The 144,179-nt window shown below is 44.4% G+C and overlaps 2 protein-coding genes across 2 annotated transcripts; both read left to right on the top strand.

The window, feature by feature from the left end:
• Positions 1–92,513: 92,513 nt before the first annotated feature.
• Positions 92,514–102,364, top strand: LOC137423064 (WAP four-disulfide core domain protein 12-like). The gene is made up of 3 exons (XM_078774731.1): positions 92,514–92,688; positions 92,849–92,986; positions 102,194–102,364. Exons 1-3 carry the CDS (start codon positions 92,562–92,564, stop codon positions 102,196–102,198), a joined length of 270 nt encoding a protein of 89 aa, XP_078630857.1. The 5' UTR covers positions 92,514–92,561; the 3' UTR covers positions 102,199–102,364.
• Positions 102,365–109,712: 7,348 nt separating this feature from the next.
• Positions 109,713–119,103, top strand: LOC137423924 (uncharacterized). The gene is made up of 5 exons (XM_068111455.2): positions 109,713–109,848; positions 112,950–113,107; positions 113,273–113,404; positions 114,573–114,716; positions 118,944–119,103. Exons 1-5 carry the CDS (start codon positions 109,820–109,822, stop codon positions 118,946–118,948), a joined length of 468 nt encoding a protein of 155 aa, XP_067967556.2. The 5' UTR covers positions 109,713–109,819; the 3' UTR covers positions 118,949–119,103.
• The last annotated feature ends 25,076 nt before the right edge of the window (positions 119,104–144,179 follow it).

The following is a 144,179-nucleotide window of genomic DNA, read 5'->3' as shown; positions in this document are numbered from 1 at the left end:
TACACAAAGAATATATATTAGGGGGTGCTTACCTTAATTCGTTGTGTAGGGGTGCTTAACTTAATTCTTTGTGTATACATTTGTGCCAAATTTGGTGCTTGTATCACAAAATGCACAATTCTTTTGAATATTTGGGCTAAGCCGCCCCACTATATCGGCCGGCCTCGAAGACCGAAATTGTGACGGTGTCACCCGAAAAATTTGAAATTACGAAATTTGAAAAAATTTGAAAAAAAAAATTACGGAATTTCAAGTGGCCCAATATCTGAAAATGTTCGCAACATATTAATGTACATTTGTGCCAAATTTGGTGCTTGTATCACAAAATGCACAACAGGTTTGCTATGCTGCTACACTACAATCAAAATACCGAGCTCCCCACTCTACTTACACACCGATTGGAATAAGCACCAAAGGAAAATAATTTTAAGGCTCTTTGATCAGTTTCTGGATCCAATGCCAATGATCTTCGGCAAGGCACAATATCCTCAATTATGAAACCTCACCTTTTACTGGTGACCGACATTCGTTGCCACATGGACCAGGACAGCAGATGTCATAACGTTTGCATTCTGAATCCTCCTGACACTGATCGAAATACTGGATGCATTTGGTAATCATGCTTAGGTGGGAAAACCTTTTTAGCTGATGTGGGAACCAATACAAAAAACATATTATGCAGAAAACAATAAAACACATAATCAATTCATCAAATACAACAGAAAATGTGGTTATTGAAGTATTCCTGAAATGGTGCCAGAGTGAAAGACATGTTTAACAATCACTCACCATCTCCATGTGCGAGTTCCACGATGGAGATTCCGATGATGACAACGACTGCCAGGGAGAGCTTCATGATCTTCTGTGAGAACACCTTGAATCGAGCTTGATGTGTACATCGTGCTTTGGTCGAAGTATTAGTATTTATAGCTGAGAGAGAGGTAAGGAAGGAGGAGGTGGATAATGGGGTGGAATGCAGTTTACATGATTTGTGTGTTGTGATTGTGGTGAGTAATGCCGTACTAAGGTATAATTATTGCTCGAATCCACATTCATGTTCCTTTATCACGTGACTTGCTATTGTTTGTTGCTGCAATTGTCAAACCAGCTATTTCAGATGAACTGCTTTGCACACTGTCCAACCTCTGATATTTGGCTCGTCGGGATGGCCGAACGCCTCAGTATTGCCCAGAAACTGGTGAGGTACAGGGCTTGCGTTATGGCCCCAAAAGCCAGATGGTTATGGTTTCTCTTTCTCTTTTTTTTTTTTCTCTCTCTCTCTCTCTCTCTCTGTCTCTGTCTCTGTCTCTGTCTCTGTCTCCACCTATCGGCTGTCGGTGCGCTGGGTGCGGTGTCATGGCGTCTGTTCGTGTCTTGGCATTGTAGCTCCGTGCTCGTGGTTTGTATCTTTACCCTCCCCTTACCTTTTCTCACCTTTGTTCCGTCTTTTGTGTGTCACCCTTCCACGTTATCATCCCCCCCCCCCTCTTGAGAGTGAGAAAGTGAGAGAGCACACGTGGTGAGACCGGTAAAGGTTCCCCCTTAGGGCGGTTCCCTCTTCAGGTTTTTTTTCGCCTCGTGTTACAAATCATAATACTTTTTCTGTTTCTTTTTTCGTAAATATTTTTATTTTTCGTTTGTTTACTGGAGCTTTTTGGCTTCATTAACCCTTTATACATTTATCCTTTGTTTAAACGTGCAAACGATGGCGGATAGCTCTCGTTACACGTCTCTTGAAGCGCTAACCCGGAAGCATGGGTTAGTTTGCTCACCTCCGTCGGGAATCGATGTGGAGGCCATTATCCTTGCGGTCGGAGAGTTAATCGGTTTGGATAATGTAAAAGCGGCTTCTCGCATGAATAAACGCGTGGTAATCTTTGTTTCCACAGTGCCCATGGTTGCTCAAATAGTCGAGCACGGGCTCTTCTTTGCTCCCGACGTGTTTGTTCAGGTATGTCCACTCGACACGCCGGCAGTTCGGGTTTCTCTCTCTAACGCTCCTCCGTTCCTTAAGAACAAAGACCTGGTTACTGAACTAAACAAACTTGGTTCTGTCGTCTCTTCAGTTACAATGGTTCCTGTACGAGGAAAAAATAACCGTTTAAAACACGTCATGTCCTTTCGTCGTTTTGTTTATATGATCTTACCGCGTGGTGTAACCTCTTTAAATGCGGTATTGCCCTTCAAGGTCGAAGGTCACACTTATCGGGTCTTTGTCTCCACAGAGTCTCTAGTTTGTTTTGAGTTGGGTCAATATGGTCATTTAAAGGACTCGTGCCCGAAAAAGTCCACAGATAGAGTCACTAGCCTGAATGGTGATGAACAGCAGGGCTCTACTGAGATCGTTGTCGATGATGTAAACGGTATGGATGGTGCTGATGCAAACCCCATTGCAGACAAACAGAGAACCAGGAAAAGAACCCTCCCATCTTCTAGCGACCTCAACGAGCCTGATAATAAGGTCTTGGCCGGTCCTCCAACCTTCGCTCAAGTGGTTAGTGAAGGTTATGGTGGAGCGCGACCTCCTCCTCAGCAGTTTCCTCCAGTTGAGGAAATTCCTCAACCTCCCCCGCCTTCAGAATACTCTGAGGGTAATGTGATAAATGCTGAAAATGTATGTGTTGGCCAGACAGCACCTGAGTCTCTCCAGTATTCTGAGGGTAAACCTCCATGTGAGGTTGAGCCTCCATGTGTGTCCCATGCTGAAGCTTGTGTTGATTGTGCCACCCCTCCCTCTGTGGGGAGTGGTGAGTGTGTTGGAACTAGTGATCTGTCTGTGGAATCCTCCATTGAGGCAGCTGAGCCTTGTCAAGCTCATGGTCAGCAGGGTGATAGTGCTGAAGTCTCAGATTTTCGTGTCGATGAGCCCGTTGCCTCGGCAATGGACTCTCAATGCAACGATTGTGACTCTAATGGGGGTTCTTCCGTTGCCTCACTGAGTGATGGTGAGGCCGACTTCTCATCGGAGCATGTCTCTGGAGGCTCTGTCCCTCCTGCTGAAATCGTGGATTTCCTACAAAAAACTTACCGTAAAAAGCGCGTGAAAATCTGCGATTTCTTCGTTGATACTCACGCCTTTATTAGTGGGGCTCAGGAAGTTGTACAACAATCTGCGGCCCTTCATATTTCTGATCAATCACTGAAAAGACTGAAGAGGTACCTTGTCACAGCAAGGAAAGAATTAAACCTGTAATGGCTGTTGCTGCCTATGTTTCTATGAACATAGCAAGCTTGAACATAAACGGTGGGCGCAGTCAGCTGCATCGGTCCCAAACTGTGCAATTAGCCAGGAGGGAAAAGATTGATGTACTTTTATTGCAAGAAACTCGTGCCACTGCAGACTGCATGGCTGATTGGCAGCAACAGCTGATTGGCACTTGGTTTTTTAGTAATACAGATTCTGTGAGTGCGGGTATTGCTTTTTTTGTCAGTTCACGTTTGTCTGTCTCCCCTCCCCCCCCCCCCCCCATCTTTAAGGAAATCGTACCAGGCTATCTAGCCTCTGTAGAGCTTGCATACAATCAGCAACGATTTATGTTTGTTAACGTCTATGCTCCAAGCGATAGCACAGATAGAGGAACTTTTTTTAATCAGTCCTTTAATTTCCTGAGACACCTCTCTTCTGATACGTTGTTGTGCTTAGGGGGTGACTTTAACTGTACTTTAGACCCAACTTTAGACAGGAACAGTGCAGAGCCACACCCAGCTTCAAGTAGGCCTCTTTCCAGTATAATTTCGCGGCATGACCTCAACGATGTATGGCGGCAACAACACCCAAACCTGCAGCAATTTAGCTGCTGTCGGGTTTTACTAAATCATCTTTCACTTGCTCGTCTTGATAAATTTTATATTTCTAACTCTGCTGTCAACCTTGTGACATATACGGCTATTGTCCCTTCAGGCTTCTCTGATCATTCTTTGGTAAAACTGTGCTTTTCTTTTCCTCGTTTCAAATGCCGCACCCTGTATTGGTCCTTTAACACCTCACTTCTGAGCGATCCTTTCTTTAAATCATCCTTTGTGGTTTTTTGGGATAAGGTTGTGGATTTCCAACATCGTTTCCTAAATCTCTGTCAGTGGTGGGACTATGCTAAAGCGCAGATCCGTGTTTTCTGTCAGCAATACAAAACCAATTGCTCTCAAAGTAAACAATTATGTATTGATGCCTTGAAACAAGAAATTCTACGATTGCAGAAAGGTGCTGAGGTCCTCAGTGATGAAAGACGGTGTCAACTCCTCTTTGAAAAACAAACTCTGCTTAAGGAATTAATTCAAGAAAATGGTATTGGTGCCTTAGTCAGGCTGAGAGTGAATGGTTTACTGTCGTCGGACACATGTTGTAAAGATTTCTTTAAGTTTGAGGAGACGACGAAGGCGAGCCAGCAAATGCTTAGTCTTCGGGCTAGTGATGGGCATATTCTTAGTGATAATACGGAGATTGTTCATTTTGTTCGGTCTTATTTTGAGAATGTGTTTTCCTTTAAGCCCAATGATGTGCCTGCAATGCAGAATATTACGACCAATTTACCGCAGATAGATGAGCATCAACGGCATGTCTTGGATGAGAACATTACTCTCGGTGAACTTAAAACTGCGCTTGATGGCCTTGCTGATCATAAGGCTCCTGGTTTTGATGGGCTACCAGCTGAATTTTATAAAACCTTTTGGGACATGCTTGGTCCTGCTTTGCACTCAGTGTTTTATGCAGTCTGCGTGAGGGATTGTTACCCCTTAGTTGTCGGCGTGCAGTTGTTTGCCTTATCCCTAAGAAAAACGACCTGCAATTGATATAGAACTGGCGTCCAATCTCTCTTCTCTGCACAGATTACAAGATTTTTGCCAAAACGCTAGCTAACCGTGTAAAGACTGTTCTAAGCACAGTTATACATCAGGATCAATCGTACTGTGTTATGCACAGATGTATGCACGATAACATTTTTTTGGTACGAGACCTGTGGGATGTGTGTGCATTTCAACAACAACATACCGGTCTCTTTTTTATTGACCAAGAAAAGGCTTTTGACTCTGTTAATCATGAGTATTTGTTTCACATTTTAAAGCAATTTGGTTTTGGGGCATCCTTTATTTAATATGTATCCTTATTGTATAATCACATTTTTAGCTTGATCAAAATCAATGATGGTCTCTGTTCACCTTTGCGGATTGGGAGGGGAATTCAGCAAGGCTGTCCCTTATCTGGAATCTTGTACTCTCTTTGCATTGAGCCCCTTTTGATTCGTTTACGATCTTCTCTTATGGGATTTTCAGTGACTCCATCAGAAAATCCCGTTATCATTTCGGCCTATGCTGATGATGTATGTGTTGCTGTTCGTAGCAGTAATGACATTGCTCTGCTATTTGAGTGCCTACGGGTATACTCTCAAGCATGTACAACGCAAATTAATTGGACGAAATGCAAAGCAGTTTGGGTCGGCGGTACGCCACCTTCTGCCCTTCCAATTCTCCCTATGAATTTGACATGGGAAAAAGAAGGTGTGAAATACCTCGGTGTTTACCTTGGAACCCCAGGCTTTGTCAAAAGGAATTGGGATGGTTTGCTCAACAAAATCAGCAACAAATTAAACAGATGGAGAGGAATTTTGTCGACCTTGTCTTTCCGAGGTCGTGCCCTGGTCATTAACAACCTGGTGGCCCCTCTCTTATGGCATAAAATGATTGCCTTGCAGCCACCTGCAACGTTGGTGTCGTCAATCCAAAAATGTTTACTTGACTTCTTTTGGGATGGCAAACACTGGCTAAAGCCAGAGACTATTTGCCTCCCACTGGCAGAAGGAGGTCATGGGCTTGTGGACATTCTTTGTCGGGTGATGGCCTTCCGAGTCTCCACAGCTCGTCGTTTTATATTTCTGGAGGCCTTGCACTGGAAATCGACTGCAAACTGTATACGAAAACAAGCCGGCATGCTTGGGTACAATTGTGAACTCTTCTTCATGGAGCTGCAACATGTCGATGCTTCGCTGCTCCCTGACTTTTACCAAGATGTCTTGAACGTCTGGCGGTCCATTTCAATAACTCGCCAAATGGAGACATACAACAGTGAAAGGTTCCTCCGGGAACCCCTTTTCTACAATGCCCTCTTTCCTGCTATTCCTCGCTCACGTGCCTTTGTGCAACGTTTTGTGAGTGCTGGCGTGAAAACGACTCGGGACCTTCGTGACTGTAACAGGAACAGTTGGTTCTCCGCAGGACATCTTCAAGTAAGAACTGGCATCAGATCTTTGAGGAGCGTAGCCAAGGTCCTACAGGAAATCCTGTGTGTTTTTAGGCACCTGGGCCTGAGCTCAACTGCCAACATTGGTGACCACCATACACCACCACAGATCTGTGCTAGCTCTAGCCTGCCAGCTGATAGTGCCACAACATCTATCTTGCTATCCTCATCGCCACTTTCCAGCAAGGATAAAAAGAGACTGTATCGTTTGTGTATCTCAGTTCGGTTTCCCTCGTTACAGCCTCTTTCTTTTGGGGCTCGATGGAAAGAGAAACTGCCTTCTGGGTCTCCCTCCCATCCGCAATGGTCTGCAATGTATGTTTCACCGATTGTTAAAAGGACTGGTGATATTGCTTGGAGACTCGCCCATATGGTGTTGCCCTCCAATGTTTTATTACATCGTTTTAATGAGGATAATTCAGTGGAATGCCCCTTTTGTATGATTTCTGAAGACCTTTTCCATGCTTACGTAGATTGTGCAAGACTCTTTCCCTTCTTTGGTTTTTTATCAACTTTTTTTAATCGTATGAACGTTTCTTTTTCTACACGTGTTTTTATCTTTGGAACACCACTTAGTTATAAAAAACGCTCTGAGACTGCTCTTGCTAATTTCTTAATTTCTATTGGAAAATTACCAATCTACAAAACAAGAAAAGCGAAGCTCCTGGCAAATGCTGATATTTTATGTGATGTGGTAATTGTGTTTAAGGCTCTAGTCATGGCAAGGTTACGCTTGGAATTTTCTTTTTGCCAAATGAAAGATGATTTACAAACCTTTGTGGAAAAATGGTGTCCAAAGGGTGGGTTTTGTAAACTTGATCATGGTTTGTTAAGTTTTTTATTTTAGTGCTTGGTGTTTTTATTGTTGTTGTTTGGCTGCACATGTTTTGAATTGTGGTGACTTTATTATTTGCATGACTTGTATGGTTTTCTTACCTTTATAATAAAAGAGCTTCAAAAGTCAAAAGTCTTTCTCTCTCTCTTTCTCTCTTTTTCTCTCTCTCTCTCTCTCTCTCTCTCTCTTTCTCTCTCTTTCTCTCTCTTTTTCTCTCTTTCCGGGTACCTGTATTCACTTTCCATTGAACGCTTGCTGATTCACTTACGCCACAAACTTTCTGGGTTCTTGGTGACACCTCTTGCTAATCCTGTTAAGGTGCTTGCGTATGCTGACGATTTGTGTGTGATTGTTAACACTCAGTCTGACATGGCTGCCCTCACAAGTGCTCTATGTGAATTCAATTTGGCATCCTCTGCTACTGTCAATTGGAGTAAGAGTAAAGCCTTGTGTCTTGGTCCTTCTGGGTTATTTATCCCACCTTCCCTGCCTAATGCTTTGCAGTGGAGGTATGATGGTGTTAAACATCTCGGTGTGTTTCTTGGAAATGAGACCTTTTCCTTAAAGAACTGGGATCAGATGGTTGATCACATCTCCCATATCCTTAATTGTTGGAAAAGATTGTCCAGCCTACTGTCTTATAGAGGTCGAGTGCTGATAATTAATAACTTGGCTGCTTCCAAACTCTGGCATCGGATGACTGTCTTACAACCGCCCAAATCGCTAGTCATTAACTTGCAGCGTATCCTTGTTAATTTTTTCTGGAACGGCATGCACCGGCTCCGAGCTGATCTTCTAAGTGTCCCCTTGGATAAATGAGGTCAAGGACTTGTGGACATTACCAGTAAAATACTGGCTTTTCGACTAACCACCTTGCGCCAACTTCTCTACAAGGAAGTCCTGTCTTGGCGGCCCCTGGCTTCTTGCTTGTTGCAGCAAGCGGGTAAGCTCAGGTGTGGCCCCGAGCTCTTTCTACTCGATCTGCAGCGAATAGACAACTCCTTGCTGCCCTCCTTTTATCGAAGTCTCGTGAATGCCGGTCAGTGCCTCCTTCCAGTACGAAACAAGGATACATATAAATTTTGGAATTTCATGTGTGAACCCGTTTTCTACAACAGCCTATTTTGCCATGATTGCCAAAGTAGGTCCCTAATTCAATCTTTTATCGAATCTGGTTTTTTTCTTGTCAAGGATTTTGTTAATCATACTTATTCTGGATGGCAGACCCCCAACCAGATTTCGGAAGTATGCAACGTTACCTCAGCCCGACTAATTGGACAACTTCTTCGTTCAATTGTTAAAGTGTTCATCTCTTTTAATTTATCATGGCCTCTACTGCATGATGTTCAGAACACAAAAACAATGCACCCTGACTTCCCTGATTTTTGTTTTTCTGGTGCTCCTTCCACAAAGCCTCTACAAGCCTGTGCAAAGGCTACTTTGTACGTGCAATGTCTTAATGTTGTCATCTCTGCTAACCCCAATAGCCCACTGACCACCCACTGGAAAGAGCTTCTACCTGCAGGGGCTCCATCCTCTCCTACCTGGTCGTCGACGTACGCATTACCTGTGTCCAAATGTGCCGGTGATATACAGTGGAGGCTTGCACACTATTCTTTGCCTTCCAACGCGTTTCTTAAACGACTGAACCTCGTGATATCTGATGACTGCCCTTTTTGCCATCACTCCGAGGACACTTTCCATGCATATGTCGGATGCCAAAGGCTGGCTCCACTTTTTCAACTCCTGAAATATATCTTCCAGAATTTCGGTTTTTGTTTTTCTTCTTATCTTTTTGTGTACTGCATGCCTGTGTCTAACGAGAATGTCGGTTCTCAAATCGTTAATTTTTTACTTGCCGAGGCGAAACTCGCGATATATATTACGCGGAAGAGTCGGGTCTCTGGGACAAGCTCACCGGAATGCAGTATTTTGTTAGCCTTTAAAGGCCTTGTGTCTGCCCGCCTTAAAATTGAATTTAATTTTTACCGAGAGACTTCTCGGCTTGATCACTTTGTTCAAAAATGGTGCAAAGCTGAAATCCTGTGTAAGGTGGAGGGAGATGAACTTTTTTTGCTGCTCTAATTATAATTAATGTCATGTTTTTCAATTCCTTGATTTAATTATTTTGTTGACTGCTATTGAATTACTTGGTTTGTTGTGCTTTTTTTATACTTTTGTAATAAAAGACCTTAAAAGTCAAGTCTCTCTCTCTCTCTCTCTCTCTCTCTCTCTCTCTCCCTCTCTCTATCTCTATCTCTATCTCTATCTCTATCTCTATCTCTCTCTCTATCTCTATCTCTCTCTGTCGCCACCTATCGGCTGTCGGTGCATTGGGTGCGGTGTCATGGCGTCTGTTCGTGTTTTGGCATTGTAGCTCCGTGCTCGTGGTTTGTATCTTTACCCTCCCCTTACCTCTTCTCACCTTTGTGCCGTCTTTTGTGTCTCACCCGTCCACGTTATCATCCCCCCCCCCTCTTGAGAGTGAGAAAGTGAGAGAGCACACGTGGTGAGACCGGTAAAGGTTCCCCCTTAGGGCGGTTCCCTCTTCGTTTTTTTTTCGCCTCGTGTTACAAATCATAATACTTTTTCCGTTTCTTTTTTTCGTAAATATTTTTATTTTTCGTTTGTTTACTGGAGCTCTTTGGCTTCATTAACCCTTTATATATTTATCCTTTGTTTAAACGTGTAAACGATGGCGGATAGCTCTCGTTACACGTCTCTTGAAGCGCTAACCCGGAAGCATGGGTTTGTTTGTTCACCTCCGGCGGGAATCGACGTCGAGGCCATTATCCTTGCCGTCGGAGAGTTAATCGGTTTGGATAACATAAAAGCGGCTTCTCGCATGAATAAACACGTGGTAATCTTTGTTTCCACAGTGCCCATGGTTGCTCAAATAGTCGAGCACGGGCTCTTCTTTGCTCCCGACATGTTTGTTCAGGTATGTCCACTCGACACGCCGGCAGTTCGGGTTTCTCTCTCTAACGCTCCTCCGTTCCTGAAGAACAAAGACCTGGTTACTGAACTATACCAACTTGGTTCTGTCGTCTCTTCAGTTACTATGGTTCCTGTACGATGAAAAAATAACCGGTTAAAACACGTCATGTCCTTTCGTTGTTTTGTTTATATGATCTTACCGCGTGGTGTAACCGCTTTAAATGCAGTATTGCCCTTCAAGGTCGAAGGTCACACTTATCGGATCTTTGTCTCCACAGAGTCTCTAGTTTGTTTTGAGTGTGGTCAATATGGTCATTTATAAGACTCGTGCCCGAAAAAGTCCACAGATAGAGTCACTAGCCTGAATGGTGATGAACAGCAAGGCTCTACTGAGACCGTTGTCGATGATGTAAACAATATGGGTGGTGCTGATGCAGACCCCATTGTAGACAAACAGAGAACCAGGAAAAGAACCCTCCCACCTTCTAACGACCTCAACGAGCCTGATAATAAGGTCTTGGCCGGTCCTCCAACCTTCGCTCAAGTGGTTAGTGAAGGTTATGGTGGAGCGCGACCTCCTCCTCAGCAGTTTCCTCCAGTTGAGGAAACTCCTCAACCTCCCCCACCTTCAGAATACTCTGAGGGTAATGTGATAAATGCTGAAAATGTATGTGTTGGCCAGACAGCACCTGAGTCTCTCCAGTGTTCTGAGGGTAAACCTCCATGTGAGGTTGAGCCTCCATGTGTGTCCCCTGCTGAAGCTTGTGTTGATTGTGCCACCCCTCCCTCTGTGGGGAGTGGTGATTGTGTTGGAACTAGTGATCTGTCTGTGGAATCCTCCTTTGAGGCAGCTGAGCCTTGTCAAGCTCATGGTCAGCAGGGTGATAGTGCTGAAGTCTCAGATTGTCACGTCGATGAGCCCGTTGCTTTGGCAATGGACTCTCAATACAACGATTGTGACTCTGATGGAGGTTCTTCCGTTGCCTCACTGAGTGATGGTGAGGCCGACTTCTCATCGGAGCATGTCTCTGGAGGCTCTGTCCCTCCTGCTTAAATCATGGATTTCCTACAAAAAACTTACCGTAAAAAGCGCGTGAAAATCTGTGATTTCTTCGTTGATACTCACGCCTTCATTATTGGGGCTCAGGAAGTTGTACAACAATCTGCGGCCCTTCATATTTCTGATCAATCACTGAAAAGACTGAAGAGGTACCTTGTCACAGCAAGGAAATAATTAAACTGTGTCGCCTATGTTTGGCTGTGTTGTCGCCTATGTTTCTATGAACATAGCAAGCTTGAACATTAATGGTGGGCGCAGTCAGCTGCGTAGGTCCCAAACTGTGCAATTAACCAGGAGGGAAAAGATTGATGTACTTTTATTGCAAGAAACTCGTGCCACTGCAGACTGCATGGCTGATTGGCAGCAACAGCTGATTGGCACTTGGTTTTTTAGTAATACAGACTCTGTGAGTGTGGGTATTGCTTTTTTTGTCAGTTCATGTTTGTCTGTCTCCCCCATCTTTAAGGAAATCGTACCAGGCTATCTCGCCTCTGTAGAGCTTGAATACAATCAGCAACGATTTATGTTTGTTAACGTCTATGCTCCAAGCGATAGTACAGATAGAGGAACTTTTTAAAATCAGTCCTTTAATTTCCTGAGACACCTCTCTTCTGATACGTTGTTGTGCTTAGGGGGTGACTTTAACTGTACTTTAAACCCAACTTTAGATAGGAACAGTGCAGAGCCACATCCAGCTTCAAGTAGGCCTCTTTCCAGTATAATTTCGTTGCATGACCTCAACGATGTATGGCGGCAACAACACCCAAACCTGCAGCAATTTAGCTGGTGTCGGGTTTTACTAAATCATCTTTCACTTGCTCGTCTTGATAAATTTTATATTCCTAACTCTGCTGTCAATCTTGTGACATATACGGCTATTGTCCCTTCAGGCTTCTCTGACAATTCTTTGGTAAAACTGTGCTTTTCTTTTCCTCGTTTCAAATGCCGCACCCTGTATTGGTCCTTTAACACCTCACTTCTGAGCGATCCTTTCTTTAAATCATCCTTTGTGGTTTTTTGGGCCTGGGTTGTGTATTTCCAACATCGTTTTCTAAATCTCTGTCAGTGGTGGGACTATGCTAAAGCGCAGATCCGTGTTTTCTGTCAGCAATACAAAACCAATTGCTCTCAAAGTAAACAATTATGTATTGATGCCTTGAAACAAGAAATTCTACGATTGCAGGAAGGTGCTGAGGTACTCAGTGATGAAAGACGGTGTCAACTCCTCTTTGAAAAACAAACTCTGCTTAAGGAATTAATTCAAGAAAATGGTATTGGTGCCTTAGTCAGGCTGAGAGTGAATGTTTTACGGTCGTCAGACACATGTTGTAAAGATTTCTTTAAGTTTGAGAAGACGATGAAGGCGAGCCAGCAAATGCTTAGTCTTCGGGCTAGTGATGGGCATATTCTTAGTGATAATACGGAGATTGTTCATTTTGTTCGGTCTTATTTTGAGAATGTGTTTTCCTTTAAGCCTAATGATGTGCCTGCAATGCAGAATATTACGACCAATTTACCGCAGATAGATTAGCATCAACGGCATCTCTTGGATGAGAACATTACTCTCGGTGAACTTAAAACTGCGCTGGATGACATTGCTGATCATAAGGCTCCTGGTTTTGATGGGCTACCAGCTGAATTTTATAAAACCTTTTGGGACATGCTTGGTCCTGCTTTGCACTCAGTGTTTTTATACAGTCTGCATGAGGGATTGTTACCCCTTAGTTGTCGGCGTGCAGTTGTTTGCCCTATCCCTAAGAAAAACGACCTGCAATTGATACAGAACTGGCGTCCAATCTCTCTTCTCTGCACAGATTACAAGATTTTTGCCAAAATGCTAGCTAACCGTGTAAAGACTGTTTTAAGCACAGTTATACATCAGGATCAATTGTACTGTGTTATGCACAGATTTATGCACGATAATATTTTTTTGGTACGAGACCTGTGGGATGTGTGTGCATTTCAACAACAACATACCGGTCTGTTTTTTATTGACCAAGAAAAGGCTTTTGACTCTGTTAATCATGAGTATTTGTTTCACATTTTAAAGCAATTTGGTTTTGGGGCATCCTTTATTTCATATGTATCCTTATTGTATAATCACACTTTTAGCTTGATCAAAATCAATGATTGTCTCTGTTCACCTTGCGGATTGGGAGGGGAATTCGGCAAGGCTGTCCCTTATCTGGAATCTTGTACTCTCTTTGCATTGAGCCCCTTTTGATTCGTTTATGATCTTCTCTTATGGGATTTTCAGTGACTCCTTCAGAAAATCCCTTTATCATTTCGGCCTATGCTGATGATGTATGTGTTGCTGTTCGCAGCAGTAATGACATTGCTCTGCTATTTGAGTGCCTACGGGTATACTCTCAAGCATGTACAACGCAAATTAATTGGTCGAAATGCAAAGCAGTTTGGGTCGGCGGTACGCCACCTTCTGCCCTTCCAATTCTCCCTATGAATTTGAGATGGGAAAAAGAAGGTGTGAAATACCTCGGTGTTTATCTTGGAACCCCAGGCTTTGTCAAAAGGAATTGGGATGGTTTGCTCCACAAAATCAGCAACAAATTAAACAGATGGAGAGGAATTTTGTCGACCTTGTCTTTCCGAGGTCGTGCCCTGGTCATTAACAACCTGGTGGCCCCTCTCTTATGGCATAAAATGATTGCCTTGCAGCCACCTGCAATGTTGGTGTCGTCAATTCAAAAATATTTACTTGACTTCTTTTGGGATGGCAAACACTGGCTAAAGCCAGAGACTATTTGCCTTCCACTGGCAGAAGGAGGTAATGGGCTTGTGGACATTCTTTGTCAGGTGATGGCCTTCCGAGTCTCCACAGCTCATCGTTTTATATTTCTGGAGGCCTTGCCCTGGAAATCGACTGCAAACTGTATACTAAAACAAGCTGGCATGCTTGGGTACAATTATGAACTCTTCTTCATGGAGCCGCAACATGTCGATGCCTCGCTGCTCCCTGACTTTTACCAAGATGTCTTGAACGTCTGGCGGTCCATTTCAGCAACTCGGCAAATGGGGACATACAACAGTGAAAGGTTCCTCCGGGAACCCCTTTTCTACAATGTACTCTTTCCTGCTATTCCTCGCTCACATGCTTTTGTGCAACGTTTTGTGAGTGCTGGCGTGAAAACGACTCGGGACCTTCGTGACTGTAACAAGAACAGTTGGTTCTCCACAGGACATCTTCAAGTAAGAACTGGCATCAGATCTTTGAGGAGCGTAGCCAAGGTCCTACAGGAAATCCTGCGTGTTTTTAGGCACTTGGGCCTGAGCTCAACCGCCAACATTGGTGACCACCATACACCACCACAGATCTGGGCTAGCTCTAGCCTGCCGGCTGATAGCACCACAACATCTATCTTGCTATCCTCATCGCCACTTTCCAGCAAGGATAAAAAGAGACTGTATCGGTTGTGTATCTCAGTTCGGTTTCCCTCGTTACAGCCAGTTTCTTTTGGGGCTCGATGGAAAGAGAAACTGCCTTCTGGGTCGCCCTCCCATCTGCAATGGTCTGCAATGTATGTTTCACCAATTGCTAAAAGGACTGGTGATATTGCTTGGAGACTCGCCCATATGGTGTTGCCCTCCAATGTTTTATTACATCGTTTTAATGAGGATAACTCAGTGGAATGCCCTTTTTGTATGATTTCTGAAGACCTTTCCCATGCCTACGTAGATTGCGCAAGACTCTCTCCCTTCTTTGTTTTTTTTATCAACTTTTTTTAATCGTATGAACTTTTCTTTTTCTACACGTGTTTTTATCTTTGGAACACCACTTGGTTATAAAAAAACGCTCTGAGACTGCTCTTGTTAATTTCTTAATTTCTATTGGAAAACTAGCAATCTAAAAGACAAGAAAAGCAAAGCTCCTGGCAAATGCTGATATTTTATGTGATGTGGTAATTGTTTTCAAGGCTTTGGTCATGGCAAGGTTGCGTTTGGAATTTCATTTTTTCCAAATGAAAGATGATCTGCAAACCTTTTCGGAAAAATTGTGTATAAAGGGTGGGGTTTGCAAACTTGACAATGGTGTGTTCAACTTTCTATTTTAGTGTTTTGGTGTTTTTTATTCATGACTTGTGTGGTTTTCTTACTTTTATAATAAAAGAGTTCCAAAAGTCTCTCTCTCTCTCTCTCTCTCTCTCTCTCTCTCTCTCTGTCTCTCTGTCTCTGTCTCTGTCTCTGTCTCTCTCTCTCTCTCTCTCTCTCTCTCTCTCTCTCTCTCTCTCTCTCTCTCTCTCTCTCTCTCTCCACAGCTGCTGCTCGCTTAGCACGCACGTGCGAGCGCCAGGTCTGTTGCTCAGTCACTGGCGGTAGGGGAAGGCGGGGCAAGTTGAGCCAGTTTTTGTTCTTGGAATGTTAGGACTGAACTTACTGATGATCTTGCACAAATGAGTATCTTGCCTTCTAATTTAATCCTTGGGAAACATTTTGTAGCTCGTTCTTCCTTTCTATCCCCACACTGAAAGTCACTGCGACCTTTGAAAAAACGGAGGCCAAATGGCTCAACTTGCCCCGCCTGAGGGGTAAGTTGATCCAACCTCTGGTGTAAGTTGTACCACATAGGGGTAAGTTGATCATTGCCCCAAATAAAGATAACTAAAGTAGAAAACCATTGTTTTGCCAGAAAAATATTTAATGTTGTAAAGTTCTACAACACTGAACGAAATGATTACCTTGTGTTCATGGTTATAGTAATCAGTTACGAACAAATTGAGTCACTCTCATAGAAAAACAAGATTGTCAACTGTGGTAATAAAAGTCAACTCAATCCACCAGTCACAGTTTCAAGTCACATTTGCCGCTCCGCGTACCCAGGAGTGAAATGGGGACCTGGTAGGATGTGAAAGCCTCTGTGAAAGACTTTGCTCGGAGCGCTTGAAATGGCAGCGCGGCAAGGAATGCTCCCCGGGGAGTGGAGATGGTACACCCAGTGTGGTGCAGGCTCGCAATGTATCCAATGACCGGGGTAATAATATGGTATTCTGTAAGCGCTTTGAGCCTTTGGGGAAAAGCGCATTATAAATGCTAATTATTATTATCTCCACCAACATGAGTTGGCAAGTTGAGCCAGACCCTACGGGGCAAGTTGAGCCATGGCTCGATTTGCCCCGTAGGGTCTGCCTCAACCCTCTGCAACACTGGTTTCTGTTTCAATTTAGAAAACAATATGGCAGAATTTGGAGTTATGCAATGGGGCATCTATAGATGGTGCCACCACAAAGTCTGACCCATTCATAACTGGCTGGGAGGTGGTGGCTCAACTTACCCCTATGCTCAACTTGCCCCGCCTTCCCCTACGTGCTGTGTCTCTTGTTGCTTTTTCCTTTCTTCCTACCTTTTGGTCCTTTCTGCTGTCCGAGTGTCTGTGTCCCTTTCTATCGTCTTGTCTACTGAGCGAGAGAGGGAGAGACAGCGCGGTTAAAGTTATCCACTTTAGGTGGTTAATGGGATTTATTTATTTATTTCCCAGTTATTGTTGTTGTTGTTTATTTTTTCATTTATTTAGGCTTTATAAACCTTTGTACCATTTATTGGTTATTTTTTTCGTTTAGTTACTTCAAATGGCTAGCAAGAATAGTCGAAGTAATGCTGGTCGTGACGCCGATGTGGTGTTAACAGATGAACACGGCATGTGTTTTGTCCCACCAGAAGATGTCTCACTGGAGGAGACGCTCCTCGCAATCGGAGAATTAATCGGTTGTGAGAACATCCGGGCAGCATCTCGAATGCACCACAAGGTGGTTGTTTTCGTTTCACGTGTCCGTTTCACGCGCATCGTCGTGCAGAACGGACTCACCTTGGGCAATGACCAGTTTGTTCTGGTTTCGCCATGGAACACTCTGGCCTCGAAGGTAATATTATCAAACGTTCTACCGACGCTGTCTAATAAGGAGATTCTTCAGAAGCTCGGTCAGTACGGCACTGTGGTGTCGAGAATTATCCAAGCCTCCATTCGCACCACAGACTGGAAGCTTAAGCATATCGAAACGTTTAGACGGTTTTGTTATGTAGTTTTGAAGGATGGTTTGACGCAATTGAATGTCTCTCTCGTTTTTAAGTTGTCAAAACGTGAGCACAGGATTTTGCGGCAACGGAGAGGTTGATTTGTTACGGGTGTGGTGCACATGGACACACTCGGCAGTATTGTCCTGATGGGGAGAAAACGTATGCCACAGCAGCCGGACCAGCTCCCCCCGTGACCACTCCGGCTAATTCTATAGATGTTTCACCTTCAGTGCGGGAATCTACATCGGACCATCAAGGTACGGCTAAGAGTGGTGCTGATGAGACCCATACGGATGTGCTTCGTGTAAGCGATGAGTCATCCAGTACAGCTGGCCATCGTGCAACCGAGGAGTCAGCGAATGTAAGGGAGAAGCCTCTACCTGTAGAGAGAATGATTTGCGAGGAGCAGCAGATTGTAGATGCGGCGTCTCGGAAAAATCTGAAATGGTCACTTGTAAGTACGAGGAATGAGGACAAAGGTGTTAAAGTGTTGGTGGTGCAGACAGGAAGCAGTTTAAACGATTCAGACAGTCCTTCACATGAAGATCAGCAAGGTGGTGAAACTATGGCTGACATGATACCACCTGCTCAGGATGAAGGGGAACGTTTTCCTGAAGGTTGTAAATCAACCTGCAAAACCGAACAGCCTACTGATGACCATATCAATTCTAATGGGGAATGCAAAATACCCATTACTGCTAATAACGACTCCTCCCCCCCCCCATTGCAATGATGCATGAGGATAAAGAGGATGAAGAACCTAAGGTAGATGGGGATGGAACAGGTGTTTCTGTACAGGTTCAGGAGGAACTCGTTACTAGCGTCACTGAGGGAATTCTAACTACAGAGACACTGATCGGCCATGAGGAACCAGTGGCAATGGTTGACAGCCCCCCCCCCCCACCCCCTCAGGAGGAAGAGCAGCCTTTGGAGATCTCAAAATAAAATATTGTCAGATTTTTGAAGGAAACTTTCAGACAAAGGCATGTACGAATTAAGGATCATTTTCCTAATATCCAGGCCTTCCTTGCAGCCGCAAAACCTTTGCTGCAAAGGAGCGAGCATGTGGAAATCTCCGAACCTGAATTTCAGCGGCTGAGGAAATCCATCACGAAGGCAAACAAGGAATTAAATGAGGAAGAGGACTTCACCCCCCAGAAGAATCAACAATGGAACTAAATGTTGTATCCTTAAATATAAATGGGGGTCGTGCCCCCTTAAGGAGGGTGCAAACCATTCAAGCGGTTGGGAAAGAAAAGGCTGACATTATTCTCTTACAAGAGACCCATGCTACTAGTGCTCAAGTAGCCGACTGGGGGAAACTTTTTAAAGGGCAATGGTGGCTAAGTGGGTTCCCTACACCTCGGGCCGGTGTTGCCATTTGCCTAAGTCATAAGATTTGTGCTCAACAGGTTTCATTTAAAGAAATCTATAAAGGGCATTTGATCTCCGTAGATTTTCTTTATAATACCCAAAAGATTATAGTAGTGAATGTTTATGCACCGTGTGACCCAATGGAGAGGAAAATTTTCTTTTCCACTCTGCGGGATTTTGTAAAAACTCTGGACCCAACAGCCTTTATCTGTATCGCGGGAGATTTTAATTGCACAATTTGTCCGTCGATTGATAGGAATGGTCATGAGCCTCATGTTGCCTCTACGAAAGCTCTAGAGGACACCATCAACATCTTTCGGTTTAAGGATGTGTGGAGATCACAACACCCACTCTCACGCTGTTATACATGGTGTAGATGCAATGATGGTATTATGTCAATGGCAAGGCTGGACAGATTCTATGTGAACAAGCCAATGTTGAATGTGGTGTCTGTCTCCAAAATTTTACCAACTGGATTCACAGACCACAGTTTAATCTCAATGTCCTTTAGGTTACCCTTTCCACCCGGTGGTAGTGCTTACTGGTCATTGAATACTCGTCTCTTACATGACAAGGAATTTAATGAGGCCTTTCACGTCGTGTGGGAGAAAATTCGCTCCTCCAGACCTGAGTATGATAGTCTCCGGCTGTGGTGGGACATTGCAAAATCCCAAATTAAGAATTTCTGTCAACCATATAGTGCATACACCACCAAAATCCAATCAATATCAATCGATCAGTTAAAATCTGAAATTATATCTTTAGAACAGAATGTTGACGAGGTTGGGAGAGGTGCAAGTGACCAACTAATATGGGCAAAGAAAGCAGTGCTGGAGGAAGCGGTACGGCAACGGGCGATGGGTGCCTTGGTCCGAATGCGAATGAGCTATTTAACTCTGGACATGCCAAACAAAGAGTTCTTTAAGTTAGAGTCTTCCCTGAAAAGGTCACAACAAATTCATACTTTACTCACTCCCAATGGGTCGCTGGTGACCTCCCAGCAGGCGATCAGGTGTACTCTGAAAGGGTTCTATTTTAACTTGTATTCTCCTCAGAACGTGGATAATGAGGTGATACGAGAGTTAACTGCTGGGCTTCCGAGTGTCGAGGAGGATGAGCGATGCATGCTCGATTCCCCAATTTCGGCTGATGAACTTGAAGCAGCTTGTGCGGAGCCTGAAAGATGGGAAAGCTTCTGGAATAGATGGCCTGCCCACAGAATTCTACAAGACCTTCTGGGCCCTTGTGGGACCTGACTTACTCGATGTACTCGATGAAAGCATACGTGTCGGAGAACTTCCAATGTCTTGTAGACGAGCAGTCGTTTGTTTGCTACCAAAAGCTGGGAATCTTCAACTGATTGATAACTGGCGACCTGTCTCCTTATTGTGTGTTGATTACAAGATTTTCTCTAAAGTACTTGCTAATCGTATGAAGACTGTGATCAGTTTGGGTTATACACCCGGACCAGACCTACTGTGTGCCTGGAAAATCTATTTATGATAATATTTTTTTGGTAAGAGATATTATTTCATGCAATAATTTCCTGCGTGACGATTTTGGATTGCTGTTTCTTGACCAAACTAAGGCCTTCGATCGTGTTGACCACAAGTACCTTTTTTCTGTCCTGAAAGGAATGGGGTTTAGTGAAACTTTCACCTCTTATGTGAAACTCCTGTATACTAATACTCAATGTATGATGAAGATCAACAATATAGGCTAGTGGCCAAATTAAAAAAGGGGCCTAAAATGTGAGAAACCCCTACCCATGGTAGAACAAGTCACAACCTATTTTTTCTTGAAGAGGGATGTTTGGGGAGTTAGAAAATCATGGTTGTGAACCTGAGATCATTGCACAACATTTTGAAAATCACGTTTACATATGTACCACTGCAGACTGCAAAAATGGATTTAATCGCCACAGATTTTGGCTCATATTGGCTCATATATTTGTTAATACTGGTGCTACAAACACAAATTTGGTACCAAAATGTGCGGAATGATGACATATATATCTGTAAAAACCATTTGTGATGTAACAAAGGCTTTTGTGTGACCTACAGGCAAAAATAGTGGAATTTTGCGCAATAAATCAGCTTCGGGTTTACCAATAAATATCAACTAAACAATTAATTTCTTCATAAGTATTTGAGTTGTATTACTACATATTACATCAAAATAACCCTCTATCATTCTCCTTTTTAGAAATATAACTCATAAAGATAAATCAGTTGAATTAATAGAGTTATTACCAAAACCATATGTCACCCCCCCCTAAAAGTAACCGACATTGATTAATTTATAATACATGTATATGCATTAACCAAACAAGAATGATTTTAAATCCAGTTGCAGAAAATCAATTTTGAGCTTGATTGCCTTTTTCTAAAACTACTGATGTATACTTATCTTTAATTATTTCATTTCAGATGCTTGTGCTGACAATTGATCTGCAATTATGGATGCGTTCCTGTCGGAAAGAAACCTACCAGTTGCAACCACGTGTTACTTACCTTTTATCCATGCTCCTCCAACAGACCTTTCCACCATATACACCATCCTCCTGAGGTTGGTCCAGATCGCTGCTAAACTCGGACAACCACATATCCTAGTAACAGCTGACTGTGCGATCTACAGCAAGGCTCAGCAGATCATGTGGAATAAGCCTGCAGCTCTAGATGGAAAGCTTACAATGCGACTGGGTGGCATGCATTTAACAATGTCATTTGTAGCAAGTATTGGAAAACTGTATGGCGATGGTGGTCTCCTTTCAATGCTGGTGGACTCAGACGTCTATGCACCCGCAACTGCAAAGCTGGTGCTCCAAGGAAAGTAAGTATCCAGAGGAAACAGAGCAATGAAGCTGGTGTTGGAGGCTTTATACCGCCTCTATCAGGAAGCATTTTGGACATGGTTGCAACAACAGGAACACACCATGTTGCCCAAAGACGACATGTACAGGCTTGTGAGAGAGATCCAGAATGCTTTCAATGCAGGAGACAGGGAATCCGCAATAACACTGACGAAACAACTTGAATCAGAGCACATAGCACCTTTGCAAGCACAACAACAAGAGTTCACAAATGCAGGTAGGACAGTCTGCAACATTTGCCTACTGGGATACATTTATGCAGGGAGTAAACATCTTGCTGCGACTTCTGAGAGCAGAGCGCGAGGGACTGTTCGAACTCCATCTCATCGCCGTCTGTGAGACTATACCCTGGTGCCGAGCTGCAGACAGAGGAAATTATGCCAAATATTTGCCAGGATATTTGAATGATATGCTATCACTTCGGGAATTGCACCCAAAATCCTATCAATATCTGCAGGAAGGTGGATTTGTGGTCCGTAGGTCTTTGCGCTGGTTCAATGCTGTTGCTAGTGACCAAGCACTTGAACAAACAATTAACCGTGAGGGGAAGAGCCAGGGAGGTGTCATCGGGTTTACCTTGAGGAAAGGTGCCCTTACCAGATGGATGGTCACTCGACATGTCACAGCACAATATACAGAGGCTTTTAAAGAACTCTGTGATGGGGACACTGAAGTAGCTTCCACAAACCACGCTGAGCATGGAAAGACAAGGATGGTAAGGGATGAACAAGATGTTTCCAAGATCACGGAATTTGTATCAAACGCACAAAATCCGTTTGACCTACGTACTGTACCTGACGAATTGGTCAACATCGCCACAGGCCAGGTTGCTTCACAAGAAGTATCAAATGGACTTGGACATTTCTTAACAGACGCCCAGAAATGCAACAAAAGTTTTATCGAAAAGCGACTTCTTGCTGACCAAACCAAGAGTTTCTGGGAAACAGACTCACGAACAAAGACACCAACGTTTGCGGACATGTCGAAACCCATGAAAACCAACAAACGAGATAAATTGATGGTGGATTCAGAAGTACTTTTCCGGCGGCTGCTTGCTGTCTCAAAGAAACGCGATGTCAGTCTGGAACAAGTCCTGACACATGAACTGGCTCCTGTGCCACCGTCCCTCTTCAACAATGATGGGACAATGCGAAAAACCAACAAGGCGGATCTGGCAAAGAAGTTAGAAGCTAATTGCGAGGAAGTCCAGGTGCTCGAACCTTCTGACCAACATGATACTGCTTATGTCATTGATGGGATGGCACTACTTCAGGCACTTGATGAAGCCCAGTTTGACACATTTGACGATCTCGGAAGTACCATAATGCAGAAGATTCAGTCACTGCTTGCTAGTAACCAAGGTGTGACATCAGTTACATTGGTTTTTGACAGGTATGATGTACCACTCTCTATCAAGCAGCTGGAAAGAGAACGTCGCACTGGTGGAGAGTCAACACCCAGATATGTCATCGATGGACAACGCACAGTTCCAAACTACAGGAAGTTCCTGAAGAACACCACAAACAAATCAGCGCTTGCCGATTTCCTCTGCAGTTACTTGACAGTAGCCGCCCAATTGCAGCTTGAGGAAAACCAATCTGTCACACTGGCAGGAGGCTTTAACGATGGCCTGCTAGTTAAAGTTGTGGATCATAGAGGCATCCGGGAACTACCTGAATTGTTCAGCACACATGAGGAGGCTGACACACGGCTCCTGCTACATGCTATCCATCTCGCCAGAGCACACTCAAGGGTCATTGTACGATGTGATGACACTGACGTGTTGGTCCTACTCATCTATTACTGTGGGAAAGGCATGTTTGGGGACACCAAAGTGTACATGAATGCAGGTCACTGTACAAAAACAACGAATCGTCAGAGATTCATTCCTGTCAACAGAATAACGGACGACATCGGTCAGGATACGTCAAGTTGCTTGCCAGCATCACATGCTATAAGTGGCTTTGACACAACCTCCTCGCTGTTCAAAGTCGGGAAACGCACTGCATATTCGAAACTCGAGCAAAACATTGCACACTTGGCACCACTGTCACGGTTAGGCCAAACCAGAGATACAACCAATGTCGTCAGCACTGCCACAAAATATGCTCTGTCGTTGTATGGTTCAAAGTCAAGTCACACACTCGACCAACTTCGTTATGTTTATGCCTGCACAAGTGACAAACCAGCATCTCTCTTCCCACCAACAGACGATGCTTTCGAACAACATCTGAAGTGAGCAAATTACCAGGTGGCGATATGGACCCACAGCCATGTAGCGAAGCCTGTACTTTGGAACCCCGATGGTAATGGATGGCAGGTCAGAGACAACAAACTTGAGCCTGTCATGTTCCAAAAGGATGCAGCCCCAAGGGAGGTTCGACATCTCACGCATCTCTACTGCACCGACGATGACTGTAGGCAGAGCAGAACATGTCATTGTATCTCTGCAGGACTGACCTGCACTGAATTCTGCTCGTGTAGTGCAGACGATTGTCCAAATGTTGATGATTGTTGTCTTTGACGACAGCACTGATGAAGAGCGTGACTGAACTTTTAAATGTATTACATGTATTACTTCATGTAATAGATGTACATAAGTTACAGTGCATGTTATGAATTCATTATCGTCATATGTGAAATAGCTTATATCAACATGATGTCTATAAAAGTCACTTTCACAATTGTGTCAGAATCTTAAGTCAATTCTTCATGTTGCATATCTGCTTCGGGATTTCTATCGGTCAGCATTAGTGGGGCGACATATGATTTCAGTTATAACTATATCATTTCAGTGACAATTATATCATTAGATATATTTTTCAAAGGGTAAATAAACTTGGATTATGTTGATGTAACAAGTATGACTGCAAGTCCAATATTTTTGAAGCAATTAATGTTTTTGTTGATATTTATTGGTAAACCCGAAGCTGATTTGTTGAGTAAAATTCCACTATTTTTGCCTGTAGGTCACACAAAAGCCTTTGTTACATCACAAATGGTTTTTACAGATATATATATGTCATCATTCCGCACATTTTGGTACCAAATTTGTGTTTGTAGCACCAGTATTAACAAATATATGAGCCAATATGAGCCAAAATCTGTGGCGATTAAATCCATTTTTGCAGTCTGCAGTGGTACATATGTAAACGTGATTTTCAAAATGTTGTGCAATGATCTCAGGTTCACAACCATGATTTTCTAACTCCCCAAACATCCCTCTTCAAGAAAAAATAGGTTGTGACTTGTTCTACCTTGGGTAGGGGTATGCCACCCAAAACCTCATTTGGCCACTATCCTAATAGGTTATGCTCGCCCTTTCCTTTCCAACGGGGTATTCGCCAAGGTTGCCCCCTCTCTGGGCTTTTATATATAGTCGCCCTTGAACCACTCCTTCGGTCTATTAGACAGCAAATACCTCAGGGAATGAGAAGTATAGAAGGAGCAGAATTTGTGCAGACGGCTTATGCTGATGATGTCTGTGTTTTGATTAGAAGTTCCAATGATGTCTCTGCTTTACAACGTTGTATGCGAGATTTCTCTGCAGCCTCTTCCGGTGGGATCAATTGGAATAAAAGTACAGCATTATGGTGTGGCAAAGGCAATCTCTCTTGTGTATCACCGCCCTCACTCCCACACAACCTGGTCTGGAGAACGGATGGGGTTAAATATCTTGGAGTGCATATCGGTAATCGTGAAACAGAAATGAAAAATTGGGAAGGAGTGTTGGAACAAATTATGCACAGATTGAAAGCATGGGAAGGACTGCTGAGGTCCATCTCCTATCGAGGCCGTACCCTTGTCATAAACAATCTGGTTGCAACAAAATTATGGCACAGAATTATTGCTTTACAGCCATCAAACCAACTAATTATGGCTACTCAGCGAATGCTAGTAAACTTCTTTTGGAGTGGCTACCATTGGCTGAGGCCTGAGATATTGTACTACCCCCGGAAGGAAGGTGGCCAGGGCATTGTTGATATCTCTGGTCGGGTTGTGGCCTTTCGGCTGCAGTCTCTGCAGAGACTACTGTTCGCTGAACAGCTGCCCTGGCGGCCCTTTGCATTTTTTCTGTTAAACAGGCTGGTAGACTGAGATATGATCGGCAGCTTATTTTGATAGACCTCGAGCATATAAATTTTGCCTCTCTTCCGAGATTCTATCAGAGTTTATTGGACACTTGGAAAAGGTTTGACGTCCACCGCTTCCTTGAGGGCTATAATTGTCGAATGTTCCTTCAAGAACCCTTTTTCTTCAATAACGTTTTTCCTGGTATCCCTCATAGCCATGCCCTGATTAAAAAAATTTATCCAAGGAGGGATTAACAAAGTATGTGATCTGAGAGATTCATCTGGAGTTAAGTGGAAACCTGCTGGTTTGGTGGCAACCTCAGTTGGATCTCGGTCTGTCCAACTTGTAGACCAGGTTGTACGTATAGTCATTAGAAAATTTAGACAGCTAAACATCGGCTGGGAAGGTGTTGGTAACATTGAGGACTTTCGGTTAGGTTTCCCTGAAATCAAAGTGCTCCTTTCGTCTTCTCTTCAGCCGGAGATTGAACATACCCCCCCTTTTCATCTTGTAACTAAGATTGGAATCCGTGATCTCTCTCGACAAAATAAGAATGTACCCCTCTCTGGGAGAACACGAGTAGCTTTGTGGTCAGAGCGGTTAGGGTCGGGGTCTCCGTCTACCCCCCTTTGGCCTCACATGTACACCTTACCAATACATGGTGTGTTAGCGGACATACAATGGAGGTTAGCACACTGGGCGCTTCCCTCCAATATTTTTGTTCACCGTATTAACAGCTCACTGCCGGAAACTTGTCCTTTCTGTGATCAGAAGGAGGATTTGTTTCATGCCTATGTACAGTGTCGTCGACTGACATCGCTTTTCTTGTTCCTTGAATATCTTTTTCACCAACTGTCCTTCCCTTTCAATATGCATATGTTTATATTTGGTGTGTCTTTCAGGCCCACATGTAGAGATGTGGGTGTTCTTCTCAATTTTTTGGTTGCTGTTGCAAAATATGCGATATATAAATCTCGGAAAATTAAAATAGATAACGGCTATGGCTCTGATGCTATTTCTATTTTTAAAGGGTTTGTCTCAACACGACTCAAGCTAGAATTTGATTTCTTTGTCAGTAATGGAAACGTCCAACTTTTTGAGAGAAAGTGGTGTATTGGCAATGTTCTGTGCTCAGTCGATGATTCAAAAGTGGTAATTACTTTATAATTCCTGATTGATTTGACTTTTTTTCTTTGGAACTGATTGCTTGCATATATGTTTCTTCCTGTGTCCTTGAATACATTTCTCTCTCTCTCTCTTAGTTTTTCGCTTAATTTGCTCCTGATGTATTTATAGCTCTTGCATGAGCATTTCCTTTAAAATTGGTTGTGGTTTTGTTTGTGTCTTCCCCTTTGGTTTGTAAAATATATATATTTGTATATTCGCTGGTTTCTTTTAAATACCCTTTGCTCTTTTGTGGTGTCTTCATGATCCTTATGCAATTTATTTAAACTGGTTGCTTTGGTTTTTTTTTACAACTGCTTTGTGAAATGTGTTTTTTTACAACTGCTTGTGAAATGGCTTTACATTGTTTATAATAAAAGGACACAAAAGTCTCTCTCTCTCTTTATCTCTCTCTCTCTCTCTCTCTCTCTCTCTCTCGCTCTCTCGCTCTCTCTCTCGCTCTCTCACTCTCTCGCTCTCTCTCTGTCACCACCTGCTGGCCGTTTGTATGCTGGTTGTACTGTCATGGCGTCTGCTTGTGGAGGCCTGTGAGAGCTCTGTGTTGTTGCTCCATTCCCCCCCCCCCCCCCCGTTTCCCCCCTCTGTGTCCTTGTGCCTGTTCGTGGAGTCTCCCTGGTGATTCCCATATACGTTGAGATGGGAGAGAGAGCCGGAGAGCACAGGGTGATCGCTGGTAAGGGTTCGCCGTTTTTGGGCGTCGCCCGATCGGTGTTTGCTCCTTCATCTTAAACCTCTATTTCCTTTTTTTCCTTTCGTTTATCTTTCCTTCAGTTTGTTTTGTTGCCTCCCTTTTCCGAAGTTAGGGAAATCGGAGAGGTCTGATTACTTCCCATTCCCGGAGTTCGGGTAGGGAAGATTATATTATATATTCACCCTCCCCGAGTTGGGGAGGGGTTGTAAGTGCAGCTGTTCCAGCATGGCAGCTACAGTATCTCGATTTACGGCCTTTCAGAGCCTGACCCGTAAGCACGGGTTCTTTTGTGTATCTCCGGAACGTGAGGTTAGTGTCGAGGACGTTGTCCTCGCAACCGGTCGTGTTGTCGGGATCAACAAGGTTGTTGCTGCTTCGCGGATGAACAAGCGGATCGTTATTTTTTTGTCTGACGTGGATTGTGTCCCACAAATTGTCGAACAGGGTTTGACAATCGATCCAGATTTATTTGTTATGATTTCCCCACTAGATAGCCCAGCGATAAAAGTCGTGATATATAATTGCCCCCCATTTGTATCCGACGATGTACTAATTAAAGAATTGTCCCGATACGGTACCATCGTGTCTCGTATCTCCATGATTCCCTTCGGGTCACGAAACAACGATTTAAGGCACGTGGTTTCATTCCGGCGGCAAGTGTTTATGATTTTTAAAAATTCCCAGAAGGATTTAAACCTTATAATAAAATTAAAACATCAACAGAACGAATATACAGTGTACGTGTCCACCAATGTTCTAAAATGTTTTGGCTGCGGACAATTTGGGCATGTTAAGCATGACTGCCCCCAAAAAGAGAATTCTCCACAAGTACAACCTCCCCTCCGAACCGGGAATAAGCAACCCCCCCACCTTCCCACCACCGATCCAAACCCTTCCACCACCGACCCAAGCCTTCCCACCACTGAACCAAGCCCTCCCACCACCGAACCAAGCCCTCCCACCACCGACCCGAACCTTCCCACCATCGACCCAAGCCTTACCACCACTGATCCCAATCTGTCTACCACCGACCCAAGGCCTCCTACCACCGATCCAAACCCCCCCGCCGTACCCCCTTCCCCTCCCCTTGAAACAGGGGCCCCTCCCTCTACTGAAGGATGTAATTGCAGCCATCTCCTGTTAACGATAGACCTCACCCCCCAGGCGACATCGTCCAATCACAGCTTGTTGCCTGCTATAACTGATCCTACCTCTCTCGCCGTGGTAGCCGATGGAAATCCCCTCCCGATGATCACGTCCGTCCCCCGTCCCCCGTCCCCCCTCCCCCCAAACCCTTGCAATCTCTTCCCACTAACCAGGACGAGTTTCAATTAGTCTGCCCAAAAGGAAAAAGACATCTGCAAACAACAGATGAAAACGGTCATCTCTTTTAAAAACCTACAACTGAAAACCGACAGCCCCTCCTCTCTGCCCTAGATTTGTCCCTCGCCACAGAAAATCGTTTCTCTGTATTAAAGGACATAGATGTGGATGAATCCTCGCTCTTGTCTACTGACCTAGAAACTGATATGGTTGAACCGCAAAAATTAGTACCCCCCCTCCCTCCCCCCTCCCCCGAAGATGGCTCATTTCTCTCCCTCCCCATCCCCTCCCTCTATGGACTATGCCCCATCCGATAACGTGGAGGGATGTGATGACGGTGAGGAGATAAATGATGAAACCCAGTGTGACACACCATCTGAGCCATCTGATATAGATGACTCTGTTAGTGAATGTGGTAGCCTTAAGGAAGAAGAAACCCCTCCAATCCCTCCCTCCGAGATAAAAAGGTTTTTTAAAGACACATTCCGAAAAAGGAATGTTGTTATAGAAACCTTTTTTCCGGAGCTACCTGATTTTATACATTCCGCTAGATTGATGGTAAAACGGCCCCACGTTTTTAATTTCAATTCCTCCCAACGTCACCGTTTAAAGAAGTGGATGCAAAAAGCTAAGAATGAACTGCTATCAAAAAATTGAGTGGTGGTCACTCCTCCTTGTAGCTGTAATGAGTTTTTCCATTTGTAGCCTGAATATTAACGGAGGATGTAGCTCTGTCCTTAAAGTTCAAGTAAGGGATTTTTTATTACAGAAGAAAATTGACATTGCCCTCTTACAAGAGACCCATGCCAACGACTACTGTGTCGCAGAGTGGTGTAGGCTCTTCCCCGGCCTGTCCTTTTTTAGTAACGGTGACTCCCGCAAAGGCGGTGTCGCAATAATTCTTAGCCCCTCCTTTTCGCCTTCATCGCTTAAATTCGATGAAATACACAAGGGATCCCTAGCATCCCTAGAATTCCACTACTGTGGAAAATTTTATACTATTTTTAATATCTATGCCCCAAGTACGCCTGTAGCTCGGCGAGGGTTTTTTAATGACCTTGGGACACACCTAACGTCCCTCGACAGCCAAAACGCCCTAAAAAACCAAGACAATCATGTTTGTATTGGTGGAGATTTTAATTGCACCCTCCAGCCCCAACTAGACAGGAACAGTGCAGAGCCCCATCCTGCCTCCACAATCCCTCTCACCAAATTTTTAAAACAAATGAATTTGACAGATATATGGCGGGTACAGCACCCATCAATCAGGCAATACACATGGTGTCGATGCATTCAGGGTAATATTGTACTTGCTCGCTTGGACAAGTTTTATATTAATCCTCCACTTGAACGCCTCGTTCTGTCATCCAAAATTTGCCCATCAGGATTCTCGGACCACAGCGCAACATTTCTCAAAATTTCTGCCCCCTGCCCGAAACACAAGAGTGCTTTTTGGAAATTTAATAACAACTTACTTGATGATAGTACCTTTAAGGACATTTTTCCGGAAATTTGGAATATTCTAGTTGCCTTCCAAGGGAATTTCTCAAACCTCAGACAATGGTGGGATAATGCCAAAACGCACATCAGACTGTTCTGCCAACAATATCGTGCATATGGTGTTCAAGAGGAAAGAAAAACCACAACCTTACTTGAAGACGAAATCCTGGAATTACAGGAACAGCTTCAGGGAACTGCAAGTGTGAGCTACCAGGAAATGGGGCAACAAATGCATGGAAAAACGGCCTTACTGAATTCCATATCCGAAAGGCGAGCACAAAATGCCTTATTGCGCCTGAAGATGAGGTACATACACGAACTTGATGCTCCAACCAAATTCTTCTTCAGCCTTAAAAGGGGGGCCTCTTCGTCAATGATTACACACTTGCTCCATGATGGGGAACTCCTTTATGAAGATGGCAGAATCAGGGAATGTGCCCGGAAACATTTTAAACAACGGTTTATGCGGCATGACATTAACCAGGATGCAATATCGGAACTTGTTTCTAACCTTCCAACATTGGCGGAGGATCAGAAGCAGCAGTTGGAGGATCCTCTTAGGTTACCTGAGCTCACCGCTGCCTTGAAGGCCTTGGAACCTGATAAAGCCCCTGGACTGGATGGGCTGACTAGCGAATTTTTCCAGTTTTTTTGGGACGCCATTGGACCTCACCTACTGTGGGTATTGAATGAATGTTTAGAGGATGGACAACTGCCGTGGAGTTGCCGGAGAGCAGTCACCACCTTAATTCCTAAGAAAGCGGACACTCAACTTATAGAGAACTGGCGTCATATTTCTGTTTTATGTACGGATTATAAAATTTTAGCCAAAGCCTTGTCTAATCGAATGAAACCTTTTATGAATGTACTAATAGGAGAACATCAATCCTTTTGTATTCCTGGACGTACTATTTTTAATAATATCTTTCTTATCCGTGATACCATTCGGTTTTGTAACAATTTTAATATGAATGTTGGTCTGTTTTTCATTGACCAAGGAAAAGCCTTTGACTGTATTGACCACATGTACCTTTTTAGAGTTTTAGAGAATTTTGGGTTTGGACCTATTTTTATCTCGTACGTTAAACTTTTGTATTGTAATATATCCAGGGTTCTTAAAATTAATCAAGTATTGTGTAGCCCCATTGCTGTACAACGGGGAGTATGGCAAGGTTGCCCGCTATCTGGACTTTTATACTCTCTTGCCATCGAACCTCTTCTGCTCCAATTACGTACGCACATTTCTGGCTTCACTGGATCAATTCTTACCACACCGCTAAAAGTCTCTGCTTATGCAGATGATGTCTGTATTTATATAAAAAATAGTGCTGACGTCACTGCGGTGGCTCAGGCACTAAAGACATATTGTCAGGCTTGTTCAGGCCAGGTAAACTGGAAGAAGAGTGAAGCCCTTTGGATAGGACCTGGAGATTGCCCGCCAATTGTCCTACCAGGAGGAGTGAACTGGCAGAAAAGTGGCATTAAATACCTCAGTATTTTCCTAGGAGACAACACCTTTGAGCAGCAGAACTGGGTGGGATTACCGGACAAGGTAATGGCAAAACTGGCCCGCTGGAAAGGACTTCTTTCTCAACTTTCGTACCACGGAAGAACTCTCGTCATTAACAATCTTGTCGCCTCTATGCTATGGCATAAGATGATATGCCTACAACCGCCCGGGAGCCTTCTTATTACACTGCAAAAGAGCATTGTCGACTTTTTCTGGAGCGGGAAACACTGGCTCCAACCCCCCGTGGCATACTTACCACTCACTGAAGGTGGCCAAGGTCTTATTGATATCCGCAGCCGGATTATGGTCTTCCGGCTTCATATCGTGCGCCAACTTGTATATGGAGATGAAGCCCTACTCTGGAGGCCTCTGGCTAACTGCATATTGCAGCTTACATGCAAGCTGGGTTACGACCGAGAACTTTTCTTGATGAACCCTCATCAAATCGATTCATCCTTGCTGCCCACCTTTTACCAAGGGGTGATGAACGCCTGGCAAGCCCTGTCCTTTTCCCGTGAAATGGCAACATACAACATGGAAATGTTGTTGAATGAGCCCCTATGCTACAACCCCTTCCTGGAAAACAGCTTGAATAATAGGGGACTCGTTCAACGTTTTGTTGATGCCAAGCTGCTGCGAATGAAAGACCTCATGACAGAGTCTGGGAGCTGCTGGCTGAGTGCTGCCGCTGTGGCACAAAAAAACGGAATAAAATCTGTCAGGATCATCTCTCGGTTCCTTCAAGGGATATCCACAATGTATCGTAATACCTGCGAGGAACTTGGCCCTTCCCCCGAGGAAACAGCGGGTGACTTCCCCAAACTCCTAGTCTTCAGCCCGCCACTTAATCTGTCCCCTGGCCTGAACAGCCCTGATGATACTGCATTATCCCTTCCCGCCTTTCCAAAGAAAACTTTGTACAACGCGTACGTTAAAATTTTATACGCAAAAACATTTTCTGAGCACCCGAGGCTTCGATGGCGGGATGTTTTACCCCCAATATCCCCCAATTGCCCCAATTGGCGAAGTTTTTATCTCTTGCCTACTCCAAAGTATGTTGGAGATATTCAATGGAAACTTGTACACTGGATTTTACCTTATAATGTTTTACTGAACCGGTTTTCTACTGCTAACTCTAATCTATGCCCTTTCTGTGCATCCATTGAAACCCTACCGCATATATACCTTGAGTGTGAACGATTGCAACCTCTTTTTACATTCCTTCAGGAACGCTTTGTGAAGCTTGGTTCCCTCTTCAATCACAATGTTTTTATTTATGGTGTTTTAGGACCGTCTTCCCTTAGAAATGTGGTTTTAATGAATTTTTAAATTGGCCAGGCCAAGTTTGCAATTTACAAATCCAGGAAGAAAAAAATGGGAAGCGCTTCTGACTCGTCATATGATGTACTGCTCACCCTTAAGGCTCTTGTAAATGCAAGACTAAAGCTAGAGTACCGGTTTTTTAAAATGAACAAGAATTTAACATGTTTTAAAGAAAAGTGGGTTTTTAATGATGCCATATGCACACTTGATGATGATGATTTGATAATAACCTTTCCTTGAGACCATTCTATTGTGTTTTGTTTTCTTTGTGACTGAACATAACTGATTTTTTGTACTCTTGTAATAAAAGGAAGAAACAGTCAGTCAGTCTCTCTCTCTCTCTGTCTCTGTCTCTGTCTCTCTCTCTTCTGCATTCTTACAGTTTTTCTATACTATTTTAAAACACAGTTTCACTCACTAATTGCACCGAAATTTGTCCATTCACAGTAATAAATTCGAGTTCATCAAACACGATACCCGACACAGTGTTAAAATATATATGTCAATTTCAATCCAATAATGGTTTAAAAGTTCGTTTAATAAGTCGGAAGTTTATCGTTATTGAAGCAGTCTGATACACTACCCTTACCCACCTCGTTATAGAACATGTTCAAGTACTGCAAAACTGGAGGTTCTTGGAAGTATTAGGAGAGACAATATGTACTGTTTTACAATGTTCAAGCACATGATTCAATTTAAATGAAATAAAGATAGATAAATTCATATAAATAAATTAATTCGTGGTTTTACCGCCGTTTTACATAGTGTCTATTACACCACCTGATCAAACACATCACATTAGTTATTTGTACCTGTTGTTTGTGTTCATTATGATTTCTATAAAAACAGTAGGTTTCCTGTTTGGATTGATATTCAACTTTGCATGATCGCAGGTAAACAGATTAAAAACAATATCTCAATCCTCTCCGTGAATGTGCGATCGGGACAAATTCAGAGCAAAAGTAGGCCTACTGTCATAAGGTAAACTGATTCATGTACTGATTTGTGTTCAAAATAAAACATTCAATATACAAATGTTGTTACTCGAACATAAACTGAAGATCACAAACTGATAAAACAGACAAATTGACGCACAAGAACCAATAATTGTTTGACAATGCTTTTCACTACACCTGTGATGGATAATAAACATAGGTCCAATACCCCTGGCGCTCACCTAGTAGAATAAACAGTATAATACACTGACTAAAGGTATTTTAAACCAATTTGAATGGTTGCTAGAATACAGGGCATCATGTATAATCATACTAACATAATCATAAGACTTTAAAAAACAAAGAAGAAAATACCTATTTTGGGGGGCAACACTCACCCCCTCCCCCCACGCCATATTCGTCCTCAGACCTCAATTTTTCTAATGCCTTGAACAAACATTGGTACATCATGGGTGATGAAGATTGTGGTGAAGTTTCATCGAAATTGCATGTGTAGTTTCTGAGAAGAAAGCAAATACCTATTTTGGGGGGCAATGCCCCCCCTCCACCGCCCGAGACGCCCAAAAAGGCAGATTTTTTTTTAATGCCGTGAACAAACGTTGGTACAGCACGGGTGGTGAAGATTGTGGTGAAGTTTCATCGAAATCATGTGTGTAGTTTCTGAGAAGGATGCAAATACCTATTTTGGGTGGTCAAACCTGGACCCACTTTGACCCCCCTAGATCCACTTCGACTTCGATTTTCTTAGTGCCGTGAACAAACTTCGGTACATCATGGTGGATGAAGGTTGTGGTCAAATTCAATCGAAATAGTGTGTGTAGTTTCAAAGGAAAATGCAAAATCCTATTTTTGGGGGTCAAACCTCGATGCACTTTGACCCCAGTAGACGCCCTTAGACCTCGATTTTTTTAAATGCCGTGAACAAACTTTAGTCACAACATAACAGATATAATTTGTGCTAAATTTGGTCACAATCCCATCGGCAGTTTCGGAAAAGAACTTGCAAGTGTTTACCGAATGACGGACTGATGACGCGACATCGCAGATGCTCCCCTGAACTTCGTTGCCAGGTGAGCTAACAATAATGTAATAAACATAATCGTAACACTGCAATCCCTTTGTCGTGACTGCAAAGCTACTGGGTTGAAGCGGTGTATGGTTGCTTTATTGTTGACTCTAAACATATCAAATAAACCAGTGTCTCAATGCAATCTCTTCACTTCCATGGTGACAGACAGCTGAGAGACTTAGAGTACACTACTGGTCAAAAGTTTTAGAACACCTCAATTTTTCCAGTTTTTATTGAAATTTAAGCAACTCAAGTCCAGTGAATAACCTGAAATGGTACAAAGGTAAGCAGTAAAATGCTCGAGGTTAAAAAAAAGTTTAGGTTAGCAAAAACGGGAAAATAATGTAAATTGCACAGTTATATTGTAAAAAAAGGCATTTTTCATGGAACAAGTAATGGGTTAACAACATACAGCTGTTCTGCAGCAATGTAAGTAAATGAAGCCTTGAAAGTTGATGCAAACAATTCCTACAGGTGTCCCAACCTCTGCTGATTACTTGATTACAAACCCCCTTTCTGTATAAAAGCAGTATTGGAACAGACTTTTATTACACCCTCTGAAGCATTATTTGGACAATGTTGTACTGCAGGAAGTAGTATATTGCTATCATAATGGCAAGAAAAAGGCAATTAACAAAGGAAGACAGACAGACCATTATAACCCTTAAAAGTGTAGGTCTTTCCTTCAGAGAAATTGCAAAGAAAGCCAAGGTCTCAGTGAGTACAGTTTTCGACACCATCAAAAGGCACTTGGAAACTGGAGGAAACTCTGACAGGAAGAGGTCTGGCAGACCCAAAGCCACATCAGAATCAGAAGACAAGTTTCTGAGAGTCAACAGCTTGCGTGATAGGCAGCTCACAGGACAACAGCTTCAAGCACAGCTTAACACTGGTCGAAGTAAGCAAGTCTCAGTTTCAAATGTGAAGAGAAGACTTCGAGCTGCAGGTTTGACAGGTCGAGTGGCAGTAAGAAAGCCATTGCTAAGATGGCAAAATAATAAAAAGAGGCTTGCCTGGGCCATGAAGCAACGCCAGCGGACTACTGAAGACTGGAAGAAGGTCTTATGGACCGATGAATCAAAATTTGAAATCTTTGATTCATCACGCAGGCTTTTCGTACGCCATCTGGAGACATTTCAGCAATTCCAAACACAGACCGGAAATACATTTCATTCACAAAAACAATTCATACATCTCCTATAAGTCATATCAGGTTTCTTGATACATTTAAATTTATGGAAAGTCCATTATCTAACTTGGTATCAAATATTAAAAACTTTCTGAGTCTTGTATCACATTTCTCAAATCAAGAAGAGATTGAACTCTTATCACAAATGAGTTCTATATGGAATCTATATGGATTCCTTTGGGAGGTTTGAAGATCACAACTTCCCCCAAAAGAAAATTTATATAACGAGTTATATAAAAGTCATGTAACTGTTTAAGATTATACTCAAGCACAAAATATTTGGAAAAAGTTTAATATTAAGAACCTTGGAGAGTATCACGATTTGTATCTTAAAACTGATGTATAACTATTGGCTGATGTATTTGAGACCTTTAGAAGCGTCTGCCATAATACAAATTCCTAGGGATTAGAACCCGCTCACTATTACACTGCACCTGGTTTAGCTTGGAGTGCTATTTTAAAAATTACAAACCAGGCTTTGGATTTAATCAGTGATGAAGATATGCTATTGATGATAGAAAAGGCTAAAAGAGGAGGAATATCACAAGTATGTTTGAAGAGATATGCTAAAGCTAACAACAAATATCGTACTAATATTATGATACTACAAAAGATAGTTCTTACTTGATGTATTATGATGCTAATAATTTGTCTGGATGGGCTATGTCTCAATCCCAACCTTATGGAGAACTCAAATGGGCTGAAGAGAAAGATTATGAAAAGGTTTTACAGGATATCGTTATCTCTACACAAAAATAATTGGATAAAGCTAAAATTTGATATTATTTTGAGGTTGATTTGAAATATCCTGAAGAACTTCATATGAAACATAAAGATCTAACTTATGCTCCTGATAAAGAAAGACCAAGAAATGAATGGTTATTAGTTTATCAACAATCATTTAACACAAGAGGTAAATCAACAGAAAAATTACTTACTACATTATATAATAAAGGAAACTATGTTTTAAAGGAACTTGAGAAATGTTTATCAGCAGGGTTAAGAGTGAAGAAGATTCAGAGTTTTAAAGTTTAACCAGTCATTGGTTGAAAACATATATTGATTTTAATACAAAGAGAAGAACAGAGGCAAAAACAGATTTTGAGAAGGACTTTTATAAATTGATGAATAATGCTCTATTTGGAAAGTCAATGGAAAATGTTAGGAATAGAAAAAAATATGACTTGCTACATCTTGGAAACAAGCCTCAAAACTAATTAATAAACTAAGTTTTCAAAGAGCAGAGGTGTTTTCACAGAACTTTTGTGCTATTCATATGAAAAAGAGAGTATTGAAATGGATAAACCAACTTACATTATATAGGAACATCAATTCTTGATTTATCAAAGTCATTGATGTTTAACGATATTATTATAATAACTTAAGGAAGAAATATCAAGATGATGTTAATCTACTTTATATGATTACAGATAGTTTTATTTTGAAAATTAATACAGAAGATGTTTATTCAGATATGAATGATGATATTGATATATATGATACGAGTAATTATAAGTCAGATGACAAGTTGTTTTCTTCAAAGAATAAAAAGGTTGTTGGAAAGTTTAAGGATGAATTGGGTGGAAAGATAATGAGTGAATTTATAGGATTGAAGTGTAAGGCTTATGCTTATAAGTACAGACTTGGCATTTAATATGGAATATTTTTTTTTTCTTGACTTGGGTTTACTTTCTGAACTCGGTATATCAATCTGGTGAGTTTCTTTTATGCTTCGGTGATTTCTTTGTTAAAAGAACCATGTCACTGATTGTCTGTCGCAGCAAGAAGTCAATAACAGGATTATATCACAGGTGGCGTGACAAAATGTACGGACAGATACATTTGACGATTGGCTTCACAATCGGGTATATAAGGGTTGTTGCGTTCTGTATGAGTGGAAAACAACTGCTGCATGTCTAAAAAGGTTATTGCCGCTTCCCCTGGAGGTGGTCCGTCAACCCGACAATGCTGTTTGTCATTTAGTGGTGGCTTTACGAAATTCCGGCATGAAACAGCGTGGTATTGCTCGGCAGTATGGCATCACTCAAGGTCAGGTGTCAAAGATCCTGAAACGAAATGCTCAGAGGGGTGTCCCTACTCCAATACCGAGGTCAGGCCGTCCCCACAGAACCAAAAGGAGGGATGATCGCCAGCTGCACCGGTTAGTCCGCAATGGCCGTACCAAGTCAGCTAATCGGCTTAGGGCTGAGTGGCAGCAACTGACAAATGTGCCTGTATCCAGAAGGCTAGTCAACCAACGACTGGTTCAAGCAGGCTATCGTGCCAGGCGTCCCCTGAGAAAGCCACGTCTGACCAGACAACACCGCCAGCGCCGATTGCAGTGGGCCAGAGAGCACCGTCAATGGCAGCCAGGACACTGGAATCACGTGATCTTCAGTGACAAGTCTAGATTTCTGGTCTATCCAATAATATGGCCGCGTCCGAGTGCGCAGACAAGTGCATGAAGCCTACAACGAATATTGTATAGTGCCAAGAGTCCAGGCTGGAGGTGGTGGGGTGAACATTTGGGCTGCTTTTCATGCAGGGGGCAAAACTGACCTGGTTGTTCTGAATGGAAACCTGAACCAGTTAAAGCACAGGGCCATTCTGGAAGAAACATTGCTTCCATTTGTTCGTGCAGCCTTTCGAGGAAACTTTGTCTTCCAAGATGACAATGCACGGCCTCATCGTTCTCGCATGATCCAACACTTTCTTGTTGACCGTGGTGTTGAGCATATGGAGTGGCCTGCCATGTCCCCGAATATGAATCTGATCGAGAACTTGTGGGCATAATTAACGCCTCAAATCGACAACTTGGACCAGCAGCCTGCCTCTGTGCGTGAATTGCAGCAGGCTATTGTAACTGCATGGCAAGCGATTCCTGTTCAAACCTTGACAAATCTCGTGAACAGCATGCTCGACGTGTACGTGCCCTCCTGAATGCTCGTGGGGGTTACACGAAGTACTGAACTGTAATTTTGCTGTCTGTAATCCCAGTCGTAATTTAACTTTTGTTTTTGTTTAAAAAAAAATTTGGCTAATGTGCAAAATAAAGAGATACTTCTGGAAAACGCACGGCAGTTTAACACAGTACTGTCCGTGAATTGAGTTCGATATCAGTTTGCATCACTTTCAAAGATCAATTTATTTGCTTCGAAATGTCAACTGTGGTTTTTTTTTCTTTTAAAGGTCACATTAACAAAATCTAGAATAATTTCAACATAATTCCAATGAACTTTTGGTTCCAAGTCATCTTGAAAAGTAAGTTCACCCCACAAAAAAAATATTCCATATTAAATGCCAAGTCTGTATATTGTCAATAATACTGAGAAGAGTGATACAAAGTTAAAAGGAATAAAGAAAAATGTTATGAAAGAATCAATAAACTTTGAAAATTATTATATCTGTTTGACCTTTAAGAAAGAAGAGTACAGAAAAATGAGTACAATAAGAAGTTATAAACATCAATTTATATACAGATAGACTGCATGCTGACCCCGAAAATCTTTCACTTTTGTGACCACCGTGCTGCAACTACATAATATCCTAACATGATGTATATAAATATATTTCAGTAAGTTTGTGAAACTCGTCAAGAATATAACTTGCACAAAAGAGAGAAAATGAGAAAAAAGGAACAAAAAATTAGCTTTTCCTATCCAAAATATTGACCAATCACAGCGCGTGTCTTACGCGAAACCGCAATCGCCATCTCCTCTTAACCAATTATGCCTCTTGTTACATTTGCGCGATACTAAACAACATGGCGACCTACATGCCGTATGTGTCTTCCATGTCGTCTGAGGCAGATTCCGAAGGAAAATCTTCTGCATTTTGCTACATGCACACAGTAGACACACATGGCAAGGTTCTTTCTTTCAGTGAGAAAAGTTTTTAAAAATTCAAAGAATGTGCCGAGCTGTGGAAAGAGTTGGATGGGAGCCCGGAAAGTGCGATTGCTGTGAATGCAGAAAGTCTGGAATTCGACCGGGATGGTGCTCGCATTAAATCACGCCATGGGTCAGGATCAAGTGAAGTTGAAAGTGGACATTCCACACGGTAGGCCTTCGTAAACAGTGTTTTAGATTGTGTATTTTGGTAGAGTCAATTTCGTTGTATAATGTCATGGTTTATTAGGTCTAATTTGTATTTTAAAACAAATAAATTAGGGGTCTATAGTCGGTCGCCGACCGTCGGAGCTAGTCTCGACCCTCCTCTTGTCAAGTCAAGCCAGGCTCAACTTCGGTTCGAGTCAGGCCAGGATACTTTCTGTATGATCTGACTCGGCTTTGAGTACAAAGAGTGGCCAGCAGTGGCTGAGTAGAAAGAAGGCAGCAAGATTTGTTACCAACGTAACACTCATCAAGGTCTATCACGTATCACTATCAGTATCAGCGTTGTCAACCTGTGTTATCTTCTCTGCTCATGATCGATGATCATCAGATCAACACGAGAACAGTGTGAACACTAAATCCTGATTGAAAGTAAAAAATTCAATCAAATTCAGTTGACAATTACACCGCCCACGGTCCACAAGTCTATTCTATTCTATTCTTTTCTATTCTATTCTGTTACTCATCAAAGCCTGTTCACCGTCCTGATGAGGAGCGGCAATTGTGGATGAAATGTCCTGCCGGAAGGACATAACATGTGTCAAATACTCATCAAATGTGGAAGCAATATGAGAGCTGGATAAATAAAATGTATCCCAGTTGAACGAAGCTTTATATTTATGACTAATTTGGCACAACATCAGCAATTTGCACACAAGCACAAGTCACTGTACACAGGTACAACTCAAGTCATGATAACCTTGCTGGATTGTACAGAAACCTACACTACCGATACAGATAAGAATTAGATCTAATCATGGACCCCGCATGTTTCAATACGTAAAGAAAACTGTTTCTTCTAAGTTGGCTATGCTCAATAGAATTCGCGACTGTGTGCTTATTGTGTGCTTATTGGCTTATTGGCAATCCGATTGCTTATTGGCAATGATGTGTACATGTATGTATGCTGTAAAAAACAAACAGGTTGCCAATTAATGATAATGTATTAGATAGATTCCTTGAGGTATGCTGTATGTAGTACTGTTGTGTACCTCTAGAGTCTAGACAGAAAGACTATTGCTAATAGGGTACAGATATTACTCACTGCTCTAAGCATTATTTAGTTGAAATGTATGAAGCTGCAGTTTAACCACTGAATGTACAGTGCCAGAAGCTATGTCACCAGAATACCCTCTGTGTACATACATAGTTTTACCAATTTGCCATAATTGTGTGACATGTATTTTGCCATAATTTGGGGCATGTATTCCTTTTATCATTACTATTATTGGGATGATTATAGATTAGAAGTTTGCCATCATCCTTTGCATGTAGTACAATCATGTTTTATTGTAGACATACTAAATGAAATGTGAGTTGAATAGATGAACACAAATGTAATTTTGCTTGTAAAGGTCATGTCAGACATGCAGGGGTAAAAAAAACATGTTCCTGTCATAAAGAATACAATACATAATGTGCAATTACTTGAATATTTTACTGGCCTGTGATACATCAGGGTATTACAAGAGGAAAGATTGCCTACAGACATGCATGGTGATCCTTTGATGCTCTTTATCAATTGCTAGATGCGTACATTTTGCTAGATAATGTAAAGGCCAGTGTACTTGTCAGAGCGCAAGATATATCAGAAAGCATTAATTTATGAACAGTAGAATGACAAACACTTTGTGAATATATGATCTTCATTTGGTCATATTTGTGGAAGATGTTATGTGGGGATGAGTATCATATCTCCACTATATAATGTACATCCCTGTAGTGATTTCACTATAAATCTCAATCTAATTTTCAACAACTACTACATAAAGTTTAATCAAGTGTCTCATTTCATAAGAAGTTGTTTTAATTTGTTCCGACAATTGTTACAACTCACCAAAATGCTTGCTAGTGATTGGCCAAGGGCATATTTATATTTGTTATTGATAAGTAATTCTGAAACAGGACAAAGATGGTTAGGTATGTGTAACAGCATCCATAATCCATGAAATTATGAAATATTCAATGTTTATCTTGTCAACTAAACATATTAATGTGTACATGTCATATGGTGCACAATTACCATATACATGTAATTTAATGATTGAACTGTGTTTGGTTATGAAATTTTGTTGTCTTAATTTCTATTCTTCTTTGACACAAAGAATAACATTGTTTTATCTGGAGATACATTCTAGTATTGGATGTGGTTTATGGTATGATGGACATTGCCTCCGATAATGTTGAATGTTGCCTCGGACATTGCCTCCGATAATATCGGACATTGCCTCCGATAATATTCAACAATAATGTTGAATGAAATAAGAACGAAGAAATATATGTCGTTTTTGTGACGACTGTCATCAAAAGTAAAAGTAATATATCTTAACGGAAAAGAAAAAGCGAATTTTTTATATATGTCGACATTTTCCCCGACTGTTATTTTAGGCGGTGTATTTTCGTGCATCATGGTGGTGCGATTTTTGTAAATATATCTCGGCAATTTCCCATGTGTGCATGAATGTTCGCAATTATTTCTGACACCGAGTCTAAAACCATCGATAACAATTAAATCAGATGGTGAATTCGAGATAAAATCGTGAGCATGACTCAATGAATGGGCCTTTACAGGCCTTTGAGAATTCATTTCGTTCTATAAACGGAAACTTTCATCGGATTTTCTTCCTGTTCTTTTTCAACCGAGTCTAAAACTATGTCAGACACTCTTAAAAATGAAATGCCATATCGAATTAGAGTTTAAATAAACCTGTGTGAGAAAGAAAGACAGCATGGGCCTAATTAAACAGGCCTCAAAGCTATTCGAGTTAATAAAATGGTGGATATTTGTTTACATGAAGCCTCTCAAAGAATTGGTGGAGCTACTCTGCAAACGGACTAAGTCACACCCCGGACAGACAGACAGACAGACAGAATCACCGTAGCCTATTATAATATAGATATTTTAGATGATGATTCTGCTTTTAAGAAAATTAAGACATTACCTAAAAATTAAACGAAAGTATACTTTGGGTCTCTGTATGAGTATAATGAAAAATGGGGGTGGGAGGAAAGGGGGTGCAATTTTTGGTGAGCGTAAGTGCTAGTCAATACGTTTCCTCAATTTTCTCCATTGACTTCAATATTAAATTGTGTGTGTCCTAGAACCCCCATACTCATTCGACTGACAACAGTTAGCAAATAATGTAAGTAATGTAAGTTTTTGTAATAATGTAAGTTTTTCCTCATATGTGGTGATTTCAATTGTCACCATGCCAGTTGGCTGGGTGCGGGTACCTCTCTCACCAGCCATGGCTCCTCAGCAAAGGACTTCTGCGACTCACTGGGACTGACACAATCTGTCAATTTCCCGACCCGGATCTCAGTCAACGGAGCATCTACTCTTCTGGATTTGGTTATGAATAACTTCCCTGAGAATGTCTGCTGCTCTTCTTCTGCTCCAATCGGCTCATCTGATCATGTGCTTGTTAAAGTGGACATTTCTCTGACCATTCTCAGAGAGCCTCCTCAGCATCGATGAGTCTGGCTTTTCACTCAGGCCAACTGGCATGGTCTTCAAGCAGCCATCAATCATCTGGACTGGTCTCCCATCTCGACCGCCTCTGACATCAACTCATCCTGGGAATTCTTCCAAAGCAAACAGATAAGAGAGTTTGGAATTCTTCCAAAGACCGAACTGCTATCTGTCTCCCTCTTCCAAATCCTGGTGGCGTCTGGTCAAATCTGTTTCTGGTGTTTGTTCCCCCTCCATCCCCTCCCTTACCTCAAACGGCTACACAGCTGACTCCGCACTTGAAAAAGCTGAATGCCTCATCTCTGTGTTTGCCTCTAAATCTTGTGTCCCAAACACATCCCTCTCTGTACCCACCATACCCAGTCGTACCCAGCTGCTTCTGGACTGTGTCCTTTCCTCCTGACAAGTGGAAAAGTTTCTGTCAATCTTTGACTCTGATTCTGCAACTGGACCTGACGGCATCATCCCACGGGTCCTAAAATCCTGTTCTTCCGCTCTTTCACTCCCTATCTTTTGCTCAAGGTCATCTGCCATCAGCTTGAAAATCAGCCAACATCACCGCTCTACACACAAAAGGTGCAGAAACACATCGTTGCAACTACAGACCAATCAGCCTGCTCCCAATTAGCAGCAAATCCATGGAATCCATCATTGCTTTGGATATCAAATCCTTCCTCTTCTCCAATGGCTTGATCTCTGATCATCAATTTGGATTCAGACCAGGTCACTCTACTCTGGACAGGCTGCTTCTGCTGTCTCAACAATGGATGGAGGTCCTCAATGCCAAACAGGAAATTAGAGCTGTCTCCCTTGACATATCACGTGCCTTCAATACGGTCTGGCACCCCGCTCTGCTCACCAAACTCCCCTCCTTTGGTATCCATGGAAATCTCCACGTTTGGCTGGCGGACCTCCTCTCTAGTCGCAGTCAACGTGTGGCCCTGAATGGGTTTCTCTCATCTCCTCTTCCTGTTCAGGCTGGAGTTCCCCAAGGCAGTGTTCTGGGCCCTGTGCTTTTTTTGGGCTTCATCAATGATCTCACTGACTCTCTTGAAAATCCTCTCTATCTCTTTGCTGATGACTCCACTCTCTGCCGCTCCATTCCTCGTCCCTCAGATCGGCAGTCTGCAGCCTCCTCACTCTCTGCAGACCTGGACAAAATCACAGACTGGGCAAACAAGTGGAACATGTCTTTCAATCCTGACAAATCTCACACTCTTACGACGTCTCTCCAAAAAGACCGACTGGACAACCCCCCCCATCCACTTTCTGAATAATCCCCTCCAAGAAGTTCTGTCACTCAAGCTTTTGGGTTTCACTATCTGCCATGATCTTTCCTGGGAAAACCACATTTCCAAGCTGGCCTCCAAAGCCAGTCGCCGACTGGGCATCCTCCGTCGTGCAGGTTGGAGGTCTTTCCGTTTTCTACCGACTCCTCTCCGGCCTTGCTCCCCCAGCTCTCTCTGGGCTCTGTCCCCCAAATATTCCTACAGGGCGCACAAGATCTGCCTGCAACCCTCTTTTGGTTAAACTGCCAAAATCAAGACTCTCTGCTCACCTTCACTCCTTCATTCCTCTTTTCTCCCGCCTCTGGAAGAAACTCCCTCACTCTCTTCAATCCCACTCCTCCCTCCAGGTCTTTAAAACAGCTGATCACCACCATCTCTTATCTTCCCCCATCCAAAACCTTGATCTTTTCTATCCCCACGAATTTCACCCCAAATCCACTTTTTTGAAATACCAACTTATTTCCTGGAAGTCCTTGGTGTCCTTGTGTTTTATACTTCTCCCACCCTCCTCCCCCTTCCCACGCCCCTCCCCCCAAGCCCTCTCCCTCCCACACATCTGCCGATGTCCCTGCTCTCAAATGTTGTGTTTGTGTGCTTCCCCTTCTCTCCCCATCTTGTCTACTGCTCCCTCTTTTTATATGTTTTTGTTTTTTTGATGGTGATATATGTGATATATTTTTGATATATTTATGATTATTTGATATATTTGATATATTTGATATATTTTTGCAATATTTGCAAGCAATATTTGATATATATTTGATATATTTTTGATTATAGATATGTGATATATTTTTGTGATTTTTTTGTGATAAATGTTAGCTGTTTCATGAGCCTCGATTCTGTATAGAAAAAAAAAAAAAAGTGTTTAATTTTTTTGAAGTAACTACCGGTCAAAAGTTTACTGAAATTATCCAGTTTTATTGAAATTTACACAGTTTAATGTCTCAATGAACTGGAAGCCCACAGAATCTTGTTTCTCACAATCTGAAAGTCCTTTAGATGCTCTGTTGCAAACTCCAAGCGGGCTTTCATGTGTCTTTCACTGAGGAGAGGCTTCCGTCTGGCCACTCTGCCATAAAGCCCAGATCGGTGGAGAGTTGCAGTGATGGTTGTCCTTCTGGAAGTTTCTCCCATCTCCACACAGGATCTCTGGAGCTCAGCCAGAGTGACCATCGGGTTCTTGGTCAACTCTCTTACAAAGGCCCTCCTCCCCCGATTGCTCAGTTTGGCCGGGCGGCCAGCTCTAGGAAGAGTCCTGGTTGTTCCAAACTTCTTCCATTCAAGAATTATGGAGATCACTGTGCTCTTGGGAACCTTCAATGCAGCATTTTTTTTTTTTTAGGCTTCCCCATATCTGTGCCTCAATACAATCCTGTCTCTGAGCTCCGCAGGCAGTTCCTTTGACCTCATGGCTTGGTTTTTGCTCTGATATTCATTGTCAGCTGTGAGACCTTATATAGACAGGTGTGTGCCTTTCCAAATCATGTCCAATCAATTGAATTTGCCACAGGTGGACTCCAATCAAGGTGTAGAAACATCTAAAAGATGATCAAGATAAATGGGAGGCACCTGAGCTAAATTTCAAGTGTCATAGCAAAGGGTCTGAATACATATGTAAATGTGATATTTCAGTTTTTTCTTTTTAATAAATTTGCAAAACTTTCTAAAATCCTGTTTTCTCTTTGTCATTATGGGGTATTGAGTGTAGATTGATGAGGGAAAAAATGAATTTAAATGATTTCAGCATAAGGCTGAAACATAACAAAATGTGAAAAACGTGAAGGGGTCTGAATACTTTTTGAATGCACTGTACTTGTGGAGATACTTGAGTTTTGCCTTTCTTAATTTCTTTGATTGTTTGTAATTTATGAGAATCCTTTTGAGCGTCTTTTATACTCTTTATAGCACCCACTACATTTCCCATGGCAGAAGCGGTTGAAACAATTAGGTCTTTATGTTAAAGAATAGTTGAACCAATACCCATTAGAGTATCAATTAACCCATCTCCTTTATTTCTACACCCCATCTACACCCCAATGTCCTCCACCCCGTTGTCTCTTAGGTTTATAGTATCTTCTGCCAAGAAACATACCTTCACCCTTATAGTATGCTGAAAGGAACATCCCAACCCCATCTTTTGTAATTATTTTATATTTTCCCAAATCGTGTTTCCTCACAATAACCATCATTTATTTGTTGGAAAACTTCATGTCGGTGAATTCTGATGGATATAATTTCATCATTAAAGGAAATCATTTGATTATCTTGATCGGTTATCCTAAAATTTACTCTGTGTATGGTTTTTACTGATAGGTAAATAGACAAGATTTTTTGGTTCCATATTGAATTTATAACCAATCAGGGTTGAGGTTGAGAATGAAAATATTGTATTTGTTCTTATTCCATCGTTATGAGCACCATCAATCAAATCACAATGAATTAATATCGAATTTATACCGGAGGATATTTGAATGACATTATCACTGTGAAACGTCCTGTTAGTTTCAATCTTTTTTGAGGGGAAACCCAATAACTCTCTGAATGAAATATTAATCGTGAAATCAGCTTTATAATGACTAGTAATGATACCCGCCCTATGGGCGGGGCTTCAAATGCGAGGCACAAATGAAAAGGCAAAATATCAGAAATTGAAGGCTTTTTTTCTTTTAAACGATTTATATAAACATCCGTTAAATCTTGATCGGTGCAGCCGTTTGTGCGGCACCCTGGAAAATAATGTCATGCGGGAGCAAGTATCAGCAGGATGTGGCAGTGTGGGAGTCCACGTTTCTGATCCTCCTTCATGCCGAAGTAGCCCACCACTTCTCCAAGCATTCCACTCTTCAGATCCCCCATGAGAGATTTAAGCTTGATACTGAAGACGCGTGCAGTTAGTACTCCCGATGTCGTATGTACTCCCAATGCATGTTTCCTTCATTGTAAAAACTACCAAAATCAACAGTTAAAAGGATTTTGAGCCGATAGCTATTACGGCCGTGGCAAGATCGATGGAGACAGCGATCTGTTCGCGTATTCACCACCCAAATAGCTATGTGGAATTCTCTCATGTAGAGATTAACCGTCGTTTGAACTTTGGCCGAGGTCATTATTTACTTTTAATGATGTTTATATACGAATGATGTTTAATGATGTTTATATTGGTTTTGGGTCATCCTTTCCGCATATCTCGTGAGATTGTAAGTTGGAGAGACGGCCGTGATGGCTGGGAGGGCGTTGGAATTCTCTCTAGCAGGGATTCAACCCGTCTCCTTATAAAAGGTCTTTGTCTGAGGTCAACGAGCCTGATCGGTGCAGCTGTGCAGCATTCGGTGCAGCCGTTTGTGTGGCACCCGGGAAAACAACATCGTCACAATGAAAACATCGTCACAATGAACGTTATGCAAACGCGAATGTTATGTGGGAGTCCAAACCTGAGAATGCTGGAGACAAAAGGTGAAATTGGGAAAACTAAATAGCTTATATTTTACCCCTGGAGATCCCAGGATTACCCACCCAAAATATCGTTGCGATCGGTTCAGCAGTTTTTACGGTACCTTCGAACGGACAGACAGACAGACAGACAGACAGACAGACAGACGGATGGACATTTGGTGAATTATAGAAGATTTTAAAGTTTAATATTTGATTTTGAAGTATGTTTTTGAATATCTATTACAATATTTTTCGGTTCATCACCTTGGTCTTTCATATGATCGGCAATTTCAGAAGATATTTGGGAAATCTCAAATGCTCCGGGTGGAACTGTTATAGTTTTATATCCACTTCCTGGATTATAACTAAACTTGTTATTTTTCTCCGTGATATTAAAAAGGGTATTGTAAGTTTCCATAGACAATAAAGAAGACTCATATTCTTTTGTGCGGTCACGTTGTAGTGGGTAAGGGAATGAAGCTGTGTGATCACTTGTTGTAAAATTAAAATGAAGGATTGTACTTCTCATTTATAACTTTAAAAAAGTTTTTATACAATTATTATAAATATCCTTTTTATTCTATGAAACACCACATTTGTCAAATAATATTGAAAATAAGCTGATAGAAATCATTTTTCTTCCAACATTTAATGGTAATAATTTCAACAATATCTTATCTATAAAAATAATTACTTCTTTATCATCGTTCAATTACAAAAAATAATTCTCATTAGCATCTACGATGGATGAAACTTTCTCATTTTCATCGTGAGAGAGAATTAAACTCATGTAATATCGGATAAAATATCTTTGTATTGTCATTTATTAATTATTTTCATATTCATCAACTGGTCTAAAATGGCTGAGGCTTCATTAAAACAATTGTTGTTTTCAGCCTTGTTACTGCCTAACAGCAATAATAGCCTATTAACTAATTGTGATGGGTCATTTGGAAGAAAACTAACACCCGAACCAAGCTTACTTAAAGCATCAATAATATGATTTTTCTTCTCATTCTTCTTTCTATTACCAGCAACATAAACCCCATAATCAAGTGAGTTTAGTAAATCGATATATACTCTATCATCTTCATTTTTCATATTCAATGGTTAATCAAAATAACGTGAATTATGCCTATTACGTGTTGCTTGTTAGAAGAAACATTAATCTGGGGGTCAATTTAACATTTGGATGAGGATAGCTTAAGAACACCAATTTATCATGATGTATCAATACCTTTTCTTTCACAAGATGAAACACTGCTGTTTCTTCTGTTGGAATGAGACCCGCTAAGGTTTTTGTATCCATTGAATATTCAATATTTTGAAGAGCCTTCACAATAAAATTGGAGGTTGATTTACCTTTTCCAGTTGTTGAATTAATCCTGATTAATTAAAAATTAATCCTAACCCTAACAACTTCATCATCATATTCTAATTCTCCAATGTTATCTCATTCTTGCTGTCATTTGGCTAAAATCTTTGAGCATTTGAAGTTTTCCAGGAGTGTATTCCATCATGTGAATTGTCGAGGGTTGGGAAGTTTTAAAAAGCGGTTTAAAAAATTTCTCTTGTTTTCTTTCAAACAATTCTTCACCCGCTAGTTTCTGTTTGGGTTTCTTCTTTATGTCTTCCTGTTCCTTTACAACTTTTGAAACTAACTCCTGATGTTACTTAAAACTTCTCGCTCTTTCTTATACATTCATTTTCTGTATTTATTTATTGAAAAATATCATTTACGGAATTGTAAAGGTCAATGGGGAAATTTTCCTTTTCTTTATCATTAAAGTATATGTGTTCAAATAAATCCTTTTCTTTAAATATTTTGTCAAATTCTTTATTTATTAGCATTAATACGAGTTGTAATTTATTCTTCACTAATACTAGTATCTCAGCTTTTCATACGTTGGTGTTGAGGTTCTTCATCAAAATCAAAACCGAATGATAAAATCTTAACTCCATTACCACTCAGATGTTTCATAATTATTTGTTTCAATCCTTCTGGATTAGTTTATAAAATCCCAAGACCATCAGATTTTAGTTTTTTTCACTCACTCTTACAATGTGGATATTTTGTCGTGCCAAGAGAGACCTCCTCAAATATTTGACCTTGGTTCCTCAATCACATATGTTCCTCCAATGAAATGTAGTAATAATCTTCACCTTCTACTTCTCCTGGTCGCATTGCTCTGGTTGTTTCAGATACAATACGAATCATAGGGTGTTTAAAAAAAAAAACTTACAATCTGTTCATTTTTACTATTCAAGAGCCTAGATTTATGAAAGTTTTTTCCTGAGGCAGATTTACCCACAAGATTAATAATAATAGTTGTCATTTATGAATGTAATCATTTATAAAATAAAAAAACATCATTTAGTATCTCATCTTGTTTCACAACAATATATTTATATTTTCCTGTTGTGGGTTTCATATAATCCTCAAATTCCTTTTTACTACATAATGTCGAACAATTGTCTCCCCAAAAATTATTATTTACATCTATTGAATTTAACTTGAATAAAAAAAAAATATTGGCATTGTTTCTTATTGAGCGATGAGGAAGTTAAAAATATGATTGACTGAGATAAATACAATTACAAGAAGAATGTCTCCCTCTTGTGTAGTAGTTATCCATAACCGTTTGGTTTCTCTCATTAGCACAATCATCAAAGATAACGAGGTTCTTTTTTGATTTATCTAAATCTTGGGGTGAAGGTATATCATCCGTATTGATATTTGTGTTGATATTTCCCTGAAAATGACAATTGTGAATAGCAAATAACATCAAACCTTGAAACATCATCCTCATTTTATCAATCTCTTCCGTTGTAAGGAAAGGTGTATTATCACCCTCATACTTAACATTCACTGAGAATACAAGTTATGGGTTTATGTTTTGATTTCTTTTTTGTAGCACAAAATAGTTGTATTAAATCTTCAATGTTATAATCATTTAGTTTGTTTTGAAGTTTAAATAAACCGATTATGTCTTCATTTTGAAAAAGGCGCATTAAAACCTTGTGATAGTAGTTGATACTCGGGTTGAAAACTTGACTTTGTGAAAATTATTAAATTATCATAATCTAAAAAGTTGGGAGTAAGGAGCATCTTTAAAAGCAAACAGGTTTTTTCACATCTGCTTGAACCAACTCTATTAGACATTTTAATGAATTTAGAAGATTTTTATGGTTGTTAAATTTTATCTTGTTTTCCCAAATGGGTAAAAAAAATCATTCATTTATATATTTGGAAAACAAGTCATCCAATTTTTTACTGGCTTTTTGAGAAACTCTATATTTTATCCTGAGTTCAGGTTTAATTTCAAGATAATCTATTATTTTATTTATATAATATCTTGTGTTGATATTTCCCTGAAAATGACAATTGTGAATAGCAAATAACATCAATCCTTGAAACATCATCCTAATTTTATCAATCTCTTCCATTGTAAGGAAAGGTGTATTATCACCCTCATACTTAACATTCATTTCTCTTATTAATCTTGGAAAGTAATTCATTTTTGGTGTAATTTTAAAATAGTTGTTTCTTTTCATATTTTTTATCATCATTAATTAAAAGATAATCACAGAATAAACATTGTTTATGGCCTTTTGACTGTGTTTAATCCCACTCTATCACAAGCCAGACAATTCTCCAATTTATCACATGGAGTATTGGGGAATTAAAGAGGCCCAACATATGGTATATCATTTAGATTTATCATATTTATATATTAAAAGATTACTTCAACTAAAAACCATCTTCACTATAATCGGTGCTTTCATAATCATCACCATCCGCAAAACTACTTTCATAGCTATCGTTACAACACAAACTCTCAGTATCATAACTGTCTTGCGAAGACAAAGTCTCACGACCACTATCATCACGTTTAAAATCAACAAAATCTTCACTTGAATAATGACTCATATTTAATTAGAAGAAAAAACATTACCGTCTATATCCATATACTTTTTTTCATTAACAGATTCAACTACTATATTTCTAATGTTAAATGACATTTTAAAATGGTTCCTAACTACTATTGAGCGAAATGACATTTCTCCTGTTATATTAACATCTTTCATTTCATCAAAATTAACATCTTTATGGTTATTAAAGAATATAGAAATTTCACCTTGTTTCGAGCTAGTAGTTTTATCCTCCTTTTTGATAACTTCAGTAAAAAGAATTTTCTTTTTTGACACTTTTACATCTTTCATTACCTCCTCCAGTTTTCTATAGATATCCATAAATTGTGTTGAAACTTTTGTTATAATTACTTTAATTGACGACTTTCCAAAGACAGAGAATGCTCTTCCTTTAAAGAGGATTGATTAACTCAAATTTTCTTTCATAATAGGTTTAATCCAAAATTTATTATAATCATCTTTATCCAATTTTACCACAGTACATTATATTTCAGTATCCTTTTTAATTGTGGAAATTGAAAGAAATTTGTCTTTTAAGTTTTGAAGCATTGTTTTATTGGGCAAAAAAGTGATTATCAAGAAATCAATGGGAAAATAATTTACTATAATCTCAAAATGATATGTGGTTCGGGAGGGGGTCAGATAAGATCATGAAGAGAAGTTTATCATTTCATATTGGCTCAACAGCGATCACTAAACCGAGAGATAAATTCTAATTTAATATTTATCAATATTTTAGATGGTGATTCTGCTTTTAAGAAAATTAAGCTATTACCTAAAAATGAAACACAAGTATTCGTTAGGTCTCTGTATGAGTATAATGAAAAATGGGGGAGGGAGGAAAGGGGGTGCAATTTTTGGTGAGCTAGGGTGCTGATCAATAGGTTTCCTGAATTTTCCCCATTGACTTCAATGTTAAATTTTATGTGTCCTAAAACCGCCATTCTCCTTCTACTGTTGTCCCCACCCAGGTCATTCTTGGGAAAAATGCCTGGAGCATTGAAAAGGCCCCTTTATATGGTATGTGGCATGTGGCAAGCTATAGAAGAGGGACATTCTGTAGCTTGTAGAAAATGCCAAATAAAAGAAGGGACATTATAAAAATCTCTTGTGCATGCTGGACAAGAGTTCTTAGGAGGAACCCCTATCCGTGTGTTCTTAGGAGGAACCAAGTAATGCTCTAGAAAAGTTCATCTAAAGGGGTGCCCTACATCTGGCAAATAAAATATATTTACTTCTTCATGCAGGTGTATGAATCAAATTGGTGCCCCTTGTGGAAGTGTAAATTTATGAAGCAAGCAATTTCTATGAGCCTCAACCCTCCATTCCTAGTCTGCAGGCGTCTTTTTGTGGTTTCCATGCAAATTTGGGATCCCCTGCAGTTGGCAAGTTGTCTCCGGCACTGACCAGAATCGTGGCTCGAGAAGCAATGGTGTAAAGTCACCACATATTGTGGTGTAAAAGCAATGGTGAACAAAGCAAAGAAATGGCGAGAAGAGTAAAAAGCAATGGTGAACCACATATTGTCACCAATGACTGATGGAACATTATTACAAACTAGCGGGGTCACCAGTGGGAATCCCACGGGCATGGATGTGTGTGACGAATTTTAAATAGAGGGCGACTGTTATTTTAGGCGGTGTATTTTCGTTTATCATCATGGCGCGATTTTAAAATATATATCTCTGCATTTTCCTCTCCAATACCTCCTCACACTTTACACACACACCGGCCCATGTTTACATATACACACACACACACACACACACACACACACACACACACACATATATATACACCCACCCACACACACACACACACACATATACACCCACCCACACACACACACACACACACACACACACACACACACACACACACACACACATGTACATCGACACACATGCACACACACACACACACACACACACGTACAGACACATATACACATTACGGCCCTTTTCCCTGCTAGAGTGGGGGTTAGCCTACATACACATATACACACATATATGCACGCACACACACACATATATGCACGTGCACACACACACACACACACACACACACACACACACACGTACGTACACACACACACACGTACACGTACACACACACACACATACACACATACACACACACACGTACACATGTCCCACATGTATATATCCCACATCCCACATGTATATACATGTTTAAAGTGTACGTGCCCTTCCCCCCTCCCCCGCCCGGCAACGCTGAGTACTTCTGCTGGTAACTAATAAAATAAAAACGAAGAAATATCTCTCGGTAATTTCATGAAACTTGGTGGAATTGGATGAAATTCGCTCGGTGAATTCACTCGGTTTATTCGGTTCGGCTCGGTTCACTCGGTTTAAAGAAAAAGCGATAATGTCGACATGTTGCCGTCTGTGTCATGTTGGGCGGTGTATGATACTTGTTGGTTGTTGGGCGGTGTTGGGCGGTGATATGGTGTATTTTAAAAAATATATCTCTGCATTTTCCCGCGTTGCTGACCCCGATTCTAAAACCATCAATAAAAATGAAATCAGATGGTGAGTTAGATTGGAGATAAAGGCGTGAGAGAGACTCAAGATCCGAAGGATCGGATCGGATTTTCTTCCCGTTTTTTTTCAACCGATTCTAAAACTATGTTAGCGACTGCGAAAAATGAAATGATAGGTTTATATCGAATTAGAATTGAAATAAACCTGTGTGACAGAGAAAGACAGCACGGGCCTAACTAAACAGGCCTCAAAGCTATTCGAGAAGGAGGAGTGGGTGGAGCTACTCTGCAAACCGAGTAAGCCACACCCCCGGACAGACGTCCAACAGACAGACAGAATCACCGTAGCCTATTATAATATAGATAGTGGAATATGTAATACAGATGGGTGTGTTTTTGGAAAATAATGTGATGTTGGATCGAGTGTCTCATTGAATTATATAAGCAAGTTGGAGAAAAGATATTGTTTTCTTGGTAAATAATTAAATAATACAACTGATGCCACAATGTCTAACTAGGTAATCGCTGGATCATCAAGGTTTGCTAACCAATGTGCTCGGTGAGCAAGCTTTCATTGTGACTGTGAGTAATCGACTCAGCACGAAGTCTGAACTAGATAAGTGAATGTAAAGTACTGTACTTGGTAATTATTGCAGAGTCGAACAATGGAAGCTGATAAATCGCTCTGCGCTGACAGTTGTAAAGACAGTTCAGCGGACGCTTTTTTCTTTCTTACTTGGAGTTTATTTAATAAATAGTTTATGAAATTGCCAGCGTTCTCAGGAAAATCTCTCAACAAGAACGATAATTAAACACTGAATCAAAATAGCTTATTTTTACTTTTTACTTTTTACTTTACTTTTTACTTTTTCAAGTACTTACTTTTTCCACATGCGAAATTTGCATTTATGTTTATTTAAATCATACAATGGACTACAAAATGTAAATGTTTCATGATATTTATATTATATCACCTTTATCTATCAATATTGTTGAAATGAAGATCAAATAGCTGTATGTTGAAATATGTTGAAAAAGTCAAAATTTTACATGGGGTGTACTTACTTTTTCACGTGACTGTATAATGGGGCCTTTTGTATTCCCCTGGCATTTTCCCCAATAATTTGAATAGACGACCATTTTTTCCTGTTCCATCCAATTCGATTTGGAGTACTAAATTATCGTACTCCACTATAGCGATACCTGTCCTTTCATCATGATGGTGATACCTGTCCACACATGGACTTCATGTAACAAAAGGGGTTAATCTAACGTTAAGGGCAACATGTCCCACAGTTCTCCTCTCCCTTTCATCCCAAAACCCTCTTTATCCTCTTCATTATTTCATCCTCATCGTTATTTCATGATTTTGTCCTGACATTCCACGTCACCCTCTCTGGCTCCATATACTGTCCCAGGGAATGTGGAGTGGTACAGGCCATGGAGGGATATACAAATAGGTTTGGGCATGAAGGTTTGCATAGTTGAACAGGAAAACAAACAGGCTTGGGCATGAGGCGGGAGATAAAAGAGACAGATTTTACCATAAGAGCCTGAGGCTGAGGGAGTTCAGTAGAGATGAGTTATGATTGGAGAGATCAGCACCTTGCTTTAATTCCACTCACCTCAGCCTAAACAAGAAATAACACCTCATGACGATACATCCAGACATTGCTGTATTTTATTATAATTTTTATGCCTCTGCCGACAAATTATAATCCTGGTTAACTGAATCGCTGAATCGCTGAATTAACGCTGAAATCGCTGAAATCGCTGAATTAACGCCACGGGGGTTGACTCAGCCTGTCATATTTCCGAGGTTGGCAGCCGGTTAGGGTGCTGGCTTGGGATCCTAGGATCCTGGGTTTGAATCCCGATCGATCGCTGAATTAACGCCACGGGGGTTGACTCAGCCTGTCATATTTCCGAGGTTGGCAAATTGAGTACCAGCATGCTGGCATGAATGATCACGGTGTGTACCCCGGTTTAGAATAGGTACACCGTATCCCTGCGCATCGTAAGAGGTGACCAAGGGTTGGCATCAGGAAGGGCTTCCAGCCATAAAAACATTGCCTCAAACAGGGAACCATGATTGTCATGGGGCCCACAAGGCTAACCCCCGCTCTAGTGGGGAAAATGGCCTTAAAACGATCATTCATTCATTCATATTCCTCTGCCGACAAAGTCACCAGAGACATTATGTTTTCGGGGTGTCCGTCCGTACGGGCTTAACCTCCTTTTTCTCAGCAACCATATGTCCAATTGATACGAAACTTTCAGGAAAGGAGTGACACCCATGCCGAATGGTTTCATGATAATTGTAACGTCATATGTCACGTGGTATGGCAGCCATCTTGGATTAAAAGCAAATAATTAAAAAATATTTCTCGGAAACGGCTGACTAAATTTTTTTTAAACTTAGCACATTGTTTAGCACTCCCAATGGGGACTAAAAGCATGACAATGAGTGTTTGTGTATTTGTGTGTTTGTGTCTGTCCCCCTTCATAAGGGTAGTTTTTAAAGGCTTTGAGTAGAGCTTTAGGAGGGATTTGAGTGGGGTTTTAATGGGCATCTTTAAACACGACTGTGTGTCCACCAGATAAAAGACCTCAAAGACCGAAGGACCCAGAAGACCCAAAAGACCCGAAGGATCAAAAAGACCAAAACGACCATGAGGATCCAAATGACCTCGACGATCTAAATCACCCCAAGGACCCAGAAGACCCCAAGGACTCTGAACACCCAAAATATCCAAAATACCCCAAAGACTGAAAAGTCTATGAAGACACAATGGACCCCTAACTCCCAAAGACCCAAAAGACCGTTAAAGACCGAAAAAAATTGAAGACCGAAATTACCCCAAAGACCCAAAATACCAAAAACAAAAGACCCTGAAGACCCAAAATTTCCCAAATGATCCATAAAGACCCCGAGGACTCAAAAGACTGAAAAGACCCCAAGACTTAAAGATCCAAAAGACCCTGAAGACCCAAAATACCCCAAAAACCCTCTTTTTCCAGCCTCTGGAACAAACACCCACACTCTCTTCAATACCACTCCTCCCTCGAGATCTTCAAAACAGCTGTTCACCACCATCTCTTATCTACCCCCATCCAAAACCTTGATCTTTTCTATCCCCGTTAATACACCCCAAATCCACCTTTTTCAAATTCCGTTTTCTTTACTGAACGTCCTCGTAGTCCATCTTGTTTATCCCATGTACACGGCCCCAGCCCTCTCCCTTCCACAGATCTGCCAATGTCCCTGTTCTCTACTGTTCTTGTGCTTCCCTTTCTCTCCCCTTCTTGTCTCCCACTCCCTTTATCATATGTTTTATGTGTAAGCTCTTACACGAGCCATGACTTAGTATTAAAAAAAAAAAAAAAAATTAACAAGAACCCGAAGACCAAAAAGACCCCTAGGATTCCGAAGACCCCAAATAAGATTAATTATGTCTCTCAAATTGGAATTATAGACCGTGGCTTGCAAACTGAGCCTCAAGCTCGGTGTACAGAAGCGTTTTATTTTTAATCACAATAATTACAAGGCGCAGGGCTGTGAAATTTTCTGCACGTAATGCGCAACAGGAGCAGAGTAAACTGAGTGTTCATTTATGTCTGTAGGATGTCTAATAAATACAGAAGATCCTGGTACACCTGAATCGGTCGGTACAAATACATCGGTACAAAAAGAAGATCGGTACAAATACAGCACACCTGACACTAGGCCCAGGCTTTAGACTTTGGCACGCTCACATGGCAGCACCGTCTAATAAACTGTTCCAACCCATCATATTTGATGGGCTTTATACTAGTTTTATAGCAACCCAAAACCGGCATCGCCTTTCCTTACTTCTTAAATAAATCCAAACCAACATCACCGAAACTCACTATTTTGAATAAACCCATCTACCCTCTGCCTTGCTTTCTCCATTGCCCCCTTCCTCACCCCCATCTTTCATTTCCCCACCCACTCCCCCATCTCCCCCGAGCAAAGCCTCATAACCTTGCTAGTTACCAAAAAGATTGTAGAGCGATCGCCAAGTAACGTAAGCACTCAAGCTCTTTCACGAGCCTCGATTCAGTATTAAAAAAAAAAAAAAAAGAAAGAAAAAAAAAAAAAGCAAGTACTCCAACTGTTGATAAGGTGAGTTCTTGGAGTTCACTCATAAAGTCGTTGCTTTAATCAATGTAATCCACCCAATTATTTTACCTTCGTTACGCAGAGATTATAACTTGGAGATTTCCCCGAGGAGTACCCAGGCTCGGCTGCGGAAGCCTTTACGTTGATCCTGCTGGTTACCTCAGCCATCAAAGTAGGATGGAGGTTATGTTTTCACCCCTGTCTGGCTGTCCGTTTGTCTGTCTGTATGTCCGTTTGTGAACAAAATATCTCAAAAAGTGAACCTTCACGTCGATCCTGCTGGTTAATTTGTTGTTATAATCTTTACATGCACAAATAAAATTTAACAAAACTGAAATGCCAAAGGTTTACCTTCAAACAGAGGTCTTTCAAAGAAGAATTCCAGTGGGAATGGTCATAATTCAATTAAAACATTTTTATGGCTCTTTAATTCAAGTCACATGGAGCACAAAATGTCCTTTGATCCTTTTCAAATCTCAAACCAACATGGCAGAACTCCAACATGAAGTTGATGAACGTTAATTTTTATATACTGTTGTAGGAGCTGTGCTCCAACGTAAATCGGAAGGAATGGACGCGACAAAAAGCTGGAATTCGTCCGAGTTTCTTTATTGTGTCAAATCAACTCGGGTACTCTGAAAAGCCCGTTTATCGGGCAGCAATATAATGTTACGGACGCGGATAAGATGTTACTGGATTTGCCGAGCGGATGGCTGCCGTGCCCGAACAGTTACCCCGACTAACCCGATTCCTGAACGTTGGCCAAAATCGCGCCACAGATATTCAATAGGGAAAAGACAAAGGCGACACGGATGTGAAAAAGAAGAAGAAGGAAGTAGGGAATACTAATATAATTTATTTGCTATTTACAACCAAAAGTAACCAAGGAGAAGGAAGGATAATAAAATAATTTACAGAAGACATCAAAGAGACACAGTGAAAATCGCTAGCTTATCTAAACAGGCTTAATTAATACCCTGGACAGAACAAACAAAGACGGACTCACACGGGGAATTGCAGAGTGGATTGGCTGGAAGGAGGTGGGTGGCTGGGGGGGAGGAAGGCACGGAGCTTGATCCCGCACGGGACGTCGGGCTGGACCTCGATGGCCGCCGATGCCACCGATCCTGTCGTGTGCGCGGGGTAATGGGTCGGAGCTGCTTGGTGGAGCCAACGCTGCTGGTGGGGGATCTGGCATGACGGGTTCTCTCTCCCTCTCTTGGCTCGCAGGACTCTCTTTTTGCTTGTCTGTGTTCTGATCTCCTCCCTCCTCGACTCTCCTGGGGGCGTCTCCCGCCGGTTATATATAAGCCTCACCCTTGACCCTTCTGCGAACCTCCCCCAAACATTCTCTCTCCGCCCTCTAAAGCCAACCCCTCGTTCTGGGTTGGTCGGCTGGTTCACTCCTCCCCTCTATGATGAGGTGGAGACACGCCCTTCTTCCCCGACCTTACCTCGTGGCCAATGGTGGTTTTGGGGCGATTCGAGCTAGCCCCAGCCAAAGGGCAGCAATGGCGAACGAAGAAAACCGCCCAAATGCAGTTGGCAATTGCAGCAAACCTGGCAAACCTGGCACTTTGAAGATGCCATGTCGGAGGGATCTACTTTATTTTATGCAGTGCAATGGAGTGTCAAATTAATGGAAGACAAATCCTTAGCCTAATACACAGAATAAGGATATAACTACTGAACAGGGATATATGGTGTCCTTCGTGTATGTTTTATGGAATTAACTACGGGAACGCCCTTTTACCTTTATACAACAACAAATGCAGGAAGGAGGGTGACATTTTACAACAATTCATGACACAACAATAAAAAACAACATTCTCATATCCACAACACTGCACCCTCCTCCCCTTAGGCACGTCCCGGGCCTATGAACTTTAGCTTTTAGTGTGGCACGTAGGTGTAGTTCCCTCTACATTTAACCTGACCCTGAGTGCGACAGTTTTAAAACATAAATAAATATGTCCCGCTGCTCCATTGCACCCTGCCTAATAGATTCACGCCCACAGCTAACCGAATTGCGGAATGGTCTTCAAGCTATACATTTACGGTGGGGGCGCATTATTTACAATGGCTCTGCTTTTATTTACAATATGCAACACAGGACCTGTGATTGTTCTTTTGGGGGAGGAGACAGTCTGCCCTGCATCGATGCACCATGAAAGCACCCAAAAATGCACCAAAACACCCTCAAGCACCAATCGGTGCACAGTCATCATATTTCATAAAAATAAAAACAACAAACCCTTGGTGGTGTCTTGCTCTTCGGCTCCCTCTGCTGGCTCATGCTCTCTTCCTGATGTTGTCATCTTCTTTGCTGGCGGCCTATTTGCAATAATAAAATGCACCCAACGTGTCCATTTTTATTTATTTATGGCCCACAGGGCCGACTAGTGTGGTTCACCTGTGGGGCATAGGTGCCCTGTGACCAAGCTCCGCCAGCAAGATCTCGGGCCTTCGTGGCCGGTTCCAGCAGAGGGGCCATGCCCCAACCCATGGGGTCCATCAGTGGTGCTCAGCCACAGACATGTGGTCCATAATGTGGTGCATCGATGCAGACAGCTGGTTCTGGGAGTTCCGGGCGCACAATGGCGGACTCCCGCACGCTCCCCTCGGCGCCCAGTGGTGCACAGTCCTCATGTGGGAGACAAAAGGGGGAAAAGACAGATGAGCGAGGGGTAAGGTCACAAGGGTACACATCAATAAGGCAATGCAAGGCGAAGTGAGAAAGCTCGTCCCTACCGTACGTCACCCCCCCTGTCACCTACTCTACCCTTGCCCTTACCCCATATTTACAAAATTTACACCTTTACAAATTCGTCACTACTGTCACGTCTCCCCATATCTCTTCTATACCAAATTCGTCACCACAATCCCCCTAACCAAAATTTGCCATCACCCAATTCATCATCAATCCTCATAAGGAGGGAGAGATGGAACAACAAGCACAATGTCACACCCACGTCATGGTGCGTCTCACATTCCAAACATCTGCACAATAAAAATAATAAAACATGGCATGGTGTGGAGTTACGTCACCTCAGGTGAGTGGATGTAGATGGTGCGAGGAGATTTTCATCCTAACTACTTCCTAAATGACATTAACACACTTTACACTACCCGGGGTCTTTCCCTGCCAATCCATTGGCCAACTTACACTATGGGTTCTAAAAACCAATTCCCATTGACCAAACTGTGGTGCTTCTCAATTTGGGGTCTCACTCCCCCGATGCAACTCCCTGTGCCCTTGCACAATTTCCGGGCTGGGTCGTGCAGCTCTCCCAGCAGGTCTACCCACCTGCACACCTCCACCACTGTAGTTGCCACCCGAACTTACCTAGCTCCTCACCCTAACCTATCTAATTGGGGAAGGCCCCTCCTGGCTCTGTCACCCCTTGGTGCCCTCTGGCACTGGGCTACCCGGGTCCGTCCTCCGGATCCTCGGGCCCCATCCTCAACAACTCTACCGGCTCCCAGAGCCCACCTGCGGCCTCACCTGGCCGACATCCTCACAGTGGTGGAGTGCTCAACCAACTACATATCCAACCACAATTTACCTGTACCCTCTACCTAACTCTTACACTACCCTCCCCGGGTATTCGTGATGGGGGTCCATCCTTCCCCCATTCACACCTTTGCACCATCCACTCCACTCCACAGTTTCCACCATACTCACTCCACGACCATCCATTCCAATACTCCATATACTCCAGACCATTTATTCCATACACCTGTTCTCCATTCACCTGTTGTTGCACACCTGTGCAATCACACCTGGTGCCACCTGCACCCTCCTTCCTTCCGGGACCATTTGGTCAGCACAACTCGCATCACTATCACTCACTCAAACACTGCTCCATCCACCTGTTCAGTTGCACACCTGTGCAATCACAATACTACTCACAATCACAATCAGTTACTCATACCCTGCTCAATACACTTTCGATCCTCACACACATGGCATCATCTCATCTAACTACTCCCCTCTGGAACTTGCGCTTCCCAGTCGTCCCTTTAAACTATTGCGCTCCCTCGTCATTATCATCCAACTAATCTAACTGCGTCCCCACTACAGGTATCATTGTCACTACCTAACCTTAACGTTACCGAAGGTCATCTTCTCTAGGTCCCTACACACTATATCCTAACCCTCCTGGGCTAGTTTTCACTGCCATAAACCCCATAAACCTAGTGCTCCTTTGCCCCCGCTGTGAGAAATGGCAGAGTTGCCATCTCACCACATCGGGTATCTCTCACTACCAATTTTGCACACCAAATTCCAGCTAATTAAAAATTTGCCAATCACTACCAATCATCTGCCAATCATCACACTGCCAATCCTTTGCCAATCATCAAATTTTGTTTTTTTCTAATTTTGGGTCCAATACACTATCAGTATCACCATCATCACAATCCGCTATATCCTAGCCTCGGTGCGTCATGACTTCATTAAACTCGGCTTCGCAAAGCCGAGCAATGAATTCAGGTGGTTTGGTCGCCTGCAGGTTGAATCCGTCCAGCTTTCGGTTCAAGGGAGGTGGTTTGGTCGGGCCGAGATTCCACGCACCATCTCGGTGCGGTACCTTGCAGTCCCGGGCCCGATGACCGAGGCTCGCCCGGTCGGAACCCCGCCCCCGCCAGGTGGCACCGTGCCGCTTCCTCCCACTCGCCCTTGAACCAGACCGGTCGCCTCGCCCGACAAGGCCCGGACTCGACCGTGCAGGGCGGGGCCAAGGCCGAATCGGCAACGACGATTCGAAGAGAAGCGACGCAGCATCGATCCGCGCCGGGCCTGGCATTCAACAAAGCGCACCGCGCCCCGAGTGCTCGCATCGGCTATCCGTCGCCCTAAACGCTAACCCGTCCAATGTCGATGCTTTACTCGCATGCCCACATGCACACGCGACCCTTTTGACACTCACAAAACCCAGCGTTCCAACGCCGTCCGTACATTCCACACACTCCGTCCATTCCACCAACGCACTCCCTGTTACACACCACACCTCTCACGCACACTCTCCATTCGCACACTCCCTTAACACACCTCGCGCACCGTCTTGCGCACTCTCCCCCCTCGGTACATACCCCGTACCACTCACCATGGGCGTGCACTCTTGCATCCACCCACTAACGCGCTCAGATGGGCTCGCCCACACCCGCGCCACGACCAACTCAGGTGTGCTTCCTCGCACACGTTCCACCACCACCTTACTCTCCGTGTCAAACTCACCCTCGCACGTACACTCCATATTGCTCTCACTCCCTGTGTCACACTCCGTACACCCCGACGTGCATTCTCGCTCGCACTCGGTATCACACTCGCGCTTCGTAACACGCTCACCCCTTGACGCACATTTTTTTTCACACGCGACCCTTCACCAACGCCCGCGTGCTTCCTCGATCCCAATCGCGCGACAATTCTCTTGTCATCAAACATCCTCCTGCAAAATCTCCCCGCACAATACACAGCATGACTCATCTGGGGGATTCCCTTCTCCACGCGCACCTGCAAATCTTTATAAGGATTAGCAAGTACGGCATCAGGATGTGCATTCAGAGTTTGAGCAGTTTCCATTCCTTCCTCCGACTGTTGCTCTTCTACGTCTGTCGTTTCTACAATTTTAATTCCCAGCACTTTTGCTTTCTCTTTATTCACCACGACGACCGCTGGCTTTAATAAAATTCCCTCTCTACCTCAACGGTCGCCGGCTGCCCTTTACCCCGGGTCGCAATTTCTACCCCGGTCCAGTTACCCGTGCTTTTCTCCACTTCGCTCAACCAGTGCTCCTCGACCCGCTTTACCTCGTCGTGCACCCTTGGGACCCTTTCGCTCAACCTGCGGTCTCTGTCCCTCTCCAACCCCTCATTAATTTATTTGGCTTGGCCAACCAGCAACCATGCCCCCCAGTTTGTCCCCTAAGCCGCTTCCGAATCCCTTAAATTTGTTTCCGAGCCCCTCCAATTTGCTCCGAGTCCCTCCAATTTGCTTCCGAGTCCCTCCAATTTGCTTCCGAGCCCCTCAAATTTATTGTTTAACCGTTCACCGGTACTCCTCGCTTCGTCCCTCATTGCTCCCAATTGCTCACTGTCAGCCCTCCTTCTGTTTTCCATTCGCTCACCCTGAGCCCTCGTCTCGTCCCTCTGCAGGTTGAGGGAAGCCTGCATTTGCGCCATAAATTGCTCCATGAGGGCCTGCATTTGGACCACCCCCATTGGTGCAGCGGGCACGGCTACCGCGCTCTTGTGCGAGGTGCCATTTTGTGCGCTTGAGACCTCGTGCGTGAGGGCGCCATCTTGCGCGCCTGAAACCTCCTCAACCACCTCCTCATTGTTCTCATCCACCATTTCTTCCCTCCGGTCTCGGGTTACCCCTAACCCCTCTTCTATTGCCCCCACCTGCATCCGATCGCCTTGATTGTCCATGGCACGATTTTCAAATTTAAGTTTTTATAAAACAAATTTCGGCCCACTCGTAATTTGAGCGCACTAAGCGCTTCAGGTCCGTTCTCGCTCCTGGCACCAATTGTTACGGACGCGGATAAGATGTGACTGGATTTGCCGAGTGGATGGCCGCCGCGCCCGAACAGTTACCCCGACTAACCCGATTCCTGAACGTTGGCCAAAATCGCGCCACAGATATTCAATAGGGAAAAGACAAAGGCGACACGGATGTGAAGAAGAAGAAGAAGGAAGTAGGGAATACGAATATAATTTATTTGCTATTTACAACCAAAAGTAACCAAGGAGAAGGAAGGATAATAAAATAATTTACAAAAGACATCAAAGAGACACAGTGAAAATCGCTAGCTTATCTAAACAGGCTTAATTAATACCCTGGACAGAACAAACAAAGACGGACTCACACGGGGAATTGCAGAGTGGATTGGCTGGAAGGAGGTGGGTGGCTGGGGGGGAGGAAGGCACGGAGCTTGATCCCGCACGGGACGTCGGGCTGGACCTCGATGGCCGCCGATGCCACCGATCCTGTCGTGCGCGCGGGGTAACGGGTCGGAGCTGCTTGGTGGAGCCAACGCTGCTGGTGGGGGGTCTGGCGTGATGGGTTCTCTCTCCCTCTCTTGGCTCGCAGGACTCTCTTTTTGCTTGCCTATGTTCTGATCTCCTCCCTCCTCGACTCTCCTGGGGGCGTCTCCCGCCAGTTATATATAAGCCTCACCCCTGACCCTTCTGCGAACCTCCCCCAAACGTTCTCTCTCCGCCCTCTAAAGCCAACCCCTCGTTCTGGGTTGGTCGGCAAGGGCTGGTTCACTCCTCCCCTCTATGACGAGGTGGAGACACGCCCTTCTTCCCCGACCTTACCTCATGGCCAATGGTGGTTTTGGGGCGATTCGAGCTAGCCCCAGCCAAAGGGCAGCAATGGCGAACGAAGAAAACCGCCCAAATGCAGTTGGCAATTGCAGCAAACCTGGCAAACCTGGCACTTTGAAGATGCCATGTCGGAGGGATCTACTTTATTTAATGCAGTGCAATGGAGTGTCAAATTAATGGAAGACAAATCCTTAGCCTAATACACAGAATAAGGATATAACTACTGAACAGGGATATATGGTGTCCTTCGTGTATGTTTTATGGAATTAACTACGGGAACGCCCTTTTACCTTTATACAACAACAAATGCAGGAAGGAGGGTGACATTTTACAACAATTCATGACACAACAGTAAAAATCAACATTCTCATATCCACAACACTGCACCCTCCTCCCCTTAGGCACGTCCCGGGCCTATGAACTTTAGCTTTTAGTGTGGCACGTAGGTGTAGTTCCCTCTACATTTAACCTGACCCTGAGTGCGACAGTTTTAAAACATAAATAAATATGTCCCGCTGCTCCATTGCACCCTGCCTAATAGATTCACGCCCACAGCTAACCGAATTGCGGAATGGTCTTCAAGCTATACATTTACGGTGGGGGCGCATTATTTACAATGGCTCTGCTTTTATTTACAATATGCAACCCAGGACCTGTGATTGTTCTTTTGGGGAGGAGACAGTCTGCCCTACATCGATGCACCATGAAAGCACCCAAAAATGCACCAAAACACCCTCAAGCACCAATCGGTGCACAGTCATCATAGTTGATAAAAAATAAAAACAACAAACCCTTGGTGGTGTCTTGCTCTTCGGCTCCCTCTGCTGGCTCATGCTCTCTTCCTGATGTTGTCATCTTCTTTGCTGGCGGCCTATTTGCAATAATAAAATGCACCCAACATGTCCATTTTTATTTATTTATGGCCCACAGGGCCGACTAGTGTGGTTCACCTGTGGGGCATAGGTGCCCTGTGACCAAGGTCCGCCAGCAAGATCTCGGGCCTTCATGGCCGGTTCCAACAGAGGGGCCATGCCCCACCACGACGACCGCTGGCTTTAATAAGATTCCCTCTTCTACCTCAACAGTCGCCGGCTGCCCTTTACCCTGGGTCGCGATTTCTACCCCGGTCCAGTTACCCGTGCTTTTCTCCACTTCGCTCAACCAGTGCTCCTCGACCCGCTTTACCTCGTCGTGCACCCTTGGGACCCTTTCGCTCAACCTGCGGTCTCTGTCCCTCTCCAACCCCTCATTAATTTCTTTGGCTTGGCCAACCATGCCCCCCAGTTTGTCCCCAAATCCGCTTCCGAATCCCTTAAATTTGCTTCCGAGCCCCTCCAATTTGCTTCCGAGTCCCTCCAATTTGCCTCCGAGTCCCTCCAATTTGCTTCCGAGCCCCTCAAATTAATTGTTTTACCATTCACCGGTACCCCTCGCTTCGTCCCTCATTGCTCCCAATTGCTCACTGTCAGCCCTCCTTCTGTTTTCCATTCGCTCACCCTGAGCCCTCGTCTCGTCCCTCTGCAGGTTGAGGGAAGCCTGCATTTGCGCCATAAATTGCTCCATGAGGGCCTGCATTTGGACCACCCCCATTGGTGCAGCGGGCGCGGCTACCGCGCTCTTGTGCAAGGTGCCATTTTGTGCGCTTGAAACCTCGTGCGCGAGGGCGCCATCTTGCACGCCTGAAACCTCCTCAACCACCTCCTCATTGTTCTCCTCCACCATTTCTTCCCTCCGGTCCTGGGTTACCCCTAACCCCTCTTCTATTGCCCCCACCTGCATCCGATCGCCTTGATTGTCCATGGTGTAGCAGTTACCGCTGGATGTACATAATCGCCTTGCACCGGCCAGAACACGGCCAGACGCGCCTCTCCCGGGCATGCCCGGACTCACTGTTCCCGGGCACGCCCAAACCTCCCGGGCACGCCCGGTCTCGTCTTTCCCGGGCATGCCCGCTCTCGCCTTTCCAGGGCTCGCCCAGAGCGTCCGGGCATGCCCGCTATCGCCTTTCCAGGGCTCGCCCAGAGCGTCCGGGCATGCCCGCTATCGCCTTTCCAGGGCTCGCCCAGAGCGTCCGGGCATGCCCGCTATCGCCTTTCCAGTGCTCGCCCAGAGCGCCCGGGCACGCCCAGCCTCGACTTGCCAGGCCGCAGCCAAACACGCCCGGGCAGGTCCAGACTCTCCTTTCCAAGGCTCGCCCTTGATACCCGGGCATGCCCGGTATAGCTTTTGCCGGGCAAACTTCCCGACATAAATGTGTATATATATTGTTGCCCGAAAAACGGGCTTGTCAGAATACCTGAGCTGTTTTGTTTCAATAAAGCAACTCGGACGAATTCCCTCTTTGGTCGCGTCAATTCTTTCGACTCGCGTTGGAGCGCAGTTCCTTCATTGGTGACCCCGACGTGATACGGCAGTGACGCTTAAACTGCCTACCTTCTGGGAGGCTCACGCGGCTGTTTGGTTCGCCCAGGCGGACTCCCAGTTCGCCCTGCGAGGCATCACCGCGGACGACACCCGCTTCCACCATGTTGTGGCGGCGCTCGGTTCCGCCACCGCGGCCCGCGCCTTGAGCCTCCTCCAGCACCCGCCGGCTGCTGACAAATACGACGCGCTGAAGACGCTCCTCCTCGGCGCTTTCGCCCTCTCACCGGCAGCACGCGCACGGCGCCTGCTTGACCTGCCCGAGCTCGGCGACACGCGCCCGTCCGAGCGCATGGACTATATGCTCTCGTTGCTCGGCGAGCACTCTCCGGCATTCCTGTTCCGGGAGCTGTTCCTCCGTCAGCTGCCTAACCCGGTACGCCTCGCCCTGGCTGGCACGTTGATCACGGATTCCCGCGCCCTCGCCAGGGAAGCCGATAAGATCTCCTCGGCGGGCCAGCACATCGGCGCGGTTACCTGGAGCCCGCCGCCGTCCGAGGCGACGCCCACGACGCCCGAGCGCCCTGCGCGGTTGGAGGCCGAACTGCCGGTGCAACTGGCGGCCGCCACGCCACACCGCCCGCTTCCGACACGACGGCCGGGGCCTCCACCTGACCGGGCGTGGTGTTATTACCATGCCAGGTTCGGACACAAGGCTCGGACGTGCCGGCCCCCGTGCACTTTCGGCAGGTCGGGAAACGGCCGGGCCGGCGTTCATTCCCAGCCATGAGCGCCGGCCACTCGGGCAACTTGCTGTTTATTCGGGACAAAGCGTCTGGACGGCGTTTCCTGTGCGACACCGGCGCCCAACTGAGCGTCATACCTGCCTCCGAGCAGGACAGGCTGGACGCAGTTTGCGGCCCCTCTTTGGTCGCTGCTAATGGCTCGGCCATACGCACTTTCGGCCCACGCGTCGTCACCCTCTGCTTCGGCAGCCAGCGCTTTCAATGGACTTTTGTTACCGCCAGCGTCCCCGTGGCTTTGCTGGGCGCCGACTTCCTCTGCGCGCACGGGCTGCTGGTCGACGTCAAACGACGTCGCCTTGTCCACGCCGACCGAACTGGCGTGCGCCCTCCCGGCAACGAACGAGTTCGCTCGCCTGCTCGTGGAATTCCCGGCCCTCACGCGGCCGACGTTTTCGGCCGTCGCGGTGCGGCACGGGATCGAGCACCACATACCCACTACGGGCCCGCAGGTCTACGCCAGGGCCCGCCGCCTCGACCCAGCCAAGCTCGCCGTGGCAAAGGCCGAATTCGACGCGTTGGAGCACCTCGGCATCGTGCGGCGCTCCGATAGCGCGTGGGCCTCGCCACTGCACATCGTGCCAAAGCCGGGGGGTGGATGGCGCCCGTGTGGCGACTACCGCCATCTCAATGACGCTACCACCCCCGACAGGTACCCGATCCCGCATATTCAGGACTTTTCCGCCCGTTTGGCGGGACGGGTCATCTTTTCGAAAATTGACCTGATACGGGGCTACCACCAGGTACCTGTCTGGGCGGCCGACGTCCCGAAGACGGCCGTCATCACGCCGTTCGGCCTGTTCGAATTTTTGCGGATGCCGTTTGGCCTCAAGAACGCGGCCCAGGCGTTCCAGCGCTTGATGGACGGCGTGCTGCGCAACCTGCCGTTTCTTTTCGTCTATCTGGACGACATCCTCGTCGCCAGCACGTCCCGCGCCGAGCACCTCCTCCACCTCCGAACACTGTTCGGTCGCCTCAGCGAGCACGGCTTAATTGTCAACCCGGTCAAATGCCACTTCGGCGCGACGACCGTTGACTTTTTGGGCCACCGCATCACCAAGACCGGGGCCGTGCCGCTGCCGACCAAGGTCGAGGCCATCACCACGTTCCCGCGTCCCCGTTCCATCAAGGCCCTCCAAGAGTTCCTCGGCATGGTGAATTTTATCACCGATTCGTGCCCCGCGCTGCTCAGCTCATGCGGCCCCTTTACGAGGCCCTCCGGGGCAAGCCGGCCAAGCATGACATTGTTTGGTCCGCGGCCATGGACGCGGCCTTCGCCAGTGCCAAACGGGCCCTCGCCGACGCAACGCTGCTGGCTCACCCGGTGCTCAACGCGCCCATCGCCCTCACTACGGACGCCTCCAACTACGCGGTGGGCGCCGTCCATGAGCAATGGGTGGACGGGGTTTGGCAGCCACTCGCTTTTTTCAGCGGGCAACTCCGGCCGAATGAGTTAAACTACAGCACGTTCGACCGCGAGCTGCTCGGGCTATTCCTGGCCGTTCGCCATTTCCAACACCTCCTGGAGGGCCGCCCGTTCACGGCTTTCGTCGTCCACAAGCCGTTGGTCTACGCAATGGCTAACGTCACGGAGCCGTGGTCGGCCCGCCAGCAGCGCCACCTCTCCGCCGTGTCGGAGTTCACCACGGACATCCAGCACGTCGCCGGCAAAGACAACGCCGTGGCCGACTGCCTTTCGCGGGCCAGCGCGAACGCGGTCCACCTTGGCGTGGACTTCACGCTCATGGCGGCCGACCAGACCACCGACGCCTCGGTGCAGGCACTCCGCGTGGCGGACACGGGCCTCCGCCTGGCCGACATCCCCTTCGCGGGCACCGTCCTGCTTTGCGACGTCTCCCAGGGCCAGCCTCGCCCCATCGTGCCCGTTTCCTGGCAGCGCCGCATCTTCGCCTCCATCCACGGCCTTTCTCACCCGGGCCGGAAAGCTTCTCAGAAGCTGGTGTCGGCGCGTTTCGTCTGGCACGGCCTTCGACGAAACATCCGCGACTGGGCCAACGCCTGCACGGCCTGCCAGCGACCCAAGGTCCACCGCCACACCCAGGCCCCGCTGGCACCTTTCGCCGTGCCTGAACGGCGTTTCGACCACGTCCACGTGGACCTGGTGGGTCCCCTGCCCCCCTCGCGGGGGTTCACCCACCTGCTCACCATGGTGGACAGGACCACCAGGTGGCCGGAGGCCGTGCCCCTCACCTCCACCACCACCGCCGACGTGGCGCAGGCGTTCATCGCCACCTGGGTCGCGCGCTTCGGCGCACCAGCGGACATCTCGTCCGACCGCGGCCCACAGTTCACGTCTGAGCTTTGGGGCGCGGTCGCCCGTTCGTTGGGGGTCACGCTGCACCGCACCACGGCCTACCACCCCCAAGCCAATGGGTTGTGCGAGCGGTTTCACCGCTCCATGAAGGCCGCACTCATGGCCGGCCTTCAGGACGACGGTTGGGCCGACCGGCTGCCGTGGGTCCTTTTGGGCCTTCGCACGGCCCCCAAGGAAGACCTCCAGGCGTCCGCCGCCGAGCTCGTCTACGGCCAGCCACTCCGCGTCCTGGGCGAATTCGTGCCTGACGCTACCAGTCCCTGGTCCGCCGCTCGCCAGCGCTCGGACCTCCAGGAGGCCGCCCGACGATTTGCCCCCGTGCCGACGTCCCGCCACGGTGGCCCCCAGTCCTACGTCCCCCCAGCGCTTCGCACAGCGGAGTACGTCTTTGTGCGTCATGACGCGCACCGGGGGCCACTCCGGCCGCCGTACGACGGGCCCTTCCGGGTCCTGCGATGGGGTGACAAGTCTTTCATCATCGACTTCGGCGGCCGGCCGGACCGGATTTCTGTGGACCGCCTCAAACCGGCGCACATGGACGTCGACCGACCACCACGGTTGGCCCTTCCTCCGCGGCGAGGCCGCCCCCCATCCACAGTTCCCCCTGCTCGACCACCCACCACCACGTCAGACCCCTCCCCACGACCCTCCAGGGGTCGCTTCGGCCGGGTCATCCGGACCCCCCTTAAATTGACCCTGCCGGTTCAGGTCGATTCTGGAGGGGCGTGTGTAGCGGTTACCGCTGGATGTACATAATCGCCTTGCACCGGCCAGAACACGGCCAGACGCGCCTCTCCCGGGCATGCCCGGACTCACTGTTCCCGGGCACGCCCGAACCTCCCGGGCATGCCCGGTCTCGTCTTTCCCGGGCATGCCCGCTCTCGCCTTTCCAGGGCTCGCCCAGAGCGTCCGGGCATGCCCGCTATCGCCTTTCCAGGGCTCGCCCAGAGCGTCCGGGCATGCCCGCTATCGCCTTTCCAGGGCTCGCCCAGAGCGTCCGGGCATGCCCGCTATCGCCTTTCCAGTGCTCGCCCAGAGCGCCCGGGCACGCCCAGCCTCGACTTGCCAGGCCGCAGCCAAACACGCCCGGGCAGGTCCAGACTCGCCTTTCCAAGGCTCGCCCTTGATACCCGGGCATGCCCGGTATAGCTTTTGCCGGGCAAACTTCCCGACATGAATGTGTATATATATTGTTGCCCGAAAAACGGGCTTGTCAGAATACCTGAGCTGTTTTGTTTCAATAAAGCAACTCGGACGAATTCCGTCTTTGGTCGCGTCAATTCTTTCGACTCGCGTTGGAGCGCAGTTCCTTCAATGGCACGATTTTCAAATTTAAGTTTTTATAAAACAAATTTCGGCCCACTCGTAATTTGAGCGCACTAAGCGCTTCAGGTCCGTTCTCGCTCCTGGCACCAATTGTTACGGACGCGGATAAGATTAGAGTCCCTGTATATAGAGAGTTGTGTCAACTCAAATTTGTACGCCATTTTGTGTCTAAGTGTGTCGGATTAGATATACATGTACATTCGCGACATGGGGTGATATATTCTAAACCTGCTAAAAAAAAAATTACTGCACATATTTAGTCTTATTATTACATACAGGTGATATTTGTTTTGTCAAAAACTCAGCTATTGCCGTGAAAAAGAGCTGTGTGGTGATATTAAAAGTGGTATGGCAATGCATATTACAAGCCAACACTGCATATAAGAGCTAACATTATAAGTAAGACAAACCAATGCTGTCGTTCTCTGAATTTTAATAACTTTTAGAAAGGAGTGTGGGCATATCCAATATTTTTTAAAGGGTGCCGAGAGCAATTCCGGTGTAGGACTTCCAGCCGACATATAGTCTAACACACTTAAAACAAATTCTGTACGTGGTATTGCCATATTTCTATAGTGTACAACTTTAGTTTTATCGACATTTATATTCAATTTCCATTGTAATGATTTAACAAGCTGCAAGTCAGCTTCTGTCTCTGACATAAGGAAAACGTCATCGGCATCTAGTAAGATTGAAACGTTCATTTATTACTACACCCTTGCCCAGAACTCTGATGGATATTGCCTGATCGATTAATATTGTAACGATTTTGAGAAGTGTGTAACGAATTTGAGAAGTGTAACGGTTTTTGAGAAGTGTAACAATTTTGGAGGAAGTGTAACGAATGTGAAAACGTTACAATGTGAACGTTACAAAAGTATGGTAACACCCTGTTAATGTAAATAATGGTCGCAGCCGGCCTCCTAGTTAATTCCATGAAACTTACACGCAGGTCACGATATATCTTTTAAATAGTGTATTTCCTTATTCCATGTAGGCTAAATATGTGTTTCCCACTAGATTGACTTTGCATTGTATCAAACAAAATAAGCGTAGGCCCTTCCAATTTCCCCAAAACCTCCCTTCCAATTGCCTTCCGCATTTTGGGCGGTTTTCTTCAACCGCCATTGCCCATGTGCTTTGAGTCGGAGAAGAAAGGCGTGTCTCCACCTCGTCATAAGAGGGAAGGAGTGAACCAGCCCTAACAGCCAATCAGCACCGCGGTGAGCGACCCGGTAGGCGTGCCCTCGGAGCCGGCGGCTTAATTCCGCCCGAGGTGATAAAAGCGACTGTAAGGGACTGCTTTATGAGAGGCCTTGGGAGATGACCTGGGAGGAGCAAAGAGGCTGCACCAAGAGGAGCGGTGAGATGCGAAACGCTCCAAGCCAAAGAGGAGAGGTACTCGGCAAGGAAACCAGCTTTGGAGAGACGCGCTGAAAGGAGGGAGACGGCTCCACCACAAGAAGAGGAGCAGGTGTGCCGAACCAGCACGTGACGTCTACCGCAGCGGATACACGACGGAGGGTTTTCCCGCCAAAACCGCGAGGAATTGCGAGCTGCTGCCTCCCGACTTTGCCTCCCTCTCAAGCAATCCACCTCAAGCCCTACCTGCCTGCATTATCCCCTGTGTAAGTGTGAACGTCCTGTCCTGCTCGTTGTCTTGGGGTTAAGTAAAAATGAATAGTGTAAGTTAACGATTCGCTGTGTTACTGCTTCTTCCATCCATTGCTTGTGTGTGTATAATAAATCTGTTCTTCCTCCGTATTCTTCTTCTTCTTTTTCATTCTCTTTCGGTCGCTTTAGAGGTTTCCCGATTGAATATCTGTGGGGCGATCTGGTCAACGTCGGGTGGAATCGGGTTCTAATCGGGGAGTAACTGTTCGGACGTGGTTAAATACACCACCGCTCGGTCAAACTAACATCCAAAACCGCGTCTGTAACAATATGTTTCATAGCTGGCGACTTAATTAACACTTAATTTTCGACTGCGCCAAGCCGTAATTAAACAGAGAAAAAACTTTAAAAAATACCTGCAGTGTGCACGGTTCGTCTAGTCGAACAGATATGGAAAAGCACAGATAAGACGTCGTATTCACCATAACTTGTTTAATTTCACCAGGAACACGATGAGGCCAACACAGTAAACATTCAGTACAAAACTTGGTTCATACATTCAGTACAGAACATGATTCATACATTCAGACCGTAAGAAAACTCTGCCCGTAATACAACACTCTGACCAGACCAACACTTCATCCCACTACGTTCACTCCTCACAAGTGAAACTCATCACTACTCCGTTCACTCCTCACAAGTGAGACTCATCACTACTCCGTTCACTCCTCACAAGTGAAACTCATCACTACTCCGTTCACTCCTCACAAGTGAGACTCATCACTACTCCGTTCACTCCTCACAAGTGAGACTCATCACTACTCTGTTCACTACTCTCATATTGTATGCTTTGGGAACGATAGCTGTCACCAGGTTAAATATATAGGGATTGTCCAATGTGCAAAATCTTCCATCACTACAATTTGGCCATAAATCCCGGGGTGGGAAATATTTGAGCAAATATGCCACAAGACGCATGAGCACTGTACAAAGCAAACAATAACTCGTCAAATTTTGGACGTATGGATGACTGCACAACCCGCAAAAAAATTGAGCAGGTCCCCCCCTAAAATTGCTTTTATGATTGCCGATTAGGCTAAAGATTTTAAACCAAAAAAATAACTTGCCTCGGAATAAGTTTTGAATGGACGGACAGACAACTGAAAACAAAACGGACCATGGGTTTCCCACCCCTATAAAATCAAAATTAATTCCCTCTGAAAAAGTACAGTGACATTGCCCGCAGACTACCCAACCGCAGACCAGGCAATGTCACTGTACCGGGACATTTCATCAATCAATGACAATATGCGGTCCGCTAGGACTACCCGAAAAAAATTGAGCAGGGTTCTTCCCACGGAAATGCATTTTTGGTCAGCTCCTTGAAGATTATAAACAAACACAAATCACTTCCCTTTAAAAGGGTTTTCAACGGACAGACAACCAAAAAAAAACCGAGCAGATAGAATTGCTTTTGAACATCGATCATCAAGTGGCGTGGGCCTACCTGGCAGAGTCTCGAGGAGTCGATCGCTTTCCAGCTCTTTCGTCTGACTTTTGCTTCCCAAATTTGTCTTCTGACTTTATCACTTGGAAATCTATACATCTTATATTTCCCAGATTGGTTTGAACAACCAAAAGCAGAACAACCAGTCATTTTGTTTGGCAATAAACAACATTCCCGTACCAAGCTGACGTTCACGCACGGTGAAGTTAGACACAAAATGGCGCCATGAAATCACGTGACCAGAAATCTCGGGTCAGCGCATGGCGCAACTCTCTTTATACAGGGACTCTAGGATAAGATGTTACTGGATTTGCTGAGCGGATGGCCGCCGCGCCCGAACAGTTACCCCGACTAACCCGATTCCTGAACGTTGGCCAAAATCGCGCCACAGATATTCAATAGGGAAAAGACAAAGGCGACACGGATGTGAAGAAGAAGAAGAAGGAAGTAGGGAATACGAATATAATTTATTTGCTATTTACAACCAAAAGTAACCAAGGAGAAGGAAGGATAATAAAATAATTTACAGAAGACATCAAAGAGACACAGTGAAAATCGCTAGCTTATCTAAACAGGTTTAATTAATACCCTGGACAGAACAAACAAAGACAGACTCACACGGGGAATTGCAGAGTGGAATGGCTGGAAGGAGGTGGGTGGCTGGAGGGGGAGGAAGGCACGGAGCTTGATCCCGCACGGGACGTCGGGCTGGACCTCGACGGCCGCCGATGCCACCGATCCTGTCGTGTGCGCGGGGTAACGGGTCAGAGCTGCTTGGTGGAGCCAACACTGCTGGTGGGGGGTCTGGCGTGATGGGTTCTCTCTCCCTCTCTTGGCTCGCAGGACTCTCTTTTTGCTTGTCTGTGTTCTGATCTCCTCCCTCCTCGACTCTCCTGGGGGCGTCTCCCGCCGGTTATATATAAGCCTCACCCTTGACCCTTCTGCGAACCTCCCCCAAACATTCTCTCTCCGCCCTCTAAAGCCAACCCCTCGTTCTGGGTTGGTCGGCAAGGGCTGGTTCACTCCTCCCCTCTATGACGAGGTGGGGACACGCCCTTCTTCCCCGACCTTACCTCGTGGCCAATGGTGGTTTTGGGGCGATTCGAGCTAGCCCCAGCCAAAGGGCAGCAATGGCGAACGAAGAAAACCGCCCAAATGCAGTTGGCAATTGCAGCAAACCTGGCAAACCTGGCACTTTGAAGATGCCATGTCGGAGGGATCTACTTTATTTAATGCAGTGCAATGGAGTGTCAAATTAATGGAAGACAAATCCTTAGCCTAATACACAGAATAAGGATATAACTACTGAACAGGGATATATGGTGTCCTTCGTGTATGTTTTATGGAATTAACTACGGGAACGCCCTTTTACCTTTATACAACAACAAATGCAGGAAGGAGGGTGACATTTTACAACAATTCATTACACAACAATAAAAAACAACATTCTCATATCCACAACAATATATACACATTATCCCGGAGCGTTTGCCCGGGAAAGGCGAGAGGGGGCGTGCCCGGGCGTCCTGGACGAGGCCTGGCAAGTCGAGAGCGGGCATGCCCGGGCGCGTCTGGACATGCCCGGTCGTCCCGGACGAGCCCGGCATGGTGATCGCTTCGCGTCCTCGGTAGGTGCAAGGCGATTGTGTATACCCACCGGTAGCCGCTACACACGTCCCCCCAGAATCGACTTGCACCGGCAGGGTCAATTTAAGGGAGGTCCTGATGACCCGGCCGAAGCGACCCCTGGCGGGTCGTGGGGGGGTGGGGGGGGGGGGTCCGGTGTGGTGGTGGGTGGTCGAGTGGGGGGCACTGTTGACGGGGGGCGGCCTCGGCCCGGTGGAAGGGCCAACCATGGCGGTTGGTCGATGTCCACGTGTGCCGGCTTGAGGCGGTCCACCGCAATCCGGTCCGACCTGCCGCCGATGTCGATGACGAACGACTTGTCGTCCGGTCGCAGGACCCGGAAGGGCCCGTCGTACGGCGGCTGGAGTGGCCCCCGATGTGCGTCATGACGCACAAAAACGTACTCCGCTGTGCGAAGCGCTGGGGGTATGTAGGCCTGGGGGTCACCGTGGTGGGACGTTGGCATGGGGGCAAACCGTCGGGCGGTCTCCTGGAGGACCGAGCACTGGTGAGCTGCGGACCAGGGACTGGTAGCGTCGGGCACGAATTCGCCTGGGACGCGTAGCGCCTGGCCGTAGACAAGCTCGGCGGTGGACGCCGGGAGGTCCTCCTTGGGGGCCGTGCGGAGGCCCAAAAGGACCCACGGCAGCCGGTCGGCCCAACCGCCATCCTGAAGGCCAGCCATGAGCGCGGCCTTCATGGAGCGGTGGAATCGCTCACACAACCCGTTGGCTTGGGGGTGGTAGGCCGTAGTATGGTGGAGCTTGACCCCCAGGTTGCGGTCGACCGCGCCCCACAGCTCGGAGGTGAACTGCGGTCCGCGGTCCGACGACATGTCCGCCGGTGCGCCGAAGCGGGCGACCCAGGTGGTGATGAAAGCCTGCGCCACGTCGGCGGTGGTGGTGGAGACGAGGGGAACGGCCTCCGGCCACCTGGTGGTCCTGTCCACCATGGTGAGCAGGTGTGTGAAACCCCGTGATGGGGGGAGGGGGCCCACCAGGTCCAAGTTGACGTGGTCGAAACGTCGTTGAGGCATGGTGAAAGGTGCCAGCGGGGCCTGGGTGTGTCGGTGGACCTTGGCCTGTTGGCAGGCTGTGCAGGTGCTGGTCCAATCGCGGACGTCCCGTCGAAGGCCGTGCCAGACGAATCGCGCCGACACCAGCTTCTGGGAAGCTTTCCGGCCCGGGTGGGAAAGGCCGTGGAGGGAGGCGAAGATGCGGCGTTGCCAGGTAACGGGCACGATGGGGCGAGGCTGGCCTTGGGAGACGTCGCAGAGCAGGACATTGTCCATGAAGGGGATGTCGGCCAGGCGGAGGCCCGTGTCCGCCGCCCGGAGGGCTTGCACCGTGGTGTCGGTGGTTTGGTCCGCCGCCATAAGCACGAAGTCCACGCCGAGGTGGACCGCGTTCGCGCTGGCCCGAGAAAGACAGTCGGCCATGGCGTTGTCTTTGCCGGCGACATGCCGGATGTCCGTGGTAAACTCCGACACGGCGGAGAGGTGGCGCTGTTGGCGGGCCGACCACGGCTCCGTGACCTTGGCCATTGCGTAAACCAACGGCTTGTGGTCGACGAACGCCGTGAAGGGTTGGCCCTCCAGGAGGTGGCGGAAATGGCGAACGGCCAGGTGTAGACCGAGGAGCTCACGGTCAAATGTGCTATATTTGAGCTCGTTCGGCCGGAGTTGCCGGCTGAAAAAAGCGAGTGGCTGCCAAACCCCGTTCACCCATTGCTCATGTACGGCACCCACCGCGTAGTCGGAGGCATCCGTGGTGAGGGCGATGGGAGCGTTGAGCACCGGTGAGCGAGCAGTGTTGCGTCGGCGAGGGCCCGCTTTGAGCTTTTAAAGGCCGCGTCCATTGCTGTGGACCAGACGACGTCGTGCTTGGCCGGCTTGCCCCGGACGGCTTCGTAGAGGGGCCGCATGAGTTGAGCAGCGCGGGGCATGAAGCGGTGATAGAAATTCACCATTCCCAGGAATTCCTGCAGGGCCTTTATGGAGCGGGTACGCGGAAACGTGGTGATGGCCTAGACCTTGGTTGGCAGCGGCACGGCCCCGTTCTTGGTGATGTGGTGGCCCAAAAAATCAACGGCCGTCATGCCGAAGTGGCATTTGGCCGGGTTGATGATGAGGCCGTGCTCGCTGAGGCGCCCGAACAGTGTTCGGAGGTGGAGGAGGTGCTCGGCCCGGGGCGTGCTGGCGACGAGGATGTCGTCCAGGTAAACGAAGAGGAATGGCAGGTAGCGCAGCACGCCGTCCATCAAGCGCTGGAACGCCTGAGCCGCGTTCTTGAGGCCAAACGGCATTCGCAGGAATTTGAATAAGCCGAACGGCGTGATGACGGCCGTTTTTGGGACGTCGGCCGCCCTAACAGGTACCTGGTGGTATCCCCGTATTAAATCGATCTTTGAAAAAATGACCCATGCTGCCAAACGGGCAGAGAAGTCTTGGATGTGCGGGATCGGATACCTGTCGGGGGTGGTAGCGTCGTTAAGGCGGCGGTAGTCGCCACATGGGCGCCAGCCGCCCCCTGGTTTTGGGACGATGTGTAGTGGCGAAGCCCACGCGCTATCGGAGCGCCGCACGATGCCGAGGTGTTCCAAAGCGTTGAACTCAGCTTTGGCCACAGCTAGATTGGCTGGGTCGAGGCGGTGGGCTCTGGCATAGACCGGCGGGTCCGTGGTTGGTATGTGGTGCTCGATCCCATGTCGTACTGCGACGGCCGAAAACGTCGGCCGCGTGAGGGCCGGGAACTCCGTGAGCGGGCGAGCAAACTCGTTCGCCGCCGGGAGGGCGCATGCCAGCTCGGTCGGAGCGGAGCTGCTCAATGTGCATACCAGGGAGCTGAAGGTCTCGGCGTTGATGAGGCGACGCCGTTGCACGTCCACCAGCAGTCCGTGTGCGCAGAGGAAGTCGACGCCTAGCAGAGCCATGGGCATACTTGCGGTTACAAAAGTCCAATTAAAGCGTTGGCCGCCGAAGCAGAGGGTGACGTTGCGCGGGCCGAAGGTGCGGACTGCCTGTCCTGATCGGAGGCAGGTATGACGCTCAGTTGGGCACCGGTGTCACACAGGAAGCGCCGTCCGGACGCTTTGTCCCTGATGAAAAGTAAGTTGCCCGTGTGGCCGGCGCTCATGGCTGGTAATGAACGCCGGCCCGGCCGTTTCCCAGCTTGCCGAAGGTGCACGGGGGTTGGCATGTCCGGGCCTTCTGACCAAACCTGGCATGATAATAACACCACGCCTGGTCAGGTGGAGGCCCCGGTCGTCGTGCTGGAGGTGGTCGGCACGGCGTAGCGGCCACCAATTGCGTCGGCAGTTCAGTCGTCGACCGTGCCGGGTGCGCGGGCGCCATGGGCGTTGCTTCGGACGGCGGTGGGCTCCAGGTTGCTGCTCCAATGCGTTGGCCTGCCGCGGAGATCTTGTCGGCTTCCCTGGCGAGGGCGCGGGGATCCGTGATCGTCGTGCTTGCCAGGGCGAGGCGTACCTGGCTAGGCAGCTGACAGAGGAAAAGCTCACGGAACAGGAATGCCGGAGAGTGCTCGCCAAGCAGCGAAAGCATGTAGTCCATTCGCTCAGACGGGCGTGTGTCGCCGCGCTCCGACAGGTCGAGCAGGCGCCGTGCGCGTTCCGCCGATGAGAGGGCAAAAGCGTCGAGGAGGAGCTTTTTAATCGTGTCGTATTTGTCAGCGGCTGGCGGGCTCTCGAGGAGGCTCAGGGCGCAGGCCGCGGTGGCGGAGCCGAGCGCTGCTACCACATGGTGGAAGCGGGTGTCGTCGGCCGTGATGCCTCGCAGGGCAAACAGGGAGTCCGCCTGGGCGAACCAAACCGCCGCGTGAGCCTCCCAGAAGGTAGGCAGTTTGAGGGTAACTGCCGTGTCCATGTCGGGTCACCAATGTAGGAGCTGTGCTCCAACGTAAATCGGAAGAATGGACACGACAAAAAGCTGGAATTCGTCCGAGTTTCTTTATTGTGTCAAATCAACTCGGGTACTCTGAAAAGCCCGTTTATCGGGCAGCAATATATATACACATTATCCCGGAGCATTTGCCCGGGAAAGGCGAGAGGGGGCGTGCCTGGGCGTCCTGGACGAGGCCTGGCAAGTCGAGAGCGGGCATGCCCGGGCGTCCTGGACGAGCCCGGCATGGTGATCGCTCCGCGTCCTCAGTAGGTGCAAGGCGATTGTGTATACCCAGCGGTAGCCGCTACACTGTATGTATTTATGTGGAAGTGACAGGTCATATAATGAAAGCTGATGACAAAAAAGGGGACAAATAGAATAGTAAAACATTTTTATCAGGTGAGGCACCGCTCGAGGCATCGCACATTACACTAACACAGGTACGTTGGGGGAGAGTTTGAACAACAAGAAGACAAAGGCAATTGTTTCTCCGTAATGTTTTCCGAGTTTGAATAAATAGTTTCTCGTGAGTTTTAAGAAGATCTGGGCAGTGTATGATACCAATGTTCATGCTATTTTCTGGAAGAAGATCTATCAATGCTGAGTTTCTTTGTAATGCTTTTCATGTTTGAATAAAAAGTATCCTGTTGAGTTTGAAATTCACAGCTCGAACCAACATGCTGTAACTCCAACACGAGGTTGATGAACGTTACCTTTATTTGTGTATATTTATGTGAAAGTGAAGGGTCGTATAATGAAATCAGATAGCACAAAAAGGGAGAAAATAAAGTAGCACAACAAAGGAAAAGCAGGGGTTTTCCATCTCGCGAGGTGTTCCATCACCAAGCTTCTTGAAGACCGCTCGCCAAGCAGCTTAAGCACTCCAACAATACTTTTGAGATACCCGAAGTTTCCCACAATGTCCGAATTAGACAAATGAACACTTAAACAGTCAGAACTGCTGCTGAGGTCAATTCCACAGCGAATAATTTGAAATTTGGTCCAGGTGTAGAGATTCTCGATCTTTGTGGGAATTAAATAAAGGCACAAGCACTGCCGTTTATAAGCATTGTAATGTATGCAGGAATACAGCTATTTTTAGGAATGAAGATCAGCGATATTATCACTAGAATATATAAATGTTTATTGTGCAGAAACAAACTTGTTCTGAGGCAGGGCATGATTGAGTTGAGCAGACAAAATTACAGTATTAACACGTCAAGCAGAGTGAGATGAATGCAGGTTGACTGAAGGTCGGCCTGCTAGCGTAATTCATCTTCAAACACAGTTTTCATTCATGCAATCCAGTTGAGGTCGATAAGGATGCATGGAAAGTTTGAGGCCACTATGTTTCATGGTTTTGGAGTTATGGAGGATACACACACACACACACACACACACACTGCCTTTTATTATTACAGGTATGTGAAAGAGCCAAAAAACCACACCTGCAGAAAACAGCCTTTTTGGGACATCAGCTGCATTAAGATGCTTTTTTTTTTTTTTTTTTTTTTTGTGTACTGAATCGAGGCTCGTGAAAGAGCTAACATTTACTTCACAAACAAATCAACCAGACAAACAAAATATATAAAAAGAGGGAGCGGAAAACAAGATGGGGAGAGAAGGGGAAGCACACAAACACAACATTTGAGAGCAGGGAGATGTGTGGAGGGGGTAGAGGGCTTGGGGGAGGGGGGCGTGGGAAGGGGGGGGGTGGGGTGGAGGGAGAAGTATAAAACACAAGGACACCAAGGACTTCCAGGACAGAAGTTGGTATTTCAAAAAAGTGGAATTGGGGTGAAATTAGCGGGGGTAGAAAAGATCAAGGTTTTGGATGGGGGAAGATAAGAGATGGTGGTGAACAGCTGTTTTAAAGACCTGGAGGGTGGAGTGGGATTGAAGAGAGTGAGGGAGTTTGTTCCAGAGGCGGGAGAAAAGAGGAATGAAGGAGTGAAGGTGAGCAGAGAGTCTTGATTTTGGCAGTTTGACCATAAGAGGGTTGCAGGCAGATCTTGTGCGACCTGTAGGAATATTTGCGGGACAGAGCCCAGAGAGAGCTGGGGGGGGGGCAAGGCCAGAGAGGAGTCGGTAGAAGATGGAAAGACCACCAACCTGCCTGCGGTGAGTGAGTGAGAGGCCCTTGGAGTTAGCTTCATTGCGGGAGATTCCAATGATTCTGAATGCTTTAGTTTCAACAGCGTAAAGACGAGCTAGGTGTGAGGCAGGAGCACCAGCCCACAGGGGAGAGCAGTATTCCATTGAGCTGCGGATGAAAGCCTTGTAAGTGGTGAGGAGCTCAGGTGTGCCAAGGAAGGACTTCGCATGACGGAGGATGCCCAAGTCGGCGACTGGCTTTGGAGGCCAGATTTGAAATGTGGTTTTCCCAGGAAAGATCATGGCAGATAGTGAGACCCAAAAGCTTGAGTGACAGAACTTCTTGGAGAGGATTATTCAGAAAGTGGATGGGAGGGTTGTCCAGTCGGTCTTTTCGGAGAGACATCGTAAGAGTGTGAGATTTGTCAGGATTGAAAGACAGGTTCCACTTGTTTGCCCAGTCTGTGATTTTGTCCAGGTCTACAGAGAGTAGAGTCATCAGCAAAGAGATACAGAGGATTTTCAAGAGAGTCAGAGAGATCATTGATGAAGACCAGAAAAAGCACAGGGCCCAGAACACTGCCTTGTGGAACTCCGGCCTGAACAGGAAGAGGAGATGAGAGAAACCCATTCAGGGCCACACGTTGACTACGACTAGAGAGGAAGTCCGCCAGCCATGCGTGGAGATTTCCATGGATACCAAAAGAGGAGAGTTTGGTGAGCAGAGCGGGGTGCCAGACCGTATAGAAGGCACGTGATATGTCAAGGGAGACTGCTCTAATTTCCTGTTTGGCATTGAGGACCTCCATCCATTGTTGAGAAAGCAGAAGCAGCATGTCCAGAGTAGAGTGTCCAGGTCTGAAACCAAATTGATGATCAGAGATCAAGCCATTGGAGAAGAGGAAAGATTTCATATCTGAAGCAATGATGGATTCCATGACTTTGTTGATAATTGGGAGAAGGCTGATTGGATGCCATCCAATCCGATTAAGATGCATTGGATGCCATGCAATCATAAATGTAACTGTTTAAATAACATTCCCTATGGTAAGTGATGCTCTGTTGAAAGTTTGTGTCAATCGCTGAATTGTTGGTGGTAAAAAATGAATTATAAAGCGAATAAAGGTGAAAAAGTGAAGGTGGAGGGAAAAAAAAGTGCAGACCTCGGCCGATGTTCCATGATATGTTCAAGAATGGTTGTGCATGTGCCTATTTACTCGTATGAAATTCCAAATGCAATATTTAATAGCCCAATGATACATTGTTACATAAACATTGTAAAGTTCAATTGATAGTTGAACCAATCGAAATGCCCCCCACTTCACCTTACTGACGCACCGATTTGAACTAGCACAAAAGCAAAACAATTTTAAGGCCCGCTGATCAATTTCTGGCTCCAATGCTAACGATCTACGGCAAAGCACAATACACTGAATTATTACAGCTCAGCTTTTACTGGTGACCGACATTCATTGCCACAGGGGCACTGCTGGATAAAAGCATGACGCTTGTGGGAACACTTCGAAAAAACAAGGCCAACATGCCTGCTGTGATGGCAGCAAGAAAGGACAGAGAGCATCATAGCAGCGAATTTGGTTTTTGCAACGATATGACAATGGTCAGCTAGGTGCCAAAACCAAACAGAACCGTGATTTTGCTGAGCACATTACACTGCATACCTTCAAATAAAGACAAATGCATATAGCTGTGTGTGTATTGTTTTTTTTTGTTCAGGATGGTGGGAGGGGGGGGGGGGGGATTTGTTATTAAAATAAAACCCCTATACTGCAATCGTGGGTCTTTTATAGCCTCAGGCTATGTCTCCATAACTTTGTTCTAAAAACGTTCTTACCGACCACTGCAACACTCCACCGATCTGGGATTTATGGCAGAGTGGCCAGACGGAAGCCAAACAGTTCAATCTTGGTTTCCTCAGACCACAGAATCTTGTTGCTCATAGTCTGAGAGTCCTTTAAGTGCTTTTTTGCAAACTCCAAACGGGCTTTCATGTGTCTTTCACTGAGGAGAGGCTTCCGTCTGGCCACTCTGCCATAAAGCCCAGATCGGTGGAGTGTTGCAGTGATGGTTGTCTTTCTGGAAGTTTCTCCCATCTCCACACAGGATTTCTGGAGCTCAGCCAGAGTGAGCATTGGGTTCTTGGTCACCTCTATTACCAAGGCCCTTCTCCCCGGCTTGCTCAGTTTGGCCGGGTGGCCAGTTCTAGGAAGAGTCCTGGTTGTTCCAAACTTCTTCCATTTAAGAATTATGGAGGCCACTGTGTTCTTGGGAACCCTCAATGCAGCAGACATTTCTTTTTAGGCTTCCCCAGATCTGTGCCTCGACACAATCCTGTCTCTGAGCTCTGCAGGGCGTTCCTTCGACCTCATGGCTTGGTTTTTGCTCTGATATGCATTGTCAGCTGTGAGACCTTATATAGACAGGTGTGTGCCTTTCCAAATCATGTCCATTCAATTGAATTTAGCACAGGTGGACTCCAATCAAGGTGTACAAACATCTCAAAGATGATCAAGAGAAATGGGAGGCACCTGAGCTAAATTTCAAGTGTCATAGCAAAGGGTATGAATACTTATGTCAATGTGATATTTCAGGTTTTTCTTTTTAATAAATTTGCAAAACTTTCTTAAATCCTGTTTTCTCTTTGTCATTATGGGGTATTGAGTGTAGATTGATGGGGGGAAAAATGAATTTAAACGATTTCAGCAGAAGGCTGCATCATAACAAGATGTGAAAAAGTGAAGGAGTCTGAATACTTTCTGAATGCACTGTAGTAGAGTGCTCCGTATGCCATGAAGCCACCTTGATGTATTTAAGTTAGGACTGGATGTCCATGTAAGCGTTATGTTTCTCCACGCGAGGGGTGGAGCTATGCTAATTAGTTAGGACCTCTGGATAAATTCCCAGTGTGTAATTGCCCGTTTGTGATTTTTCCTTTCCTTCTTATAAAGCAAACTCGGCTTGCCAAGCGACCGGCCGATAATTAAAATAGCATAATCACTTATGGTACCCAGACACTACGGCACCACCCAGGCAAAACTTCTCGATGGGCACCAAGTGTGGCTGTGAAGCCATGTCCCGAAGGACGATTGGTTGGGACGTTTCGACTGCGCATGGGTGACGTCAGAGAGAATGTTAGAGACAGTCAGAGCAAAAAGGGAAAGCACCGCCATTTTCTCTCTCTCTCTCATGGTCCGGGCTCCGGGTATGAGCAGTTGCATTCTCTCTCTCTCTGTTCCTCGCATGGTAAAAGGCGGTCACATTCGCATTCACTCTCTCTGTTCTGGGTGTTGTTGAAAATGGACGCATCCCTCTCTCTCTCTCTTGGTGTTGGCTAGTGATGGGTGATCTCATCCTCATGTCGTGCTCACCTGGGAAGTTCGGAAAGGTCAGAGCTCGGTGCAGCTGAATGAGAAGGACCCGACTTGAGACCCATTGCGTGTTGTCCCACGCAGGGACACGGGACCTGTGACGTCCCCAAACCGTCGTGGAGATCGGAGATTATGGGCCCCTGTTACGGATTCGTCACTTCCGTTATTGTGGTTCTCATCCACTGTAAACATTTTTGGTTGCATGTACTATTATTGTTATCGTTTAAGTGAAATAAGAGCTAACTGTTTTCAAAAGGTAAAGTAAATTAATGTTTTAAAAGAAACCGGAAAGAAGAAGAGGAAGAAGGGGAGAAGAAGAAGAGGCGGAGCGAGTGAGGTCGGAGAAGGAGCCGAGCTGTTTGGAGGTCTTGAGCAAACGCTGGCGAACGGGGGTCACTAGCGAACTTTGGGGTTTCCTGGGAAAGGGATTCCTGTGACAGAGTTGTTATCGCTGTGACAGATAAACCTGCATGACAGGTTTTGCGGTTGATTCCGAAGATAATCATTGAAGTGCCGTTACGTCTCGAGAACGGGCCGTTGGCCATTTTGCCTCGCGCTGGATTTTCACATCGCTCCAGGTTTTTCACCTCACTTCAACCATTTCACCGCATCCAGACGTAACCTGGTGTGTGTGTGTAATGTGGATTTTGACTGTGAATTTGCGGTTCACCGATTGGGAGCCGTTGAACGTCCATATCTGAAGGTGTGATTTCCCAGCCGCCTCTTGAGGACAGTTTTGCCTATCTTTGACAGTGTGACTGTCAACCGAGCGGGATTCTGTTCTCGATACAGCATCGTTCTGACAATCAATGGAGCGTGGATCGACTTTGGTTTGAAGCTGGGACAGAGACATTGGGAATGTTATTTTCGCTCACATGGAGCACAGTGAGTTATATTGTACGAAACTGATGGTACCATCATAGGAATGATATATTGGTTGTACAATTGATTAATATTGTTATTGTACTGTTATTCTTGTGTGATTTTAATACAATATTTGTTTGTTGGTAACAATTGGTGTGGTTTCACCATTGATCTTTGACATACAGAATAACACATCTTTCTGCCGTGACTCCCCTCGGGACTCGGAGGTACACCGTGACCGGGGTTTGGGGAGGGGCATGTACCAGCCCCGTACCAGCCAACGCACCACACCACATTTATTTTTACTTTAGTTTTCCCCCTGTGTTGTAATTGTGTCTGATGGAGAATCCTCATTTTGGAATCAGATTTTACCGCACATCCTTTTGTTATGCTGGCATTTATTTTCATGAAACCCATTTTTTATTGCATTTCTTTGTCGTGCCTGTCTTGTGCGTCTATTTGTCTGTGGGGATCGGATAACCTCCCCCCCCCCCGCCCCCTCACCTCCCCCCGTGTCACGGTCCGTTTGTGCAAATAAGACCAGGGAACTCCATTTCCCTCACGTGCTGAAGAGACAACACTGCAATAGTTTTGGGTAAACACCTCCGAGTTAAAGCTCGTTTTGGTCATCTGTCACACAGGTTTTTCACTGTAAGGTAGACGTAACAATATTATCGACTCTGACATGGAGTAAGCATTAACACTTGCAATGTGATTTCGTTTTTGATTGAGAATTTAACTTTCTTCTCTGGATTCTTTGCATTCACGTGTTTATGTTAAAGTTTTGGGAATTTTTTTGACGAACACGAGGTACAATTTAAACTACTTAAAACTATGTTAACTATTACATGTTGATATCCATTGAGTGATTTGTGGAGACAAGTATTTTTGAATATTTTCATTTATCTATTAAAAAGGTTGCAGAGAAAGCTCGTCAAACATTAAATGATATTGAAAAGACAACTGCTCTGATGGTTTATTGTTGTACATGTACAGTACTTGGATGGAGGTTATGTTTCCACCCCTGTCTGTCAGTCTGTTTGTTTGTCCGTTTGATTGTGAACGAGATATCTCAAAAAGTTGTGGACGGATTCGGACGAAATTTGGCAGAGATGTGGCGTATGTGAAAACGACGAAATTATTAGATTTTGGTGAAGATCCGGATTCGGATCCGGCTACTAGAATTTTAAAAGTGATTCTTCATCATTGAGTGATGGACCAAAAACGATATATAGCAGGATATCTCAAAAAGTGGTGGACGGATTCCGACAAAATTTGGTGGACAGGTTGAGTGTGTGACAAGGACGAATTGATTCGATTTTGGTGAAGATTCAAATTTGGATCCAGATCAGAGAATTATATATATTTCTATCATTATGTTTTGCACTCTGTCAAAGCGTCTTTGGGCTTCCTGAAAAGCGCTATATAAAATAAATGCATTATTATTATTATTATTATCAGTGATTCTTCCTCATTTATGGCATGATATTTGAAAAATTTGTTGATGACTTTTGAGAAAACTTGGTGAATGAGTTGGTTAGGTAACAAGAATAAGCTGATTCGCTTTTTGTTCACGTCCGAATCCAGATCCGGTCTATCCGTGGGATAGAAAATGTAAACTGAGTGCCATTGAAGTTCTTCATGTACTCACACTTTCGAATGCTAAACTTGCACTTCTGATATTTGCACTTGATAGCGACCAGAAAGTTATCTGGGGTGGAAAGCATGTTTCTCCATTTATTCACAAGATCATCATCATCCATTGCCCATCCATGGTTCATTGAGCTCGGTGCATTCGCAAAATGCCGAATGAGGTCGCTGGTATTGGTTTTGGTAGGGTCTTTGGCATGGAGTAGAAGTCGCGTCAATGCCTCGAGGAGGATTGCAGACAGGTTTGTCACATCTTGCTTGTTATATCTTCAATTTACAGGATCTAGATGCTCCCCACCACTCGTGACTTTGTGGTCTCCTGTGAGAGAGGAAGACTTCTGAAGTAGCTTATCAGATATAAAGTGGGCAAGATCTTTGTTTTCATCTCGTCCCAGGAACTGATCCCAGGATCTGGATACGAGAATTTTAAAAAAGCATTTCAGTGATTCTTCACCATTGAGTGATAGGGCCAAAAACGATATGAAGCACGATATTTCGAAAAGTCGTGGATGAATTATGACAAAACTTGGTGGATGTGTTGGGTAGGTGAAAAGAAGAGGCCGAGTTTATTTTGGTTCATGTCTGAATCCAGATCTGGCCTATCAGTGGGATACAAAATGTGAACTGTTCAGCCTTTAGGATGTACAGTCACGTGAAAAAGTAAGTACACCCCATGTAAAGTTTTGACTTTTTCAACATACTGTATTTCAACATACAGCTATTTGATCTTCATTTCAACAATATTGATAGATAAAGGTGATATAATATAACAAATATCATGAAACATTTACATTTTGTAGTCCATTGTATAATTTAAATAAACATAAATGCAAATTTCGCATGTGGAAAAAGTATGTACACCCCTACATTTATCACTCCTTCAAATACCTAAAAATAGAATCAGGTGCACAAGCTCAGGTGCAAATGATTAGAACATCGTTAGAGAGGATCTTGGAGGAACCTGTCTTATTTAAACCTCAGACATTGAGTTTGGTTTGCTCTTTGTTGTTGAAGTGTGCGGCGTCACCATGCCAAGATCAAAAGAGCTCTCTGATACCTTCAGAAAGAAGGTTATAGATGCCTACGAGTATGGGAAGGGATTTAAAAAGATCTCCAAAAAATTTGAAATCAATAATTCGACTGTCCGGAAGATCATCTACAAGTGGAGAAGATTCCAAACAACTGCCAACTTGTTCAGGCCAGGCCGCCCCAGCAAGTTCAGCCCGAGAGCAGACCGCAAGAAGCTGAAAGAAGTCTCTAAGAACCCCCAGAATGTCATCACGGGACCTACAGATAGCTTTTGCCACTGTTGATGTCAAAGTGCACGAGTCTACCATTAGAAAGAGGCTGCACAAATTTGATCTACATGGGAGGTGTGCCAGGAGGAAACCTTTGCTGTCCAGAAAGAACATCACGGCAAGACTAAAGTTTGCCAATGAACACCTCGGCAAAGACCAGCACTTCTGGAACAATGTGCTCTGGACAGATGAGTCAAAGGTAGAGCTATTTGGCCACAGTACCAGAAGACATATTTGGTAAAAACCAAAGACAGCATTTGACCACAAGAACCTGATACCAACTGTAAAGCATGGTGGTGGAAATATTATGGTATGGGGCAGCTTTGCTGCATCAGGGCCTGGGCAGCTCACCATCATAGAATCCACTATGAATTCTTCATTGTACCAGAGGGTGCTTGAGGATAATGTGAGCCCATCTGTCGGAAAGTTGAAGCTCAACCGAAGGTGGACCTTGCAACATGACAATGACCCTAAACATACCAGTAAATCCACCAAGGAATGGCTGAAAAGAAAGAAATGGAGAGTTCTGGAATGGCCAAGTCAAAGCCCGGATCTAAATCCCATCGGGATGTTGTGGGGGGATTTGAAACGAGCTGTGCATGCAAGAAACACCTCAAACATCGCACAGCTGAAAGAATTCTGCATGGAGGAGTGGGCAAAAATTTCTCCCAGTCGATGTCAGAGACTGGTAGACAGTTATAAGAAACGCCTACTTGAGGTTGTTTCTGCCAAAGGGGGCAATACCACCTATTAGAGCCAAGGGTGTACTTATTTTTCCACATGCGAAATTTGCATTTATGTTTATTTAAATTATACAATGCACTACAAAATGTAAATGTTTCATGATATTTGTTATATTATATCACCTTTATCTATCAATATTGTTGAAATTAAGATCAAATAGCTGTATGTTGAAATTTGTTGAAAAAGTCAAAACTTTACACGGGGTGTACTTACTTTTTCACATGACTGTATTCTCTTTACCGAGTGCCCTTCTACTTTATTACTGTGAAAAGCCATATTTCGGAGAAATTAGTCACTGAAACTGTGCTGTAAAATAGTACAGAAAAACAGAGCATGCAGAAGAAAGTGTCTAAATCATAGGGCCTTCGGGGACATATTGTGGTCCCCGAACATCGCCCGTTATGGCCTGGCCTGTACTGAGGCGCTCGCCCCTACCTCCCAGCGAAATATCAGAGGTTGGACAGTCTGCAAAGCGGTTGATATGGAATGCCTGGTTTGACAAGCCTCAACAAGCAATAACAAGTCACTTGCTTAAGGAACATACCCGAGGCAATCACCTGCTCACCCCAGTCACAATACACAAACCAGATGAACTGCACTCCACCCCATTGTCCACATCCTCCCCCCTTACTTCTGTCTCTCAGCTATAAACACGAGAACACCGACCAAAGCACGATGTACACACGAGACTCAATTCAAGGTGTTCACGATCTCCATCTCCTTCACCTGAAGACCATGAAGCTCTCCCTGGCAGTCGCTCTCATCTTCGGCATATTCATCGTGGAACTCGCACATGGAGATGGTGAGTGATTGGTAAACACCTCAACACTTCGACAACTTTGGACATTTGCACCATTTCAGGAATATTTCAACAACCACATTTTCTGTTGTATTTGATGAATTGATTGTGTGTATTATTGTTTTCTGTACAATGTTTTTTTTTTTCTTGGTGCCCACATCAGCTAAAAAGGTGTGCCCACCTGAGAATACTCACCAATGCATCTGGCACTGGGATGAGTGTAAGGAGGATTCAGAATGTGAACATAATCACATCTGCTGTCCTGGTCCATGTGGCACAGAATGTCGGTCACCAGTAAAAGGTGAGATGTAATATTTGAGGATATTGTGCTTTGCCATAAATCGTTAGCGGAGGAGCCATAAACTGATCAAAGAGCCTTAAATAATTGTTTTCCTTTCGTGCTGATTCAAATCGGTGTGTCAGTAAGGTGGAGCATTTTGATTGGTTCAACAACCAATTGAACTTTGTAATGTTTGGGTAACAAAGTATCATTGGGCGATTGAATATTGCATATAGACTTTTATACGAGTAAATAGGCACATGCACAACCATTATTGACTATGTCGTGGAACATCGGCCAAGGTCTGCACTTGTTGTTTTTCTCCACCCTCATTTTCACCTTTTTCGCTTTATAATACATTTTCTCCGCAACCAATTCAGCGATTCACAGAAAACTTTCAACAGAGCAGCACCTACCATGGAAAATTTCTTTTAAAAAGTTACATGATGATTGGATGGAAAATGCAGCTGGCGTCCCAAAAAGGCTGTTTTCTGCAGGCATGGTTTCAGGGTGTTTCACATATCTACCATATAAAACACAATGTGTGTGTGTGTGTGTGTTTGTGTGTTTGTGTGTGTGTGTGTTTGTGTGTATATATGTGTGTGTGTGTGTGTCTGTGTGTGTGTGATTTGGTGGACATAATCTGGTGAGTTTGACATGGTGAGTATTTGACATAATCAAACACAATATGTTATTGTTCCAATTGACAAAGCAAATAATAATATTGCATTTGTATGTAAAACATTCTACATTCAAACACTTTTGGAAGAATTGGGCTTAGACACGGGAATTTCAAAGACCTACAAAATAAGTAACGATAACGAAACAGACTTGATACAACACCATACAAATCACTCAACGGTGAGAAGACTGTTAGTTCCGGATAAACACCATAAATTACCATCATTTACTGGATCCCAAAAATGCACAAACATCCTTGTAAGATGAGGTTCATTATAAAATGAACCTCGCAAGTAGAGGATGTAGTTTGAAACCTTTGTCGGGCAGTATTACAGCGGCAATGAAACTAATCTATGAATGCTTAAAAAACTACCATGAAAAAGTGAAGTTTTATTCTGGTATTAACAAATTCTGGATCATTGACAATTCCAAACCGGTAATCGACAGTATCCACAACATTAACAACAAGGGTAAAGCAAAATGTCTTTCAACCTTTGATTTTACCACATTGTACACAAACATTCCACATGACAAGCTAGTAACCGCATTGGACAGAGCAATAGATAAAGCATTTGCAGGAGGTAATAGAGTATACATTAATGTATATCAAAACAGAGCACACTGGTCTGTAAAGGATAATCAATATTCATGCAGTTTTTCAAAAAGTAAACTCAAAGAAAGTATTCGATTTCTGCTAAAGAACAGTTTCTTTACATTTGGCAACAAGATACTCCAGCAGACAGTGAGCATACCCATGGGTTCAGATCCCAAGATACTCCAGCAAACAGTGGGCATACCCATGGGTTCAGATCCCAAGATACTCCAGCAAACAGTGGGCATACCCATGGGTTCAGATCCCAAGATAGTCCAGCAAACAGTGGGCATACCCATGGGTTCACATCCCAACATACTCCAGCAGACAGTGGGCATACCCATGGGTTCAGATCCCAAGATAGTCCAGCAAACAGTGGGCATACCCATGGGTTCAGATCCCAACATACTCCAGCAGACAGTGGGCATACCCATGGGTTCAGATCCCAAGATAGTCCAGCAAACAGTGGGCATACCCATGGGTTCAGATCCCAACATACTCCAGCAGACAGTGGGCATACCCATGGGTTCAGATCCCAAGATAGTCCAGCAAACAGTGGGCATACCCATGGGTTCAGATTCCAACATACTCCAGCAGACAGTGGGCATACCCATGGGTTCAGATCCCAAGATAGTCCAGCAAACAGTGGGCATACCCATGGGTTCAGATCCCAAGATAGTCCAGCAAACAGTGGGCATACCCATGGGTTCAGATCCCAACATACTCCAGCAGACAGTGGGCATACCCATGGGTTCAGATCCCAAGATAGTCCAGCAAACAGTGGGCATACCCATGGGTTCAGATCCCAAGATAGTCCAGCAAACAGTGGGCATACCCATGGGTTCCGATCCCAAGATAGTCCAGCAAACAGTGGGCATACCCATGGGTTCAGATTCCAAGATACTCTAGCAGACAGTGGGCATACCCATGGGTTCCGATCCCAAGATAGTCCAGCAAACAGTGGGCATACCCATGGGTTCCGATCCCAAGATAGTCCAGCAAACAGTGGGCATACCCATGGGTTCAGATCCCAAGATACTCTAGCAGACAGTGGGCATACCCATGGGTTCAGATCCGGCCCCTTTGCAAATTTGTTTCTGCACATGTACGAGTTTGATTGGGCCCAGAACATGTGCAGGAATAAATTAACATCTGCACGAAGATGCGGAAACGTCTTCAGGTTCATTGATGATTTGTTGGCAATTAATGATGGATTTATATTTGAGCAGCTTCATGATGACATGTATCCAAAATAACTTGAATTAAACAAGGAAAACCAAACTTCCACTTCAGTTTCCTTTTTATAATTAGAAATTGATATCCATAATAATAAATTTCACACCAAATTATTTGATAAACGAGATTAGTCTAGTAGGAAGACTAGGTCCCCCTGCACCCCCCGGAGATATACTTCTAATCAGTGTTTCTAGATTGGAAAAAATGTGTAGAAAATGACTAGCTATGGCCCCAAGCTAAAAAAATGTCCCACATACCATTTTTATGCAAATTACTGCTGCAAATTTTATGCAAAATTATGCAAATTTTATGCAAATTTTTGATGAGGAGTAGAGTTGAGGGGTCTTTGAGGGCTTCATCGAGGTGCTCTCGGTTGCAAGACTGGGTCATTCTGAGAAGCACAGCAGGGTCAGAGATCATGATGTTCTCCTCCTCAGTGAATCTCTCCATCAACAGCCTCTCCATTGCCTCACACACTGTTTTGAGGCAAAAGAGGGACTTTGCGTAGGCCTTTCCACTGAGAACACCTTTGAGAGATCCACTTGTTACTAGTTGTGCCTCAAAGAGAATCTCTGCATATCCAGAACCACGCATCTTGTGTCCAGTGAGCATCCCGATGTAGTTCATGGATGTGTGGAAGGGTCCAATCGTTACTACATGACTAGCAAATTCATTTGGCCAGCGCCAGATGATGGGAAGGGCTTTCATGCAGACACCCAGATCAAATGTATTCAGGACCCATCTCTGACCCACCTCAGCAGTTGCTGCCTCGGAACGCTTCAGTAGCTCACGAACAACTGCGTTGTCTGTGATCGGTTGGTGGATAGGCGTGCAGTAGTCGACTGTTGATTTGCTGGGTGGGGGAGAACCAGTTGCAGAGGTGAAACCCCCTAGCCCAGGCACAGGCTGCAGGCCATTGCCATGCCATGCAGGCACCAGGCACAGACCGATCACAGACAACGCAGTTGTTCGTGAGCTACTGAAGCGTTCCGAGGCAGCAACTGCTGAGGTGGGTCAGAGATGGGTCCTGAATACATTTGATCTGGGTGTCTGCATGAAAGCCCTTCCCATCATCTGGCGCTGGCCAAATGAATTTGCTAGTCATGTAGTAACGATTGGACCCTTCCACACATCCATGAACTACATCGGGATGCTCACTGGACACAAGATGCGTGGTTCTGGATATGCAGAGATTCTCTTTGAGGCACAACTAGTAACAAGTGGATCTCTCAAAGGTGTTCTCAGTGGAAAGGCCTACGCAAAGTCCCTCTTTTGCCTCAAAACAGTGTGTGAGGCAATGGAGAGGCTGTTGATGGAGAGATTCACTGAGGAGGAGAACATCATGATCTCTGACCCTGCTGTGCTTCTCAGAATGACCCAGTCTTGCAACCGAGAGCACCTCGATGAAGCCCTCAAAGACCCCTCAACTCTACTCCTCATCAAAAATTTGCATAAAATTTGCATAATTTTGCATAAAATTTGCAGCAGTAATTTGCATAAAAATGGTATGTGGGACATTTTTTCAGCTTGGGGCCATAGCTAGTCATTTTCTACACATTTTTTCCAATCTAGAAACACTGATTAGAAGTATATCTCCGGGGGGTGCAGGGGGACCTAGTCTTCCTACTAGACTAGATGCATTTCCATTCCACATTGTCCGAATGCCTTTCTTAGACAGCAACATTCCCAAAAGCTATTTTATGGTACGGTTGCAGGTGAAATAATTAGGACTGTAAGAGCAACCCCACACAGCTCTGAACTGGTCAATAAATTACAACAACTAGTCAGACGTATGTTAGCGCAGGGTGCTACAGTTGGTAGATTAAAACAAGTTTTCTTTTATATCACAAAAAGACACCAAATCGAATTGGTCAAATACAATACGAATAGTAATAATATTATTCATGAGATCTTTATTTAAATACAGTACAATGTAATAATTAAATATACTACAAATCAATGTTGCTAGGAATCAGTGGTTGCTAGGATACGGCAGCATGCAAAAGCCGTTATAGGTGACAGTTTGAACATTCGAAGTGTAGTTTGATAGAAAGGTAGGTGGTGTGGTCATGCGGGTTGGTAAATTTATGTATTTAAGGGGAAGATGTGAATGATTTAATGATATTATCATATTATCAAGTGTGTAAGGAAAGTTATAAATATATGACAACACATTAAATCCTATTGCGAGTAAAGTTGGAATAAGTGATGTTGCATTGATGGGTTGACTGACTGCCTGGATGCAACTGAGGTTGTGGATCTACTGATGTACCATCGATTGATGTGGATCCATGATCGAGGTTGTGGATCCGCCGTTTGGAGAGGTCCTGGGCTGAAAGGATTGAAACCTCGAGGAAGAACGGTGCCCGGCTGATGATCCATGCAGTCGGGAAACTAGTCAATTGCTTACGGGTTAACGTTCTTGCTTCAAGTTTAGGTAGAGGAACTTTGTTTGAGGTTTACAATTTAAATAAAGTTCAATATGAGATGTTGTGAAATTAACATCATTTACAACAATCCTTTAAATTATTTATATTTAAGTTTAGGAACAACCGATACTGTACAATTAATTATGTGTGTGTGTGTGTGTGTGTGTGTGTGTGTGTGTGTGTGTGTGTGTGTGTGTGTGTGTGTGTGTGTGTGTGTGTGTGTGTGTGTGTGTGTGTGTGTGTCTGTACCCCTGCATAGGGCTAGGTTTTGCAGGCTTTGAGTAGTGCTTTAGGAGGGATTTGAGTGGGGGTGGGGGGCGGGAGGTTTCAGGGGCAATCTTTGAACACGACTGTGTGTCCACCGGTTAAAAGACCTCAAAGACTCTTAGGACCCAAAAGACCCAAGGACCCAACGGACCCAAATGCTCAAAATACCCAAAGACCTAAAATACTCTGTAGACTGTAAAAGACACAAAAGATGATGAAGACCTAGAAGACCCCAAGGACCCAGAAGACCCCATGGACTCTGAAGACCCAAAATACCCCAAAGACCCAAAGGACTCCAAAGACTGAAAAGACCCTGAAGACCCAAAAGACCCGAGGATTCAAAAGACCCAAACAACCCCAAGGACCCAAATGACAAAAAGGACCCAAAAGACCCCAATGACGCAGAAGACCCCCAAGGACTCTGAAGATCCAAAATACCCTGAAGACGCAAAATAACAAAAAGACCCAATGGACCCCAATCACCCAAAATACCCCAAAGACCCAAAATACAATGAAGTCCCCAAAGACCCAAAATTTTGGTAAGACCCAAAGACCCAGAAGACCCTAAGACCCAAACGATCTCAAGGACCCAGAAGACCCAATAGACCCCAAACACGCAAAATACCCAAAGACCCAAAATACCCTGTAGAATGGTAAAGGCACAAAATATAATGAAGATGTAGAAGACCCCAAGGACTTTAAAGACCCAAAATACCCTGAAGACCCAAAATACCTCAAGGACCCAAAGGACCCCAATTGATGCAAAAGACTGAAAAGACCCTGAAGACCCAATGGACCCCAAAGACCCTGAAGACCCAAAAGACCCTGAGGATCCAAAACACCCAAACAACTCCAAGGACCCAAATGACAAACAGGACCCAAAATACCCCAATGACTCAGAAGACTACCAAGGACTCTGAAGACCAAAATACCTCGAAGACCCAAAATACCCCAAAGACCCAAAGCACGCCAAAGACTCAAAAGACTGAAAATACCCTGAAGACCCAAATGGACCCCAAAGACCCAAAAGTCCAAAAAGACCCCAAGGACCCAAATGACAAAAATACCCAAAAGACCCCAGTGACCCAGAAGATCCCCAAGGACTCTGGAGATCCAAAATACCCTGAAGACCCAAAAGACCAAAAAGCCCCAATGCACCCCAAACACCCAAAATACCCCAAAGACCCAAAATATGCCAAAGACCCAAAAGATCCAAAAGACCCAAAAGACTGAAAAGACCCTGAAGACCAAATGGACCCCAAAGACTCAAAATTTTGGTGAGACCCAAAGTCCCAAAATACCTCAAGGGCCCAGAAGACCCAATAGACCCCAAACACCCAAACTACCTGAAGGCCCAAAATACCCTGTAGACTGTTAAAGACACAAAAGATAATGAAGACTTAGAAGACCCCAAAGATGTTGAAGACCCAAAATACCCCAAAGACCCAAATGACCCCAAAGACCCAAAATACTGAAAAGACCCTGAAGACCCAATGGACCCCAAAGACCCAAACGACCCTGAAGACCCAAAATACCCCAAGGATCCAAACGACCCAAACAACCCCAAGGACCCAAATAACAAAGAGGACCCAAAATACCCCAATGACCCAGAAGATCCCCAAGCACTCTGAAGACCCAAAATACCCCGAAGATCCAAAATACCCCAAAGACACAAAGGACCTCAAAGACCCAAAAGACTGAAAATACCCTGAAGACCCAGTGGACCAAAAATACCCTGCAGACCCAAAAGACCCCAAAGATCCAAAAGACCCAAACAACCCCAAGGACTGTAATTACAAAGAGGACCCAAAAGACCCCAATGACTCAGAAGACACCCAAAGACTCTGAAGTTCCAAAATACCCTGAAGACCCAAAATACCCAATTGACCCCAAACACCCGAAATTCCCCAAAGACCCAAAATATGCTGAAGACCCAAAAGACCCCAAATACCCAAAATAATGAAAAGACCCCAAAGACCCAATGGAACCCAAACACCCAAAATACCAAAAAGACCCAAAATATGCTGAAGACCCAAAAGACCCAAAAGACCCCAAAGACCTAAAAGATGGAAAAGACTCCAAAGACCCAATGGACCCCAAATACCCAAAATTTAGGTAAGACCCAAAAACCCAAAAGACCGTAAGACCCCAAGGACCCAGAAGACCCCGAAAACCAAATAGACCCTAAACACCCAAAATACCAAAATATCCAAAACACCCTGTAGACTGTTAAAGACACAAAAGACCATGAAGACCCAAAAGTTCCCAAAGGCCCAAAAGACAGAAAAGTCATTGAAAACCCAATTGACCCCAAACACCCCAAATACCCGAAAAGACTGAAAAGACCAAAAGACCCTTAAAGACCCAAAAGACCCCAAAGACACAAGCGACCCCCAAAGACCCTTAAATATACAGAAGACCCAAAATATCCCAAAGACCCAAGATACCCCAAAGACACTTAAATATCCAGAAGACCCAAAAGACCCAAAATACCTGAAAGACCACAAGACCCTTAAAGACCCAAAATACAACAAAAACCCAAAAGGCCCTGAAGACCCAAACTTCCCTAACGACCCATAACGACCCTGAAGACCCAAAACGATGAAAAGACCCCAAGACCCTTAAAGACCCAAAAGACGACCAAGACCCCAAAGACCAAAAATACCAGAAAGATCCAAAAGACCCTAAAGACCCTTAAATACCCAGAAGATCCAAAAGACCCTGAAGACTAAAAATACTGTGAAGATCCAAAAGACCTAGAAGACCCTTAAATACCTCAAGGACCCAAACTATCTCAAAGACCCAGAATACCAAAAAAACCAAAATACCCAAAAACCCAAAAGACCCCAAAGACTCAAAATATCCCAAAGACCAAAAAAAATAATCAAAAAGACCCATAAGACCAAAAAGTCACTGACAACCAAAAATACCCCAAAGACCCTCAATAACCCTACATAACCAAACAATACAAAACACCAAAAATACCATTAAAGACCCTGAGGACCCAGTGGAATCCAAAGGCCCACATTACCCCAAAGACCCAAAACACCTCGATGACTGAAAAGACCTGAGGACCCCAAAAAGGCAGAGGAACCAAAGGACTCACATGACCTAAAAGACCCCAAAGACCCAAATGAACCAGAAGATCCCAAGAAGGCAAAAGAGCTTGAGCACCCGAAAGACCCAAATTAACGACAGGACCCAAAATACCCTTAGGACTCTGAAGATCCAAAAGAAGAATAATTATGTCTCTTACATTGTAATTGTAGATGGTGGCTTGCAAACCGAGCCTCAAGGTCGGTGTACGGAAGCGTTTTTATTTAAAATAACAATAAATACATGGCGTAGGGAGGTGAAATTCGTGAATGTGACGTGCAAAGTGCACAGAGGAAACTGTGTGTTAATTTACGTCTGTAGGATGTCAATCCAAAACACCAAAAAGACCCTTAAATACCATGAGGGCACAGTGGACCCCAAATACCCAAATTACCCCAAAGACCCAAAATACCCCAAAGACCCAAATGACTGAAAAGACCCGAGGACCCCAAAGATCCACAGGACTCAAAAGACTCAAATGACCCAAAAGACCATAAGGACCCAAATGACCCAAATGACACCAAAGACCCCAAAAATCCCAAAGATGCAAAAGAGCTTGAACACCCAAAAGTCCTAAATGAACCAGAGGATCCAAAAGACCCAAAAGTCCACATCACTGATCTTCCGTTTCATGTATCAAGTCCGAGTGTGAATCACATTTGATTCTAATGTATATTCTGTACATAGAGAAAAACTTGTCATTTTTTCATATATGTTTAAGCTCTTCTTGTCTCTTCGTCCATCATCACATCTTCCTGTTCCTTAAACAAAGACAGATTTTGTTTGAAATTAAAAGTACTATATATTAAATTTATTGATCGATTGATTAGATCGACTTCAAGTGTTGAAGATCGACTTCAATTAAATTAATAACCAATATTTTATATCTTCCCACTGACCTGAGAGTGAACTTGTGTTGTTTTTCAGGTTGAGACTGATTCAAAGACCAAAACAAAGATGAAGAGTTAATTTCTTCAAGAAAATGTTCAAACATTTATCTTTCAAAATAAATTACTTTCTGCTCTGCAATTACCCAAGGATTTTGCTTCCTGCTTAAATGTATTTGCTTTCTTAATCAATAAACCATGATGAACAAAAGTTGTCCTTCAACAAATTGTATTTTTTAAAATATAAGAACAAGAAGTCTCGTGTTTAGAGATATCTAAAGAATATGATAATCAAGCAAATGATGATAAAACATGGTAACAGGGTAAAATGACATTCTGTATAAGATTTCTGAACAAGGTTACAAACACCACACCCAACATAATGTTTTAATACAAAAGATAATCAGATCATTGAAGATATGACTTGTATACATATATATGGTGTTTAGGGCCCAATACATTTTGTATGTTACGCTATTGGCTTATGATGATTTGCATCAGCCTTGAATGGTGCCCGAAGAAAGACTAAAGTATCATGAAAGTGGGAAACAGATAGCACCAACCATCAGAAAATAACAAGATCAAGAAAGAGCAATCGCAGATTGCAGACCCTCGCGAGGACGTGTTTGTGTGGTGTTTATTAGCTGCTGTGTTTGTGTGTTTTATTGACAACGTAGATTTATGTTCAATCCAATACGGCTGCCGAACCACGTGACCGATGACGTTATTAATTTAATTCTCCCCCACAATATTTGTATAGATCATCCACTAGAAATTTCAACCTGATATGATCAAGCATTCCACTTGTCTAATTTTGATGTCATAATGAAGGCACTGATGACATCATTATGAATGCATGTTGTTCCCCATGGGGAGTACTTGACAATGAGCCATGTTTCATAGAGTGGTTTCAGAGATAAAGAGGTGCAAATTTAATTGTTTTCTAGTACCTGCACCACGTGACCTATGACATTGTGATTATGGGCCTTCATTCCCACCCAACAAATGGCTCTGCCTGTGAATTTCCGCTTAGACGGCATGGGTAAGAGGGCAGCTTCATGTACTTTCACAAATGTCATAATATATAAAAACAAGTACAAAAAGTTTTAATTAAAACAAAAGCCGCGTCGATGTTACACAATGCCTAGATGCAGCTGTGCCTATAACGTCGATGTTATAGGCACAGGACATTCCGATTGATTCGATTACTTGATGTTATTTTTGTGCAAAGTGAAAATATATCTCGGCAATTTCCCGTGTGTGGCGACGAATTTTTAATATATCTCGGCATTTTCCCATCTGTTATTTCAGGCGGTGTATGACTGACCATGCCGTGAATTAAAAAATATATATCTCGGCAATTTCCCGTGTGTGGCGACACGTGAACGAAGCTATGCTCCTCTCTCTACATTATTGTGACGACGTATAAATTAAATATTTCATCGTGACGATTGTCATCAAATGGACGAATTTTTAATATATCTCGGCATTTTCCCGTCTGTTATTTCGGGCGGTGTATGACTGACCATGCCGCGATTTAAACAAAATATATATATCTCGGCATTTTCCCGTCTCTTATTTCGGGCGGTGTATGACTGACCATGCCGCGATTTAAAAAAAAAATCTCAATGGACTTGAAGTTACAGGCCTTTGAGAATTAATTTCGTTCTATAAAGGGCAACTTTCATCGGATTTTCTTCCCGTTTTTTTTCAACCGAGTCTAAAACTATGTTAGCGACTGTGAAAAATGAAATGATATATCGAATTTGATTTGAAATAAAACTGTGTGAGAGAGGAAGACACCACGGGCCTACAAAACAGGCCTCAAAGCTATGCGAGTTAATAAAATGGTGGATATTTGTTTATATGAAGGCTCTCCCAGAATGGGTGGAGCTATGGTTCCCAGAATGGGTGGAGCTTTGAGGTTTTGTCTTCTCTGCAAGAACAAGAACAAGAAGAAGAAGAAGAACAACAACAACAACAACAGCAGAGGGCACTCTATGAGCAGCGTCTGCGACGCGGCTAAAAATTATAATAAAATACAGCAACGTCTGGGTGTAACGTCATGAGGTGTTCATTCTTGTTTAGGCTGAGGTGAGTGGAATTAAAGCAAGGTACTGATCTCTCCAATCATAACTCATCTCTACTGAACCTCCTCAGGCTCTTCTGGTGAAATCTATCTCTCTTGTCTTTGCCCTCATGCCCAAGCCTGTTTGTTTTCCTGTTCAACTAAGCAAACCTTCATGCCCAAACCTATTTGTATATGCCTCCATGGCTTGTGCCACTCCACATTCCCCGGGACAGTGTATGGAGCCACACAGGGTGACGTAGAATGTCAGGACACTAATCCCTTTATATGAACATTTCTAGAGCATTACTTGGTTCATCCTAAGAACACAAGGGCAGTCCAGCATGCACAAGATATTATTTCAATGTCCCTTCTTTTCTTTTGTTTGCCATTTTCTACAAGCTACGGATGTCCCTTTTCTATAGTTTGCCACATGGCACATACCATATAAAGGGCCCTTTTCAATGCCTCTGGCATTTTTCCCCAAAAATGACCTGGGTGGGGACAACAGTCAGCAAATAATGTAAGTATTTAATTATTTTGAAGTCCTCTAAGTCTCTAAGCTGTCTGTCACCATGGAAGTGAAGAGATTGCATTGAGTCACTGGTGTATTCTATATGTTTAGAGTCAACAATGAACCAACCATGCACCGCTTCAATCCAGTAGCTTTGCAGTCATGGCAAAGGCATTGCAGTGTTATGATTATATTTATTATATTATTATTAGCTCACCTGGAACGAAGTTCAGGGGAGCATCTGCGTTATCACGTCATCAGTCCGTCAGTCCGTAAACACTTGCAACTTCTTTTCCAAAACTGCCAGGGGAATCACAGATAGCCAATAGCCAGCTTTAACTCGGAGGCATTGCCCAAATGCGTATTTTATATATGCGGGGAAAGAAAGGTGTAGAGAGGCTGAAGCATACCTGAGTGATCCCGCCAGGCAGTCTTCACCCTGCAAAAAGTAACTCAAACCAAGGCGGATTTAAAATGTACAAAAATAAACAGGTTTATTAAAACGGATGCCGATAACAAGAAAAACGCGACAGTAAAACTAAATTCCTACAGGATCCTTCACACCAGACTTATAACACAGACAAATGGCGAATAAAAGAACTGGAAAATAATGGGGTGTAATTTAATTGTGGCACTTAGCTCCGATCATGGGTGGGATCTCGTCAGGGTCTGCAAAAGTCATCCGTGGAGCTGGTGACGTTGGGCGCGAAGAGCGCACGTTGGCGTGAAACAGGTCTCGCTCGCACTGTAGCGGCAAGCCACTGCACTGACTAAAGATATTTTAAACCAATTTCAATGATTGATAGAAGACAGAGCAGCATACAGATTCATACTGAAATAATCATAAGACTTTAAAACAAAGAAAAAAAAATACCTATTTTGGGGGGCAACCCTCACCCACTCCACCTCACCCCATATACCTCCTCAGACCCCAATTTTTCTAATGCCTTGAACAAACATTGTTACAGCACACGTGATTGAGGTTGTGGTAAAGTTTCATCGAAATCATGTGTGTAGGTTCTGAGAATGAAGCAAATACCTATTTTGGGTGGTCAAACCTGGACCACCTTTGACCCCCCTGTAGACCCACTCAGACTTCGATTTTCTTCATGCCGTGAACAAACTTCGGTACCTCACAGGTGATGAAGGTTGTGGTCAGGTTTCATCGAAATAGTGTTTGCAGTTTCAGAGGAAAAAGCAAAACCTATTTTGGGGGGTCAAACCTGGATCCACTTTGACCCCGGTAAACCCCCTTAGACCCTGATTTTTTTTAAATGCCGTGAACAACCTTTAGTCACAACCCAACAAATATAATTTGTGCCAAATTTGGTCACAATCTCTTCAGCGGTTTCGGAGAAGAAGAAGTTTTCGGAGAAAAACAACTTTCGGAGAAGAATGTTATATTTCAGTTTTTTTCTTTTTAATAAATTTGCAAAACTTTCTAAAATCCTGTTTTCTCTGTGTCATTATGGGGTATTGAGTGCAGATTGATGAGGGAAAAAATGAATTTAAACGATTTCAGCATAAGGCTGCAACATAAAACAAAATGTGAAAAAAGTGAAGGGGTCTGAATACTTTCTGAATGCACTGTATGTTGTCTTTAAGAAAAACACTTATCTCACTGATTATTTTTCCTCCTCCTTCGTCCTCTTCATTACTTGGCAGAATTTTTTTTTTTTGCAATTATGTTGATTACTCCGGTTTTTGTGTTTGTGTGTGTGTTTGTGTGTTTGTGAGTTTGTCTGTCTACACATTTACACTTGCCTACAGGTTACAGTTTTTAACCGATCTTCACGAAACTTCAGCAAATGGTAGAGTTCGTGGGTCCGACAAATTCTTATATATATATTTTTCATGTCAAAAGGTCAAAAGGTCAACTTAGGCCAAAGGTCAACCACATTTTTTCAAATTTCAAAAATCCTCAACTTTCATCCGATTGACTTGAAATTTGAATCGGATTTACATATCGGCGAACTGAATTCAACCACCAACTATTTTTTAGATCAGGGTCGGCCAAAAGATCAACATCGGCCAAAGGTCAACCACTTTTTTCAAATTTCTAATATCCTCAATTTTCATCCAATTGACTTGAAATTTGAAAAGGGTTTTCATAGCAGCTACCTGAACAACCAACCACCTACTATTTTTTAGGATAACAAAGGCCAAAAGGTTAACATAGGCCAGATTTCTAAAATTGTCAATTTTAAACCGATTAACTTAAACTTCGAAGACGATTTGCATATCAGGTCACTGAATTCAACCACTAATTATTTTTGAGGACAAAAGGATGCTGTACTGAGTGCCATTTTATTTTGTTCTGTTTTGCCAAGTGTCGCGCTGTGAGTGAATTTTCATTAGACTGGCAGGATACCCAAGATGTCGCACACTTCCCTCTCCTCCTGTCTAGCCTGGGTTTGAATCCCGGCCCAGCTATAAACTGTCATCCCAGTGTTTCACAGGCAGGGTGAATCATCAATGGGTTTGCCGTCCCTCGGTGGGCGTTAAATTGGGTGTCCCATTTGCCAGCATTAGTTGGTGGACATTAAAGATCGCACGGTGTCGTTTGAAAAGAGTAGTCTAGTTATCACCGGCACCCTAAATAATATACAAATCCTGAATTATTATAGTCGAGTCTGGGCGAGCCACCAGGATTATCCAAGAAACTGCTTCGGACTCCTGATGCATCTGAAGATCCAAAAACAAGTGCTCATCATCATTGATGGAGCTGGAATGTAACCTGATATTTATCTTAATATTCATTGTGAAAGAGAGTCTATTAACCTGTTTCATTATCGGAGGTCAAAAATCGCCCCTGGCCCATTTGTACTTCACTGGACCATGAAACTGGACACAGGAATGCCACGTCCTCACTGAACAGTTTGTGACATGGACAACATCACAGGACTTGGTTTCTTACTTGCAGCCCTCGGCGGATCCAGGCCTCCGTTGTACATTTGAAGACTGAATAACGCATGTGCTATCATGAAATAAAGGTATGTTTTGAGTAAATAAAGGTACGTTTTGATTACAATTGAAGCAGAGGTTTACCAAACACTGCCAAAAGAAAACTTCCATACAGTGAAGATGACTTTTGACTTTATGTGCATTTAAGCAACATCTTTGGAGAGAGCGCATGACTGGGCAATATTAAATTTACATGATATTTGACTGTTCTTTCCATAATATTGTCGAAGTCACATTATGAATTACGCAAAATTACTGCGGGTACCTGCTAATTAGTACATAATGTACAAATTCAGAAAGCAAATGGGATTTCAACGTGGTTCCAAACCGGATGAGCTGTGCGATCAGAGGGAACATTAGACAAGCAAAATTTCCCAATATTGTCTCAAAAACCTGTTTCAACATTTTACAAAAACATTTCATTTTTTTATACTCTCAAGGGGACTATAAAGGTCAAATAGGGTCGGAAGAAGGTAAACTCTTAAAGGTGTCTAAAGTGTCTTAAAGGTTTCCAATAGTATGTAATTAATAGACATGGTCATGGTGCAACAGATGGTAAAACAATACATAACTAAAAAACATGTGAAAATTCAAAGCCCGTCCGTGTCCGTTTGTATTCAGATGTCTTCTTCTTCCTCCGTGCGCTCAAATTAAAGAAAAGCGTTTTTAAAAATACAAAATGAAAATTGATGATTTTATGCAACCTTGACCTTTGACCTTTTGATATTTAAAAAAAAATCAGCTTCTAGCTTTTGATTGGTGAACCAATTCCGTGAGCCAATATGCAGATTCCTAAAATTTCAGGTCAATTGGATGAAAATTGACGATTTTATGCAACCTTGACCTTTGACGTTTTGATCGAAGAAAAACAACAACAATCGATGCCTACCTTTTGATTAGTGAAACAATTCAGTGATCCGATATGCAAATTCTTAAAATTTCAGGTCAATCAGATGAAAATGGATGATTTTATGTGATGCTGGCCTTTGACCTTTTGATCAACAACAACAATAACAGGCATTTTAAGGCCAATTTCCCTGCTTTTGATCAAATTATCAATTTACTTTCTCCATATTATCATAATAAAGCTTTGTTGAAAATCTGATGACAAAACTCAAATGGTAAATTTAAATTTCAGGTCAATTGGATGAAAATTGACAATTTTATGTGACGCTGACCTTTCACCTTTTGAGAAAATTATTAACTTGCCTTCACCGTATTATTATCATAAAGCTTTGTTTGGTGAAACTGTGATGACAAAACTCAAATGGTCCAAAAAAGGTTATGGCTTGGACGGACGGACGGACGGACGGACACACACACACACACACACACACACACACACACACACACACACACACACACACACACAAGATTGCAAAACCCCATGTCCTCAGAGTTAATCTAGAGACATGACTACGTAGTGTAACATTTTCTACAGAAAGAGAAGCAATAATTGTTTTTTTGTTTTTTTTCACACTTTTATTTAACTTCATCTGAACTTTGTTTGTCCCGTTTCAAATCTTTGAGCCGTTCGTTTTCTAGGTTCCATTCGTCCTAGAGAGCTGAAATTTGGCCCACGGTCCTCTTTTCTGGTGCATTTTCATCTATCAAAATAAATAAAATAAAAAGTTATAATGAAAAAAAAACGTTTCAAACTTTTAAAAAAAGAATTAAAGTGTGTAGCCCTAAAACATGTTTTTCCGTTTACTTTTTTTTATAGGAATCGCCCACCACAAAGCCAGAAGGCCACTTGAGGTGGGGGCTACACAAATAAAACAAAAGCAGAATAACCAGACCCTTGGATTGAAACAAGACAAATGTAAAAATTGTCTCTTCACAGAACAAAAAGGGCTGTGAAGGGTTAACTAGTCCGCTTCGAGACAACAGTGCGTCTACCCCCATTTTTTATAGTATATTTCATGGGTGTACATAATAGGGGACAGGGGTATGCCTCTGAACATTCAATTTGTCATTGTATCGTCTATAATCCGAGTGTGGCGGCCATTTTTACGAACATAATGAAGCACCTCTCTTAATATCCTGCTCCGTTTGCTGAGCAGCAATGCGAGCAACCTGCAAAGCAATTGATACCGACTGATGGGTTGACAAGTGATGGCATGCTGCTTGCAACAGGAACACACCTCTGGTATTTCCTCTCTTTATTCATTTTGGATATGTGTTGATGCTGAGAGTATGGTTCCACATTTAGAAACTACATTTTCAACAAAACTCTTGATGCAGACGTTTTGTGCTCTCTTTCTGGAGAGATTATCACCCATCCGACTCTATCAAACAAGGCTCTTCTCTGTATGTGAATTTGCGTACGTCTGAACATCATAGAAAAAAAACAGGGCTGGGCCGATCTGCACCAAATTTTGCATACATGTTGGAACTAACCAGATTCAGGTTATTGGTAAAAACTCCCCTTAACCCCTGCAAGGGGGAGGGGGGAAGTTAGGGTGAAGAGTTATGATTTTTGCCTGTACATGCGCAACAGTGGAAGTGGTTGACTGACCCCTGCTGCAGATGGTGTAACCTGGCACGATTGATTCACTTATACGTTTCACTCCCTGTTGTCCATCTTGTAAGATTGCCTTACACCTGGGGTGTGTTCCAGTACCAATCTGGAGAGTTCATAGAACACGATACCCCCACACAGTTTTTAAGTATATACTTCAATTTTAACAAAATAATGATTTTAAAGATCGATTAAAAAATCCGTATGTTTAGCGCAACTGAAGCAGTCTTGTACATCACTCTTATACATCGTAATAAGATGACGTTGACTCACAGTTTAGGATATGGAGACTTTATTGATCAACGTGTAATGCAGTGTCACTCAGCATCACACATGGCCATATTGGCAGCCTCTTCTTCACTCCGACACTGCATCCTCTCACATGCCATACCCACTTTCCAGGGGCTGTGCAGTGTGCACGACAGCTCCTACCTATTACATACATCAACCTAGAAAACACATCCAAGCACTGAAAAACTGGAGATTACTGGAACTATTATGAAGGCGATTTGTGTTCCACAATGTTCAAGCATATATTCCAATTTAAACTAGAACGGGCACTCGGTAGAGCGCATACCTTCGCCGCAGCTACTGTTCTGTACTTGGCATGGGAGTGTAGGGAACAGAACAGTGAACAGTTTGGTGCTGATTTCATGCAAATCGGATAAGAATTGACCGAGTTATGACAAATAAAAATACGATTTTGACCTTTTCGTGACCTTGACCTTGACCTTTGACCCGATTGCTCCCAAAATCTAATCAAATGTGTCCCGTATAATAACCAATCATCCCACCAAATTTCATGCAATTCGGTTGAATACTTTTTGAGTTATGCGAATAACATACACACACACACACAGACATACAAATAAATACACAGCGATCAAAACATAACCTTCCGCTTTTGCGAAGGTAATAAAGGTTTAAATAGATTTTTAAAGACATATAAATCAATTAATTGATAAAGACAATTAAGTCAATTAATAAAGACTGACTGGACAACCCTCCCATCTACTTTCTGAACAATCCTCTCCAAGAGGTTCTGTCACTAAATATTTTGGGTCTCACTATCTGCCATGATCTTTCCTGGGAAAACCACATTTCAAATCTGGCCTCCAAAGCCAGTCGCCGACTGGGCATCCTCCGTCGTGCGAAGTCCTTCCTTGGCACACCTGAGCTCCTCACCACATACAAGGCTTTCATCCGCAGCTCAATGGAATACTGCTCTCCCCTCTGGGCTGGTGCTCCTGCCTCACACCTCGCTCGTCTTCACGCTGTTAAAACCACAGCGTTCAGAATTATTGGAATCTCCCACGATGAAGCTAACTCCGAGGGCCTTTCACTCACTCACTGCCGACAGGTTGGTGGTCTTTCTGTCTTCTACCGACTCCTCTCCGGCCTTGCTCCCCCAGCTCCCCCTTTGTTCTGTCCCCCAAATATTTCTACAGGTCGCACAAGATCCGCCACAACCCTCTTATGGTGAAACTGCCAAAATCAAGACTCTCTGCTCACCTTCACTCCTTCATTCCTCTTTTCTCCCGCCTCTGGAACAAACTCCCTCACTCTCTTCAATCCCACTCCACCCTCCAGGTCTTTAAAGCAGCTGTTCACCACCATCTCTTATCTTCCCCCATCCAAAACCTTGATCTTTTCCACCTCCGTTAATTCACCCCAGATGCACTTTTTTGAAATACCGACTTCTTCCCTGGAAGTGTCCATGTGTTTTATACCTCTCCCACCCCCCCCCTCTCTCTTCCCATGCCGCCTCCCCCCAAGCCCTCTCCCTTCCACAGATCTCCCGATGTCCCTGTTATCTGCTGTTGTACTTGTGTGCTTCCCTCTCTCCCCATCTTGTCTCCCGCTCCCTTTATTATATGTTTTATGTGTTTGTTTTTTTTGTGTGTGATTAATTTGAGCTCTTACACGAGCCTCGATCTTTTATGCAAAAACCAAAACAAAAATTCCAGGTTTTACCGCGTTTACCAAATGTCTAATTACATCACCCTATCTAACACATTACATTAGTTATCCGTGCCTGGTGTTTGTGTCCTTTATAACTTCGTTGAAAACAGTAAGTTTCCTGTTTGGAATGATTTTAGATTTAGTTTGACTGCCAGGCAGGCAGAGTAAAAAATATTATCTCATTCCCCTCTGTGCATCTGGGATCGCAATGAATGCAGAGACAAAGTATGTTAGAATGAGAAACTTGGCTTGCGATTCATGTTCAAAATATTACATTCAATTTCAATAATTATTCCACAAAAATAAACTGATAAGACAGATGGGCAGACATTAACTACTTGCTTACCCCACTTTTTGGGCGCACGGGGTAATAAACCTGTGGAGTGCTCGCCACGTTGCACAAGCAGTCGCACCAAGTAAACGGATGATAACGAACACTTGGCAAGCGATAGCTAGGACAAAGGGGGAAGCTTTTCCCTGGACAAAGGGGAAGCTTTTCAGGAATTTTAATGTTTGGTTCAATGTTTTAATTGAATGTTTAATTTAATTGAATGTTTAATTTAATGAATAATGTTTCATAATATTAATAATGTCTATTAATAATTAATTAATAATAATGAATATTTAAATGTTAGAGTGTCCTTTATAATCTCAGATGGACATCAAGACGGGTTAGAGCAATTATAATGATAATATCATGGAGTTTTTCAATGGGATCTTCACTTCACCCTAATTATCCACCTCCTCCCACCTTACATCTCTGACAGTTATAAATACGAGTACACCGACCAAAGCACGATATACACACCAGACTCGATTCAAGGTGTGCACTACCTCCGTCTCCTTCATCTGAAGATCATGAAGCTCTCCCTGGCAGTCTATCTCATCATCGGCATCTCAGTTGTGGAATTCACACATGGAGTCGGTGAGTGATTGGTAAACATCTCACAACTTCGACAACTTTTGATGTAAAGTAGACATTTGCACCGTTTCAGGAATACTTCAATAATACGTTTTGTGTACTTTATTTTATGAATTGATTCTTTGTTTCATTGTTTTCTTCATAATGTTTTTTCCGTTTCTCTGGCAGTTGAAAAGTTTTGCCCTCCGAAGGAGAACCACAAATGCATCGACATAATTGATCATTGTAAGGAGGACTCAGACTGTGGCCGTGATAGGATCTGCTGTCCCCGTCGATGTGGCAAAGAATGTTGGTTACCAGGTGAGCTGTCATAATATTTTGTGTTTTTAGCTCACCTGGAAAGTAGTTAAGGGGAGGTATTAGCCATGACATATTTTGAGGGCCATCTTGTACCATTGGTTCTCTGGTTCTACCAAGTGAGTCCGGGGCATTGCCCCGATATTATTTTTTTTAGTTATAGATCGTTGGTATTAGAGGTTGTTAATCCCCTTTTAAACCAACAGTTTATGGCATACTCATCCCATGATCGGTTCAACAACGGACTTTTATCTCACCTGGACCGAATTTCAGGGGAGCTTATATGATGGCGCGTCGTCCGTCCGTAAACACTTGAAACGAATCCTCCGAAACTGCTGATGAGATTGCGACCAAATTTGGCACAAATGATATTTGTTGTGTTGTGACTAAAGTTTGTTCACGGCATTAAAAAAAAATCGGGGTCTAAGGGCGTCTACCGGGGTCAAAGTGGATCGAGGTTTGACCCCCCAAAATAGGAATTCGCTTTTTTCTCTCAAGCTACAAACACTATTTCGATGAAACCTGACCACAACCTTCATCACCCGTGATGTACCGAAGTTTGTTCACGGCACTAAAGAAAATCTAATTCGAAGCGGGTTTACGGTGGTCAAAATGCGTCCAGGTTTAACCCCCCAAAATAGGTATTTGCTTTCTTCTCAGAAACTACACACACGATTTCTATGAAACTTGACCATAACCTCCACCACCCGTGCTGTTTTTGTTCACGGCATAAAAATAAATCTGCCCCTTTGGGGGTCTACAGGGAAGGTTTTCCCCCCAAAATAGGTACTGTATTTGCTTTTTTCTCAGAAACTACACACATAATTTCGATAAAACTTGACCACAACCATAATCACCCATGATGTACCAATGTTTGATCAAGGTATGAGAAAAATTGGGGTCTGAGAATGCATACGGGGTTGGTGGAAGGAGAGGGTTGCCCCCCAAAATAGGTATTTTTTTGTTTGTTTGTTTAAAGTCTTATGATTATCTTAGTATGATTCTTCATCCTGCCCTGTCTTCTAGAAACCATTGACATTGGTTTAAAATACCTTTAGTCAGTGCGTTATACTGTTTATTATATCAGGTGAGCGCCAGGGGTATTGCCCCTATGTTTATTATTATTGTTGTGATATATTTGACCACTATGACTGTGTGTTTACCTTTTCAGAAAAACCGGGAAAGTGTCCTGTTGCCACTAAAATTGGTTTCTGTCACCATAATCTGTGTTCCCATGATTTTGAATGCAAAGGCAGACAGAAATGTTGTTCAAGTTTTTGTGGACGCATCTGCATGAACCCTATCTACTTGGAAGGTTCGTGAAAGGTTTATACCAAGATCTCAAGAGGGAGATCTCGCGAGATCTTTGTCGGCGAGTTCACGTCTTTTCGAAGCTGTCCATGCGCTCACGCTTTCGACGTTAAGTAATTTTTCACAATTGTGTTTTTGTCGAAACTGTATCTATATTTCGGTGTGTGTACCTATAGTGTGTCTTTAGTAAGATTCTCGATGTTAATTTTTCATACATGTATACAAAATCGTCGGTTAATTCGTGTCGCGTATTTTGAGGCCTAGTAGGCTACAGTGTCGGACCTTGAGGCTTTGTTTTTCTCTCAGCGGTCTGTCGATTGTGCTGCAATTACTTTCGTTCTCTGTTTTTGTCCCAGCCTTTCACCCCATACTTCCTTGTTTAAAATCTCAACTCAAAAAAAAAAAAAAAAAAAATTTTTTTCCCTTCTCTGTTCTTATTCGTTGTTCTTATTAGTTTATTCGTTGTTCTTATTTGTTCGTTCGTTCTTCTATCACGTGTTTCACCCCCATTTCCATTTTCCATTTCCCCAGATAGTTTTCACTGCTCAATTTAAAAATGTTTAAACTTTCCCCTGAAGTACTGTATTCTGTCGTATATTATAACACCTTTTTCTTCTTCATCTATAAAAGGATGCTTTCGACTTACTCACCAAATCTATTCATTCCAAAAAAAAAATTCCATCTCTTACAGTTCCTCTTTTCTACATTCCCGAAACTCTCCTGCACTCCATCCCTCCTTCAGCGTCCTCAAACGTATTTTTGACTCGAAGGTCTCAAGAAACTCATTTTGCAATAAATGTTCGTTTCCCATTAATCGTACACTTTCTAAAATCCAATCTCACCCCTCCCCTCCAAATCTTCCCCATCACCCCTTCCCTCCAAAACTTCCCCATCACCCCTCCCCTCCAAAACTTCCCCATCACCCCTCCCCTCCGAATCTACCCCCCTCGCCCCTCCCCTCCAAATATTCCCCATCACCAATCTCTTTCAAATCTTCCCCCTTGCCCCTCCCCTCCAAATCTTCCCCATCACCCATCCCTTTCAAATCTTCCCCCTTGCCCCTCCCCTCAAAATCTTCCCAATCACCCCTTCCCTCCAAAACTTCCCCATCACCCCTCCCCTCCAAAACTTCCACATCACCCCTCCCCCCCAAATCTACCCCCTTGTTCCTCCCCTCCAAATCATCCCCATCACCCATCTCTTTCAAATCTTCCCCCTTGCCCCTCCCCTCCAAATCATCCCCATCACCCATCTCTTTCAAATCTTCCCCCTTGCCCCTCCCCTCCAAATCTTCCCCATCACCCATCCCTTTCAAATGCCCCCCCTTGCCCCTTCCCTCCTAAACTCCCCGCACACCCCTCCCCTCCGAGACTCTCCCACGCTCCTCCCCTCCTAGACTCCCTTCTCACCCCTCCTCCTCAAATCGTCCTCCCCGCTTCTTCCCCCTTCCAACTTTCACCTTCATCTCCCCCAACCTTCTGCCTCGCTCTTCCCCCTCTTCAAATAACACCTCAATGTGCATCACCCAATCACCATCAAACCTTTTGTCCGCCCCATTCTTCCCTTTCTCCAAGCCATTCTGAAATCGCTGACACACCTTCAGCAGCTCTCCCTACCACTTCCTCCTCTTCAACATCTTACCCTAGCTCCCCCACCCCCTGTTCTGTATCCGATGCTCCCCCTTCCTCTTCATTAACGGTATGGACCTCAAACATCTGGGGCCTTCGCTCAAGCTTGACTGATCTCTCCATACAGGTTGCTTCTGACAAACCAGAGGTGATCTGCTTAACAGAAACTTTCCTCCTTCATGATGTCTCTGATTCCTTGGTATCTCTCCCAGGTTACTCCCTCCTCCGGTATGATAGACCTGAGCCTCGTCCTGGAGGTGGGGTTGCTATCTTTATAAAAAACTCTCTTCCTCACTCGCCCTGCACTGCACTCTCTCCACCTCACCCCCAGGAATACCATTGGCTACGGCTTCCCCTTCGTTCCCACCTTTTGTTCAGATGTGTGTTGTACCGTCCACCAAACAGTGATGACTCCACCTACATCTCGCTGTCTGATAATATGGACCAACTTCTATCTACCCATCCCAACCCTCTCTTCCTCATATGTGGTGATTTCAATTGTCACCATGCCAGTTGGCTGGGTGTGGGTACCTCTCTCACCAGCCATGGCTCCTCAGCAAAGGACTTCTGTACTCAATGGGACTGACACAATCTGTCAATTTCCCGACCCGGATCTCAGTCAATGGAGCATCTTCTCTTCTGGACTTGGTTATGACTAACTTCCCTGAAAATGTCTGCTGCTCTTCTTTGCTCCGATCAGCTCATCTGATCATGTGCTTGTTAAGGTGCACATCTCTCTGACCATTCTCAGAGAGCCTCCTCAGCGGCGACGAGTCTGGTATTTCACTCAGGCCAACTGGCACGGTCTTCAAGCAGCCATCAATCATCTGGACTGGTCTCCCATCTCTACCGCCTCTGACATCAACTCATCCTGGGAATTCTTCCAAAGTAAATTGCTCTCTCTCATGCACAGATTTATCCCATCTCGTCTTCAGTTGTCATACCATGCATACCATGCGTGGTTGTCATACCACGCATCCACGCATGGCTAGCGGACTTCCTCTCTCGTCGTAGTCAACGTATGGCCCTGAATGGGTTTCTCTCATCTCCTCTTCCTGTTCAGGCTGGAGTTCCCGAAGGCAGTGTTCTGGGCCCTGTGCTTTTTCTGGTCTTCATCAATGATCTCTCTGACTCTCTTGAAAATCCTCTCTATCTCTTTGCTGATGACTCCACTCTCTGCCGCTCCATTCCTCATCCCTCAGATCGGCAGTCTGCAGCCTCCTCACTCTATGCAGACCTGGACAAAATCACAGACTGGGCAAACAAGTGGAACATGTCTTTCAATCCTGACAAATCTCACACTCTTACGATGTCTCTCCGAAAAGACCGACTGGACAACCCTCCCATCTACTTTCTGAATAATCCTCTCCAAGAAGTTCTGTCACTCAAGCTTTTGGGTCTCACTATCTGCCATGATCTTTCCTGGGAAAACCACATTTCCAAGCTGGCCTCCAAAGCCAGTCACCGACTGGGCATCCTCCGTCGTGCGAAGTCCTTCCTTGGCACACCTGAGCTCCTCACCACATACAAGGCTTTCATCCACAGCTCAATGGAATACTGCTCTCCCCTCTGGGCTGGTGCTCCTGCCTCACACCTAGCTCTTCTTCACGCTGTTGAAACCAAACCGTTCAGAATCATTGGAATCTCCCGCGATGACGCTATCTCCGAGGGCCTTTCACTTACTCACCGCAGGCAGGTTGGTGCTCTTTCCGTCTTCTACCGACTCCTCTCCGGCCTTGCTCCCCCAGCTCTCTCTGGGCTCTGTCCCCCAAATATTCCTGCAGGTCGCACAAGATCTGCCTGCAACCCTCTTATGGTTAAACTGTCAAAATCAAGACTCTCTGCTCACCTTCACTCCTCTTTTCTCTCGCCTCTGGAACAAACTCCCTCACTCTCTTCAATCCCACTCCTCCCTCCAGGTCTTTAAAACGACTGTTCACCACCATCTCTTATCTTCCCCAATCCAAAACGTTGATCTTTTCTACCCCCGCTAATTTTACCCCAAATCCACTTTTTTGAGGTGACTTTTGTCTTCTTTCCTGGAAGTCCTTGGTGTCCTTGCGTTTTATACCTATCCTGCCTCCCCCCAGGCCCTCTCCCTCCCACACATCTCCCGATGTCCCTGCTACATAATGTTGTGTTTGTGTGCTTCCCCTTCTCTCCCCACCTTGTCTACCGCTCCCTCTTTTTATATATTTTGTTTGTCTGTTTGATTTGTTTGTGAAATAAATGTTAGCTCCTTCACGAGCCTCGATTCTGTATACAAAAAAATACCAAACATGTAATATAATAATATCAAATCCACATGACTGATCTTCCATTTCATGTATGAAGTCCGGGTGTGAATCACATTTGATTCTAATGTAGATTCTGTACATGGAGAAAAACGTTGTCATTTTGTTATATGTTTAAGGTCTTGTTTCTTTCTTCATCATCACATCTTCTGCTTTCTTAAACAAACACATCGATTTTGTTTGAAATTCAAAGTGCTATTTAATAAATTTATTGATTGATTGATTCGGTCCTACTTTAATTGAGTGAATTAATAACCCATGTTTTTTATCTTCCCACTGACCTGAGAGTGAACTTGTGTTATTTTTCAGGTTGAGACGGATTCCAAAACCAAAACAAAGATGAAGAGTTAATTTCTTCAAGAAAATGTTCAAACATTTATCTTTCAAAATAAATTACTTTCTGCTCTGCATTTTCCCAAGGATTTTGCTTTCTGCTTAAATGTATTTGCTTTCTTAATCAATAAACCGTGATTGAAAAAAGTTTGTCTGAAACAAATTGTATTTTTTTTAAAATAAAAGAACAAGAAATCTCGTGTTTAGAGATATCTAAAGAATATGATAACAATGAAGGAAACGATGATAAAACAAGGTAACAGGGTAAAATGACATTCTGTATAAGATTTCTGAACAAGGTTACAAACACCACACCCAACATAATGTTTTATTACAAAAGATAATCAGATCATTTGAAGATATGACTTGTATACGTTTGGTGTTCAAGGCCCAATAAATGAACGACACCCGTTTTTAATCTCATACTATCAGCTCATGGTGATGCACATCAGCCTTGAATGTTGCCTGAAGAACATCGTCTCATGAATATGGGCAGCAGACAGCACCATATAACCAAACAAGATACAGAACTCGTACCAATTGGGTGAACAAATAACTACTGTACCTCCACCGTGGCCACATATCGGAATGCAGGTAAGGGATAACAGTGAGAAATGGGAAAGGTAAAACCACAGGGGAATAATTAAAAACCATATTTGGTTGAGAGGTGATGTGACCTCATACTCGTTTCCATGTAATGCCGAACTGTGGCCTGCCCCGCTACATCCAGTCCCACAGACTCTCTGGGTGTATCGTCATCAGATCGATGAGGCTGAGATGGGTGGAATTCATTCAAGTTACTGATCTCTCTTATCATCACTCAAATACACTGAACTCCCTGAGGCTCTTCAGGTGAAATCTTTTCTGGTGAGGCACCCCTCACTTATCTGCACCGCCCTCCATGGCGTGTCCTGCTCCACATTCCCTGACAGTGTATGGAACCTCAGGGTACTATAATGAAATGATGATGAGGATAAAGAGGAAATTGTGGTGAAGGAGATAGGAGAACCATATGTAACATGTGGCCCTAAAAGGTAAATTAACACCATTTGTTACATGAGGTCCACATGTGGACAGGTATCTATCTATAATTCCAGTAATCTCTGTACGTTTGTACGTTTGTACGTTTGTCTGTCTGTGACCGCTGTTTCTCGACAACCACGGGTCCGATATACTTTTAACTTGCCAGGTATATTGCTGGGGACCCGAAGATGTGCCTTTTCAAGGTTTCATATTAATCGGACAATTACTTACCGAGCTATGTCCAAAAAACGATTCAACCAATCAGAGAGCAGCGAACGATCGCGTGTGCCGGCGTTGCGAATGGACCAAACCATTCCATGTAAATAGAGGGGGGGGTTCTGTGGTCGTTGCGAATGGACGAAACCATTTCATGTAAATAGAGGGGGGGGGATTGTCACTGTACTCGCAAGCCGTTCGCCGTTCGCTTTGGCGTTGCGAATGGACCAAACCATTTCATGTAAATAGAGGGGGGGGGATATAATTTTAGATAGATATATAGTACGGGCATATATATAGTACGGGCATGCCCTAGTCTCTATATTAATTAGGAATGAAAACAAATGTTGTGTATCCATTCTTTCCCATGTCCATTTCAATACATTGATTATATACATTGATAGATGCTTTAAATATCCATAGGGAGGAGGAATTGTACACATAGAAGTACACTCTCATCAACATCATCATCATTTCTCAAAATTCAAAAAAAATTCAAAAATCTAAAAATAATCTGACTTGAAAATCACAAGAAACTCATTTTGCAATCAATGTTCGTTTTCCATTAATCGTCCAACACTTTCTAAAATCCAAACTCACCCTTCCCCTCCTAAATTCCCCCTTCACCCATCCCTTTAAAATGTCCCCCCTTGCCCCTCCTCTCATAACCTCCCCCTTTCCCCCTCCTTGCCTCTCCCCTCCTAAACTCCCCACCTCACCCCTCCCCTCCATAACTCCATCCTCACTCCTCCCCTCCTAAATTCCCCTGTCACCCCTACATTTTAAAACTACACACTCCTTCCTCCCCTTCAAATCTTCCCACCCTCCTTTTTTCTCCAATTCTCCCCTCTAACTCCTCCTCCTCAAAGCGTCCTCCCTGCTTCCTCTCCATTCAAACTCTCACATCCATCTCCTCCAACCTTCTTCCTTGCTCTGCTCCCCCTCAAACAACACCTGACTGTGCCTCATCCAATCACCATCAAACCTTTTGTCCTCCTCATACTTCCCTTTTTCCTCGCTCTTCTGAAATCTCTGACACACAATCAACAGCTCTCCCTACCTCCTCCTCTTCCTCATCTTACCCTACCCCTCTCCTGTCCTGTATCCGATGCTCACCCTTCCTCTTCCTTAACGGTATGGACCTCAATCATCCGGGGCCTTCGCTCAAAGCTGATTGATCTTCCCATAGAGGTTGCTTCTGACAAACCAGACATAATCTGCTTAACAGAAACTTTCCTCCTTCAAGATGTCTCTGATTCCTTAATATCTCTCCCTGGTTACTCCCTCCTCTGGTATGATAGACCTCAGTCTCGTCCTGGAGGTGGGGTTGCTATCTTTATCAAAAACTATCTTCCTCGCTCTCCCTGCACTGCCCTCTATCCACCCCACACCCAGGAGCACCTCTGTCTATGGCTTCCCCTCTGCCCCACCTTTTGTTCATATGTGTTCTGTAACGTCCACCCAACAGTGATGACTCCATGTTCATCTCGCGGTCTGATAACATGGACCAACTTATATCGACTCATCCCAACTCACTCTTCCTCATATGTGGTGATTTCAACTGTCATCATGCCAGCTGGCTGGGTGTAGGTACCTCTCTCAGCAGCCATGGCACCTCAGCAAAGGACTTCTGCGACTCACTGGGACTGACACAATCTGTCAATTTCCCGACCCGCATCTCAGTCAACGGAGCGCTCTTCTAGACTTGGTTATGACAAACTTCCCTGCAAATGTCTGCTGCTCTTCTTCTGCTCACATCGGTTCATCTGACCATATGCTTGTTAAAGTAGTCGTCTCTCTGGCCATTCTCAGAGAGCCTCCTCAACGTCGACGAGTATGGCATTTCTCTCAGGCCAACTGGCATGGTCTTCAAGCAGCCATAAATCATCTGGACTGGTCTCCCATCTCTACTGCCTCTGACATAAACTCACCCTGGGAATTCTTCCAAAGTAAACTGCTCTCTCTCATGCACAGATTTATCCTATCTTGTCTTCAGTTGTCATACCCTTCCTCCCGTCCAAGGTACACGGAATCTTGTGGTGAGGCAGTTGTCCCGAAAAAAAAGGCCTTTGCCTCCTGGAAGGCAAATCCAACGGAAGGAAATCTCATTTCCTTTCACAAAGTCCGAAACAAGCGTGTGTCCACCCTCAGGAGAGCCAGGAAACAATATCTCTCCGTCCTCAGGACCGAACTCTCTTATCTGTCTCCCTCTTCCAAATCCTGGTGGCGTCTGGTGAAATCTGTTTCTGGTGTTTGTTCCCCCTCCATCCCCCCCCTCACCTTAAATGGCCACACGGCTGACTCCGCACGTGAAAAAGCTGAATGCCTCAACTCTGTGTTTGCCTCTAAATCTTGTGTCCCAAACCCATCCCTGTCTGTACCCACCGTACCCAGTCGTACCCAGCTGCTCCTGGACTCTGTGTCCTTTCCTCCTGACAAGGTAGAAAAGTTTCTGTCAACCCTCGACTCTGATTCTGCAACTGGACCTGACGGCATCAGCCCACGGGTCCTAAAATCATGTTCTTCCGCTCTTTCACTCCCCTCTCTGTTCTCTTCACCCTCTCTTTTGCTCAAGGTCATCTTCCATCTGCTTGGAAATCTGCCAACATCACCGCTTTGCACAAAAAAGGTGCAAAAACAGATCCCAGAAACTACAGACCAATCAGCCTTCTCCCCAATTATCAGCAAAGTCATGGAATCCATCATTGCTTCAGATATGAAATCTTTCCTCTTCTCCAATGGCTTGATCTCTGATCATCAATTTGGTTTCAGACCTGGACACTCCACTCTGGACATGCTGCTTCTGCTTTCTCAACAATGGATGGAGGTCCTCAATGCCAAACAGGAAATTAGAGCAGTCTCCCTTGACATATCACTTGCCTTCGATATGGTCTGGCACCCCGCTCTGCTCACCAAACTCTCCTCTTTTGGTATCCATGGAAATCTCCACGCATGGCTGGCGGACTTCCTCTCTAGTCGTAGTCAACGTGTGGCCCTGATTGGGTTTCTCTCATCTCCTCTTCCTGTTCAGGCTGGAGTTCCCCAAGGCAGTGTTCTGGGCCCTGTGCTTTTTCTGGTCTTCATCAATGATCTCTCTGACTCTCTTGAAAATCCTCTCTATCTCTTTGCTGACGACTCTACTCTCTGTCGCTCCATTCTTCATCACTCAGATCGGCAGTCTGCAGCCTCCTCACTCTCTGCAGACCGTGACAAAATCACAGACTGGGCAAACAAGTGGAACATGTCTTTCAATCCTGACAATTCTCACACTCTTACGATGTCTCTCCGAAAAGACCGACTGGACAACCCTCCCATCCACTTTCTGAATAATCCTCTCCAAGAAGTTCTGTCACTCAAGCTTTTGGGTCTCACGATCTGCCATGATCTTTCCTGGAAAAACCACATTTCAAATCTGGCCTCCAAAGCCAGTCGCCGACTGGGCATCCTCCGTCGTGCGAAGTCCTTCCTTGGCACACATGAGCTCCTCACCACATACAAAGCTTTCATCCGCAGCTCATTGGAATACTGCTCTCCCCTCTGGGCTGGTGCTCCTGCCTCACACCTAGCTCGCCTTCACGCTGTTGAAACCAAAGCATTCAGAATCATTGGAATCTCCCGCGATGAAGCTAACTCCAAGAGCCTCTCACTCACTCACCGCAGGCAGGTTGGTGGTCTTTCCGTCTTCTACCGACTCCTCTCTGGCCTTGCCCCCCCCCCCCAGCTCTCTCTGGGCTCTGTCCCGCAAATATTCCTACAGGTCGCACAAGATCTGCCTGCAACCCTCTTTTGGTTGAACTGCCAAAATCAAGACTCTCTACTCATCTTCACTCCTTCATTCCTCTTTTCTCCCGCCTCTGGAACAAACTCCCTCACTCTCTTCAATCCCACTCCACCCTCCAAGTCTTTAAAACAGCTGTTCACCACCATCTCTTATCTTCCCCCATCCAAAACCTTGAGCTTTTCTACCCCCGCTAATTTCACCCCAATTCCACTTTTTGAAATACCAACTTTTGTCCTGGAAGTCCTTGGTGTCCTTGTGCTTTATACTTCTCCCTCCCCCCCCCCTTCCCACGCCTCCTCCCCCCGGGCCCTCTCCCTTCCACACATCTCCCTGCTCTCGGATGTTGTGTGGGTGTGCTTCCCCTTTTCTCCCCATCTTGTCTTCCGCTCGCTCTTTTTGTGTATTTTGTTTGTCTGGTCGATTTGTTTGTGAAGTTAATGTTAGCTCTTTCACGAGCCTCGATTCAGTATACAACAAAAAAAAAAAGAAAAAAAAAGAAAGTCTGGATTGTGTGAAGCAACCTGAATGGAGAGATCAATCAGGTTTGAGCGAAGGCCCCGGATGTTTGAGGTCCATACCGTTAATAGGGAGAGAGGGGGAGCATCGGGTGCAGGACAGAGGAGGGGTGGTGTCGGGTCAGATGAAGGATGAGAGGGGGAAGTTGGGAGAGCAGTTGATAGTGTGTCAGAGATTACAGAAGAGTTACAAGAAAGCGAAGGATGAGGACGACGAAAGGTTTGATGGTGATGGGATGAGGCACAGTGAGGAGTTGTTTGAGGGGGGGGCAGAGGAAAGTAGAAGTTTGGGGGAGGTGGAGGTATGAGATAGAAGGGAGATGAAGTGGGGAAGAGGCAGCTTTGAGGAGGAGGAGGGAGGGGAGAGAATTGGAGAGGGATGGTAGGGGGGGAGATTTGAAGGGGAGGGGTTTGGGGGGGAGATTTGAAGGGGAGGGGTTGGGGGGAGATTTGAAGGGGAGGGGTTGGGGGGGGGATTTGAAGGGGAGGGGTTTTGGGGGAGTTTTGAAGGGGAGGGGTGAGGGGGAAGTTTAGGAGTGTAGGGGAAAGGGGGGATTTAGGAGGGGAGGGGCAAGGGGAGAGATTTAGAGGAGAGGGGCAAGGGGGGAATTTAGAAAGTAGATGATTAACGAAAGACGAACATGTAAAACAAATTGGGTTTATTGTGATTTTCAAGTCGGAGATCCATTTCAGAACGATAGAGGAGGGGTGAATGAATGTGAATTTGGAGCATGTCGTGAGGAAGAATAATAAGAGATTGAATTTTTTTTTTGAAGTGGAATGAGTTTAAGAGGAAATTGAAAAGAGCCTTTTAAATAGGAAGAAAAACAGTGTGTTGCAATATACCACTGAATAAAACACTGCAGGGGAAAGTTTAAACATATTTAAACAGAACGGTGAAGAACAATCTGATTTTCACAAAAATACCAACGGGGAGAGGGCCTCGAGGGACAACCATGAGTCACATGAACAGGGCAAAAGGTGGAAGGCAAGGGGATAACGGGGGCAGGGCAAGACAGCGCACGTGGACAGAAGCACACAATGAGACAACAGCACACGCGGAGAAAGGGAAATAAATGTTGTTGGCTTTTTTTGTTTGTTTGGGGGTGGAGGGGCAGGGGGATTTAAAACATTAGACAAAGAGTAGATGTTCGGGGAGGTTCGGGGGAGAAGGGAAAAATCTAAGAACCAAGCAAAAACAGCGAAGGAAGGAACTTGAGTGAACAAACTAAGACGGGGGAAGCCTCACGCTACAAGGCCGCACATGCAGAACAAACAGAAAACGATTAATTTATTACGAGTTACAGGATATTGAAAACCAGGAACTAGAAACAAACAATAACGCATAGACGATAAAATAACGAGTGTAAATTTGACAAACACACGAATGGGAAAATAACAACTTTGGATGCCCAGAGAGAACAAAAGTCGCCACCTCGATCGAGAAACCGGAAGCGGCCTTCAAACTTTCTTTCGGAAGACTGGATTGTGAAGTGTGAGGAGACAATTATTTCGGGCTGTGCACTTTATCTGTCAGGTGGGTTTCATGGTATAAATAAATAAATAATTAAAAGAGAAGTCAGAATAACCCGTGGGCAGCATCATAATGTGGGTACCATCTGCACCAACAACTAATCACGAAGAAGATGATTCTCAGATGTTTCTCCACATCACATGTGCAAAGGAAACTGGGTTATAAAACAACAACAACAACAACAACAACCAGAACAACATCGTTCTACATGTTTGTCCACATCACACGTTGAGGGTAGATGGTTATTTTGTGGAGTTTTGATTCAGATGTCGTATGTTTGTGTCCACGATACTGCTCTTCTTGACTGCAGTCAAGGAGCTGTTTCTTGCAGACTGGCATCAGTCATAAGAAGAGCTTTGTGATAGTGCCAATGCAAACTATTACGGCAGAACGAGGAAAAGACACGTCCCTGTTGTTGCCTTCCATTCACACATTCAGCGGATACAACTCAACATGAGCCTTCAACAGAATGGTGAAGAAAAGGTGGATGGATACAGCCTCAGAGCACCCTGGAACTGATGGAATTTAAAGGTCTTGGTAAAGATACAACTCAGGTAGACTCTGCAACCAATGGCGGATTATAACTGGGACAAAATGGGGCATTTGGTCTTGGCCCCAGATCTTGGCAGGCCCCAAAAAATTGAGTGCATAAAATGTTTTTTTTTAATGTCTGACAGACGAAAATAGCTGTCTTGACATGGTGCAAACTTGTTAATCTGTTATTACTCAAATAGAGTGGTATGGGGGAGGGAGCAAGGAAGACAGTGGAGTGTATCATGCGAGTGAGTGGTGGGTGAATGGTGAGATGTTCCGTGTGAGTGTATGGTGTAAGGAAGAATGTGAGATGTTCTGTGCGAGTGAATGGTGCAAGGAGGGCCGTGAGTTGAGTTGTTTTGTGTGAGTAAGTGGTGTAAGGAGGGGCATGCGATGTTCCAAGTAAGTGAACGGCATAAGGGGGCGGGGGGGGGGCATGAGTTCTGTGTTTATATGTGTGCGTGTAATCAATTAAATGAGAAAATATAAAAACGTGTTTTGATATAACCCCTTCAACTCGAAATATAAATAAGCCAGAGAGATGAGAGATTCTTTACTCAACCTCAGGCAACCTGTGTTCTGGGGGTGGCGCTCATGTTGAGACCAGGCGGAAAATATTCCTTGCCCCCCAGTTCTTTATCTCATGTCGATTATATACTCTGGGAAAGACGAGGCATCCCACGATTCGTTATGACTTGTTTGTAAATAATAAAAAACAAGACAAGAGACAAACTGCCTTCAACAATGGATGTTTTCAAGCTATCACATCTATATTTGGTCAAATAATACAGCGCAGTATCTAACAGCATCTCCAGTGAAAAATTGGATCGTAAATGAGAATGGCCACGTTTTGCCAAAGGTAACAACGCTACCACCAGAAGACCTTCTGATATTTTCAAATCGCGATAAAAGCGATTGCGGTAGTAGAAGGTCTAAGTGCCAGAAAGACAACAATATCTGCTTTATTGCATGTTTGTATGTAACCATGACTGATGAGGAAACATTTGAGAAATTATCTGTGAGAGCTCTTTGGTGTAAAAGGCGACAAATTTGTTGGAGAAATGATGCTCCACGCTACCTGTGTTCGTTTTGGTCTCGTTTTATTGGTCACTCGCAAGTATCACCCGTTGCTTCATTGATGGGAATACGAAGAGAGGGGGGGAGAACGAGTGGGTGGGAGGAGAATGAGTTGGGAAAAGGAGAGGGAATGCAGAGGGGGAAGCGAGTAGGGGTGGGGAATTTAGGTGAGGGGCAAAGAAGGGGGGAGCTAGGAAGTGGGATCTAGGAAGTTGGAGCGACGAAGGGGGAGTGAAGAAGGGGGAGCAAGGAAGGTGGGGAGAGCGAGGAAGTGTTTGGGGAGGAAGAGGGCAAATTACAAATTCTTGCCCTAACCTTGTTCGAATGTCATGCCTGACCAGCCAGTTCGTGAAAGACTTGAGCCAAATTTTCCCGACAACCCCACAGGAACATGGGACTTCAAAGAAAGCATAGTACGTGATCTGTCATCGGCCATGCGTCTTCATACATGTAACGATGAGGAAATGAGGACGAGCCGATAAGGGGTTTCGCTGTACTGTTAAAAAAATTAGGAGAGAAGCTTGGACCCCTCAGGCTTCAACAGGCCCGACCCCCGTGGTAGCGACCCCCTGACTCCCTCCCCCATTTTCCCACTCATCAGCCCTGACTACATGCACCCTGCATTGCAATGTCCCCCACATATCTACCCAACTTTAATTGTTAGCAATTAAATTAACAGTTAGCAATATTATTTTTAACAGTTAGCAATTAACAGTTAGCAACATTATTTTTAACAGTTAGCATTTAACAGTTAGCAACATTATTTTTCACAGTTAGCAATTAACAGTTAGCAACATTATTTTTAACAGTTAGCATTTAACAGTTAGCAATATTATTTTTAACAGTTAGCAATTAACAGTTAGCAACATTATTTTTAACAGTTAGCAATTAACAGTTAGCAACATCATTTTTAACAGTTAGCATTTAACAGTTAGCAATATTATTTTTAACAGTTAGCAATTAACAGTTAGCAACATTATTTTTAACAGTTAGCAATTAACAGTTAGCAACATTATTTTTAACAGTTAGCAATTAACAGTTAGCAACATTATTTTTAACAGTTAGCATTTAACAGTTAGCAATTAATAGTTGGCAATTAACAGTTGGCCATTAACAGTTAGCAATTAACAGTTGGCAATTAACAGTTAGCAATTCACAGTTAAATTAATAGTAAGCAATTAACAGTCAGCAATTAACAGTAAGCAATTAACAGTCAGCAATTAATAGTTAGCAATTAACAGTTGGCAATTAATAGTTAGCAATTAACAGTTGGCAATTAACAGTTAGCAATTAACAGTTAGCAATTAATAGTGAGAAATTAACAGTCAGCAATTAACGGTAAGCAATTAACAGTCAGCAATTAATAGTTAGCAATTAACAGTTGGCAATTAATAGTTGGCAATTAACAGTTGGCAATTAACAGTTAGCAATTAACAGTTCGCAATTAATAGTGAGCAATTAACAGTCAGCAATTAATAGTTAGCAATTAACAGTTAGTAATTAATAGTAAGCAATTAACAGTTAGCAATTAACTGTTGGCAATTAACAGTTAGCAATTAACAGATAGCAATTAATAGTTAGCAATTAACAGATAGCAATTAACAGTTAGCAATTAACAGTTAGCAATTAATTGTGAGCAATTAACAGTCAGCAATTAATAGTTAGCAATTAACAGTTAGCAATTAATAGTAAGCAATTAACAGTTAGCAATTAACTGTTGGCAATTAACAGTTAGCAATTAACAGTTAGCAATTAACATTTAGCAATTAATAGTAAGCAATTAACAGTCAGCAATTAACAGCAAGCCATTAACAGTCAGCAATTAACAGTTGGCAATTAATCGTTAGCAATTAACATTTAGCAATTAATAGTAAGCAATTAACAGTCAGCAATTAACAGCAAGCAATTAACAGTCAGCAATTAATAGTTAGCAATTAACAGTTGGCAATTAATAGTTGGCAATTAACAGTTGGCAATTAACAGTTAGCAATTAACAGTTAGCAATTAATCGTGAGCAATTAACAGTCAGCAATTAATAGTTAGCAATTAACAGTTAGCAATTAATAATAAGCAATTAACAGTTAGCAATTAACTGTTGGCAATTAACAGTTAGCAATTAACAGTTAGCAATTAACATTTAGCAATTAATAGTTCGCAATTAACAGTTAGCAATTAACAGTTAGCAATTAACAGTTCGCAATTAACAGTTAGCAATTAAATTAACAGTTTGCAACATTATTTTTAACAGTTAGCAATTAACAGTTAGCAATTAATAGTTAGCAATTAACAGTTGGCAATTAACAGATAGCAATTAACAGCAAGCAATTAAATTAACAGTTCGCAATATTATTTTTAACAGTTAGCAATTAACAGTTAGCAATTAACAGTTGGCAATTAAATTAACAGTTTGCAATTAAATTAACAGTTAGCAATTAACAGTAAGTAATAATATTTTTAACAGTTAGCAATTAACAGTTAGCAATTATAACAGTTAGCAATATTATTTTTAACAGTTAGCGATTAACATTTAGCAATTAACAGTTAGCAATATTATTTTTAACAGTCAGCAATTAACAGTTAGCAATTAACAGTCAGCAATAAAAATTTCTCACAGGTGAAGTAGTCAAACTCCTTAATTACCCCTCTTTTAGCATATTGGCCTCTCGAATACTCCTCTTCATTAAGCTGGCCGGATGGCCAAGTGGCACTTCTGGGCTGTCTAACCTGGGTTTGAATCCTGACCCAGCTATAAACCATCAACCTGGTGTTTCACAGGCAAGATGATGCATCAATGTGTGTTGTCCCTCGGATAGACGTTGATCTCGGTATCCCATGGTATCCCATGTACCAGCATTAGTTGGTGGACGTTAAAGATCCCACGGTGTCCTTCTTGAAGCGTAGGCGAGTTATCACCGGCACCATGAACAGATTCCAAATCCCTGAACTCTCAGTCGAGTAGTGGCGACACTCCAGTATTATATCCTCTACCCAAGAACCAGACTCGGTGGTCTTATGCACCCAACAGCACGAAGAGGATAAACAAAATAAAACTCTGAGCAAACCAAAAAAAAAAAAATCAATGTAACGAACATCGTCCACGCAACAATCCAAATGAACTATTTTCAAAAATTACACTTTTATTTTAGATTCAATCAACGAGATATAGGAAAGTAGTTTTCTTCATTTGCATAATTGATGGAGGTGGAATGTAATCTGATATTTATCCTAATCTTCCTTGTGAAAGAGAGTCCATTAACCTGTTTCATTATCTGAGGTCAAAGATGGCCCCTGGGGCATTTGTAAGGCTGAACCAAGAAACTGGACGCAGGGATGCCACGTCCACAAGACAGACAACACCGCACATCGATCGCTGATCAATGTTTGACATCGACATCGGCCGTGATAGCAACAAAATCCTACATCAACACCAAGATTCAGTAACGAGGGAAGAAATTAGTATTCTTTTCTTTTGACCAGGGGGAAGTTGGCTACGGGAGGTTTTTTCTCCCAAGTCTTTCACGAACCGGCTGGCCAGGACTGACTCTCGTCAAAGTAATTCTGGCGTTAATTTTGGAATTTGTTCAGGGCGCCAGTGATAACTCGCCTTCTCTTCATGATACCAGTTTAAATGGGATAACTGGGCGATAACAGTTTATAGCTGGGTCAGGATTCAAACCTAGGATAGATTGCTTACAGGTGAGTTTCCTCAGAGCAGATCTTTAAAAAACCTGTAAATGACATGCAAGACCAAGTCATTTGCAATCAGCTTACAGTGTGCTTTGTTGTGAATTACATGGACATCATATTTATATTCTCCGCCATTCGCTTTATCTGTCTGTCACTCTGAAGGTCTGTCCATCCAGGGCGGAGCTTCACTGGCCTAACTCCACCCACAATTCTTACCTTTTAAAAAATCATATCAAATTCCCGCCATTTTGTTTGCTACATGCAGGCCTCAGACTACATAGGGATCTATTATAGACTAAATGGTCCAAAGGGTTCTGTTCCAATTGTAGTGAAGGTCTAAGGGGTTTCAAAGGTCAGCGGGGTCTTAAGGGGTGTAAGAGGGCTAAAGAGTCGAAGGGGTAAAGGGATTGATAAAAGGGTCTCAAGGTGCATGGTGGTGCATTGACGGCTTTGTGATTACTGTCAGAAAATTATTATAAAAAGATTACTGGAAAATAAATTTGAATGTTTTCAAGTTTTTAGCTTTCATGGGTTTTACATAATTAGGGGGACGTAATGACGTCACAGTGCACTTTCACTTTCTCTGAATTTGAAGCAAACTTCATTTAGCGAAAATAAATCAAATTTAAAGTTGATCCTGTTCAAACGTCGAGCTTGCAACTGCATTTCTGTACTATATTGGTTTTGTTGTTGGTTTAAAGTAAATTTGTAACCTTATAACATTATATTTCTCATTTACTGTGCGGTCCATTATCCTGGATCCGATCGACTCGATTTCACCTTTTACTCCCTGTTGTAAATCTCGGACACAGGTGAAGCATTTCAGGCATTTTTGTGCTTGGAGTTATGGATGGACGTTGAGGTGGGTGGAGAGCAATTATAATGATAATGTCATGGAATTGCACAATGAGACCTCCATTCCACCCTCATTATACACCTCCTCCCCCCTTACCTCTCTCAGGTATAAATACGAATACACCGACCAAAGCACGATGTACACACCAGACTCGATTCAAGGTGTGCACGACCTCCGTCTCCTTCACCTGAAGATCATGAAGCTCTCCCTCGTAGTCGCTCTCATCATCGGCATCTCAGTTGTGGAACTCCCACATGGAGATGGTAAAAATCTCACAACTTCGACAACTTTCGATGTAAAGTCAGTGGACATTTACACCGTTTCATGAATACTTCAAGTCAGTTTTTTGTATATTATTTTATGAATTGATTCCTTGTTTGATTATTTTCTGTATAATGTGTTTTGTTTCCGTTTTTCCAACAGCTAAAAAGATTTGCCCCCGGAAGATGAACCAGAAATGCATCAAAATAATTGATCGTTGTAAGGAGGACTCAGACTGTGCCCCTGACATGAACTGCTGTCCTGGTCTATGTGGCAATGACTGCTGGTTACCAGGTGAGCTGTCATAATATTGTGTTTTTAGCTCACCTGGATAGTAGTTAAGGGGAGGTATTAGCCATTACATATTTTGTGGGCCATCTTGTACCATTGGTTCTCTGGTTCTACCAAGTGAGTCCGGGGCATTGCCCCGATATTATTTTTTTAGTTATAGATCGTTGGTATTAGAGGTTGTTAATCCCCTTTTAAACCAACAGTTTATGGCATAGTCATCCCATGATCGGTTCAACAACGGACTTTTATCTCACCTGGACCGAATTTCAGGGGAGCTCATGTGATGGCGCGTCGTCCGTCCGTAAACACTTGAAACGAATCCTCCGAAACCGATGATTGGATTGTGACCAAACTTGGCACAAATGATATTTGTTGTGTTGTGACTAAAGTTTGTTCACGGCATTAAAAAAAATCGGGGCTAAGGGGGTCTACCGGGGGTCAAAGTGGATCGAGGTTTGACCCCACAAAATAGGATTTTGCTTTCTTCTCAGAAACTACACCCGCAAGTTCGATAAAACTTGACCACAACCATAATGTACACATGATGTACCAATGTTTGTCCAAGGCATTAGAAAAATTGGAAAAAAAAATTGGAAAAAATTTCAGTATACTTTTTATTCTTCCAGGTGAGCGCCAGGGGTATTGCCCCTATGTTTATTATTATTGTTATGATATATTTGACCACTATGACTGCTTATCTTTTCAGAAAAACCGGGAAAGTGTCCTGTTGCCACTAAAATTGGTTTCTGTCACCATAATCTGTGTTCCCATGATTTTGAATGCAAAGGCAGAGAGAAATGTTGCTCAAGTTTTTGTGGACGCATCTGCATGAATCCTATCTACCTGAAAGGTTCGTTGAAGGTTTATACCAAAGATGTAAAATAATAATGTCAAATCCACATCACTGATCCTTCCATTTCATGTGTGAAGTCCGAGTGTGAACCACATTTGATTCGAATGTAGATTCTGAACATGGAGAAAAACTTTGTCATTTTGTAATAAGTTTAAGGTCTTGTTTCTTCTTCCATCATCACAAATTCCTGTTTCTTCAACAAACACATCGATTTTGTTTGAAATTAAAAGTACAATTTAATAAATGTATCGATTGATTGATTCGGTCCTACTTTAATTGAGTGAATTAATAACCCATGTTTTTTATCTTCCCACTGACCTGAGAGTGAACTTGTGTTGTTTTTCAGGTTGAGACGGATTCCAAAACCAAAACAAAGATGAAGAGTTAATTTCTTCAAGAAAATGTTCAAACATTTATCTTTCAAAATAAATTAGTTTCTGCTCTGAAATTACCCAAGGATTTTGTTTTCTGCTTAAATGTATTTGCTTTCTTAATCAATAAACCATGATTGATAAAAGTTTGTCTGAAACAAATTGTATTTTTTTCAAAATAAAAGAACAAGAAGTCTCGTGTTTAGAGATATCTAAAGAATATGATAACTGTTACGTGGTCCCCTCGGTGAATACCTGGTCTCAGTGACCCCCGGACCGTGAGAGGAACTTCGCCAGAAAGCTGTATTATATATGCGCTTTCGCCACGCAAGCCATATGAATTTCACCCAAGAGACAACTGACGTTCAAGGATATATTTCAATGGTAATGATACCAAACAATTTCAATGACACAACCATCAACAATATTTCAAGGACACAACCACGGAGATTTTCCCCGAGCAATCAACAATACATAATCATCACCAATTCCCAATTCACAATCAATTCCCTATGATTAAGATGGCCATCTTATACATGTGTGTCCCGGTGAGTACTCACACCCCCTTTCGGTCTCTGCTCCTCACAATGTCTCTGGGCCCCTCCTGACCAAGATACTGCTACTGGTCGGCGTCTCCGCACTCGGGCGGTTGAACGAACCCCGGGTGGACGTTTCTCCACCGGGCAGGTATCGTACCAGGCACCGTGGCTGCAGCCCCTCGTGGCCACGCGGAGCGGGTACGGTAGAGCAAGCCAAACCCCACGCCGCTTGCAAGGCGCGTTAGGCCCCAACGTGCGACCCGCACGCGTCTGTTTGGACGGTGCCGCAAACGATTCCAGACGCGGGGTCGATGCACGGCCCCACGTCAACTTGACGTCTCCACCGGGCAGGTACACGTCCCGGGAATTCCTCTCGCCGGACAGGTTTCGGAACGCCGCTGTTTTCCACGCAGCGCAAGGTCGATTCCACCTTTTGTCGGAGCGGGGCGAGGAAGAAGAAAAACTCGTCCTTTTCCTTGTGTCTTTTTTTCTTCCGTTTTCGGTCACTTCCGTTTCCGGCCACTTCCGTTCAGAAGGGCTCCTGACCCTCCAATCACAACAACCCTTAATATAATACACACGGATAAGCAACCTGAATGGTAATTCACATACATTCACATAAATATGTAACACTCCCCCCCTTCAAGAAAGAAAGTTTGAACCCAGCGAAAACTTTCTTTGCCGGCCAATTTGGAGAAACAAACCAGATAACTCAACCCCCCCCCACATTATCAGTTCCCCCCGGGCACAGTTATCACTTAAAAATAAAGCAACCAAAATTTCACCACAACCCCTCCAGATTACTCCCTCTGGACTAAGTACCAACAACGACATTGTCCCTGCCAAACCAAACTCCATCTCATGACCCTCTGACTTTGACCGTCAGTTTCTTGGGAATGAAGGTTAAGGGGTTGATCAAAGATCCAAAGTTAAGCAACTCGATAGCACTTTTTCCGGGAGGCCAAGCCGAGTATTCACTACATGGATGCCTTTAGGAACGCGGAGTTCACGGTTAGTCCGTGCAGGAAAGTTCTCTACATGGGCGCCTTGAGGAACGTGGAGTTCACGGTTAGTCCGTGCATGAAAGTTCACTACATGGACGCCTTTAGGAACGGTGTTCACGGTTAATTCGTGTAGGAATCTTGGCTCGGCGGCTCCGCCGCCTTCAGTGCTTCAACTTCTCAGAACTTCCCTAATAATTAGGGTGGGACCACTGGTCCCTGTAGTCCCATGAATAGCGGTCTCCTTCTCGGCCACCATTTTGCCAATCCTTCCTTCGGGAGCGGCCATAACTCAGGGAGCCTCCATAATAATATTGATTGCGGCCACCACCAAAACTACCGCCCAGTTGTCCTCTCCTGTAGACCTCTCGACGCCTACGAAATGCCTTCCCTACTGTTATGGTCCGACCCTCCAAATCCTTGCCATTCCAATTCTTCTCTGCCTCTCTGGCGTCTTTTGTGCTGGCAAACGTGACAAAGCCGAACCCTCTTGACTGTTGCGTTTCCCAGTCTCTTACCAACCGCACTTCCCCCAGCGGCCCATATCTGTTGAAGACAGAGGTCAGAACTTCTTCCTCTGTTTTGAAGTTCAGTCCCCCTACAAATAACTTGGCACTTTTGTCGCCATCCCGAGCTGGTGTGGCGTTATTTTCCCTGCTGGGCTCTTTACCAACCCTCTGGTTACCATAAACTTGACCCCCGGCCAAATCATTCCCGATAACCACAGATACACCCTCTACAGGAAGCGTGGCTTGTAAACCGACGGTGACCGGTCCTGACACCAAATCGGACTCCAACTGGATGACCTGAAGGGGAGCACTAACACCGCCCCCGATCCCCTGTAAACGCACACTATCCCCCGTTGCCGTCTCCTCGGACCATGGCAAAATGCCTTCAAGCATTAAAGATTGATGGGCCCCTGTGTCCCTCAATATCCTAACCGGTCTCCGGTTAGTCGAGGCTCCATCCAGTGACACAAACCCCTCTGAAATAAATGGTTGTAACCCTTTTGATGGCGATTTCTTACGCTAGCCATCGCATTCGGAGTTGGAATAGTCGGACTCTGCTCTGGGTTGTCCCTTTTCATGAGGTAACAACTGGACATCAAGTGTCCAGGTTTCTTGCAAAACGCGCAAGTAGGCCCGGAGGAAAAACTCGGGGTCTGCCTCGGGCCCCCCGAACTATAAGTTTGTCTTGGGCCCGCATCCCTCTGATTTCGAACCGGTGGGGTATCATAGTTGTCCCCATAATCATCTCGAGGCCGCCGCCATGTATGGTCGTTCTCCGCACCTGCTGTTCCCCACCTCCCCTGCGGAGATCTAGGCGAGGAGTTAGGTTCGTGGACCCCTATTCGGTGGGTTAAGGCATAATCATCTGCCATGGTGGCTGCGTCCCACAACTTTGGTACCTTCTTTTCCTGCAGGTACACTTTGATGTCCTCGTGGACACACTGCTGGAATTCCTCCACCAGGATCAAGTCCTGCAATGTTTCGAAGTCTTTCCCGACTCCTTTTGACTCACACCACCGATCAAACATGTTTTCTTTCACTCTGGCAAACTCCACATGGGTCTCACTCTCCCTCTTCCTGGCATTCCTGAATTTTTGCCTGTAAGCTTCCGGAACCAACTCATAGGCTTTGAGGATGTGCTTCTTCAGTACCTCATAATCTGCACATTGGTCCATTGGTAGCGCCGAATAAATTTCCTGAGCTTTCCCCACCAGCACACTTTGCACGAGTATGGTCCATGCATCCTCCGGCCAGTTTAATTGTCGAGCCACTTTCTCAAAGTGTGGAAAAAATTTCGCGACTTCTTTCTCACTGAACGGTGGAACCAGCCTCACATGTCTGCCCACATCCCAGGTTTTCTGGTTAGGTGTCGACCCCGTCAGCAAGGGTGGTGCCTCTCCCCGTTCTCTCATTAACTCCAGCTCCTTGAATTTGATTTCTTGCTGAAGCTCCATGTCACGTTCCTTTAATTCCCTTTCCGCTTTTCTCTCCTCTGCTTCGAGGTCCCTTGCAGCTCTCCTTTCCTCTGCTTGTTCCTTTTCTCTTCTTTCCTGGAGTTCTCTTTCCACTCTCCTTTCCTCGGTTCTTTCTTGTGCTGTTTTCTCTTCCAACCTTTCCTGGAGTTCTCGTTCCACTCTCCTTTCCTCTGCTTTTTTGTCTTCTAACTTTTCCTGGAGTTCTCGTTCCACTCTCCTTTCCTCTGCTTGTTTCTCTTCTCTCCTCGCTTCTGCTTTCCTTTCTTCTTCTCTTAACCTTTCCTGGAGTTCTCGTTCCACTCTCCTTTCCTCTGCTTCTGCTTTCCTTTCTTCTTCTTTTAACCTTTCCTGGAGTTCTCGTTCCACTCTCCTTTCCTCCGCTTGTTTCTCTTCCCTCCTCTCTTCTGCTTTCCTTTCTTCTTCTGCTCTTTCCTTTTCTGCTTTCCTTTCTTCTTCTTTAATCCGTTCCTGGCTCCGTAACTGCAACTCCAGTTTCCGGAGCTCAACGTCTTCTGGTTCTTCGGGTAGCCACTCCCAGGCTAACTCGTCCCATGTTCCTAATCCCACCATAGATTGTATCACCGTGGCCTGCAACTCTGCCTTCCTCAAATTAGTTCGGACCTCCAAGTTAAAATGTTTGGCCAATTTCAAGAGGTCCGACTTTAGCAACGCTCGGAACTGTGCCTCACTCGGTGTTACCCCAAAGTTCTGTGCCACAAACGCCATGGTGCCTATCGTTAACACCTGTTAACCTTCACCCAAGACTTTACCCCAATTTCTCAAAACAAAAAATTTACCAATTAATAATTAATTAATAAATTTTAATAAATAAAAAATTATTATTTTATTATTTTATACAATTTTAAATCCCGGACGTAGACCCAATTGCGAAACCGCAAATCGTAATTTGGACGAGCCCCCAATTCTGTTACGTGGTCCCCTCGGTGAATACCTGGTCTCAGTGACCCCCGGACCATGAGAGGAACTTCGCCAGAAAGCTGTATTATATATGCGCTTTAGCCACGCAAGCCATATGAATTTCACCCAAGAGACAACTGACGTTCAAGGATATATTTCAATGGTAATGATACCAAACAATTTCAATGACACAACCATCAACAATATTTCAAGAACACAACCACGGAGATTTTCCCCGAGCAATCAACAATACATAATCATCACCAATTCCCAATTCACAATCAATTCCCTATGATTAAGATGGCCATCTTATACATGTGTGTCCCGGTGAGTACTCACACCCCCTTTCGGTCTCTGCTCCTCACAATGTCTCTGGGCCCCTCCTGACCAAGATACTGCTACTGGTCGGCGTCTCCGCACTCGGGCGGTTGAACGAACCCCGGGTGGACGTTTCTCCACCGGGCAGGTATCGTACCAGGCACCATGGCTGCAGCCCCTCGTGGCCACGCGGAGCGGGTACGGTAGAGCAAGCCAAACCCCACGCCGCTTGCAAGGCGCGTTAGGCCCCAACGTGCGACCCGCACGCGTCTGTTTGGACGGTGCCGCGAACGATTCCAGACGCGGGGTCGATGCACGGCCCCACGTCAACTTGACGTCTCCACCGGGCAGGTACACGTCCCGGGAATTCCTCTCGCCGGACAGGTTTCGGAACGCCGCTGTTTTCCACGCAGCACAAGGTCGATTCCACCTTTTGTCGGAGCGGGGCGAGGAAGAAGAAAAACTCGTCCTTTTCCTCGTGTCTTTTTTTCTTCCGTTTTCGGTCACTTCCGTTTCCGGCCACTTCCGTTCAGAAGGGCTCCTGACCCTCCAATCACAACAACCCTTAATATAATACACACGGATAAGCAACCTGAATGGTAATTCACATACATTCACATAAATATGTAACATAACAATGAAGGAAATGATGATAAAACAAGACAACAGGGTAAAATTACATTCTGTATAAGATTTCTGAACAAGGTTACAAACACCACACCCAACATAATGTTTTAATGCAAAAGATAATCAGATCATTGAAGATATGACTTGTATACGTTTGGTGTTCGAGGCCCAATAAATGAAAGACACCCCTTTTTAATCTCATACTATCAGCTCATGGTGATGCACATCAGCCTTGAATGTTGCCTGAAGAACATCGTCTCATGAATATGGGCAGCAGACAGCACCATATAACCAAACAAGATACAGAACTCGTACCAATTGGGTGAACAAATAACTACTGTACCTCCACTGTGGCCACATATCCGAATGCAGGTAAGGGATAACAGTGAGAAATGGGAAAGGTGAAACCACAGGGGAATAATTAAAAACCATATTTGGTTGAGAGGTGATGCGAACTCATACTCGTTTCCATGTAATGCCGAACTGTGGCCTGCTCCGCTACATGCAGTCCCACAGACTCTCTGGGTGTATCGTCATCAGGTCGTTGAGGCTGAGATGGGTGGAATTCATTCAAGTTACTGATCTCTCTGATCATCACTCAAATACACTGAACTCCCTGAGGCTATTCAAGTGAAATCTTTTCTGGTGAGGCACCCCTCACTTATCTGCACCTCCCTCCATGGCGTGTCCTGCTCCACATTCCCTGACAGTGTATGTAACCTCAGGGTACTATAATGAAATGATGATGAGGATAAAGAGGAAGTTGTGGTGAAGGAGATAGGAGAACCATATGTAACATGTGGCCCTAAAAGGTAAATTAACCCCATTTGTTACATGAGGTCCACATGTGGACAGGTATCTCTATATTAATTAGGTATTACAAATGTTGTGTATCCATTCTTTCCCAAGTACACTTCAATACATTGATTATATACATTGATAGATGCTTTAGATATCCATAGTGAGGAGGAATTGTATACATAGAAGTACACTCTCATCAACATCATCATCATTTCCAAAAAATTGTTTTGTTGGGGATTGTAATAAACAAAAATAGACCTGTCAAATTTTCAGAAATTAGAAGCATGTGGAGGCATTGTGAAATAAAAGTTTGGAACAATGCTTGGTAACTTCATTTGGACATGCAGAATCCAAAAATGCAGTCCATAACTTTTTGATATATCCTGCTATTTATCTTCTTTTTTTTTTTTTTTTTTCTTTCTTTTTTTTAACCCTGGTGTTGGGCTAGCGGCTAGCGTGCCGGCTTAGGGGTGCCGGCTTAGGATCCTAGAATCCTGGGTTCGAATCCCGGTCGATCGCTGAATTAACGCCAGGGGGGTTGACTCATCCTTTCATCCTTCTGAGGTCGGCAAATTGAGAACCAGTTCACTGGTAATTCCCTGTTTGTCGTAAAAGGCGACAAAAAGGGTTGGCGGCAGGAAGGGCATCCGGCCGTAAAACATTGCTTCAAAAAGGGGACCAAAAAACAACAACAACCATGGTTCCCGAAAAAGGCCAACCCCTGCTTTGCGGGGAAAAATGGCCTCTAAAGGTGGTTTCTGCTATTCTATCGTTTTTGTCCCCATCTCCCAATGGTGAAAAATCACTTTAGAATTCTACTAGTCGGATCCGAATCCGGATCTTCACCAAAATCTAATCATTTCGTCCTTGTCACATACACCACCTCTTTGCCAAATTTCATCCAAATCCGTTCACAACCTTTTGAGATATCTTGTGCACAGACAGACAAACAAACGGACAGACAGACAGGGGTGAAAACACAACATCCATCCACCTTTGGTGGCAGAGATAATAAACAAACTGAGATTCCATGTTGTATTTATACGTTTAAGATGTATCTCAATTGGTATAATGTATTTCTTCTGGGTGAACGTTGAACTTTGCCAGCATGCGAAACTTTTGAAAAAGGAGCTCTGGAAACGGGAGACAGCCATACGCACAACTGCACAAAATAATTGCTCATTACCCCCTCCCTTCCACCATATCTATTACCACCCCCAGATCCTTCTCCTGTGTGATCCACTCCAACATTTTCTCTTGCATCATGTAATCTCTATTTTCATTATTCTTACCCATCCCCTGCACCTTACATGTCTTTATATGGTAAGTTGATTCAGCCAATCCTCTGCCCAAGCTATGAAAGTGTCGAGACATCCCTGAATCTCATGTCACCCCCACACTCCTCCATGCTATCTATCTCAACTCTAACCTCAGTGTCATCACCACACTGCCCAAATCATTGATGCAAATTGTGAATAATATTGGTCCAGTGTACCGTCCCGGAAGTACGCCACCCACTACATTCTCCCAGCAAGTCATCGTCCCAATGACAGCCACTCTTTGCTTACAATGACGAAGCCAGTTCCCAATCGAGTTAGCTACATGACCAGATACTCCACAAGCCCTCACCTTAAGCAAACAAATAATAACCTCCTTTGTGGCAACCTTATCAAATGTCTTCTGAGAGTCCTTAAATGCACGATCTCCACTGCCATTCGCTCATCCACCTATTCAGATGGAATATTGGGGCATGTTTGTAGATTTTTGTCCCCCGTCGCACCGCGGAGCGAAAGGGGGACTATGGCTTTCCCCTCCATCCATGTGTCCATCCGTCCGTCCATGTGTGCGTGCGGGCGTGCGTGCATAAGCGAAGAACCGCAGTCAAATTTGGTGTATGGGTGCAACCCACGTCAAAATCCAAGATGGCCGCCGCCATGTATGTCTGAAACTTGTGAGCGGATTATCTTGAAAAATAAGCAAAGTACCAACTTCTAATCTGGTGTGTGGGTGTATCTCGGCATAAGGAAGAACGCTATTGTAAATTGGACGATCACGTCCAAATCCAAGGTGGCCACCACCATATATATGTCTGAACCTTGTGAGCGAAATATCTTGAAAAACAAGCGTTACGCCTAGGTCCCCCGTCGGGGAAGGGATGTGAGTTGACAAAGTGGAAGACGCAGAAAACATGCCATGATATGATATTTCGCTCACGAGGTTCAGACACAGATGGAGGCCGCCATCTTGGATTTTGACGTGCCGACCCAATTTTCAAAAGCTTTCTTCCGTATGCCTAGATACACCCACACCCAGATTAGAAGTTGGTACTTCGCTTAATTTTTAAAAAATTTCCGCTCACAATGTTCAGAAATACATGGCGGCGGCCATCTTGGATTTTGATGTGGTGACCCAATTTTCAATAGCGTTCTTCCGTATGCCAAGATACACCCACACACCAGATTAGAAGTTGGTACATCGCTTATTTTTCAAGATATTCCGCTCATAAGGTTCAGAAATACATGGCGGCGGACATCTTGGATTTTGACGTGGCGACCCAATTTTCAAGAGCTTTCTTCCTTATGCCTAGATACACCCACACACCAGATTAGAAGTTGGTACTTCGCTTATTTTTCAAGATCTTTCGCTCACAATTTTCAGACACATATATGGTGGCGGCCATCTTGGATTTGGACGTGGCGACACAATTTTCAAACGCCTTCTTCCTTTTGCCTAGATACACCCACACACCAGATTAGAAGTTGGTAATTCGCTTATTTTTCAAGATATTCCTCTCACAAGGTTCAGACATACATGGTTGCGGCCATCTTGGATTTTGACGTGGCGACCCAATTTTCAAAAGGCTTTTTCCTTATGCCTAGATACACACACACACCAGATTAGAAGTTGGTACTTCGCTTATTTTGCAAGATATTCCACTCACAAGGTTCAGACATAAATGGCATCAGACAGACATGGTGGCAGCCATTTTGGATTTTGACGTGGGTTGCACCCACACCAAATTCAAATGCGGTCCTTCGCTTACGCACGCACGCACGTATGCACGCATGTCCGCACACACGTACGCACGGACGGATGGACACACGGACAGAGGGGAAAACCATAGTCCCCCTATCGCTCAGCGGTGCGACGGGGACAATAAGCGAAGTACCAACTTCTAATCTGGTGTGTGGGTGTATCTAGGCATGGATGTATCTTGGATGTATCTTGGCATAAGGAAGAACGCTATTGAAAATTGGGTCGCCACGTCAAAATCCAAGATGGCCGCCACCATATATATGTCTGAACCTTGTGAGTGAAATATCTTGAAAAATAAGCGAAGTACCAACTTCTAATCTGGTGTGTGGGTGTATCGAGGCATAAGGAAGAACACGATTGAAAATTGGATCGCCACATCAAAATACAAGATGGCGGCTGCCATGTATGTCTGAACTTTGTGAGAGGAATATCTTGAAAAATAAGCGAAGTACCAACTTCTAATCTGGTGTGTGGTTGTATCGAGGCAGAAGGAAGAACGCTATTGAAAATTGGGTCGCCACGTCAAAATCCAAGATGACCGTCGCCATGTATGTCTGAACATTGTGAGCGGAATATCTTGAAAAATAAGCGAAGTACCAACTTCTAATCTGGTGTGTGGGTGTATCGAGGCATAAGGAAGAACGCTATTGAAAATTGGGTCGCCACGTCAAAATCCAAGATGGCCGCCTTGCGTCTTCCACTTTGTCAACTCACATCACTTCACCGACGGGGGACCGAGGCGTAACGCTTGTTAAGAATTAAGTTGCCGAGTATAAATAACAATGAATGTATGAAATGCACGTTTCAATGTCGCTCTCTGTGACAGAAAAATTGAAGAAATAGCCAATCATTTCAAACTTCACCACGACGACCATTTTTATTAATAACATACGGGGTTGTTCCATTCACAAGGAACTCGCATACCGCTCCCTGAGCAACTCCTTTAGTCCCTTGCTCCGCTTCACAAGCGCTTCGCACATGGCTTGGCA

Source organism: Myxine glutinosa, chromosome 3 (genome assembly GCF_964187855.1).
Source record: "Myxine glutinosa chromosome 3, kmMyxGlut1.1, whole genome shotgun sequence".
Taxonomy (NCBI): domain Eukaryota; kingdom Metazoa; phylum Chordata; class Myxini; order Myxiniformes; family Myxinidae; genus Myxine; species Myxine glutinosa.
Note: the sequence above shows the minus strand (reverse complement) of the source record. Positions and strands in the feature narration are given on the sequence as shown.

Excerpts from the sequence above, each read along its gene's own strand:
- LOC137423064 (XM_078774731.1), top strand. The coding sequence starts at position 92,562 with ATGTACACACGAGACTCAATTCAAGGTGTTCACGATCTCCATCTCCTT. Across the intron at positions 92,689-92,848 it reads GGAACTCGCACATGGAGATG|CTAAAAAGGTGTGCCCACCT; the intron begins GTGAGTGATTGG and ends TGCCCACATCAG.
- LOC137423924 (XM_068111455.2), top strand. The coding sequence starts at position 109,820 with ATGCTGCTTGCAACAGGAACACACCTCTG. Across the intron at positions 109,849-112,949 it reads GCAACAGGAACACACCTCTG|TTATAAATACGAGTACACCG; the intron begins GTATTTCCTCTC and ends CATCTCTGACAG. Across the intron at positions 113,405-114,572 it reads CAAAGAATGTTGGTTACCAG|AAAAACCGGGAAAGTGTCCT; the intron begins GTGAGCTGTCAT and ends TTACCTTTTCAG.